Source organism: Eschrichtius robustus, chromosome 1 (assembly GCF_028021215.1).
Source record: "Eschrichtius robustus isolate mEscRob2 chromosome 1, mEscRob2.pri, whole genome shotgun sequence".
NCBI classification, from domain to species: Eukaryota; Metazoa; Chordata; class Mammalia; order Artiodactyla; family Eschrichtiidae; genus Eschrichtius; species Eschrichtius robustus.
The window spans coordinates 161914357-162036252 of record NC_090824.1 but is presented as its reverse complement, the minus strand read 5'-3'; the positions used below and the strand labels follow the sequence as shown (position 1 = coordinate 162036252).

At 43.8% G+C, this 121896-nt stretch overlaps 1 protein-coding gene across 1 annotated transcript; it reads right to left on the bottom strand.

Moving 5' to 3' along the window:
- Positions 1-4590: 4590 nt before the first annotated feature.
- Positions 4591-108957, bottom strand: ABHD2 (abhydrolase domain containing 2, acylglycerol lipase). Its single transcript, XM_068557472.1, has 11 exons — positions 108840-108957; positions 87446-87544; positions 84719-84918; positions 51755-51930; positions 48683-48850; positions 24240-24423; positions 13934-14026; positions 11267-11377; positions 8869-8938; positions 7293-7377; positions 4591-5100 (listed from the first exon to the last, which is right to left on the bottom strand). The coding sequence occupies exons 3-11, from the start codon at positions 84910-84912 to the stop codon at positions 4904-4906; spliced, it is 1278 nt and encodes a 425-aa protein (XP_068413573.1). The 5' UTR covers positions 84913-84918; positions 87446-87544; positions 108840-108957; the 3' UTR covers positions 4591-4903.
- Positions 108958-121896: the final 12939 nt, after the last annotated feature.

Genomic DNA, 121896 nt, shown 5'->3' with positions numbered 1-121896 from the left:
AGAATGCCTATTGAGATGAAGGGTATTTCTGCAGGTGCTATACATGGATTGTCCCCAACTTACGGCGATAGATTTCTTGGCTAATGGGGACCAGAACGGGGAGGCGGCAGGTTATAGGTTTTATTACTAACTGACAGGAGTCGAGTTAAAGGACTGGTTGGAAATTAACTTCAGCTTATTCATTAGAGATAGATGAATGTTTTACCCACAATACATGCTAGGAAAAACGGTTCAGAAAACATGGTGTGTGTGGGGGGGGGCTGACTCCTTCAAAAGGGGCAGCTGTCTACCATCTGGGGTCTGAGAATGGCTGGCGAGCTGGGCTCTGCAGCCTGCTTCCAAGGGCCACTTCGGGGGGATGCCTGGGCTACAGCATCCGGAGGCAGTGGCAGCAGTGACACAGGCAAGAGGAAGCAGCTTTAGTTTTGGGTAGCATTCCAGTTCTCACTGCGAGTAGGGGCCCGTTCCCCTTCAAATACAATTTGGCAAAAGCAATTCTAGTTTATGAAGAGGGGGGCGCTTCCCTCTGCTTTGATAACACGGGGGAGAAGAAAACCTTTCCCCCCATTGCTTGGCCTCTAAATGCCAAAGGCAGGCCACTTTTCATGGTCTTTTGAAGCATCCACAGTGGCTTTGAACAACAGAGTGAGGCCAAGAAGGAAGAAAGGCGTCAGAGATGAGGTGTTTGGCCAGTTCTGGGTTGCTCTTATTGTCAGGGGTGGGGGGCACCTAATGTAATAAGGAGCGTACAGGCCACATGAAGACATTTTCTGGTTTTGCTGTAGCTTTGCTTCAGACTTCTACAGCAGAATAATTTGAATTCCAAAGCCACAATAGTGTTGTACCACCAGGGGATATTCTAGAGGCAAGTTAAGGCTTTCTGGGCAAAGAGAACAATTCCAGATGGTATTGTGAGCGGATGCTGCAGTGAAATGCTTCTTAATAACTCTCCTGTCCTGCCTTAGACAACAAAGACCTGAGTTTCAACTCAACGTGATGTTTCAGTGATCTTCACTTTAGCGCTAAGTCAGAAGCAATGCCACGGGAAAAGAAAAGCCTCTCACAGCTCAGACATCTGCTTGCCCGGCAAACACTAACAAGAACACACGTATTGTTTCCCCGGAGCTGGCAAAACGGATCTCAAGCCACACAGTGACAAAGAGAGCTCTCATTCAGATGCCAGGCATATAAGCTCAGCTACCCAGAAAGTTCAGCTTTAATGAAGACTGTAGTTTTAGAATGAAAGTCTGAGCAGGAAGGGTTTCTGCCCTGGGAACTCTCAAAGCTTGCCCGAGTCACACAGAAGGATGGGGATATTCACCTCGTTCCAACGGTCAGCACCTGTCCCAGTCATAAGACCACCCTCAGTACAGAAAGAATATTGAGATGACAGTGGAGGCTCTGAAGAGAAGCCAGTCAGAGACACAGGGCTTTGGGCAAAAATCAAGGGTCTTCACCAGCAAAGGCTGAATGCAGTAGCTCCCTCTCTCCAAGTCCCCTCAAGATAAGCCCGAAGTCTTGACTTATCTATTTCCACTTGCAAGGGCTGTAAGAAGGCCAGCGGGAATGTTCTGGCAAATGACGTGTAAGTAGATGAAGTGGACTTAGAGATGGTCTAAGATGAGGTAACTGGGGCACGGAGAGGTGAAGTGATTGCCCACAATCCAATGTGAATTAGAGATAGGACAAGAATCCAAGTCTCCTGAACCCTGGTTCCCTAACACCATGTCAAGAAAGGGACGCTCCCCTTGCAGGTATATTCCCACTCTCATGTGTAAAACGCTGCGGGGAGGTTCAAAGAATATAGTGACAACAAACAACTTTCTGCCTTCCTTCTGCTCTGGAATCACTGGTGCAAACTCACGGGCGGGAAGGTAAGAGGTTTTCTTCAAGTCCGTTAAATTCCCTACTAACATAAATGCATAAAGGAGACTTGAGACCATTTTTTCAAGTCAGATAATCCTGACTTGACTGGGATCTTCATCATTGTCTTCAAATGTTTAGAGGCAGGGAGAACAACCCGGAGAATTGTTAAAAACCTGCTTGGTTTTTAACATGTTCTTCCTGCGATAGAACTGTCTAGGTCTCTGCAATTTATATCCTTAACCTGATTTTACTGTATTTTTAACCCGATTTTAAAATATAATATTCAAATGCTCTTTGAAAATTCTGCCTTGTTTTAGCCCAAGAGGACCTCAGTAGCGAGAAGAGCCCTCACATTATCATCAGGAACGAACGAAAAGCAAGGAAAGCTGGAGGAAGGAAAAAGCTGACCTACATATAAAATGCTGCTCCCTTGTTTATTAGGCGAGCTCGCATCTCTGTAAATTCAATGCCTCTGTGCTCTCATTCAGGGACAAACAAGAATTTTCCTGTAAGATAGCCACAGTTACACTCTTATTTCCATGCCTGAGAGCCTGAAGCTTGAACAGAGGCCTTCAGTTGATTTCATGTAAGCCGAAATGGAATGTAAGTGCCATTCAGAGTCACACACTAAAAAGATTTCAGCTGGGAGGCGGTCCCCACAGTCCTGTGGGGTAAATTCCGGTTATGTGGCAACAAAGGCTGTGCCCTGAGCCCTGCCTCTCCTCCGTGGACCACCAGAACTGCCATGCACACCAGGCTCCAAGGACTTGTGCCCCCATCCCCGCCAAGTGTGTGACAACAGGACTGTTTTCTCCTCCTGAATGGAGCTGGTACCTGGCCACTACTTTGTCGGAATAGATCAAGGGATGTGACCTAAGGCAAATGAAAAGGAGCCTCTTGCTTCCTGGGATGGTGATTCAACCCCATTAAGTTATTGCTTCGTTCATCTAATTTCACAAAAAAGGGTCTTGAGACATGAAGGTTGTAGCAGGATATATGACCGTGAATCTTCTAGATTATAGCTGTGGTTGTTGGTTGGAAGGAAAAATAACAGAGGGGAGAGACTAGCTTCGAAATTGAGGGGTAGATGATAAAGTGCCAATTCGTACTAAAAGAACATGAAAAAGAAATGCACTTGAAAAGTAACAACTTGGGAGGAAAGTCACAATGATGAATTTGGTGTGTGTGAGAAATTGTACCGAAGCAAAGTCGAGACCATAGAAGTCTCAGTCTCTTCAGATACGGCTGTTTTTGATGTTATTATTTAGGATGATCTGGTGATTGTCAGAAAACAACTTCTTCAGGTTACAGACATTACTGTCACATGACTTGGACTGATGCCCAAACTACATCCACCTGCGGCCATGAGGGTCTGCATCCAGGCCCTCAGGTGGCTCCCTTTACCCCTTAAACATCCACATACAGACCCACTATTTATATTCCTGTCTGTCCTATAGCAAAGGAGAGGAAGCCGGGAAATTTTTTTTTTTTTAAAGTATCTAGGTCCTTTCACTTGTAATTCTGTTTAGTTCCAGATAGCAACTGCTGATTTTTCAAAGTGCAGGGTTTTTAGATATTCAAGTACCACAGGATTGGAGGAAAGGAGTACTTGAAATGTAGAGTGACTTTTCATTTGAGAAGATAACACTCTGGAAAGATCTATCCAATAGGCTACAAATATGAGCTATTACATTACAAAATCTGGTTTCAAAATCACACCCTCTTCAGTTGGAAAGATATTTCTCCAAACTCAGATCCAACTTTTGAATTGTTTGGTATCAAAAGCCAGAGTTAGAGAGACCTGGGTTAAAAACATAAAATTATGACTGAGTGCTTTAAAAAAAAAAAACAAACCCAAAAAAAACCCTCTTTATATGAAATGAGGGACAGAAAAAAAAAAAAAACAACAAAGGCAAATGATGACGTCTACACGCTTAGAATAGCTCTCAGGCTTCCCTGGAGAGGTGTTCTCTCAAACCTCAGTAAACTGAGTTTGTCATTGAACTTTAGAACTGGTAGCGATATCGGCAATCTACCTGGCCCAAGTCCCCCATTTAGCAGGTGAAGAAATAAAAGTTCAAAGGGACTTTTCCAGGGTCATATAGCCAGTGAGAGGCAGAGTCAGGCATGGCCTGAAGTGTTCACCCCCAGCCCAAGCCCTTTCTGAGACATCACGTAGCGATCACACCAGGGCAGCCGTACACGACAGGCCTTGCAGCTTTGGAGGCTCCTGGGATCTAAGAGATACCTCCGACTACGAATTTCAACAACACAAACTACCGAGATGTTTCTAATTTAAAGGCTCCGCACAACCGTGCTTCTCAAATTTGCCTGGTGAGGAGAATCACCTGGGGCACTTGTCAAAACTTAGAATCCCCAGGCCCCTTCCCAGACCCACTGAAACAGCTTCTCCAAGGGGAGGGACCTGGGAGGCTGAATTTGTACCAAGCGCCCCAGGTAACTCTCATCATCAGCAACCTTTGGGAAAACTGTCTTAGAAGACAGTGAGGGAGAAAGTTGGTTTGTGACTCAAGGGAATTTTCTTTGCCATGTAAGAGGCCACAGTCTTGGCCTGGGAGGCCCAGGGCCCCACGCTCCCAAGCTGAGCTGCATCTACAGCGTTGGCTCTTTTTAGGGTCTACGTCAGGACACATACACCACCACAAAATAACATACATCCTTCACTGCTCTTGGGGAAAAGCCTGCTGATTGGCAAAGCAAAACTGCTGTTCAGACACATTTTTAATAGGGAAACTAGATGTAATTGGCTTGAAAGCAATCAGATGCTGACACCGAACAGGAGGGTGAAAACCCCGTCGCTTGTCACCATGGCTAACAATGCAGTGGAGAAAACCAGTAACTAAGCACAAAAATAGCCTGGAGCTCCCAGGGACGGCCACCTACTTCAAGTCAGGTGTGTCTAGTGGGTGGTCCCCGTTGATGGCGTGAGGTCAGATCCAGGTCACTGAGGGAGATGGGAGACCTGAAACAGCCGGTGACCAGGGCAGCTGGAGCGCACCAGAGTCCGGGGGGTGCCTCACTCCAGGTCGGCCTCCACCTGCTCCGTGTCAGAGCACTGCGACTTGTTACGTTCCCACTGGCAAATGGCGTTGGCGTACTCCACCACCAGCTTATCCATCCATGTCAGGGGCTCGGGGAACAGCACGGACCCCTCAAAGAAGCCCAGGTGGCCCCCGTGCAGGGGCAGCACAAACATGACGTTCTCCCGTTTCTCTGCAGGAGAAAGGCAGCTGAGTGAGTCACTGTTCTCTGACCAGCTCCAGGGCAGGAGGTGCAAAAGTGAGCTGGCCAGGGCGGCCCAGGCTTTCCCCACAGGCAAAGATGTCACCTAAGTGGGCATCTGATTTCTACTCCCTCTGCCTCGTTCACCAAAGCGGGAGGGAGATTTGGTGGGGCAGGCAAGATGGTGGGATCTAGCAGGTTTTGGAATAGCAGCTTGGCTTTGGAGTAGAATGGGTACCGGCTTAGGAGATCCTTAAAACTCTAAGTGGTTCTCAAACTTGGCTGCATATTAGAATCACATGGGTTTTTTGTTTTTTATGATCCCTATGTTGCATCCAGACCAATGAGATTCTGATTTGAGGGTGGGGGTGGGGTGGAGTTGGGGGGTGGTAGGTGAGAGAGGGAGGACCCAGGCATTGGTGTTGCTAAAACTCCCCAGCTGACTTGATTGTACAGCCAAGTACCTCCCAACTTCCTGTATCCAAATCACCTGGGAGACTGCCTTAAAATGCAGATTTGGCTTTAATAGGCCTGGGGAAGGAGCTGAGATTCTGCATTTCTTTTTTTAAAAGATATTTATTTATTTATTTGGCTGCACTGGGTCTTAGTTGCGGCATGTGGGATCTTTAGTTGTGGCATGCAGGCTCTTAGTTGCAGTGTGCAGGATCTAGTTCCCCGACCAGGGATGGAACCCGGGCCCCCTGCATTGGGAGCGCGGAGTCTTAACCACTTCGCCACGGGGGAAGTCCCCAGATTCTGCATTTCTGACAAGCTCCCGGGTGATGCCGATGCTACTGGTGGGGACCAGGCTTTGAGGACGGATTCACAACACTTACACTCTTATTTACTAGAGAACCAGATGAACTCAATGGAGTCAACGATTTTTCATTACAGAACTTTATTTTCCAAGGCTAAAACATAAAGCTGCAAGTTGAGTTAAAAGACGGCCAAGCTCTCAATGGCACGTGCTCAATGGCCATTTGAGAATTATTAACCTGGAGCTTGACTTTATGAGTCCACGTTTAAGTTAGTCCCGCATGGGCTGGTAAAGCCATTACCGAAGATGTGTGCAAAACGGGCAGCCAGGTACAGTGAGGTACCACAGGGAGCATCTCTCTTCCCAGGGGGATAAGTGACAACGGGTCCCTTGCTGGCTGCTCCAGGCCTCTGAGGCGCTTCCTGGCACTCACATTTCTGGCTCTGCAAGGGCTCTTTTCTGATCTGACCCCCTTTATTCTTCCCTTTCGGCTGCTATTTTGTAAGTTTCTGTGTGACAGCATTACTGCTATGGATGTTACTTTAGATATGCAGAAGGAAACCAGCATGGCTGCCTCCTCTCACTGCAGCCCACGTGGCTGATTTTGTGTAGGGAGCCTGTGGTTTAATAGACGGTTGACACATAGCTTTTTATCACGTAATGCACCTGCGACACATGCATTCACTCTGAGCAGAGAACGGAGCTCTGTCTGGGCGTGGGTCCTTTACCTGCTTGCTATGTTATCTACTCTTTTAACTTGGGGTCATGAGAGAATCAGAAGTACCCCTTTTCCCCCTGGTTAACATATGATATTTACAAGAGGAAACGTAATCACAGAGGACTGGGAAGGGAGGAGATTAGGTACAATGCAAAGTAACTTTAGATTGTGACCCAAGTGTTTCCTTCCGTTATCCTCTTTCTAGTTTCTCCCGTAGCTCCTACCTAGCATGGTGTGAGGCCGTGCAAGCCTGAGGCAAGATAACATTCTCATGAACAACCTTCTTTGCTTTTTCAGTTGCTTATATTTTTATCCTCAAAGCAGATGGGGAGGCTGTCTGTCACAAGAGGTAGCAGAACTGGCTTTTTTGTTTTGCTTTTCAGGTCAAATTTTAAGTCTAAATATCTCTTTAAGTCAAACTCTCAGACTTAATGGACCCACATCCCTGAGGCCATAATTTCACAGAACACCAGGGGACTCCCCGAACCTCTTGGCTATGGATATAAATGATGATCCTGTCTCTTGCACCAGGAAAGAATATGAAAAGGCTCTACCCAGGCTCCATCATAGCCCCAGAACTATCAGGCTAAAATAAATAAGAACACTGCCAAGAGATACCCTGATCGCCAGGAGATGACAGCATGATGAAGGTGACATACTGTGGCAATTTGCCGAGTGGCTGAGGGAGCAGCAGGAAGAAACACTTACCCGAAAGAGATTTTGGAATGGTTAGAAGACTTTCATGCACCAAGGGGTCATCGGCTGCATTCACCAACATGAGAGGTACATAAATCTGAAACAAGAAAATAAAGCAGAATTAAATGATCAGTTCTCTTTTTTTAGACCCCATTGATCCAAGGCTCAAATACACTACCGGATATGTCTTTGAAACAAAGGGAAGAGGGTCAGTGCTCAGTTTCCTGAACATGTGGACTAAAGACACCTCGTATTTCCTGGTGGTGGCAGGAATGATAACTGCCGCTGTGATCACAGCCCTGGCAGGCATGTGCAGGAGCCAAGCACCTAGTCAAGCCTAGGTGACCCACGTGCTCTGATGGAGCAAGGGTAAAGACTCTACAATACTCACTGGCAAAATATTTCTGATCGTCCGCACAGTGTCTCAGATTAGCCGTATCTTTCCGAAGAATGACTTTACAGAGTTATGTACATATTCATTCAATTTATATGGTAGGGAGGAGAAAAGGAGTGTGCTCCACTCCGGACAAAGGAGGCTTTCTAGAAGAATCTGAAGGTTGAAAACAGGAGCAGGCTGGTGGATATCGGGAAGCTCTTGGCAGCTTTGCATTCAACATCCATTTATCAAAACAGCCAGTAAGTGTCCTTTTTCATTTTAGCAGAGGTGGTGCTGATGGGGGCGCTCAGGCATTACTGAACAGCCGCGCCCAGGAACATAATGACCGGTTGCCTCACCTGGAGGCCCCTGACACTGGCTCTGGACAGCTTCACGTTTCTGTGATGGCTTAAATGAAGACATGAAAAGCCTGGATGACGATGCTAAAGTAGGAGGGGTGGCCGATAGGACACGAAGGCAGAACTGCCATTCACAATGGTCTGCTTAAGCTGGGGGAGTGGTGGACCAAACAACAGGTGGACATTGATAAGGATAAATGGGAAGTCCTGTGTTTGAGTAGAAAGAGCAATTGTTCAAAGACAGAAGGGGAGAGACTGATTTGGTGGTGGTTCAGGTAAAAAACATGGGGGTTATGATTGGCCACAAGCTTAATTTAATACGAAGTTTATTGTAGCTGCTCACACCTGCATTAACATAAACCAGTCTACTTCGACAAAAGACATGCTCCTCTATCATTCTGATACAGAAATGCATCTATTTTACTCTGTGCTTGCCAGATCATGGCAGGAAGTTTGAGTTCAGTCCTAGGCACCACACCAACAAAATATACAATGACCAAAACAGGGTCTAGGATTATAAGAAATCTACACGGACTTCCTGTGAGGAACCATGGTAGGAACCAGGCAGGATTATACAGTCAAAGGAAGACTAAGAAAAAAATGGGTGCGGCAGTGATTTTAAGGGCTTTCACCGCACCAAGGGGCAGCGCTGGGATTACTATATGGAGGTCACAGAGGGGCAGAGTTTGGTTCAATAATAAACCCAAGTCAACAACTAGAGCGGCTGGAGCCAGATGCTGGCTGAGCTTCCACCAGGGAAGCTTAGGAGGGATGCTTGTTATATCACGGGTGGAGCTGGATGGGGTGATACTAATTCTGAGATGCTGCTTCCTGAGTTGATGTGGTCACTCACCCTGTGCAGGTACCTCATGCAGCTTTCTTCCTCGTAATATTCCTTCAGGGAGTTATAGCCATGAAACTTCCTGGGACACACACACACATACACACACAAAGGAAAAAGACAAAACAACACTTGAAATAAGACTGGAATGCTGAATTGATTTCATTACTGTGCCAGTTCCCACACTAGCTCATCATATCAGTAGAATATACACAGGCACCAGAGTTAGGGGTTAAGAGTACCCAGCTTTGGCATCTGGCTTCAAATCCTGGCTCTGTCACTTACTGACTACGGACCTTAGGCAAAGGGTTTAACCTCTCTGAGCTTCTCCTCTGTAAAATGGAGCTAGGGACAGGAGCTTCTTTAACGGCACTGTGAGATTTATGACATTAAAGTGACATTTTATTAGCACAGTGACTGGCCCAGAATAATTACTCAGTAAGTGTTATCTGTAGTAATTATTAGCGGATGTTACATCTTTTTGAGGCAGCATAAAACCAGATGTCACTGTAGACACTAAGAAACTGCAATTCGAAGACATTTACTAGAACTTTGCTTTCAACAGAATTCTTCCTGGCAGAGTGATCTGGACCACTGTGAACTGGAATGAAATATGTACCAGATAATAGAAATGAGACAGGGATTCAAAGTTACCGACTCTGTCCCCCATGGAGCAGTAGTCAGAGACACACTGACATCAACAAACCCTTCGGTGCTCCAGCGGGCAGGTCCTGCAGCTTTGCCCTGCCCTGTGCTCTGAGAGGCTGGCACGATTCAGCCTGGAGCTCTGACACCAGGAGACAGAGTCAACCCCAGGTCAGAGGATCTCTGGAAACCTCATTTCTTTCTGACACAGAGTAAGGCCTCTGGTTTGTGAATAGTAGGGTTTTTTTGTCCTGACTGGGGTCTTCAAGGTATCTCAGCTCCCCTGTAGCAGCTGTGGATCTCTTCCACTCCCAGGCTCCTTAGACATCTCTGCCGGCGAAGGACCCTCAGGTTGGACTATTTGGGCCAAACTTGATAGGGAGGAGGCCGAGTGCAGAAATCATCTCTAGGACATCTGTCTCCAAGAAATCAGCCCCTCTGAGGTCTCAGCGGGCCAGGAAGGCACTCTCGTCCTCCAGTATTACCAGTGGCGGGTTGATGAGGAGGCTGCCCAAACTGGTTATGATCATGAAAACTGCTACTATCTAGCACTATTAAAAAGGAAGAGCTTTAGGAAGAGTTGAAGAACACTCTCTTTTGGGCTTAAAAAAATTTAGAAGATGAATGAAATTTAAGTAAGTTTGTTTTTTTTTCTCATTAGTGTAGTGTCTGCACCACAGTAAAGTTGCACACCCCATCGTAAGTGAGGGTGGGTATAAATCATTCTCACCCTCTGAACGTGCCAGCAATTTCCCAATTTCCATTTCCTTTGAGTAACTGTTCATGGGCATATTTCAAAGTTACTTGGTGTAAGAAGGCTACTAAAATCCCATAAGGAAGGTAAATAGAGATCTCATACTCTCAGGTCAATATGTGCCTATCTATTGGATGAACACTAGCTTGCTTTAGGCCACACCTGAAGGTATCAAGTGATCTCTAAATAAAAAGGATGACTTTTTAAAGAGAACGATGAGGTCAGAGATTAACTTTACCTTTTCCAGCTAATGCTGACCTCAATCAGAAACTACTGGTGCCAGGAAAGAGGACACTGTCAGCGTGGTGACCTCAGGTGCCTGGAGAGGCCTGGAGGGGCTGGGCAGGGAAAGGGCAACCAAGTGAAGTGGGCGGGGTTTGCATATTACACTCAGAGGAGAGTCTTTACGCCCCTAAAGGAAGAGGCTCTGTCCATTTTTCTTGTAACACACAGCTCTCTTGGTCTATTTTTGGTTTTTCTACTTTTGATAGAGACATAGGCAGGTACAAGAAATATTTTCCTTCTCCTTTTACTCCATTGCCACATGCAGTTTATGTGACATCTGATCCCTGACCCGGTGTTGAGGACTGTGGGCAACTAGGGCACGCATACCCCAGCTCCCCAGTTCAAGCTCAGTTGGCCACGCAGGAATGTAGAACGAGTGGTCAGAGCCTCTTCCTATTTTTTTTTTTTTTTACATTTTTTGGCCGTGCCATGCCATGTGGCATGTGGGATCCTAGTTTCCTGACCAGGGATCTAACCCACGCCCCCTGCATTTGAAGCGCAGAGTCCTAACCACTGGACCGCCAGGGAAGTTCTCTTCCTATTTTTTTAAGAGACATTAGAAATTTGGATTTCTCTGTGAAATCTTCAGTTTTTAAACAGTGGACATTAAAAAAAAACAAACAACCAAAACCCTTAACACTAAAGTGGGCAGAGGAAACCCCTGGCGCTGGGCAGCAACGGCCTGCTGCCTCCCGCCTGGCACCCTGCCCCAGAGCATGGGCACACCTCATCACATTGTCGTCGATCTGCATCAGGGATGTGGCTGTGTAGAGGCGGCTCAGGTCCGTGTCCTCCAGGCTCTGAGGTTTCTTAACATGGTCTCCAAAAAGAGCTTGCCTACAACGAGACAAGAAGCAAACAGAGAATGAAAAGCAGATGATAAACCAAATCATCACACTGTACAATGAAATATCTTACAATTTTGTCAATCATACCTCACTAAAGCTGAAAAAAAATTTTTTTTAAAGCACGTGATAAACAACCTCAGCCGAGCCTGCTTCCTTGCCCAGAGGCAAGCCAGGAGAGGGTCTCTGACATAGCGTCTGCGGGTAACTTAGAAGTAAATCCCTTCAGCCTTCAGAATGTCCCAGAGGATGAGCTTGCACTGTTGACTTCTGAATAACTGAAGAAGGATCAACAGCAAGACCTTATTTTCCTTGCCCCTGTCTAAGGGGCAGCTAGACAAACTGAAGATTGTGTTTGAGCCTAGGTGACTATTACAAAACTGGCCCTGCAGAGAGGTCTCAGGATGGGCTCTGTGGCCTGTGGTGGGTTGTCAGCCAAACAGTGGGGGGCCTTAGTGTAAAGTTGTGGAGGCCCCGTCTTTACACTGATGTTGACACTGCCCCCTTTAGCAGAACCCTTCTCTTTATGAGCTCTTTGTGTCACTTAACAAGGAAGATAATGGTTAACCCATTCAGCATTTGGGCAAATCAACAGCCCTCCAATATGTTAGCTAAAAAGCTAATGTATACTCAGAAGAGTAATTATTTCCAGTAAGAAAATGATCCATCTGGAGCGGATGACAATAAAGGCAGAGATCAAAATGTGCACATTTAGACGTCCATTCCCAGCAAGGGCTCTCACTCACACAGCTGAAGGAAGACTGAGTTTGCTTTGAGGTTTGGCCCTACAGTGGGAAAAATTCATTACGGAAACTAAATGCTCTGGTATCCATTCACAACCTCTTCCAAAGAAGAGGAACAGATTTCTTAAAATTTTTTTTTTCAAAAGAGTATTAGGAAGATTATATACTTAAAGGATAGAATTCACAATTTAAAGTGTGTCCCAATAAAACTAGAAAAAAATTTTAAGAAAGAAAAGACAATGCTGATAGAGAAAAAAAATTATAATAAAGTGTCCCTAAAATTTCTAGGTGTTTGGCTTTCTGTGGTAAATTTTAAAAATGTAAATACACTGAGAGCACATCCAGAGGACTCGGCCAGTTTGTTAAGAATTACATGATGGACCTTTTGGACTAATTTATTAATGGCAAGACTGGGCCTTGTAGCAAAACAAATGTTCCCTGGGAGGAAGGAGTTCACTCTCCATTGCAGAGGTGTGGGAAGACGGACAGAGGACTTGGACTTGGTGTCTGATGGCCTGGTTTCACCCCTGCTGGAACCTCAGCAAATCCCTGGATCCATCCAAACCTCAGCTGAGCCACACCCGAATCAGGGCCCAGCACACAACTGATGCTCACACACCACGATCTGAGCAGAAACTCAGCCAGCCCGGGGGACATAAGTCTCCCTGTGCGCTCCACCCACCCAACACCAGGGCCTTGGGGATGTGCCTGGCAGCCTGAGGGGCCTGCGAGCGCCAGCCCTGCCCAGGCGCCATGTGAACCCTACCCACAGGAAGCCCAATCTGGGGTGCCTGGCTGGCCGGGTGGCCAGTACCACATTTTCTTTTAATCACTGAAAAAAACAGGATAAGAAACTGATCATTCAGTCAGGTTGCTTTTCCTAGGATGGCATCAAAAACCCCCTAAAATTGTACTTTTTGAGTGCCCAATATGTACCAGGCTCTGGGGGCATCAAAACACGCCCTAGCCCTCCAGTGCTCTCCAGTTTAGTTCATGATGCAGGACTCACACTGCGGAGGCAGCAGAAAAACGACTTGTGGGGGGAGGAGCTAGCTTCACAGAGGCAGATACCCGAGATGGACCTAAAAGGATGGGCTGGGTTTGGGCAAGCAGAGATGAGGGGAAGGGGGTCCTCAGCAAGGGCATAAGTGGTGTGGGAGAGGCCAGAGGGCACGTGGGCCTCTGAGCGGCCTGGTCCAGCTGGAGGGGGAGGGAGGCATGGGGGAGGAGGGAGAGCCAATATCGCTAACAATAATCACAACGATGAAATCATCCCTAATATTTCTTGAGTGCTACTGAAGACCAGGTGCTGCTCTAAGCACTTGTCAGGGGCTAACCCACCAAAGGATTCTGAGCAGGAGACGGGCAGGCAGAGCATGGAGAGTGTGGACACCACGCTTGGCACCAGCGGCCGGACTCCTGTCACGCTGCTGCTTGGTCAGAACCCCAAGAGCCAGCAGAGAACGATTCTGGATCCCCAAGCACAAAAGCATCCGAAGGAGTAAAGCTCCTCAACAGTGACGGGCCACCCTCAGGATTGCCCGCATGTGGGAAAGAATGGTGTGGAAACGGGTTTCTCTTTCTTCTTGGACTTTTTGAAAATTATGGAAGCAGAAAGCGATTTGGTGCATTTGGTAGCTTGGGACAAGTTTGTTTCTAACCAAGTCACAAAACAAGTCAGCAGACAATGTGTACCACCCCTGCCTTTTTTTTTTTTTTCCTGGAGAAAGAGGAATTTTGGCTTTTAGTGAAATGAGCTCAGAAAGGAACTGTCTGTCTCCCGAGGGATAGGGAAGGCACCATACCTGTGCGAGAGGATGATCTTCTTCATGTTGTCGGCCATGAGGAAGTTGTAGAAGCGCCGGCACTGATCCCACTGCATGAAGGTTTCCTGGGCCCTGGAAGAACCACAAGTGACAGTGAGAGGGACTGCGTCCTGGAGAGGAGAGGATGGGGCTGGCGAGGGCAGGAGGCAGAGCTCTTGCCGCTGGAGAGCGCCGGCTCCCTACGCTGGAATGTGGGCTTGGATGCGTGGTCCTCAAACTACCTGTAGAGACACTAGAACAGCTGAACGTTGCTGAACATGAGGCCCCAGCCAGAAAGCTCTCTGGGGCCACAGGCTTTGTTGCTGACACTCCTGACCCCCTCCTTCCATCACCTTGGTCTTCTCTTCGTCACAGGACCTGCTTCAATTGTCATTTGAACACGTTCGCTACTCGGCTTCCTACCCTGCAAGCATGTTTTTCCGGCTTAATAATAGGAGTGTGTAAGGGGAGGGGGTGTGTGGAGAAAATAAGTGCATGGCAAAACCTGAAAACACTTATATGTGGAATCTAAAAAATACAACAAACTAGTGAATAAAGCACAAAAGAAGCAGACTCACAGAATAAACTAGTGGTTATCAGTGGGGAGAGGGAAGGGGGGAGGGGCCGTGGGGGGAAGGGTTATTATGGGAGTGTATGAAATCATGTGTGTGAAACTTTTAAAAACGGAAAAGCACTGTAGAATTTAAAGAATCATTCAATAACAGTTTAAAAAATGGGAAGGGAAAAAAAAACACCACTTGTTGCCATTTGTGAGGCAAAGGAAAATCATGTACTTTGAGCTTTCTTTTGATTAGCCTTAGCATATTCAAGGGGCAAGGAATGGAAGAAGTAGCGAGGCCATCAACCCCTTCTAGGCCCAGCTGCTGGGGCTGGTCCTGAGTCATTTTTCCTCTAGAGCTAGTGCGTGATTGGCACAGCAAGGCCTACCGACGTGTGGGGTCACCAGGCAGGCAACACCTCTGCTTCCAGATCAGGAGACCATGGGCTCAGAGACGTCAAGCGACCCGCCCTGGGTCACACTGGAACGGTCAGGTATGGCTGAGTCTAAGCCAGGCCTGCCTGGCTCCAGCACGTGTGTTCCGCCACCCTCACCCTGTCCCTCCTCTACTCGCCTCTGCGGCCAGATTTCCTCGCCCACGTGTCAGGTGAACAAACACCGATGCTGTCATTCCCAGGCTGCCGCTCAGCCCTCCCCACTCCATCGTGCTTTCTTCCCTCGGGGGGTGTGAACCCAGACACAGCTGCCATAGAGGTCACGCTAACCTTCATTTTGCAGATTTCTGAGTCTTGAGGCCTGATTCCACCCTGGGAATGAGTCTAGGTGTCACTATTCCCATACAGAATCCATTGGCCTCATCTCCCAGATGGCCAGAGAGGGGACTCTTGAGAGAGGGTGGTACATAGGTATTTTTTTTAAAAATCCAGGGAGTTATAAAAGTAACTTCCCCCAAACTGCCACACTTCAATTTTGGAATAACAAACATTTCCTGTAACGTCGCAGTTAAAAAATTAGAGCTGGCAGGAACTTAAAAGTGAAAGGGTTTGTGGATTTAACGGCCTATGACGTGCTCATAAAACATGGGCTAAAGCTCACAGTGAAGACTAACACTGCCTTCAAAGGTCAAAAGGTCATTCTATAAATGCACGAGTTTTTTGTGGGGGGGCTTCCCGAACACTGTAGGAGCAGAAAGGACGGGCCGGATCACCATGGGCAGGACCCCAGCTAAGGCAGGACTGTGGACACTTGCCTCTTGGTCTGAGGGAGGAGGGGGGGGGTCACCCAATCTGTGACCCACAGCCTCCTGCCAGCGCGGGTCTCCCTCCTCTGACCTTGGACCCAAGCTGTCCCTTCTTCAGAAAGCCTATGGTCTCAAAATCCCAGCTTTCTCTTGCCCTCATCCTTTTCTCCCTTTGCTGACCTTCTAACTGCTTTTGTTAGTATCTCCTTCATATTAGAGGGACTGCGGAGGTAGGGAAGGGAGGGGGGGGGCACTGACCATAAATTTAAGCTATGAGAGGATGCTCCCGCGCTGCAGATTCCTTGATTGAATCACCCCAGAGGTGCCACTCACTGAAAGGCTCTGGGAATACACGGGGGCCCCGGGCTCAAGGAGGGACTGGGGTAAGGCTGCTGGGACCAATGTTCTACCCAGTCAACGCTGGCCAACACTGATGCCTCGTATCTTCGGCTGACCACTCAGTATATTTAAGGGATGTCTTTCACCACCTCTGAATATAAAATTAAGGGACTGAAACTTAATTTTACAGTAGTTTTAAGAAAACATAATCAAGATCAACATATTATAAAAAACATTCATTTCATATATCTAAAATAAGACCTGATCTCTTCAATACTACCACCACCAACAAACTTGAAAAGAAATAAAAGAGAGGGGGATCCTACAGACTAAAAGCAACTGAAGAGACAAATCAATAAATGCAATGTGTGGACATCATGGGGATCCCGATTCAAACAAACCGACTGTTAAAAAAACTTCCAGGAGACAATCAAGGAAATCTGAACACTGACTGGAAATGGGATGATATTAGGAATTATTAATTTTTTGGTGTCACAATGGTATCGTGGTTATGTTTAAGAAAAAGTCCTTAGAGTCTTTTAGTGCTACTTAGTGAATTATTTACAAATGATATGACATAATGTCTGGGATTTGCTTGAAAATAATCCAGTTTACGGGGGAGTGGTACGTGGATGAGGTGCAGAGGAAACAAGAGTGGCCGAGAGTTAAGCATGGTTGAAGCTGGTGGTGGGTACACGGGGGTTCAATATCCTACTGTTTTTACTTTGCATGTGTCTAAAATGTTCCATAACAATGAAGAAGAAGGAGGAGGAGAAGAAAGATAGAAAATAGAAAATCTTTTTGGATTATGAGCTACTGAAAATTATTTACCCTGCTGAGGGAAGTCAAAGATCAAAGTCAGTTTTAACTGTTAACCCTGAGCCTCAACAACCACTTTCAGGGATGGCAAAAGTCCAGCAGGTGGTCTGGAACAGTTATATACATGGCCCATCAAGAACCTCACCCATGCAGTTCCCACTGAAGCCAAACTCCAATTTATCTGTCATGTCTTTGCAGGGAGAGGAAGCAGGCGGCAGAACCAGGCTAGAAGGGCAAACGAGCCCAGGGCTTGGGGCTGATGATGGGATGAAGGTCTAACAAGATGTCCAGGCCACCTGGCTGGCAAGAGTTAGAGCAGAGACTTGAACTAGGGCCCATCTGACCCCACTGGGTAGTTCACCAAACTCTGCAGAAGCCACTTCACCTCTCCAAGCCTCAGTTTCCTTATCTGTCAAATCAGGAGGTTGAACTAGAGAAGCAGTTTTCACACCCAGATTGCTCTGTGGCTGAGGTAGGTAGACAGTTCTATCACAGGCCTGACAGAGGCCACCCTGGGGGCCTTGGTGTTGCTTTCATTGCTTCTGTTAATGGTGGATGGACTTCTGCAGACAGGGGTGGATGTTGCGAGTGGGGAGCCGGCCAACCGGTGGTGTTAAGAATGGGTCTGAATTCTGGCCTCGGCTGAAGAGACCTGAGGGATGGGCAGGCTCCTGGGCATGCATCTCATGAGGATGAAGAGAATGTCTGCCTGCAAACCAGATGACTCAGTCAAGAAGGTTTAAAGAGAATGGTGGTGGTGGTAGGGGAAGAACACTCAGATGAGACTATAACATAGGGTACCATGGCGGACAGACTTCAGGTATGACAGGGTGATAAGCAGAGTGGTGTCACGAGAACAAACGGGAAAGAACGGGGAGAGAGAGATGACATTTATAGCCTCAGATACCGGTATGCCAATGGGAAGAGCACGCACAGGTGAACTCAACTCGGCAGAGTCATAAGATATGAGAGGTATCAGTGAGACTTGCTGAGATGAGAGCAGGATTGGAAGGAACCCTGCGATGGACACTGTGTAGCTATTCAAAATAAGGTAGAGAAGGAGAAGCAGAAAAGTGCTATATGACAAGAAAACACAGACCAAGGTGGAAAAACATGTGGGGAATGTTTGGCTGAGATCTGCCACGTCAGATGGAAGAAATGAATTTTCATTTTTTGATGCTAAATGGGCACCAAAACCAGGGGACTTCAGCTCTCTAGACACTGAAAGAATCCCTTACTTGGCCACACAGCAGAATATCCAAGTTCTTGACTTGCCTCTAAATAGCTATGTTCTCCAGAAGAGAGAAGGGGTGGCAGGAAGTGCTCCCAGGCTGAGCCAGATACTGGCCCACCAGGAGAAACTGGCTGAGGACACAGCAGAGATGTGTGGAACCTGGGAGAACGCAGCTAGGTCATAATTACAGGGAGGAAAGCCTTTGTATAATCCAAAGTGAACCCTTGTTGGAAGGAAGGCAGGTTTCATAGACTTCAGAAAGACGAGATGACTCCAAAAGGGATGATGCCCCCTGAGAGTTGCAAAGCCCTCAAAAATGATTCTGTCATTGAGATGGCAAATGAGAAAAGACAGTACCCCAAAACACTAGTAAGGCTTCCCTGGGAGTCTTATTCCAGAACGACATGTATGGATTTTTAAAGAACTTTATCCATCCATCTACCTATCTATTATGAAAACCAATAAAGTTCTCTTAAAATGCTGTTATTTCTAATCAATGTAACATTAATAAGATATTATCCGTACTGGTTTCCCAGCCACCTGCTGGTGAGAGATTTCTCTCTGCAGGGTTAAAAGAATTTTAAAAGGTGCTGTGGAAGGAGATGGATATTTTCTTTTCTTTTTTTTTGGCCGTGATGCACGGCTTGCGGGATCTTAGTTCCCTGAGACCAGGGATCGAACCCAAGCCCCCTGCAATGGACATGTGGAGTCCTAACCACTGGATGGCCAGGGAAGTCCCAGGAGATGGATTTTTAAATCACTTCGAAGAGGGTCCCAACAAAACAGGGGTCTGTAATTATGTTCAGAACAATCAATTAGGCAAGGAAGAGCTGAGACAACTGCTTTATGCTCCTGGGGTACTGCTCAGAGAAAGCTCAACTTTTCCGACTCATACTTTGCAAAATGAGTGGACAAAGCATCCATTAAAAGGAATTAAAGTTGGAAGAGAATGAACTGGGGGAAGAATGCATCTAACACCCAAAGAAATTCAAATCTCCTAGCGCATATAAATTTCATCTCAGAGTGCTGGGAGACTGTGAGAACACCACACAGCTTTCCTGTGGTCTTTGAGAAAATATGGAGGATGAGAATGAGAGACAGGTTCTATATGTCTGGGATGGGCAAGCATGACTCTCACATTCCAAAAAGGGGCACCACAAATTAAGATTGGTGAGGAATTTCTTAAATACGGTCCCAGGCAATATTAAAAAATACCTTGAAAGTAATATGCCAATGAAACCTTAAAGTACATTAAGTATTTTCCCAGAATGTTACCACACCAATATAACCAATATTTTATTTGCAAAGGGAGGGGGTTCCCCTCCAGGCTTTGCCAATATGCAATCATTAAAAATTTTTTTTAAATTGTGGCAAAAGACACATATTATAAATTTTACCATCTTAACCCTTTTTAAGTGCATAGTTCAGAAATCTTAAGTATATTCACACTGTTATATAACAGATTTCCAGAACTTTTTCATCTTGCAAATCTGAAACGCTATACCCAGTTAAATGACAACTCCCCATTTCTCTCTCCCTACAATCATATTTTTACATAGTTACCTTCCCTCCTACGTTTAATATACACAGTCTGCTATTTTATATATATTTTTTAATTAAAAAAAATACAAGCAGCCTTGTTTTCTACTGAACGGGTATATCATAGCTTACAACTATCCCTCATGCTGGACACGTGGGTTATTTCTAACTTGGCCCTACAAGAGAGTCATGCTGCAGTGGGGGCAAAGCCAGGACGAGCCTTGAACAGTGTGGCCTCTGGGAGGAAGATGGTGGCACCTCTGGGCCCAAGACACCCAGCAGAATGTTCCGGGCTGGCAGCTGCCAGTGGGGGCAGGACTGACCTGTGGAGAGGTCGTTACCTCCAGCTAGTTCAGCTTGAGACTGCAAGCAAAAGAAAAGCTCTCTGTACCCTACTAGGGACTGGGCCCAGAACTCTTCACACCTGCCTGGCTGGGCTTTGTGGCAGGACGGGGCAGGGAGCCCAGACAAGGGTGGATGGCCACCCACCAACCCCCTTTCTTCCTTATCAGAATATTTCCCCTTAGGATGCACTTTTACAGGAATGGGATTAATGGGTCAAAGGGCATATCATACACCCTCATTTTTCTGATTACAAAAATTAACAATGAACAATAAACAAAAATCCCCAAGGACAAAACATTTGGTTAGCTTCATAACCCAGTGGTGGCAAAGTTAAGCTGTTTCTTAAGGTTGGAATTCTGTCCATGGAGTTTTGTCTAAACTCAGCAGATTTTCCTCCTTTGCTTGGCTCTGTTAAAAAAACCACTGAGTATTAAAATTATTTTACAGCTCAACTATGAACACAGGTTTGATGAAGGTACAGCTCTATAGAGGGACTTTATGAACGAGAATGCTTGCTTTTGTCATAAACTCATCCGTAGTCTGGAGTTTGCCCACTTGCAAAAGAGAGAATATATGCACAACTTGGCAGGAAAAGGGGCGCCTGGCTCTTCCTTGTGACAGGAAGGCCCTGCTAAAAATGCTGGGACGTTAAAGTGGCTACGAGTTAGTGGTGCTCATGCACTCACTTAGCCAGAAACATACTGCATTTAGGGAGATCTTATGGTTCCTCCACTGCCCTGTAAGGGGCCTCTGACCCCACCTCACCTCCTTCCAAAAATCCCTCCCCACTGACTCCCCACTTGACTGAGGACTTCCTTGGCACCCATATGCCTAGCGTGTCACCATTAGTGACACTTATTTGTTGGTTTGCTGCTGGGTAAACATCATTCTATTGTCATTAAGCAGATACAGACTATCTCTTACACCCAAACTGCAACAGAATGCTTGTATTTAATCATATTATTATTGGCGGATTCTTCAATGCAAGATTGTTGAGGGCTTCCTCAGCAATGACGACTTGATTTTACCTGAAATGAGACCACAAGAGCTTCCCTTCCCTTCTCTTTAAGCTCCACGAGGGTGGGGAATTTGTTGGCCTTGTTCATGGTTGTGTCCTATTACCTAGAAGGGTGTCTTGCTGAATGAATCAAAGAATCAATGAATGAATTAATCGCGGGTAATCTTTCGGCATCACTACTTCTCCCTCTTGCACTTCTGTCTGGTTGCTATTCACAGGATGAATTTATAATCAAGGTCTTCATGATAGCTTCAAATGATTAATTAAACCAGAGAGTTAGGCTGAGTCTGACCACACACATTTCCAGGGCTAGTTAGTTGGCTGCTGTTTATCCTGAGGCAACATGCTAAGTCAGCTGGATACCATGTAGTTTTGGGACATCTGTTTCCCTCCTTCACTGGTTCAGCACCTCATCAAAGGTGAGCTAGTTCAGCAGCAGCTAGACTGCTCTAACTACAGCAAGCAGGCGCTGGCTTCTGAGCCTAGAACTGGCTCTGACTAGTGGGGAGGTGCGCTCTGGGGACGAGAAGCCAGAGGGAGGGGATGGATCACTGACAAGCGGTTGTGTAGACTCAACGAGGAGGGATTTACCGGAAGCATGAACTCCTGTGCGGCCCCTGCAGAGGCAGACGAGCCCTCCCCGCTCCACCTTGGCATATAGGAAGCATGGCTGCCATCATCCCCGTGCTGAAAAGGCTCACTGCCCTCAAGCCTTGGCAGGAAAAAAAAGGTTATGCTGGTTTAAAGTAAGCCACCGTCATTTAGCAAGTCGGTCTCATTAAACTGTTGGGGGGACCTGAACTCATTAAAATGTTGGGGGTACACATAGGGCGATGGTGTCTCCTTGACCTGCTGCCAGTTTCTGTGTGTAGGGCCACAGGATCTTAGCCTTAGCATTAGTTCTCTGTGCTCTAGAGGATAAAGTTGCCTGTTTCTCTCCTCTTTGCAGGAGGCTGATGTGACAATGATTATGAGTATCAAGATCTTTGAGGTCTCAAAGAGAACTGGCGTAGACCACGCCTGCAAAATGTTTAGCACCTCACAGATGTTGGTCAGTTTCCTAGCTTAAACCTTTGCCTTAGTTTGAACACCGTGGATCGGCAAAGGCGTGAGTCGTGTGCTTGGCCAGCAGCAGATGGCGCTGTTGCAGCAAAATGAAATCAGGCTGTTACTGAAGAGTCCGCGCGTTGAAAAAAAAATGAAAACAAACTTGTCCTACATCCTCCTGCTTGTCAAATCCAGGGCTCTCTGAACACAAAGTCAGTGTTCACAGTAGTTTGACAGCACTTGGTTTAGGAGGGGACTTCAGCGATTCTGATTTTTACAGATGCTAGAAGCCTTGCCAAAAACTGGACCACTTGTCAGGTGACAAGGGCCTCCTGCCAGGCCCTGCTCCCTCGGATCCTGTGGCGGGCCCTTTGCTCATTGCTCTAATATTCCAGTCACTGGGCAGGATGGGACTTCGGTTAACTCTGGTTACATAATGGCTACGAATTGGGAGTTGAATATTTTTAGCCAAGCCAAAATAAAGGAACATGTCCTGGCTCACCAGAGCGTAGAGAGGAGTGAAGGGGAGGATTCCCATCAGGAGGACGAGGGGACTAACCTAGTCCTGCAATATTAGAGCTGGAGAGACCGCTGAGGTCCCCAGGCCCAAGGACTGCTAAACGTGGCTAAATCTCAGGAGTCACCTGTGAAATGTGTCCAAACGCAGATTCCCGGCCCTGTGCCGCAGACGAATGAATCAGGATCTCCAGGGCTGGGGCCAGAGAAAATGAGTTTATTTCTAACATGATCCTCCAAGTGATTCTTAATGAAGTGAGGCAGTCGCTAGTTCGCTAGATTACTCTTTGTCATCCACTGATCTAGTCCACTTCTCATTTTACAATGAATAATGATGATAATTAACAGTTACTGACTTAACTTTCTACATGCCTGGCACTGTTGCAAGTAGTTCATGCCCATTAACTCATTTGACCCTCACAATGGCGCCATGGGGTAGGTACCATTTATTATTACCATCATCTCCATATTGCAGGTGAGGACAACTGGAATCTAGGCCCTGGTGCTGGAACTCAGGAAAGGTTCCAGCAGGGATGTCTTTCATGTCTATTTTTGGGTACATTTAAATTCTCCATTTTGGCCAGCTTTAAGGCTCAGGCAGAGGCTGAATTCTGAGTCTGCATTTGCCCTTTGGATGTGTTGACTTCACATTCCAGTAACAGATATTTTTAGAAATAACGTAGCCCCTCATCCATTAGAAAATGACAAGATAGGTTTAAACTACACCACGAGAGATATAGGTGAGGCAAAAAGGAAGGATTCATTTATTAACTATAAGGACTCTTTGGCATTAGACTGGATCAATCAGGGAGTTTTTTGTTTGTTTGTTTTTACTTTTCTGTGTGATTTTGGATTTCAGGAGTTCTTTAATAACTGGTCATACCCATTGGTAACACAAAAGACATTATCGTGAGCAGTGAGTACAGGAAAAAATATGAATGCATTTAAAGAGTCTGGAAAGATGTGTGTGTGAGTGTGGTGTGTATGAGTGTGTGTGTGTGTGTGTGTGGTGACTCTGGAGTGATCTAGGACGACACTGATCTGGTGGGGGGGTCAGAGCAGACGATAATGCCCTCCTAGGACTCCTCCTTCGGGGTTCTGTTGTCGGGAGACTAAGAGGAGAGGTAAACCTTTACCCAGTAGGTCATCTCTTGTGTGTGATTCTGGGATGCCTGAGAGAGATGACTATTTGACAGTGAGGGCATGGATTAAATGGTTTCTAAAGACCCCTTCCAGATGCCACCTGAGACTCAACTCTTTGGTAGACAGGAGGATTCTGGGGTCATAAGGCCCAGTTCTCAGACCCTGGTTCACCAAGTCTCCTCTGTTTTCATAAACCCACAGTTCTACAAAACTCCTGGAGCATGAACAGAGTTAAGTCATCTCACAGAGACTCCAAAGGGGAACAGCCGCTATTAAGGGGGTCTTTGGCTTATTCAATTACAGATCTGATCCCAAAATAGAGCTGCATATCCCAGGCTTAAGAGGTCTGATAGGACAAATCCAGTGTATGATGTGGAAGCAAAACAAGGTGAATCCAAGACCCAGAAACTTCTGCTCAGTCTGCCCCAGCATTTCCCCTGCTCTTCATGGGCCAATGTCTGGTGCACTGGGGCATCTCAATAAACGAGTGCTAACTGGAGGACCAACGGCAGAAAGAAGTGGGAGCATGTGGCCGGGATCACTCACCTCAGTGCACTGTAGCCCTGGCACACGCTGACGCAGCACAGAACCTTTTCTTGGTTGGCCTGGGTCTCTCCCAAGTATTTACACACGATGTTACCACCCAGGCTAAAGCCCACGACCACCAGCTGGGTCAGGAGATATGTCTTCTTGATGTAGTTTACCATGGCTCCAAATTCCCAGGTGCAGCCTATGGGCAGAGAGGTAAGATGACTTGGTCATTTCGGGTGCAACAAAGATTGGAGAAAATGTGAGCTGGAAGGTTACTAAGTGGGTGTTAAGACTCTAATAGAGAGAGAGAGAGAAATATATATGTACGCAGCCAGCCCTCTGTATCTGCTGGTTCTGCATCCATGGATTCAACCAAATACAGATTGAAAATATTCAGAAAAAAAATCCCAGAAAGTTCCAAAAAAGCAAAACTTGAATTTGCCATGCACCAGCAACTATCTACATAGCATTTACATTGTATTAGGTATTATAAGTAATCTAGAGATGTTTTAAAGTATACAGGAGGATGTGCATAGGTTATACGCAAATATGCCATTTTATATATGGGACCTGAGCATCTGTGGATCTTGGTATCTGTGTGGATCCTGCAACCAATCCCCTGAGGATACTGAGGGACGACTGTATAGGAGTGTGTGTGTATGTGTGTGTGTGTGTATGTGAGTGTGTGTGTGTATGTGAGTGTGTGTGTGTGTGTGTGTAGAGAGAGACACATACATTCAGCCAGACAGGCAGACTTCTCTTTGGCTGCCTGCAGCGAAGTTCCCAGATGCCCCTCAGTATTAGAGGAAACATGGCATTAGTAGTGCCCATGAAGGAAGGGACCATGTATCAAATGCTTGTACAATGCTTCTTTAAAGATGGGTTGTGAGAAACCTATCTGGATACTCATGGAAATTAAAACAGATATTCAGGGTGTGCATGAGCACCTGTGTTTGCACACACAGGTAAACAAAAGCAAGAGCAATACTCTTTGGGATTAGCTTCTTAGGCTACAAAATAGGATGTTACACCCACATGTACAATGATTCATGGTGTCAAGAAAAGTACCAAGTGGATGTTATTTACAGGACTGCCTTGTCAATGTGGGGAAGGGAAGGAGAGACAAACTTCAGTCCAGAGGGACGGCCAAGATGTGTTGTGGGATTAGGATAAAATGTTCTTGGTGACGTAGGGACAGGTGCTGTGGGAGACAGACCCATTCAGAAACATACAGAGGAGACTTCTGAACGGAGAGGGTGTTTGGGCCCAGTCTGCCCAGGAGGGATGATGTCTACTGGTGTCCCCTTGGGAAGTTGGTGAAGTCATGTTATGTTTCTGCAGCTTTGCAAAGAGGAGGAGATTAGTGGCCATACAAATGAAGGGGTTCATCACATCCTTCTAAGGCCCAGCCCCAGACTCAGCAGGGAGACAACTTAAAATAAAACCTAACAGGGAAAGTGAGGGACTTTGCCAAGAGGCATGTACACAGTATGGACCAGCATGAAGACAGTATGGATTTTGTTCATTGAAAAAAAAAAAAAGAAAACAGACTTCTTCCACATCTTCCTGCTTATCAAAGCCAGCTCAGAGGGCTGGACATTCCTAAGAGAGTTGGACGGCTCCTCTCCTAACCCACAAACCCTGAGGGACACGACCTTCTGAGCCGGGACAAGCTCCCCCTTGGATCTGTCTTCCTCTTAACAGTGGAAGGCCAGCACAACCCCATGCAGTAGTTCTTAGCCCACGGGGTACCTAGAATCACCTGGAGAGGGTGTTAGAAACGGGCATTCCTGGGCTTCACCCCTAAAGAAGCTTATTCAGTAAGATGGTGGCCAGGCCCAGGAATCTGCATTAAATGTTTTTTCTTTGAGTTGGTTATTCATGCACATGGCACAAAATTCAAATGACATAAAAGATGTGGTAAAAGGTACTTTCCTACACTCTTTTAAAAAATACCAATGGCAGCACACATATTGCTTAGCGCTGTTGTTGTTTTTTTTAACAATATGTTTCGGAAGCCATTGTGTAACAATACACATAAAGCTGCCTTCTTTTTTTTATTTTTAATGAGGTATAACATACACCCAGGAAAGTGCACAGTCGATGAATCTATGCATTTACACCCATGCAACCACTGTGCAGATCAAGACGGAAAATATTCCCGACACTCCTAGAGGCCCCCTCGCGCCTCTTTCCAGGAAAGATCCCCCAGACTTTGACTAATGATCACAATTTGAAAGTGTTCGGAGCTCCTGAGGCTTGGAAGGTGTGGCAAAAGATGCTTATGACTAGGGGAAAAACTGGGGGCCAAGAGCTGCTCCCTCCCAACATGGAAAGACCCAGGCGTCACCCTGAAAAGGAAGTACGTCTCTCTCTCCATTGAGATATAAGAGATCAAGCCTCCTATTTTTCTCCCTCCTGCACCCAGCAGAGGCTGGGGCACCTTGCAGCCCTTCAATAAATAGCTGATGAATTGAGTGCATTCTGAAGGCCTCCGATGGGTCCTGGTGACAGCCTCCTGGAGCAACAAAAAGCTGGTCCAGAGGGAACCCTGACTCTTAACTTAGGAATCTGAAACGTCAGACTTTTGTCCCCACCTAGGTCATTTATTCAAGTTTCTCTTTTTAAAAAGGTAGCAATAGAAGGAATGTTATATCTCTAGGAAACGCTAGGTTTAAAATGGGGAGATGTGATGTAAAAGAGGGGGGAGTCTTCAGACACACTCAGCTGATATCACGGCTGCTCAGGCATGCAACAAATAAAGAATTCAGAAATCCTGTTAGAGATATTTGTTCACCTCTCTTAGGCCATAAGAGGCCTTGAAAACACAGCCTTCATGAGGCAGTCTGGCCCCATGGTTGAGCGAAAGAGCTCTGTGGTCACACTGTTTAGGGTAGGCCCCTTTAGTGGCCCCCCAATGCTCTCAACTTCCCAATGATGACAAGCAAATCCTGGGGTACAAGGAAAATCTATACCTCTGGGCTCCCTGCTGGAGGCTCAGAGTCCACAGATACAGCATGGGGTCTGGCAATGGGTACTTTTAACAAATACTCCAAATGATTTTTATCCTGAGGGAACTTTGGAAAATACCTTGGGCAAGTTACCAAACCATTCTGGGTCTGTTTCTGCATCTGTAAAATGGAGGTAATAATGGTGAATACCTTACAGAGTTGGTTGCAGGACTGAGTAAAGTGATATAGGTAAAAGGCTTAGACCAGGGCATAGTAAGTATTCAATGTTAACTATTATTATAACTGTTACTTCTCTTCTCTTTTAAAAATATTATTTAAGTACACCCATAGCAGCTTTATTCACAACAGCCAAAAGGTGGAAGCAACCCAAGTGTCCATCAACAGATGAATGGATAAACTAAATGTGGTACATGTATACAATGGAATATTATTCAGTCTTAAAAAGGAAGGAAATTACGACACATGTCGCAAAATGGATGAATCTTGAGGACATTATGCCAAGTGAAAAAAGCCAGACACAAAAAGACAAATACTGTCGGATTCCACTTACATGAAGTACCAGGAGTAGTCAAATTCACAGAGACAGAAAGTAGAATGGTGGTTGCTAGGGGTTGGAGGGAGGGAGAGTGGGGAGTTGTTGTTTAACGGGTACGGAGTTTTGATTTTGCAAGATGAGAAGTGTTCTGGAGATTGATTGCGCAGCAATGTGAATGCACTTAACACTACTGAACTGTACATTTAAAAATGATGAAAACGGTAAATTTTTGTGTATTTTACCACAATTAAAAAAAATCATTTAAACAAGGGATTGTAGCTTAACACTTGAAAAGGCCAATCTAGATTTCTAGATTTTTCTCCAAAGCAGTGTTCTGTGATCTGACTGCACATTAGAATTACCTGAGGATCTTGTAAAACAACAACAAATACTAATGCCTGGGCCCTCCCCAAACTAATTAAATCAGACTATCTGAGGGTAGGACCCGGGCATGGGTGTTCTTTTACGAGATCTCCAGGTGACTCCAAAGTGCAACCTGGGCTGAGAACCACTGGTCTAGGGAACAAGGATCCCTTTGGCTCAGACCAATAGGAGAAAGCATTCTTTAAGGCATACTCCCACTTGGTCTCTGGGCCAGCCTTTTCAGACTTCCCTTTCCACTTGCAGTAAGCAACCTGCCCACAGGGAGGCACTGCTCTGCCTTTTGGAAGCTTCTGAAGCAGGGCTGTTGCCCTGGTAGCTGCTTTCCAAATATTTCCTCAAAGCCAGGTTTCTGTAGTGGGTGAACCCCTGCTCAACCCAACCGGGAACCTCTACCGGGTCCATCAAACTCCTAACAAAAACAATCTTTAAAGCCCTAAATACACACAACTGCTTTCTGGTAATCGTTCTTGTAGAGTGAATCAGAAAAGCTGCATTGAGGTTAAATATTACTGCAAGAAAAATGCGCTAGCCCAGCGGTTCTCAAAGTGTGGTCCCTGGCCCAGCGGCATTAGCATTGCCTGGGAATTGTTCAAAATGCAAGTTCTTATGCCTCATGCCACCTACTGAATCAGAAACTCTAGGGGTGGGGTCTAAACAGAGGGCTCATTAAGACACAGATTGCTAGGTCCCACCTCCAGAATCTCTGATTCAGGAGGTCTGGGTGGGATGAGAATGTTCATTTCTAGCAAGTTCCCAGGCAATGTTGGTCCAGGGACCACACTTTGAGAACCCCTGTCTGAGTTGATAGGAAAGGTGGGTAAAATCTTCAATTTTCTGTTTCTTTTGTCTTTTAAAAGGGCGGTTCAGAGAGATGCTTCATGTCACTCACAGTTAAATAAATGCAAATTAAAACGACAATTCGCAATCCTTTTCCACTGCCCATATTAGAAAAGATCAACTTTGCCGATACCCAGCACTGGGGAGGGTGTGGGTACCAGGCCTGCTGGTCCATCCACTGACGTGGGAGTGGGCACTGGAATAGCCTTCAGAAGGCAATGTGGTAACATTTATTAATGCTTTTAAAAGGACAAACCTTTGGTCCTGCAATTCCACTTTGGGGGACTTTATACTGCAGACGTGTGCCAAGATATAAGTGCAAGAATGTTTCCTGCAGCGCTGTTTGCAGCAGCAAAGGATTGGAAATAACCTAAATTTCCACCAGTAAGAGGACTAGTTAAATTGCTGTGAAAAAGAACGACGTAGAGTCCGGTCTGCTGATGTGGAATGACCCTGAGCCAGCTTACTGAGGGACCAAAACAAGAGCGGAGCAGTGGGATGGCACCATCTCCTGTGTGTACTTGTGTTTTTAAAGGGATTATATGTGTACACATATCTGATTGAATATTTGCTGAAAAACTATAGCAGTTATTATTATTATTATTTTTTTTTTTTTTTTGAAGAGGAGAACCAGGGGCTAGGATGGGAGGAAGACATAGTTTGACTCATTGCTATATAGACTTTTGCACCATTTGAATGTTTTTCCTGTGTATAGACATTACTTTTTCAATAAAAGTCCAGCCAGTTAAAAAATCTAGTAAAAATGAAGAATAATTTCTTAAAAAGATATTTAAATCTCCTTAGACCAGTTTCAACTTTGCTAAATACACCCAACACATCCCTCATGCTGGGGCAGTGATGTGTGCAGCTTGTGATGGGGACATTATTCGCCTGTATAAGAAATGGTACTAAGGGACTTACTGTCAATTGTTTCTACCACCATTTCCTTGGGATTCTGCCTAATTTTTTCATCCCTTGGCTAATTTTTTGTATCTTTAAGTTTTGTTCTACCATTGAATGAGCCTCTGTATTAGACTATAAACGCCATCAAGCAAAGATACTCCTGGTGTTGTTCACCACTGTATCTGTGGGGCCAGGCACTCAGCGGGCACTCAGTCAGTATCATCTAAACGAATGGGAAGGAGGTACTACGTTCCGGGCCCTGTGCTAGGCCCTGTGAGTGAGTGGGAGCACCGGGCTTTGGACCCATGTCTAACCCCATAGCCCAAGTCCTTTGTCTTGTATCCCAAATCTACATAAGTAATTGCACGGCCAGGATTTATTTTTCAATTGTGAAAAGTCTTACTTTTTCACCATCTGATGCCTTTTGGACCTACCTATCTTTATCCAGGTTTGAGACTAATTATTTGAGACCTAGAGGAGATGTTCAGATGTCACTGGGGCAGTTACAAACCTTGGATTTTGTAACTCGGATTTGCTACACTACTGAGGAGCAATTACAGCTAATCACGTAGGCACTTTGGGAGCCTCAGTTTAATTAAATTCAAGCACTTCTGATCTGGATAAAAGGCCAGGTCTACATAATCCTAGACAAGCTGTTGGGTGTTTTGTGAAGAGCTGCCATCTCTCCCAGGCAAGGGAAAGGCAAGGACGTGGTGTCTGCCCAGCTCCAGGATCAGCCTGCTGGTAGATGCAGGGTCCTCCCGGGATCTCCACCTGATGTCAGTTACCAAACACCCTCAGTGTCTGGGAACCCCTCCCTGGGCTCTTTTATTAAGAGCTGCAGCTACCTGTTTTTTTAATACTAGGAGGATTTTAATGAGGTTCTATGTATTTAATCCTTAAAGGATTAGCACCAGTAACAAGATTTAGGTATATAATCTTTTTTTTTTTTTAATGTTTCTATAGCCCGCTTTTAAAAAAATTTTAATCATATTTAAGTGTACAGTTCAGTGGCACTAAGTACATTCACATTGTTGTGCAACTCTCACCATCATCCATCTCCCGAATTTTGCACCTTCCTAAACTGAAACTCTGTCCCCATTAAATAGTAACTCCCCATTCCCCCTCACCACCCCCGCCACCGACCCAGGCCCCTGGCATCTACCAATGTACTTTCAGACTCTATGAATTTGACTATTCTAGGTCCCTCGTATACGTGGAATCAAACAGTATTTGTCTGCACCTAATGTATATTGGAATGCATTTTTAAGGTTAACTTAATATATGTCCTGCAAACAGACTGTACCTTTTTTTCCCCCCTGTGCTATACAGTAGGCCCTTATATAATCTTGCTGCAGCTTTTTAAGACAAGACGAAATAGGAGGCACTAACCTGGCCTTAGACAGATGAGTACCACAGGCCTATGTTGGAAAAGCAAACTGCCAAGGACAGGAGAGACCTTCTTCTTGTACCTCCCATCTATTTCAAAAGCCATTTCCCCCAAAATGGCACTATCATGACTCAGTCGGCTCAAATACAAGGACCCAGAGACGTGGTCTTCCTTGTGGTTGGAGACTTTGAGTCATCTCTGTATTCTCCACGCCAGGCACATGGTGGGCGTGCCACTGATGGAGCTGGGTAAGAAGGAAGTTTGAATCATGCGGCATGAAAGCACACAGTATCAGCCAGCGTGACTGAGCAGGGGACGGGAAAGAAGAACCTAAATATCCTTCCCACTAAATTTAATCCAAGAGAGTGGTCAGCTAACAACACGGCTCGCTGGCGGACTGTTGGGGGCCTAGCAGCCCCTAGCATTTTCATAGTGAAGGTGTGTGAGTCATTTCTTAGAGCTGTGGGCAAGCTGCTGCAAAGCTGACTCACTCGGGAAGAAAACAGCTGTAGAAATAAAGTGAGAGCCCTCTTTGCCCACCATATTAATTTGCCTTTTCTTTATCTCTGAAACAAAGATTTTCGCAAATGCGTGCTTTTGGCTTTGTTTCCCGGGGTACAGGATGCTGAAAACTGCCCTCTTCTGTCTGAGGGTTAAATATTCAGATCTCATCCTGAAAGCTCAGACCTGTCGACGCTCCTCCACGGTTCTGCTCGCAGTATTACTCCCCAACATGTCCCCTAAACTCTGGGCCCCTCCCTGGGCACCCTCTCGAAGCTCGGTGACTCTCAGCAGATGGTCTTGTCAGATGTTTTACTAAGATGCTTGAGCTTCTGCAAATTCACTGCCTTCGCTTCCCCATTCTCCCTCTCTCTTCACCCACCTCCCCTCCCTCCTCCCTTCCCACAGTGTCCTTCTGCCATTATAACACTCGACTGCTTCAGAGGCAACACGGTTCCTGGTTGTCATCTGGAATCATGAATACGATTCAAAACGGAGTCTGCATCACAGATGTACAGAACAAACGTATGGACACCAAGGGGGGAAAGTGGCGGTTGGGGGTGGTGGTGGTGGGATGAACTGGGAGATTGGGATTGACATAGCTACACTAATATGTATAAAATACATAGCTAATAAGAACCTGCTGTATAAAAAATCAATAAAGTAAAATTCAAAAAAAAAACAAAACAAAATGGAGTCTGCATCAATTAAAATGGTAGACATGAAAAGCTCACAGAAACATTTATGTTCGTGATCTAATCAAGTATCTTCAGCTAGATTGAGCAGTTACTTCTACTTCTAACAAAGCAGAAGTTTCTTAAAAATCACTGTCTGCAACTCTTTGTGGCAAAATGTCTTGGATCATGGGTGATCTCTACAGTGTGCTGTATAGCAGGGTGACCATACACCTTAGTTTGCCTGAGAGAGTCCTGGAGTTTGTCTGTTATTCTGATGCAGTTATTAGTAAGGTCCTTTTTCACTCTCAAAAGTGACCCAGTTGGGTTGCTAAATTATATGGTGACCCCAGGGTACCGGGCTTCCCTCCCTTCTAAGCTGGAAATGCTGTCCCCTAAGCAAGGCAAAATTTTCTGATCTTACATTGAGGTTCCAAAAGACAGTTTAAAAAACAAAAAAAAATCCAGTATTAAACCCAATTGGACATTAATGAGCTCCTCCTCCAAGCAACAGAAGATGATGCTGTGATTTCATGTGCCTCTCCTCAGCTTGATGTCTAATGTAAGAAAGCCAAATGTTTAGAAATAAGGGAAGAGCCCACTTCACTGTTTAAACTCACAGGAAAACGCAATTTAAATCATTTGAGACCATTTTCAATGTCAAAATGTCCTAGGTTGGTGTTCGGTCATAAGTTCTTAGGAGGCTCATGATTCTAAGGGACTCGGTCACCTTATGGGGGCCAAGGCAAGGTTATTATTTTTATTCCTTTCATCTGATATAGAAAAGACTTTTAAAAAACCTTAAATTTTTTCTCTAATCAAGATCAAACTCATAGACCCTTTGTCACTAGGCTCTTAACTTTCTGGTTATAAGACTTCAAGGTCAGTCTTAGAAATGGAGGTCAGAATAACCACAACTGGATCATTCTGGTTTTTAGTTCGTTTCCTTGGCTGGTGGACTTGATCCAGCTCTACTTTGCTCTGAATATGAACACTGGACTGCTGGGATAAGGCATTTAGCCAAAGACAAAGATGGAGCAGAATATTTCCTGAATTTACTGGTCCCCTGCAGTATCATTGACAACATTACTCATATTCCTAACACTGCCTAGGTTAGAAAATCAATTAAGTCAACTGTTCACTACCGCAGTGTTCCAATTAAAGATTAGGCTCTGTATGATAAATACACTTCAAAAAAATCTTCAAGACTTCTATGCTTTCCTTCATTTTCAAGTGTTACTCATTGATCTCATCCAGAAGATAGGGTTATGGACCCCCGTTCTGTTCCAGCAAAGTATCGTATTTAAATAAGAAATTTAAAAGACTGATAAATTCTACCCTTGTGGGTTCTACTAGTCATCCTAACAGTTTCACATTTTGTCTTTGGTCAGATCGGATAATGTCATGTAATTCATCAAAAGGGAAATCTTTAATATCTGCTGGTTAAAAAAAAAAAAAATCTATGAACTATTCTGAGGCAAGTGGTGAGGAATTTTTTTAAAGAATGAAAATAATTTTTAGAAAGTTAGAATATAGCTAATAAACATGTACTACAATAAAAACAACTTGCCAGTACTGATTTTGAATATAGAAGCCAGTAACAATGAGCTGGAGGTGTGTGACCACCTCCCCTACCCCGGGCCTGGGCCCACCAGATTGGGCAAGGAGCCAATATTGAAGGAGCCAATATTGAAGGAGCCAATATTGAAGGAGCCAATATTGAAGGTTACGAAGCTCGAAAGCAAGCACTGCAAAATAACCACCGGGGCCTTGCCATCCCTGTAAAAAGAGTCATAACTCAGACCAAGCTCAAAACAGAAATTTATGCTCAACGAGCACTGCTTCTCAAATTGGCCCTTATGACAGTTCACAGGCAGTCAACTGTTTGAAGCCGACATAGAGGCTAGGCCATTTAACTGTTCAAGTAAACTTTCGCCTTTTCTCCTCTAAGTGGGCTCACAGAAAACACAAAGTAAGAGTGAAAGACTAATAAAGACAATAATCATTGGCATTTATTGGTATTTGCTGGGCCTCATGCTGTGTACTTTTATACTAATGCTAACTTCCCCAACTGCGGAATTCAAATTCCCATCTGTTGGACTCTGAAACACTGCCTTTTCCTTATGCAGGCATTTCCTGAGCAACTCTCTCTAAGTGATACACTAGATGCAGGAGATTAACAAGAACATAATATAAAAATTGAATATTAAAATCTGGCCCCTGTCCTTAAAAAGGTTGCTGTTGGTAAATATTCTTTTTGGACAAGCCCAGCCAGTAAGTGCAGACTGATTGGGACTATTTCCCCCCCTTCCCTCGATGGTGAGCTGTTCTTCACTAGAATGGGAGCTTCAGAAAAGCAGGGACTTGAATTCCCGCCTGTATTCTCATCACAGGGTCTGGCCTCATGAATGTCTGTAGGATGTGAGATAAACAAAAACCAGAGCCCAAACCCATCAGGCCTGTTTCTGTGGCTCTGAGAAGCTCCTGGCTGCTCTTTTGCCTTAAACCTAAAATGTATCCGACGGAACTATTTCCTTACTCCTTAGAAGTATCAGCAGGATGCAGTCCCTTACATGGAAAGGCTATGTAGCCTGTTGTTCAAAAGCATGGACTCCAGGACTAGACTGCCTGGGATAGAAACCTGGATCACCCACTCATCAGCTTTGTGATCTGGAGCAAGTTACTTAACCTTTTTTAAAAAAAATTTTTATTGGAGTATAGTTGATTTACAATGTTGTGTTAGTTTCAGGTGTGCACAGCAAAGTGAATCAGTTATACGTACACATATATCCACTCTTTTTTAGATTCTCTTTCCATCTAGGTCATTACAGAGTATTGAGTATTGAGTTCCCTGTGCTATACAGTACGTGCAAGTTACTCAACCTTGCCGGGCCTCAGTTTCTTCATCTGTAAAAGGGGGATGGCTGATTTAATATATCCTATAAAGTATTTAGAACAGTGCCTGGCGCACAGCAAGTGCTATGTAAGCAAGAGCTACTAATAAAAACAGTAATGACCACTACCACCATAGTGTGGACAAATCTTTTTAATGCTCAACTATCTCCCTGCTCCCCTTTATTCTAATAAGCAATATCATAAATAGGAAATGAACACTACGACAGAGGTGGTACTGAGTTGAGGTTAAGAATCACGCAGTTTGCCCTCAGGTGACCTACACGCAGAGGCGGGTCCAAATCCAAAGCTGAACCCCAGGAGCTGTGTGAACAGGGAAGAGAAGGGGAAATCTCTCCCAGCAGCCTCAGAAGTAGCGGATTAAAACTCCACAAACAACTTGATGTGCCTGCATCTGCTGAATACCTGAATAGACAACGAATCATCCCAAATTCAGGAGGTGGACTTTGGGAGCAGGATATATTAATTTTTCCCCTGTTCCTTTTTTTTTGTGTGTGAGTGTATATATATATATGCTTCTGGGTGAGATTTTGTCTGTATAGCTTTGCTTTACAATAGCTTTATTTTGCTTCACTATATTATAGCCTCTTTCTTTCTTTCTTTCTTTCTTTCTTTCTTTCTTTCTTTCTTTCTTTCTTTCTTTCTTTCTTTCTTTCTTTCTTTCTTTCTTTCTTTCTTTCTTTCCTCCCTCCCTCCCTCCCTCCCTCCCTCCTTTCTTTCTTTCTTTCTTTCTTTCTTTCTTTCTTTCTTTCTTTCTTTCTTTCTTTCTTCCTTTCTTCCTTTCTTTCTTTCTTTCTTTCTATTTTTTCTCCCTTTTACTCTGAGCCGTGTGGACGAAAGGCTCTTGGTGCTCCAGCCAGGCATCAGGGCCGTGCCTCTGAGGTGGGAGAGCCAACTTCAGGACACTGGTCCACAAGAGACCTCCCAGCTCCACGTAATACCAAACGGTAAAAATCTCTCAGAGATCTCCATCTCAACATCAAGACCCAGCATCACTCAATGACCAGCAAGCTACAGTGCTGAACACCCTATGCCAAACAACTAGCAAGACAGGAACACAGCCCCATCCATTAGCAGAGAGGCTGCCTAAAATCATAATAAGGCCACAGACACCCCCAAAATACACCACCAGACGTGGATGTGCCCACCAGAAAGACAAGATCCAGCCTCATCCACCAGAGCTCAGGCACTAGTTCCCTACAACAGGAAGCCTACACAACCCACTGAACCAAACTTAGCCACTGGGGACAGATACCAAAAACAACGGGAACTACAAACCTGCAGTCTGTGAAAAGGAGACCCCAAACACAGTAAGATAAGCAAAATGAGACGACAAAAAAACACACAGCAGATGAAGGAGCAGGGTCAAAGCACACTAGACTTAACAAATGAAGAGGAAATAGGTAGTCTACCTGAAAAAGAATTCAGAATAATGATAGTAAGGATGATCCAAAATCTTGGCAATAGAATAGACAAAATGCAAGAAACATTTAACAAGGACGTAGAAGAACTAAAGAGGAACCAAGCAATGATGAAAAACACAATAAATGAAATTAAAAATACTCTAGATGGGATCAATAGCAGAATAACTGAGGCAGAAGAAAGGATAAGTGACCTGGAAGATAAAATGGTGGAAATAACTACTACAGAGCAGGATAAAGAAAAAAGAATGAAAAGAACTGAGGACAGTCTCAGAGACCTCTGGGACAACATTAAACGCACCAACATTCGAATTATAGGGGTCCCAGAAGAAGAAGAGAAAAAGAAAGGGACTGAGAAAATATTTGAAGAGATTATAGTTGAAAACTTCCCTAATATGGGAAAGGAAATAGTGAATCAAGTCCTGGAAGCACAGAGAGTCCCATACAGGATAAACCCAAGGAGAAACACGCCAAGACACATATTAATCAAACTGTCAAAAATTAAATATAAGGAAAACATATTAAAGGCAGCAAGGGAAAAAAAACAAATAACACACAAGGGAATCCCCATAAGGTTAACATCTGATCTTTCAGCAGAAACTCTGCAAGCCAGAAGGGAGTGGCAGGATATACTTAAAGTGATGAAGGAGAAAAACCTACAACCAAGATTACTCTACCCAGCAAGGATCTCATTCAGATTCGATGGAGAAATTAAAACCTTTACAGACAAGCAAAAGCTGAGAGAGTTCAGCACCACCAAACCAGCTTTACAACAAATGCTAAAGGAACTTCTCTAGGCAAGAAACACAAGAGAAGGAAAACACCTACAATAACAAACCAAAAACATTTAAGAAAATGGGAATAGGAACATACATATCGATAATTACCTTGAATGTAAATGGATTAAATGCTCCCACCAAAAGACACAGGCTGGCTGAATGGATACAAAAACAAGACCCATATATATGCTGTCTACAAGAGACCCACTTCAGACCTAGAGACACATACAGACTGAAAGTGAGGGAATGGAAAAAGATATTCCATGCAAATGGAAATCAAAAGAAAGCTGGAGTAGCAATTCTCATATCAGACAAAATAGACTTTAAAATAAAGACTATTACAAGAGACAAAGAAGGACACTATATAATGATCAAGGGATTGATCCAAGAGGAAGCTATAACAATTGTAAATATTTATGCACCCAACATAGGAGCACCTCAATACATAAGGCAAATACTAACAGCCATAAAAGGGGAAATCGACAGCAACACAATCATAGTAGGGGACTTTAACACCCCACTTTCACCAATGGACAGATCATCCAAAATGAAAATAAATAAGGAAACACAAGCTTTAAATGATACATTAAACAAGATGGACTTAATTGATATTTATAGGACATTCTACCCAAAAACAACAGAATACACATTTTTCTCAAGTGCTCATGGAACATTCTCCAGGATAGATCATATCTTGGGTCACAAATCAAGCCTTGGTAAATTTAAGAAAATTGAAATTGTATCAAGTATCTTTTCCGACCACAACGCTATGAGACTAGATATCAATTACAGGAAAAGATCTGTAAAAAATACAAACACATGGAGGCTACACAATACACTACTTAATAACGAAGTGATTACTGAAGTAATCAAAGGGGAAATCAAAAAATACCTAGAAACAAATGACAATGGAGATACGACGACCCAAAACCTATGGGACGCAGCAAAAGCAGTGCTAAGAGGGAAGTTTATAGCAATACAAGCCTACCTCAAGAAACAGGAAACATCTCGAATAAACAACCTAACCTTGCACCTGAAGCAATTAGAGAAAGAAGAACAAAAAAACCCCAAAGCCAGCAGAAGGAAAGAAATTATAAAGATCAGGTCAGAAATAAATGAAAAAGAAATGAAGGAAACAATAGCAAAAATCAATGAAACTAAAAGCTGGTTCTTTGAGAAGATAAACAAAATTGATAAACCATTAGCCAGACTCATCAAGAGAAAAAGGGAGAAGACTCAAATCAATAGAATTAGAAATGAAAAAGGAGAAGTAACCACTGACACTGCAGAAATACAAAAGATCATGAGAGATTACTACAAGCAACTCTATGCCAATAAAATGGACAACCTGGAAGAAATGGACAGATTCTTAGAAATGCACAAACTGCCGAGACTGAACCAGGAAGAAATAGAAAATATGAACAGACCAATCACAAGCACTGAAATTGAAACTGTGATTAAAAACCTTCCAACAAACAAAAGCCCAGGACCAGATGGCTTCACAGGTGAATTCTATCAAACATTTAGAGACGAGCTAACACCTATCCTTCTCAAACTCTTCCAAAATATTGCAGAGGGAGGAACACTCCCAAACTCATTCTACGAGGCCACCATCACCCTGATACCAAAACCAGACAAAGATGTCACAAAGAAAGAAAACTACAGGCCAATATCACTGATGAACATAGATGCAAAAATCCTCAACAAAATACTAGCAAACAGAATCCAACAGCACATTAAAAGGATCATACACCATGATCAAGTGGGGTTTATCCCAGGAATGCAAGGATTCTTCAATATACGCAAATCAATCAATGTGATACACCATATTAACAAATTGAAGGAGAAAAACCATATGATCATCTCAATAGATGCAGAGAAAGCTTTCGACAAAATTCAACATCCATTTATGATAAAAGCCCTGCAGAAAGTAGGCATAGAGGGAACTTTCCTCAACATAATAAAGGCCATATATGACAAACCCACAGCCAACATTGTCCTCAATGGTGAAAAACTGAAACCATTTCCACTAAGATCAGGAACAAGACAAGGTTGCCCACTCTCACCACTATTATTCAACATAGTTTTGGAAGTGCTAGCCACAGCAATCAGAGAAGACAAAGAAATAAAAGGAATCCAAATCGGAAAAGAAGAAGTAAAGCTGTCACTATTTGCAGATGACATGATACTATACATAGAGAATCCTAAAGATGCTACCAGAAAACTCCTAGAGCTAATCAATGAATTTGGTAAAGTAGCAGGATACAAAATTAATGCACAGAAATCTCTTGCATTTCTATACACTAATGACGAAAAATCTGAAAGTGAAATTAAGAAAACACTCCCATTTACCATTGCAACAAAAAGAATAAAATATCTAGGAATAAACCTACCTAAGGAGACAAAAGACCTGTATGCAGAAAATTATAAGACACTGATGAAAGAAATTAAAGATGATACAAATAGATGGAGAGATATACCATGTTCCTGGATTGGAAGAATCAACATTGTGAAAATGACTCTACTACCCAAAGCAATCTACAGATTCAATGCAGTCCCTATCAAACTACCACTGGCATTTTTCACAGAACTAGAACAAAAAATTTCACAATTTGTATGGAAACACAAAAGACCCCGAATAGCCAAAGCAATCTTGAGAACGAAAAATGGAGCTGGGGGAATCAGGCTCCCTGACTTCAGACTATATTACAAAGCTTCAGTAATCAAGACAGTTTGGTACTGGCACAAAAACAGAAATATAGATCAATGGAACAGGATAGAAAGCCCAGAGATAAACCCACACACATATGGTCACCTTATCTTTGATAAAGGTGGCAAGAATATACAGTGGAGAAAAGACAGCCTCTTCAATAAGTGGTGCTGGGAAAATTGGACAGGTACATGTAAAAGTATGAAATTAGAACACTCCCTGACACCATGCACAAAAATAAACTCAAAATGGATTAAAGACCTAAGTGTAAGGGCAGACACTATCAAACTCTTAGAGGAAAACATAGGCAGAACACTCTATGACATACATCACAGCAAGATTCTTTTTGACCCAGCTCCCAGAGAAATGGAAATAAGAACACAAATAAACAAATGGGACCTAATGAAACTTAAAAGCTTTTGCACAGCAAAGGAAACCATAAACAAGACCAAAAGACAACCATCAGAATGGGAGAAAATATTTGCAAATGAAGCAACTGACAAAGGATTAATCTCCAAGATTTACAAGCAGCTCATGCAGCTCAATAACAAAAAAACCAACAACCCAATCCAAAAATGGGCAGAAGACCTAAATAAACATTTCTCCAAAGAAGATATACAGATGGCCTACAGACACATGAAAGAATGCTCAACATCATTAATCATTAGAGAAATGCAAATCAAAACTACAATGAGATATCATCTCACACCGGTCAGAATGGCCATCATCAAAAAATCTAGAAACAATAAATGCTGGAGAGGGTGTGGAGGAAAGGGAACACTCTTGCACTGTTGGTGGGAATGTAAATTGATACAGCCACTATGGAGAACAGTATGGAGGTTCCTGAAAAAACTACAAATAGAACTACCATACGACCCAGCAATCCCAATACTGGGCATATACCCTGAGAAAACCATAGGTCAAAAAGAGTCATGCACCAAAATGTTCATTGCAGCTCTATTTACAATAGCCAGGACATGGAAGCAACCTAAATGTCCATCGACAGATGAATGGATAAAGAAGATGTGGCACATATATACAATGGAATATTACTCAGCCATAAAAAGAAATGAAATGGAGGTATTTGTAATGAGGTGGATGGAGTTAGAGTCTGTCATACAGAGTGAAGTAAGTCAGAAAGAGAAAAACAAATACAGTATGCTAACACATATATACGGAATCTAAGGAAAAAAAAAAAAAAAAAAAAAAGGCCATGAAGAACCTAGTGGCAAGACGGGAATAAAGACACAGACCTACTAGAGAATGGACTTGAGGATATGGGGAGGGGGTGGGGTGAGATGTGACAGGGTAAGAGAGTGTCATGGACATATATACACTACCAAATGTAAAATAGATAACTAGTGGAAAGCAGCCGCATAGCACAGGGAGATCAGCTCGGTGCTTTTTGACCACCTAGAGGGGTGGGATGGGGAGGGTGGGAGGGAGGGAGATGCAAGAGGGAAGAGAAATGGGAACATATTGTATATGTATAACTGATTCACTTTGTTATAAAGCAGAAGCTAACACACCATTGTAAGGCAATTATACTTCAATAAAGATGTTTAAAAAAAAAAATAAAATAAAATAAAAAAAAAAAAAAAAAAAAAGAATCACGCAGTTTGAATGCTGGTCCTACCACTTACTGGTTGTGTGACCCCAGGCAAGGTACTTAACCTCCCTGAGCCTGGGAAGTGGGGAAACTAACGCTTACCTCCGAGGCATCAGGAGGATCAAGGGAAGTAATACCTGTGCATGCTCAGCACATGCCTGGCACTGTTAGTGTGAGATAAATGGTAACTGCTGTCATGCAGGATTTTCCTTAATGAATTTATCTTTCAAAGGCAGCACGAAGGATTCATGTGATTCTAAGTCACAAGAATGTAAGGTTATCCATTTAGGAAATTCTTCTGTTCAAGAGATCTATTTTCAACAATTTCTAATCACATCAGCAAAGATGCCCAATAACAAGGGATTAGTGCTTACGTGGTTTAGAACAGAGTTAGCTTGATAAGCGGGAAAAGGTCTTTTGCAATTTTCTCAGAAAGAGAGGTCTGGGGGGGTGGTGGGAAACAGGAAAAGAAGAATGAGGGCTTCATGCTGATGCCCTCTTTAGTTTGCTCCGGTCAAGATCACAGTTTCCAAAGGCCAGAAGAGTACCACGGTGACTGGAAGGCCTGCCACCTGCTCCAGAGCGACACAGTTTGCATAAGGACAGGTCACACAACCATAAGGCACACCTGTTTGAGACACACTAGTCTGCACAACATCACCTTCCATCCACAAACTGTCATTTCGCACCCTTCCTCTCAGTCCTCATTCAGGCAACACCGACCTAGTGAGCACTTTCTATGGGCCAAGCAGGGTTCGAGGCCCTGGGGGGCTAGAACAGGAGCACAAAGACCCCAGGCACTTGTGGAGGGGAATTGGGGATGGAGAGACAGGAAATAAACATGTAAACAAATACACCATTTCACCAAACCATATGTGCCTTGAATAATGTGAAGAGGGTGATTAGACAGAGAATGACTGGGGGCGAGGGGAGTCTTGGAAGGGTTCTCCAAGAAGGTGCCATGTTGGTTGAGCCCTGCATGACAAGGTGAAACCTGGTGAGACAAGAGAAGGGCCCTCCACACAGAACTTGGGCAGACGTGAGGTCAGCAGGCCCCTCAGGCCAGTGCCTGGTGCCCACGTATGTTCTGGATGGGCTGGGCCACGTCCCAGGGATCAGGACCCCCTTCATGTCACATCCAGTTACCCCACATGGAAGAGGCTGACTTGATTGGGTCTATTAAAAGTGAAGGGAAGGAGGGACTTCCCTGGTGGCACAGTGGTTAAGAATCCGCCTGCCTATGCAGGGGACACAGGTTCGAGCCCTGGTCCGGGAAGATCCCACATGCCGCGGAGCAACTAAGCCCATGCACCACAACTACTGAGCCTGCGCTCTACAGCCCACAAGCCACAACTACTGAAGCCCATGTGCTCTAGGGCCCATGTGCTGCAGCTACTGAAACCTGTGCACCTAGAGCCTGTACTCCACAACAAGAGAAGCCACCGCGATGAGAAGCCCACGCACTGCAACGAAGAGTAGCCCCCGCTCGCCGCAACTAGAGAAAGCCCACGCACAGCAACAAAGACCCAACACAGCCAAAAAAAAGAAAAAAAAAAAAGTGAAGGGAAGGAGATTTAAAAGAGGCTTAAGAAACCTTTGAGACAACTGTAATATATGGGACCTGATTTAGATCCCGAATTGAGCAAACTGTAATTAAAAAGGAAAATAACAAAGAAAGAAGTTAGCTGGGGAAACTGAACTGCTATGAAGGAATACTGTTAAAGTTTTAGGTGTGATGATGGTACTGTGCTATGTTTATGTTATGGACTGAATTGTGTCCTCCCCAAATTCCTATGTAGAAGTCCTAAGCCCCAGTACTTCAGAATATGACTGTATTTGGAGACAGGGCTTCTGGAGAGGTAATTAAGTTAAAATGGGGTCATTAGGGTGGGCCCTAACCCAATATAATTGGTGTCCTTATAAGAAAAGGAGATTAGGACACAGACAGAGACACAGACATGGACACACAGAGAGACAGCCATCTATAAACCAAGGAGAGAAGCCTTTGCAAACCTGTCAACAGTTTGAACTTAGACTTCTAGACTCCAGAACTGTGAGAAAATACATTTCTTTAATTTAAGCCACCCAGGCTATGGTATTTTGCTTTGGTAGCCCTAGCAAACTAAAACAGTTTACAGAGAGTCCATGTACCTTAGCATCACACACTGAAACAGTTACAGATGAGATGATAGGCTGTCTGGGGCTTGCTCCAAAACAATCTTGGAAGGGGGATGCAGGAAAGGCGTGGTTTATGGATGAAATAAGATTGGCCAGAAGCTGAGCGCTTGTTGAGGTTGAGTGATGGGTACAGAGGGGTTTATTCTGAGTTTATTTTACTATTCTCTCTACTTTTCTATACTTTGAACATTTCTATAATAAAAAGGTAAAAGAAAAAAACTGAAGAGGAAACAAAGAATGTGTTAAGACCTACATCTGTGGCTCTCAGCCCGGGGCGGGGGGAACCTTACACTCCTGGGGGCTGGCCCCCGGCCTTGGTATCTTTCAGAAGTTCCCCAGGGGAATTCTAATGTTGATAACCACTGAACTAGAAGTTCTTTATGGGAGAAATAAAGGAAGACTTGAAGGGAAGTTCCACATTCCTGGAGGAGAAAACACTATAACAACGAACTTTTCCAAGTTAATTTATACAATAAAATTCCTATTCAAAAATTGTGATACAGTGTGCTAGAGTTCACCAAAATCTACTTTCTCTCTCTGGGAACAACACACCTCCCCCACCCGACTGAAGTTAGACTTGACCATGTAATATGCTTTGGCCAATAAATTGTGACCTCTACGGGTAATGCTCCAGATGGGGGCTGCTCCATGAGTCTGGGTGCTTGAGTGAGGATGGTGATGGGACATAGGACCCCCCCGGCCAAGCCAGGATGGATTTGTCACGTGAGGAAGACATAAGTCTTTGTTTTTAAACCAGTGAGATTTGGGGGTTGTTTCCACAGCATAATCGAGTCCATCTTGACTGGTACAGAAACTCAACACAGAGCGTGACAAAATAATTCTAAAGTTCAACTGAAAAAATAAACACGCAGAGAGACAAAAGCACACGCTGAAGAAGCAATGGGTCAGGGTGAATCCTATCAGATATTCGGCCATATCACAAAGCAACAGTAATTAAAAATGAATGATATTAGGTGTAGAAATAAAAGTCGACAAATATATTTATACTGAAGTATAGAAAGTCCATAAATAGGCAACTAGTCAATACAGGGCTAAGTGTGATGAAGATTTTTCAGTTCTAGCTTGCTAACAGTTGAGCTGCCTCACTTTACCAGTGAAAAGTAACAAACATAGGCTTTGCTCTAATGTATCAGGCCACCTTTGTTGAAGGATTGCTCCTTATTCACCAGTCCAGGGAAACATTTATTAAAAACCCATTCTTTTATTTTTTTTATTTTTATTTTTAAAAATTGCAGTATAGTTGATGTATGATATTATATAAATTACAAATGTACGATATAGTGATTCACAATTTTTAAAGGTTATACTCCACTTATATTTATAAAACATTTGAAAATCCTCCATGTTGTACAATATATCCTTGTAGTTTTTTTTTTTTTTTTTTTTTTGGTCGTGCTGCACGGCCTGTGGGATCTTAGTTCCCCAACCAGGGATTGAACCCTCGTCCTTGGACTCCTGGACCACCAGGGAATTCCCCTTTATAGCTTATTTTATACCTAAGGTATAAAATAAGAGGTTTCTACCTCTTAATCCCCTATATTGCCCCTCCCCCATTCCCTCTCCCCACTGGTAACCACTAGTTTGTTCTCTATGTCTGTGAATCTGCTTCTTTTGTTGTTATATTCACTAGTTTGTTGTATTTTTTAGATTCCACATATAAGTGATATCATACACTACTTGTCTTTCTCTGTCTGACTTATTTCACTTAGCATAGTGCCCTCCAAAGTCCACCTGTGTTGTTGTAAACGGCAAAATTTCATTCTTTAAAAACCCATTCTTTTAAACTAAAGTCACATCAATTGCACTTAAGGAAGCACTAATGCCTTCTCTAAGCTACCAAAGACGTTTTTGTTTGGATTTCAAGTGCCTTAAGTTCTGGATTTTTCACCTCAGGTCACATTTCTTTGACCTTACTAACCGATGGTTAAACAATGCACTTCAACAGTTAAAAGATGTACTGATAAACAAAAGAACTAAATAGCACAGCTAGAAAAATCATCCATATCTTTAGGTACATGTCTTTCTGGAAAACTACTAAAATATAATAAACTATAGGAATTTATTTCTAAAATTCTGATGAAACAAACAGTGACAACAACAAAAAAGGAAAGTTAAATTACTATGAAAGATGTGGGTGCTGAGCTCACCCTAGATGGACTCACTTCACCCCGCGGATTTTCCTTTCTCAAATTCTGCTCGCCAGCCCAGATGTGCCGCTCTCTTAAAAGGCAGCTGTAGGGCTGTTTACCCCACAGCCCCCATCTCTCTATTTTTGAGCTCCAACCCCTTCTCACCTTGAGGACCCGGTTCAAATGCTTTTTCTGGGAGGACCCTTCCTTCCACGCGTGACTCCTTGCCTACGGAGACAGGCTGGATTCTCCACCCTGCTGCTGTGCGCCCACCAGACGCTCTCAACTGGTGCACTCATCATACTGTATTGTAATTATTATTGATATTCCCATCTTCCCCTGCAGAACACGTCTTATTTATCTGGGCCACACAGAGCACTGCTAATCTCTCACTAGCATTAATGGATCTTCAAGTATTTGAATAAGTCGAACATTTCATAAGTGGATACTATATGTTAGGCACTCAATTGCCTGCTAAGTCCTTAGTAACCCATATTTAATTGAAAACTGTAACCCCCACTTTGCAGTTGAAGAACCTGAAACTGAGGTTAAGCAAATTCAAGGTAACACAGCTGGCCAGTGGCAGGGCTGGGGTAGCCTCTCTGACCACGTCCCACACTGAGCCGACCCGTCTCTGCTCCTTTAGCCACCAGACTCCTCGACTTGTGTGCAAGTGCCCCCCAGTCTAGTCTCCTGTCTCTACAGCTCAGCACTCTGAGGGGCGGGGGCCTGGACTGCACAGGCCTAGCTCCTCTCCTAGCATTCTGGAGGCCGGGGCGGCAAGATTCAGGCTCTTGTCTTGGCTCTTCCACTTACGGGCTCTCTCCCTGCCCGAGTTACCTAAACTCTCTGTGCTTCAGTCTCTCCATCACAATTTCACTCACCGCCTCAAGGGCTGCTGTGGAGATGGAAGAGATCACGTCCATGGGAAACGGCAGTACTGTGCTGGGCACACGTTAAATGTTCTCGCTGGCATTTCTTGTCTAGTTGGCACTTCATGCTGTTAGGTAGCACTCCCGTCCCAGGCCCTGCGGCCGAGCCACACTTCCCCATCCTCTACTTGTGCACCCGAATTTGTATATCCAAGTACAGGACCTTATAATTGTTCTCCATTGTTTTCATTTTTGTTAGAAACTGCCTGTTTCCGCCTTTTGATCCAAAGCTGCCTCTCACTTACTCACTACTCCCCATGTGCCTGCGTTATGTGTAAGTCTGGAGTTTCACCTGTATCTTCAAGCTACTGACCAAACTGTTGAACAGAAGGGAGGCTGTAAAATGGGTGTCTTTAGGGGGGAGTGCACACGGAGGAGCAGTGGGATGGGGAGCCCCCAGCCTGGCACAGAGCAGGTGCCCCCGCTCACGCTTCCTTACCTGCCCTCACGTGCCACCAAGGGTGGAAAAAACTGGAGCAATATTACTGGAGGGCAATCTGACAATATGTACAGACGTGCATAAAAAATGCTGACTCTGAAATTCTACTCCTGGAAATTTACTCCCAAGAAGACATTAAAGAGAAGAAAAAATTTCTATGCAAAAATATTTATAGCACCATTATTTAAAATGCTGAAAAACTTTAAATAACCTAAATGGCTACAAAGAGGAATGGTTAAATAAACTATAACAGGGTAATCACAGTAATGTGGCTCTTTAAAAAGATTAAATACAATGACTATGCATCTTTATGTTAGCGAATATAAAGTTATTTCAATTAAGTTACCATAGATATATGCACTATGACTGCATCTAAATAAAAACTATGTGCACATAGATAAAAGAATGGGAGGATGAAGAAAGAGAAAATTAGTTATGGTGAGATTATAGATGTAATTTTCACTTGTTTCCCATGAAAACACCTTATAATTGATGTGGTTATGAACACCACAAATGTTGGTACATATACAGACACGTATTTTAAGTGCTTATTATTTATGTGTGTTCAGTTAATCTGAAGGGAGAGTTAAATAAGATTTAAGAACGAGCGGTCCAGAACACAGAGCCTTACCTAACAAAGGACTTCGATGAAACGCAAGAAGCATTTGTCTAAATATGAGATCCAATTCCCGTCCTCAAGCAGCCTGGAACCCACTGAGTTGTTAATGTGCCAGACTCCCTTCCCACTAACATCCACATGCCTCATCACAACGCTGGCTTGCCAGTCACGAGAGTCCTGAGGAATGAGCATCAGGAGGGCATAGTGGTGAAGGGCATTAACTTACCAGCAGGGGGCGCAGTGCAAGACCTTCCCCTGTGAGCTTTAGTTTCTGCCTCTGAGATGGGCTGAGATAGGGGTTGTTCCAGTGCCCAGCTGAGAGGCTCATGCGAGGCATGGCTTCTCGAATGCCCAGTATACATGGGCTGCTGTTACAATTGTGTGCCCCACCAGCTCTTGCAGATGGGCACAAATTCTAAACTTAGAAAAGTAAGGCAGAAGCAGAAGTAGCAGCACACTTGGAGTGGGAACAGAAATAAGGGGTTCTCTACTTGGCTGTGCCCCAAGCTTACCGTAGGTGAACATGCGTGGCGAGGTCAGTTCAATGTTGGGCAAGGCGCCCAGGTGGTTCAGCACGGCACACCGATAGCCATTTTTCTGGGCGTAGTCAACGAAGGTGCGGATGTACTGCTTCTCGCTGTGATTGGCAATTCCAGGGCAGATGACCATGGTAACATCATCTATATGGTGGAGGAGGAGATTCCGAGATAGCCAATAAATAGTGACATGATAAATGGTCACAACTACACTTCATTGGCTTAGCCAACAGTAGGAGAGAATTTAACATACATCTTGTCACTCATTTCTCTGGGAAAGAATATCTTTCCCTTCTAGCTGGAACTCTCTATATCAGTGTTTCTCAAATTATTTGTGGTGAAGGGTCAGTTTTTAAAAGTTCCAATCCATTATGGACAGATGCTTTTGAAAAATGAAATACAATCAAAATTAATTACTAGAAAAATGAAATGAAAAAATTCAAATCTCAATATTTTAATTATTAGATTCAACAGATATAAAATTACTCTGTCAAATTCTTATACAAGTTTCCAAGCATTACTCTTAATTTATATATGAAATTCTGTATGAATGAATGAATGGAAAAATAAAAAGCAGTGTTTGCATAGACCTCTTTGATCCAGCAATTTTACTTTCAGGTATTTATCTTACAGATACACTGTACATACACAAAACAATATATCTACAGTATAGATTGTAATAGCAAAAGACTGAATATAACATAAATGTCCAGAAATAGGGGTCTGCTTAAATAAATTTTTGCATATCCAAATGATGAAATATTATGTAGCCCTTAAAAATAATGAGACATCTTTACATACACTGATATGGCAAGCTCTCTAATATGTATTAAGTGGAAAAAGCAAGGTGCAGAAAAGGGTTATGATATGCTACTATTTGTTGGGGGGGAAAAGACATCTATGTTTATAAACGCATCCACTAGCTCTGGAATCAAACACAAGAATCCTAACAGTGGGTACCACTGTTAGGGTGGGAGAGAGACTTACACTTTTACTGTATATCCTTTAGTACCTTTTGAATATTCTATAATGAGCATGAACTACCCACTTAAAAATATGAATATGTGTTTTTCTTTAAAGAAAAGTTGTGTTTGGGTTATTAAATCTAATCATAAATTTTCCTTCCAAAAGTTAAGATAAAAACAATTTTAAAATTCTTACGCAATATGTATAAAGAACCTTAAAATTTTTTATAAACCTTGACCTTGTAATTCCAATTCTTGGAATCTTGCCTTAAATTTTATGAGTAAGGATGCTTATCAAAGGATTATTTGAGAGCAACAAAATTATAAGCAAGCTAAATGCCCAAAAGCAGAACGATTAAATTATGGTATGACCACATTGGAGACTATTAAGCAGTTGTTAGACTTTTGTTATTGAAGACTTTTAGACTTTTAACGATATGGGGAAATATTTATATTATAATTTATAATATAATGTGTAGTAATTTAAATTTCAGGAAAACTTTGCATAGAACTGAAGGTAAATGGAACAAAACGTTAACAGTGGTATGCTGGGTGTGGGATTACAGATGATTCTTTTCTTTTTTTCTAAATGTTTCTACATTATCTACATTTTCTATGAGTGAGTATTTATTCCTTTTGTTGTCAGGAAGAAATCATTAAAAAGGAAAAACGGCTGCTTTTCTTAGAGCGTTTCTTGGAAGCATTTCTGCCTTCCAGAACCACCTTCATCAATCCTTTCTGGGCACAGGGGTGATAGAAAGACACAGACAATCACAAAAAAGAATCAGTTTTGTCCTTTTCAACTTTCCACCTCAGTCCTAGAAGAGCAGGTTAAATTAAATTGCTTAAATTTTGTGCTTTAATAGTAGAAGAAGTCAGAGCATTAGAAGCAAGGTTAACTTTTTTTAAATGGTAGAGAAATAAATATTTGAAAGATCAGCTACAAGGCTTAGAAACACAATGTGAACTCCTAATCTATTCATTTATTCATTCCTTCTGTGACTGTTTATTCGACTCTGGGGATTCCTACATTCTAGCAGACAGATGATAAACAACTATGCAAATAAGCTCAGAGAGTGGCAGGTACCATGAAGAACCAGAGCAGGAAGGTGTGATGGATTTCCTGGGAAGGAAACACTAGTTAGAGGAGTCAGGGACCATCCCTCTGAGGTGACATTGGGGCTGAGAGCTAAGTGACAAAGAGGCAGTCATGTGAAGGTCTGGGACAAGCATTCCAGACAGAGGGAACATAAGCTAAGTTGTCACTAGCTACTCAGAGGTTCTAAGTGCTTTAAATAACTGAGAGCTATATTACATTTACTGGAATTTACCCCTAAATATTGACTGAGCTCCTGTAAAAAACTAGGTGCCTTTGAATACTACAGAACTCAGAAGACATGTCCTCTTCCAGTAGGAACAGCATTCAAAGGATGCAGCCATCTAACTCCACTTCCTCAGAAGTCCTCATTGTGAAGCTTTTTATGAATGTTTATTGTGCAGTCTGCACAGAGCAATGAGAGTTTTATCACCAGTAGAAACCGTGGTTGTTTCTGAGCTATAGGTGTCCCAGACCTCTGGAAACCTAAGCAGAGGGTATATGAGAGCCTTTGTTATCTGCTGTTGTCCAACAAACAAGACCAGCTACACTGCATCTCTAAGCTTCAGTTTCCTCATCAGTAAAGTAGGGATAATAAGGCACCGACTTCTCGGGGTTGTTGTGAGGATTAAATGAGATAATAGCATACATAAAGCACTTAGAAGAGTCCAGCTTCTGTTGCTGTCATCAAACCAGAGGCCTGGTCCTGGGCTCCAAGTTCTTATACCAAGCTTTTCTATTTCACAAGAGGACTAAAAAACTGTATTCAACAATGCTTTCTGAAGAGCCCTACAGGGCGCCCGGCAAGCACACGCTGGAGCCAGTCCTTGCAGGTTGCTCCTAAGTGATGCACCTCAGCAGACTTCCTACAGGCCCCTGGATGCGATGGTAAGTATCAATGGCTCTAGCATTTATATCGAGGCTCCCTCACGAACTAGTGCCCCTTCCCTGAGTGATGGCCCAATCATATGACCTAAACTAGCTTACCTCCCACACAGTGCTCAGCCAAGGGCTCGAAGAGGTCAAAGGTCGAAGTGGCTCCGTCAGACATGGTGATGAACTTCCGGTGCCCATACGGGTGTGGTGACCTCACCCTTCCCATCTTCCCATACAAGGCTGTTTGGATGTGTCCACTTTTCCCCCAGATCAAAGGTGGAATATATCTAAGAAAGAAGGAGAGGAGAGGTCAATTTTCCCACACTCCTTGAATAATGCTCTAAAAAAAACTTTGGAGCAAGAGCTTTTCAACCTCTTTTTTTTTTTCCTGACAAATTCTGTACACTAAGCACAAATATGAGATTTTTTAAACCTTATATCCATGCCATGATTTATCTCCTTTCCCCATTTATGCATCAGATTAGCTTTAGTAATCAACCAGGACATGCTTTTATAGACAGATTTCAAATTTAAGGTGTTAATTAATTCAACACGGGTTATTTCCATAATGTAGAATAGAAAGAAAGCAACTAATACATTTTGAACACATGCTACTTGACAGGGTTAGCCTTATTATCAAATGAGCTAATGTATATAAAATAGCTAGCACGGCACCTATGCACACTAAATGCTCACTTCTTTGCCTTCCCCCAGTAAGGCAGGCCACAGCTGCAGGGTTACCCCATGAACCAAACCTGCTGCCTTGTTAAACTGGGAAGGGCTGCAAAGCCTCCTAAGAGTCTGTTGAGTGCCTTGTGCATGTATGTGTGTGTGCGTGTGTGTGTGTGTTGGGGGGCACATTGTATGCTCTGGAGAATGTGCTAGAAGGGCAGAGCAATGTAAATATTTGTTGGATTAATGAAGAATAAAGTCTTGTTAGCACAAGCAAGGCATGATACCACCCTAACAACTGTCCTTCGTGAAAACACAGTGACTCTGGTCCTTGGTAGGAAGTGCAAAAATCACAAACTAGTTAATCACTGGGAAAACAAGGTGTTCCAAGTTACAATTAAGAGATGATTATAGTTCACAACCACAGGGCAAGATGATCCCATTTACTGAAACTGCTATTGGTTTCTCTTCTTCAGCTTTGAGCCCAAGCTTGATGCATGAGCAGGATTTGTGTTCTGTATTAAACTAGAGACCTATAATATAAAATGGTAATGACATCAATCCTTCGCCTCTGTAGTGTATCACAGTGGTGAACATTTTATTAAGAATTTACCTTAACCTGCTTGCCGATTCGTGCCTATCATTTCTATCAGACCAGATGATCCCAGACCCTCTTCTTAAATTAAACCAGATTTATTCTCTGTTTTTGGCAATTCATTAAATCTACACAAATTTAAGAGAAGGGAAATCATCACCTTAAGCAAGCCAGTTCCCAGATAAGCTTCCTCTCTGGGGGCAGGGAGGAGAAGGAAGAGTATTTTCAAGACCTAAAGACATGAAACCACTTGCCAGCATCAACCACAGGTGCAAATCTCAGCGCAGAGCCCACGGCCTTTAGAAAGCAGGCAAAGGCATTTTTAAGAGATAAGTGGATTATGGCAGTAACAAAAAGCAAGCTTATAAAATCATGTCAATTGGACAGCTGAATACTATACAAGATTTAGATAACCGAATTTATAAAGGGTTTCAGACTACTAAGTTGGACAATAAACTGTGCACAGGGGGAGGGGAGTGGTCCAAGAAACCAAACTTCCGATTGTTCCTGGAGGAGAAGTTCAGAGAAAATTTTGTTTACAATATAAATTAAAAACAGAAATGTGCTGAGGTTAAAAATGTCAGAAGAATGGGTTAAATTTCATCTACTTAGCCTCTGATCTCATTTAGAATATAATATAATCATAGAAAAGATGACAAAAGCATAAAATTTCCTTTTGGCTAGTCAGATTTCCTGTATAATCGTGACACAGGTGATCATCCTGACGCCATGCTCCAGATTCAAGGTCCTGCCACCGCCTCTGAATCTTGGCAATTGCCCCCCAAGTGGCCTCTCAGCCTCTAGTCTTGTTCCCATCGACTCTGGCATCCCTCCACCAGTGGAGGGATAACTTAACACACAAATCTGGCCACGGCCCTCCGTTGCTTGAGTCCTAGTAGCTCGGCTTAGGAGGTGCCACCTTGGTGCCTGCTTACCTCTTTTGCCTAAGTTCCAAAAAACCTGAACCACCGTCCACTCAAGAGTCACTTCCAATCAGGTTTTTGGGGAGCTCCCTGCCTCTGTGTCCCCTGGCAAAGCACCCTGCACACCCCAGCACCCACGAGGCTTGATTAAAATACACCCTTTTCAAGCACACTCCTCCCTGCCACCTGCAGGGCCTGCGCTCATTCTCCTTTGTGTCTATCCTCAGGACACTCGAAACACACGAAGCACGTAGGGAGGACTTGAGGATGAACAGAATACAGACCCACTTAGTAAATCTGAAAAGACAAAGATATGCTTAAAAAATCGTATGCGTCAGGATGATGCGAACTTGACTGTGGCATGATTGGTGTTTGGCTGTTGTTCTCTTTCCAGGCTACACAGCACCATTCTCAGACTGGGCTGGGATGAAATTCTCAAGCTGTTCCTGTGTGTGTGCATGCGAGCGTGCATGGTGTGTGAACAAGTGACTCTGCCTGGGACTTTCTCAGTTCAGTGTAAGGTCAGTTGTGCACAGTGGAAGTTTCACTGTCTATAATTTTATGACAATACCACCTACTGATAAAACACTTTTTAATTAGCATCACGGTAACCCAACACCAGGGCTTACAAAATTGAGTTTTTGCATAGCATTTACTGTGGTGGAACTTTATTGTGTTTTTGTTTGTTTGTCTTCATAACCGATCCACAGATCATAGGAAAAACATTAAGAAAGTAAAAACCAGAATAGGTGCCTAGTCACGTGGTTCAGTTCAGGGAAGAAATCTGGACCAAAACAACAGAATATTTTGAAATTTATATAAATATGGAAACATTTAATTTTTAAAATTTATTTATTTTTGGCTGCCTTGGGTCTTCGTTGCTGTGTGCGGGCTTTCTCTGGTTGCGGCGAGTGTGGGCTGCTCTTCGTTGCGGTACGGGGGCTTGTCACTGCGGTGGCGTCTCTTGTTGCGGAGCACGGGCTCTAGGCGTGCAGGCTTCAGTAGCTGTAGCACGTGGGCTCAGTAGTTGTGGCTCACGGGCTCTAGAGCGCAGGCTCAGTAGTTGTGGCGCACGAGCTTAGTTGCTCCGCGGCATGTGGGATCTTCCCAGACCAAGGCTCGAACCTGTGTCCCCTGCACTGGCGGATTCTTAACCACTGCGCCACCAGGGAAGTCCCTGGAAACATTTAAGAGATGTTGCTGAAATGGTACATGGAGGAATATGTTTTACTCTAACTACCTGTGGGGTAGTTTGTCTGAAAATATAGCTGCCAAGTAATTCCACCTATTCCTGCCCCCACAAGCCATTCTTCCCATCAGGAGCTAGATTCCTCCCCCCGCCCCCCCCCCCCCCCCCCCGTGAATCTAGGCTGGCCTGTGACTTGTCTGGTCTGGTAGGACGTGGTGGGAGGCCTGCTGTGCAGATCTGGGCCTGGCCCTTCAGAAGCCTAGCAGCTTCTGCTTGTATAATACCTCCTCGGAAGTCTGGTGCTATGCTATAAAGAAGCCAGGCCTTGACTACCCAGTGATGAGGGAAATACGGAGGGGGGCGAGAGGATGAGAAATAAAACCAAGAACTGTGTGCATTTTAAATTTTATAGCACCACCGAACTGCCTCCCAAAAGAGAGGGACCAATTTCCATTCCCACCAATTGTGTATGAAAGTAACTATCTTCCTCACCCTCATCAATAATTGGTGTTTTGGCTACTTTGATAGGCAAAAAATGGGTATTACATTTCAATTTGTGTTTCTTAAGGTTGATCCAATATATGGCAAAAAAAATTTCTTACTTGAATTTGCATTTCCTTGATTCATGTGTTTATTAGCAATTTGTACTTCTTTTCTGTGAATTGTCTGTTCATATCCTTTGTCCATTTTTCTATTATAGTTTTCTTTTTCCTTTTTTATTTTTATCACTCCTACATTAAGTCATTATATATTATATTTTGCAAGGGTTTTCTCCAGTCTATTGTATATTTTAATTTTATTTTTCATCTTATATAGCTTTTTATATTTTGTGGTTAAATTTGTTAATTTTTTCTGTTAAAACCTTTGTGTTTTGCATTTTGCTTTAAAAGGAGCTATTCCAACACCCAATTATAAATATACTCACCAATATTTCCTTCTATTATTTCTATAGTTTTAAAAAATGTATTACCCTGAAGTCCACTTATTTTTGAAAATGATGCGAAGATCTAATTCATTTTTTCCTGACAGTTAGCTAATTGTCCTTACACCATAAATGGCCCATCCTTTCCTTACTGATTTCAATGGTCATTTTAAATATATACCAAGTTCTCAATTAAATATTTGGATTTGTTTCTGCATTTTCTATTCTGGTTCAGCTATTTCTTTGTCTATTCTTGTGCCAATATGGTACCACTTTAATTAATATAGCTTTATGGAATATTTTGAGAGTTGATAGTGCAGGCCTACTTCACTCTACTTTTTCAAAATTTTCTTGGCAGACTTTTGGCATTTTAGTTTCCAGATTAACTATAGGATTAGCTGGTTCTATGAAAAATTAGGGGTTTTTAAATTGGAAACACACCAAACATATACTACTTTGGGAAGAATTGACATCTTTACAGTTTCGACTTGTCCCATTCAAAAACATGGTGTGAGGGGCTTCCCTGGTGGTCCAGTGGTTAAGACTCCACGCTTCCAATGTAGGGTTCGATCCCTGGTTGGGGAACTAAGATCCCACATGCCACGCAGCACAGCCAAAAGATAAAAAAACAAACATGGTGTATCTCTCCACTATTCAGGTATTTATGTCCTATAGTAAAACTTTATGGCTTGCTTCACGTTTCAGTACTCATTTTTTACTACACTAATTTGCATGCATTTCTACATTTAAAAAAGCTATTCTTAGAGTTAGCATCTGGGCATGTTTTACTAACTCCCAGAAAGCAGAAGTGATGTCTTCTACTTCTTTACTTATCTAGATGGTATTTTGTCCAGTGTCATGCTGTGGTCAGTGGTTAATGAATCCTGCTACTAAGAAAGAAGCTAGAAGATCACAACAAAATCTAGAGGCCAGCATGTCTTTATCTTCTGAACCTACTTATAATCAACATCTGGCTATGCTAACGGAATTGCCCAAAGGGAAAGACCACAAGGGAAAATCTGGACCTCCCTCCCTCCCACATCCCTCCAGACATGCACACACACACACACACACACACACACACACACACACACACACACACACACACACACACACATACATGCTGCCTTTCAGCAGATGGAGTTCACATGAGCAAGGACAGATGGTTGCTGGGCTGTTTATAAGACAGTTGAAAAAAAAGCCGACTAATGCTCATCTTCGCCCTAAATCTGTGGATGACCAATTCTTCCTTATGGGACTTGGGTCCCTTGGTTGTAGATCAAACCACTTTATAGCTATGGGACCCAGACTTACCCGTTATTCCCTTTGATCCTCTCCAGTACCTCTCTACCAAATCGGCCCAAGGCCTGGCACACAGTAGGTGTTTAGGATATGTTGTCTGAGGTTGAGCCCCCCGCCGACTCCCGGCAAGTCCTTCCCAGTGAACCAAATGCCCATCAGCCGCTACTCCTTGGCATTTTAAATTTGTATCAAACAGGCTGCTTTGGTTAAAGCAACAAAACCCAACTCCGACTAACTTAGCTCCTCTTATACTACAGGGATGCTGGGGTGCTTAGCAAATGGACAAGAGTCTGGAGAGCCAGGCTTGAAGAGCACAGGATCCAGGAAGGAAACCAGGGCGCTGCTCTAGCGATGTGCTCTTTACACAGTCAGCAGCATCACTGCCCCCCACCCGCCTGGAAAGAGTCAATGTCCCAGGAGTGAGGTGTCTAGAAGCAGGGAATTTCAGAGTGGGTGGGCAGGGCACCTTGATTTACTACCTACATGCAGTGGGAGAGAGGAACTTCCCCAAAAGGAAATCTGTGTGCCCCTGGAGAGGAAGAATGGATGCTGGGCAGCAGAAAAGTGACAAATGTCCCCTACAGGGTTTTTAGCTTGGACATGTCTTGGGTTCAAGAGGCTTTTTCAGTGCCCCTGACACTCCAGAGCCCCCATCAAGTCACAGTATTCCCTCTTGTTCTTCCAAAGTGTCCTCTTTCTTTCTGTCCCTGTTCCCCGAAACCTGGTCCCAACTCTTAGTATTTCACATCGTTCTCAAATGTATCTATTGATACTTTAAAGCCTCTTCAGAAAAGCTTCACCTATAACACAACATAGATCAGAAATAGGCAACCTACTTGCTCAAGAGTTTTTGTTTTTTTTTTCTCACACACCCATCTTTCTAAAAGCTAATTTCATCAAAAAAAAAAAAAAGTTTGTGTTATTTTCTTTAAAGGAGACATCTAGGAAAGTAGAGTTTTTATGACTCCTAGTCGATGATCTTTACTGGTCTCAGAGTAAAATAGTACATTTTACGCAGCCCATCATTTTGCCCCCACTATCTGAGTTAAAATTCACATAACATGGAAGTAACCGTCTTAAAGTATACAATTCAGTGGCATTTAGTACATTAACAACATTGTGCAATCATCACCTTTACCTAGTTTCAGAACATTTCATCACTCCACAAGGAAACTCTCTATGTGTTAAGCAATCACTCCCCATTCTCCCCTTCCTCCAGCCCCAGGCAACCATTCATCTGCTTTCTGTCTATGGATTTACATATTCAGGATATTTCATGTAAATGGAATCATACAACGTGTGACTTTTTGTCTTGTGATTTTTCTTCTACATTACGTTTTCAAGGTTAAATCATGTTGTAGCCTGTGTCAGTACTTCATTCCTTTTTATTTCATTTCATGGATATACCACATTTTGTTTACCCATTCATTTGTTGATGGACACTTGGATTGCTTCCACCTAGTGGCTATTATGAAGAGTGCTGATACGAACGCTTGTGTACCAGTTTTTGATTGAATACCTGTTTCTAATTCTTTTGGGTATATACCAAGGAGTAGTATTTCTGGGTCATCTGGTAATTCCATGCTGAACTTTTTTGAGGAACCTCCAAACAGTTTTCCATAGCAGCTGAAACATTTTACATTCCCACCAACAACGTACAAGGGTTCCAATTTCTTCACATCCTTGCCAACACCTGTTATTTTCCATTAGAAAAATTATTACTGCCATCCTAGTGGGTATGAAGCGGCATCTCGTGTGGTTTGATTTGCATTTCCCTAATAATTAATGACATTGAACAGCCCTACCATTTTGACTCTAGGCTATTTTCTTCCACTCTATCTCTACTTCTATCTCTGTCTGTGATATTGATCACAATTTAAAAGATGAACCAGTTGATAAATAAATGTATAATGGACTTCCCTGGTGGCACAGTGGTTAAGAATCCACCTGCCAATGCAGGGGACACGGGTTCGAGCCCTGGTCCAGGAAGATCCCACATGCTGCGGAGCAGCTAAACCCGTCCCCCACTACTGAGCCTGCGTGCCACAGCTACCGAAGCACGCGCGCCTAGAGCCCAAGCTCCGCGACAAGAGAAGCCACCGCAATGAGAAGCTCGTGCACCGCAACGAAGAGTAGCCCCTGCTCGCCACAACTAGAGAAAGCCCACGTGCAGCAACGAAGACCTAAGGCAGCTATAAATAAATAAATTAATTTTAAAAAGTAAATAAATAAAATAAAATAAATGTATACTATTAGCCTCCTGTTCATTTCACAACGGCTACTACTGGTAGAAAGAATCGAATCAGAATAAAATTGGTAACAGTTAAAATGGCATGTGGTATAATCTAGTATTGCCTAAATTTTTACAAAAGAATCCAGTTTTCATAAAAGCATTTAGACTTGCAAAATTTAACCTAGAGAATTGGTCTTGATGAAAAGGAGAGCCATAAGAGAACTTTCTACGATCAGTAACATACAATACGAACAAAAACTGGTTCCAAGCTTTGTAGCAAAAGTTAAATGGAAAATAAACCTGATGAAGATAAAATTTAACTGTATTATATTAAAAAAATCAACACGGAATCAAATTGGCTCAGTAGAATTTGTTCCTGAAAATAGTCTAAAACTTAGCACAACTCTAATGAAGATACTTGTATTTAAAATGTCCTTGGGTTCAACCTCTCCTGAGACTTCTCCCAATGGGAGTGCAGGTGGTTAGAATTCAACTAGAGGTCCTCCTTCCCAGCCCAATCCAGACAAAAGACTCGGGACCAACAAAGGAGATGATATGAACTGAAAAGGAACCATGTGGAAGAGAAGATCCCAAATGCAGGGTCCACTCAGGGTCTGTGGAGATCCTTGGGAGTCATCTGAGAAGTCTTGCTTCTCCTCCTTCACAAGGAAGTAATAGGGCTCATGATTTCACAGAGAAAAAGGAAACAGGAGGGAAGGGTTACCATGCTCTAATTATCTGCAAGAATGAGTTGAGATACATGTGAAGACAAAGGCCGCTGGAACCTTACTAGAGCAAAGGAATATCACCTGGACTGAAACCTAGGGCCTCTCCCTTCGTGACTTTGGGCGCATTCAGGATGTTCCCCAAGCCCTTTACCAAAGGAAGTCAGGAGCATCTGAGGTACTAGTCATGGCTCCATCACCATGATTTATTTACTTCCTTCTTTGAACACAGAACATTTTATTTAATAATAGCACTTCACAATTTTTCAAAGTCCTTTCTGTACAGGATTTCATTTGCTTTTTAAAAAAATTATTTATATTTATTTTTTAAATTAATTAAATTTTTAAATTAAAGTATACTTGATTTACAGTGTTGTGATAGTTTCTGGTGTACAGCAAAGTGATTCAGTTATATACATATATACGTACTCTTTTTCAGATTCGTTTCCATTATGGTTTATTATAGGATATTGAAGACAGTTCCCTGTGCTATACAGTAGGACCTTGTTGCTTTCATTTGCCTTTGATAACAAGTTTGTGAAATGGGCAGCTGTTGTCAACCATGGGGACCCTGCGGCCCAGAGAGTGAAAGGCTTGGCCATGGTCACTTGTCACTCTGCTAATCAAGGGCAGAGTTAGGACTTCAACTGAGGCCTTGACCACCGTGTCCAGTGCTTGTTTGGATGATAAAATAGGCGTGATGAGGAAAATAGATGCTTTCATTCCAGAGACTCCTATGACTCTATTAGTCATCCTTTAAAAATATTAGTTATCTAGAACCAGTGTAAATGAGGCTTAACGTATCTTAAATAGTCAACGGCCAGCCTCTAGCTTTAAAAATACGTCAAATTAACATACGTGTATTCCAGAGTTGCCAGTTTTTAAGGCTATGGCTGACCAGGGGCTTCTCAGCAACATGGGGAGCCCTGGGAGGTTACTCCTGAAACAAATCTGCTTATTGAGTTGGAAGCTGGCAACACACAGGAGAAAGGACAAACACTAAGACCACAACTTGGGCCTCCAGCAAGCACAACAGTCACAACAAAGGGGTCATTCGGGAGTGACCCCTTCTCCTGTTTTAACCTTGCTCTCTCCTCCTCAGGGTCATTCTGTTAGTGTAGTGGTGTCACGTCTCACCCGTAGCCTGATCCTCAAGTTAAAAGGTCAAGCTATCAACTATAGCCAATCACACCCCCGAATACCCTTCAGGAAGGAACACACTGTCCGTAAACAGAGCCCACGTACCTCTTGTCCAGTGCCGGGCAGATGGCTGGGACTGCATTAACACAGATGGCACTGGTGGCCTGAGGTTAGGGCTGTGTTGTGAAATATAAAACCCCCAAATCTTTGACTTCCCTGGTGGCACAGTGGTTAAGAATCCGCCTGCCAATGCTGGGGACAAGGGTTCGATCCCTGGTCCAGGAAGATCCCACATGCCGTGGAGCAACTAAGCCTGTGCATCACAACTAAAGAGCCTGCGCTCTAGAGCCCGAGGGCCACAACTACTAAGCCCGTGTGCCACAACTACTGAAGCCCATGTGCTCTAGGGCCTGCGTGCCGCAACTACTGAGCCTGTGTGCTGCAACTACTGAAGCCCGTGCACCTAGAGCCCGTGCTCTGCAACAAGAGAAGCCACCGCAATGAGAAGCCCGCGCACCGCAACGAAGAGTAGCCCCCGCTCACCGCAACTAGAGAAAGCCCGCGTGCAGCAACGAAGACCCAACGCAGCCAAAAATAAATAAAGTAAAATAAATAAATTAAAAAAAAAAACAAACTCAAATCTTTAAATGAGAGGATGCAGCACAATGCTCCCTCTCGCAGGAGAGGCACACAGGCCCTGGCACTACCAAGCGGGGATGTGAGGCTCCCAGCTCACACACCATGGGGCCTGCATTTGTCTGAGTGGAGAGGCCGGTTGAGGGCCCAGCACAAAGGAAGTGTGTGTGTGTGTGTGTGTGTGTGTGTGTGTGTGTGTGTGTCTTTCTTGGTGTAAAGACCTGAATCTATACAAGTTAAGTTACATATGATACAACTCCACTGAAGACTAGAAAGAATATCAGGATAATAATTAAATATTGTAATGTTAAAAAAAGTAGTAATTTAATTTATCCCCGGCCTAAATTCCAGGCACTGGGCAGAAGAAGGAACACCCGGTGCAGAGCCATCTGTCTGCAGGATTCCCCCAGGCATCCACAGCTACCTCTGGGATTCACCTAGAACTCACTCTTGAGGTTTAATAGGTCATCTGGCAAAATGAGCGGCCACCTTCTCAAGGGCTGGTGACTTTCGAAAGTCAGCGTCTGGGAACTCAGCACTTGACTGGAAGCCCAACCAGCCCATGGCCCTGACTTTGTTCCCAACACAGAGGTTCACTCCACAGACACGGGTCTGCCCTCGGCTTCCCTCTCCTTCAGCAAAGCCCAAGCCCAAGGGACACTTCAGTGATGGGGCAGAAAGCAGAGGGGTCACGTCATCCTGGGAAGCCCTCCCAAGGGAAAAGCTCCCTTTGCATCGGCCCCACAGAGCGCTGCCTCACAGCTGCTCCCGTTTCTCTCCTGAGAACCTCACTTTCAAGAGGCTGATAATGTCTTTCCCTGGGTTTGAGCCGAGACGCCGGCCAGGGGTCAGAGCAGGTGCTGGGATTCTTTAGGAGACAAGGGCTCAGAACATTTCCTCAGCTTCCCCAGAGAATGCCCTTCTCAGCAGGCCCTCCACTCTGCTCAAAGCACAGCCTCAGGTAAAGAAAAACAAATTTTCCATTTCAGGAAAAATATTTGTTCACTGAGAAGAGATTTACTCAGACCAAGAGATTTGTTTGGAGAGTGACCACATGGGCGAGGAATGCCTCTAGGAACACGTGGCTGGCATCTGGGACCAAACCAGAGACATTATCGGGACTGAGCTGGCCTCTGCCTATGTTTTCTTTTGGCTCTTACATGTTGAGTCAATAAAATTCAGAGATTAGCAAGACACAGTGCCTGGCCTTGTAGGGTTCACAACCTGTGGGTGGAAGCACATGAGGGAAACACAGACAACTACTGTCACAGAGAGGAGGAGTGGGCAATGGGGGCAGAAAGGCAGGATGGGAGGATGGTATGGGGAGACAATCACGAGGCTGAGAAGCACCAATTTAACTCAGTACATGATGGGGAGTGTTAAGGACTGAATGTTTTTGTCCCCCCAACATCCACATATTGAAGCCCACCCCCCACCCCGCATGTGATGATATTTCGAGGTGGGATCTTTGGGACATAATCAGGCTTAGAAGAAGTCATGAGGGTGGAGCCCCCGTGATGGGACTGGTGCCCTTATAAGAAGAGGATGAGAGACCAGAGCTCTCTCTTTCTCCCTCTCTCTCTCCACCATGCAAGGACACAGTGAGAAGGTGGCCATCTGCAAAGCCAGGAAGAGGGCCCTCACCAGGAAACAAACCTGCTAGCACCTTGATCTTAGACTTTCCAGCCTCTGGAACTTTGGAAAATTAAGTATCTGTTGTTTAAGCATCCCAGTCTACTGTATTTTGTTAAAGCAGCCTGAGCTGACTAAGATGGGAGACTAAGGTTCTCAGAGTGGGCAAGTTTCTGAGCATCCAACCTCTGAGTCAAGGACTGGGCTGGTCACGTCTCTCAATCTTCACAATATCTCTGAGCGACGATATCGCCCCCCACTTTACAGATGAGAAAAGTAGAGTCTTGACTTGCTTGATATCACAAAGTCAGGATTAGAGGACAGATCTCTGATTTCTGTCCAGAGCTTTTCTTACCATGCCACACTCGAGACTCATCAACTCCCTCAACTACAAGTTAGAACAACAAACATTTTTGTGTCTGCTCTTTTCTGTCTGATCAACTGGCAGAATGTTATATTAAATCATGTTTTTCCAAGTTGATAATTGAATTTGTTGGAACTTCTCTTTGGTGTTCTTCACGTACATTAAACAAAAAACCATTTCTTTGATTTTACATGTTTTTCACAACTGTAACCATCTTCTTTAGGTTAGTGAAGTTTTTTACCGCAGGAGATCCATCTGGAGGGTAATTAATTTGAATATTCACATTGATTATTTCAAGATGGGGCCAGAATGTTAACTCATACTAAATAGCTCCCCAAAGATAATGAGACCCAGAAGAGTGATGATAAAGAGGCTAGAGGTACTTCTGGAAAGGCCAGAGATGTCTGGTTTGGGGAAGCATTTTTACCTACTTTAATGAGTGAGAATAAATTAATCAGGACAAGGATCAGTGGGGCAGGGGGGTGGGGGGGGAACACTGGGAGAAGAGCTTTGTGGCAGCTCCGGAAGTCAGAAAATTGACTTCCGCCTTCGTGTGTGTGTGTGTGTGTGTGTGTGTGTGTGTATGTGGACAAGCCTGTGTCCCCACAGAGGAGGTGAGGAAGCAGGGAAGGGGCAGAACTCTTTAGAGTGAGGGGAACAGTTTGTAGATACTTATCCTGGACCCTGAACTGCCAGAGCCTCCCCTTCATAGACCTTGAACCCAGGACTCTTGCTGCTCCTACCACAGATCCCTTTGGTTCCCTTTGTGGCCTCTCTTCCCCTGTCCAGCCTGGCCGGCCTGAAGCCAGCTGGTCTTTTGTGTGCCTACAACACTGGGCCTCACCCTTCTCCGCTAGGACACAGCCCCCTGGAAGCCCCTTCTTTGCAGGAGGCCCAGATGTGGAGGAGACCCTGCACCACATGACACCAGTCCTGCTGGGGAGGCAAGGCTGAGGCTGGGAAAGGACTTCATCATTTTAGCTTTGGAAACAAACACCTTGGGCCTTTTACCTCAAAATGGCAAGTGGCATATTCAGCTTCCCCAACACCCATTAATAGGCTCATCAGAAATATACTTTGGGGGACTTCCCTGGTGGTCCAGTGGTTAAGGACTCGCCTTCCAATGCAGGGGGTATGGGTTCGATCCCTGTTAGGGAGCTAAGATCCCACATGCCTCGCAGCCAAAAAACCAAAACATAAAACAGAAGCAATACTGTAACAAATTCAAGAAAGACTTTAAAAATGGTCCACATCAAAAAAAAAAAAAAAAAAAGAAAGAAAGAAATACGCTTTGAACACAGCATTTTCCCCACTGGGGGCAAATACTTCTTCACAGCTGTCACACATTACATTTTCAAAATTGCTGTTGTTAGATGCTCTATTCCTGAATTGCAGGATGATGCACAGGAATATTCCAATGCAGAGAGGGTTGTTTCTGCCTGAAATGACCAAAAGTGGCCTAAGGAAATGCGAGAAATCAGCTTCTGTTCCTGAGACTGGTTTCTAAATAAATACAGGACACTGGCCCATCTACGACCCATTGTGTACCTTGTGCCGGCCATGAAACGCGAATGTTAGCAAGAACAAGCACATGAGTGACAATAAAACCACTTAAAAAGAAACCACACATTTTTTGCTCTGAGGAAAAATAAGCTCAATTTTAAAGTTCAAAGAAAACCAGTTAAAACCCCTCAGAACTGCATTCACATGTTAAAGGTCTCTGATCCCATTAACTTCCTGCATATTTTTTTGTTTGTTTGTTTGTTTTTTGGCCGCACCGTGCAGCATGCGGGATCTTAGTTCCCTGACCAGGGATCGAACCCGCGCCCCTTGCAGTGGAAGCATGGAGTCTTAACCACTGGACCACCAGGGAAGTCCCAATCTTCCTGCACATTTAGCTCTGGTCACAGTCCTCTGTACACAGAAGGGAGGAAGCACAGTCCTCTCTCCTCATGTATATCCCAACCTGGTTTGGACACTATGCTCTAAGTGGGCTCGTAGTTTATTACGAGGCTCCAGGGTTCCACCGACAAATACCATACGTTAAAGAACTAGTCCTGCAAAGACCCAGTCAAATATTAGTTACCTAACTAGGGGACTACATCGCAGCTCCTGGAGTCTGGCACTCAAGATGCTAAACTGTTCCCCCGCCTCACCTTTCTTATCGTTAAATCACGGATTTGAAAAAACTGCCTCTGCTGACCAGACAGGGCGCATGGTGATGCACAGCACATAGAACACCTTCGTTTTATCCCTGTCTCCCCTGCTCAGCCCTCTCCTGTCTGGAGGACACGCAGAGAAATGTCAGTGGTCTGCTCTTTGCCCAACCCTTTTTGGCCACGTCTCAGGCCAAGATCACCTCAAAAATCTATTCCAGGGCTAGGCAGGAAGATAAGAGCTGAAATATCACATCATATCTGCTACTATTCCTAGTGTGGGAGGAACTGGAAGAGCTACATGTGAGGTTCCTGGATTATCTACATGGAATGCCCCTTTTAAGAACACTTTAATCAAGAGATTACTGTAAGAATTAAAATGTTAGCATTCAACATGGGCACATACCTTGCCTTTATTTGATATGCAGAAAATAATTCACAAAATGGCAAACGATGACGTTAGAAAAAAGATGGGTTCTTAAAATAGTTAATTAAAAACATGCTTCTATTGTCAGTAATTATATATATCCTTACTACTGCCCCACACTCAAAACCTGGCTCTGTCCTTGTTCCCAGGGAGTTCACAGTCACGAGAAGGGGATAAGAAGGAAAGTGTATAAAGCTCTTTAGGGCTCAGGAGACTGGAACAAACGAGCTTGCGTTGGAAAACTCAGCCTTGCAAATATGCCAATTCTCCCTAAATTACCTATAAATGTCACAGAGACACAGTAAAAATAACAGGATTTTTATATTTGGAATTAAACAAGCATTCTAAAGTTCATATGGAAAAACGAACCAGCTGTAATAGTCAAGGAAATTATGAAAAAGAAGAGTAGTGAGGGGGTAGCAGCACCAACCCCACTGCCCAGAGTAAAACGTATTAAAAAGCTACAAATCTGCTTAATGGTATATATTCAGGATTATCACCAGAATGGAACAGACTGGAAATACGTCTAAGTGCATCCAGGAAACTTAGCAGGAGAAAAAGGTGGTGTTTCAATAAATGGGGTAAAGATGACTTGTTCCATAAGTGGCGTTGGGCAAAGGGTAGCCATCTAGAAAAAAATGAAGTTGGAGCCACACTTCACACCAGGACAAATTCCAGAGAGATTAAACATTTCAAAGTAGAAAATGAAAGCATATATGTGCCAAAAGAAAGTTTGGTGTTTTTTAAATAATTGTACAATGAAGAAGACCTTTCAAAGGAAAACAGAAATCCCAGAAGCCAAAAGAAACGATCCAACGATTTGACTATGCAAACATTTAAAAAAAATTCTGCATGGCAAATACCACCATGAGCAAAGTCACAAGACAAATGACAAACCTAGAACAAATATTTGCAACTCATACCACAAAGGGCTGATCTCCCTAGTACTTAAAGAGCTCTCTCAGGTGATTCTGAAAAGACCAATGACCATTGGAAAATCGGGCAGTGGCTACCAATAGGAGGTTAATAGAAAAGGAAATAAAAACAGTTCTTAAATATAAAAAAGATGCACAGCCTCTTTGATAAAAGAAATACAAATTAAAACCACAGTGAGAAAATACTTTTTGCTTATCAGATTTGCAAATATCAAAAAGTAGGAGAACCCCTTCTGTTAGCAAGGTTTGGGAGAAACAGCACTTTCTTACTCTCGGTGCTTGTGGGGATAGCCCCGAGGGCATTAGCTAACACAATTTTCCATGCGCATCCTCTTTGACCCAGCAATTCTACTCCCAGGAGTTTATCCTACACAGACACCTGTGCATCATGATGTAAATGTAAAATGATCTGTTGCAGCATTGTGAAAGCAAAAGGTTGGAAATAAATGAAACCTCCCTCTAGCAGACTAATTAAACAAATGATGGTCCATTATGGAATACTAAGAAGTCAAGACATATGTGGAGGAAGCTCTTCCTACATTCATATGGGAGAATCCCTCGGTGGTATTTCATGAAGAAAAGCAAAATGCAGAAGAGTATACAGAATACTACCATTTGTGCAATAAAAGGAAAAGAAGTGTGTGTGTGTGTGTGTGTGTGTGTAATTGTTTTTGCATAAAATATGTCTGCAAAAATAGTCAAGAAACTGGAAACATTGGTTGAAGGGAAACATTGGTTGATGATGTCTGGGGGAATCTTTTCATGGGAATGTAACCTGTCTTTTAAAAATAAATATAAATATAAGCTATCCAGGAGTTGAGGACGTTTATGATATGTGTAACTATAAAAAATTTACTCTGATAAACCTCAGAGCCTACAAGGGTAACACTGAAGGACAGAACAAGGTCATAGACTCTGCTGGTTGATGAGAGAACTACTGGCAAATGCAGACACTGCTTCTTGCGCAGAAATGTAAAAGGAAGGAAATGATGCAGCTGCCCTGGAGATTTCAATAAGAGGAACACAGTTCCAAAAGGCTGAAAGCAGCCACTGTTGAAGGCTGTGGTTTAGCCCTGTTGAAATGGCAGCCCTTTGCTATGACATGAGAACAGAAAAATATTTCCTCAAATAGTCAACAACTCCACCCTTGTGAAAACTCACGGCAACTTAGGCACCAAACCTTCATACTTGTCCATACGACAAGAGAGCATCACAAAATCATACAGATGAGCATATTCTAGAAAGTTCTGCTAAAGCAAAGCACATCTCTCTTTACACATGAAGGACAGATTCAAAAGACAACGGCTGGTGTCACTGCTTATACCCATTATTAGCAATGAACTACAAACGACTTTCAGAACTATGAAGGATGAAACGTATATTCAGAGTCCTCAGTTTTATTTCATATCAATCTGAAACAGCTAGAAGAAATCAGAAGTTTAAAAATCATCAAAAAAACAAAATAAAAAATAAAAATTATCTATATCCTCACAACCCTTACGAAACTATTTTCACTTTTGTTTCCTTTTTACCTGTATCTACTTGAATATAGAGTATTGATATAGTTATAATATTGGTATATCAATATGTAGATATATAGTTTTGTCCTCTGCTTTTTTCACTTATTCCCTGTTTTTACATATAGTTATAATACTAAGTTCTGGATGACTGCACAAAATTCTAACCTGTTTATTAGCTACAGTTTAGAGAGCAAACATTTATCTGGCACCTTCTATGGACACATTACATAATGTAATTTACCCCTCACAGCAACATGTATTATCAGGACCTCTCTTTACACACCAGGAAACAGTGTCTAAAGATCTAGCAGGCAGTCGACCTTGCATTTGAACTCCACACCTCTGACCTGATACCCACGTTCTTCCCCCTGCATTATACTGCTGCTGCCTCCATTGGGGATCCTTTTGTTCCCAAGGTTTATTACTACAATAAACAATGCTGGTAGAGTATCTTTCCACATCTCGTTTTTACCGTTCTAGAATTTTTTTCATTTTTTTCAACACAGTAAAAAAGTCCAACAAGATGCCTCCTTACCCTTCTCCACTCCCAGTTCCTGCTTCTGAAAGACAACTATTTCAACTCGGTTGGTTGTCCCTACTCTCTGTTACCTCCCCTAAAACATGCATTTTCTCCGCCACCCCACCCATTCTTTTCAATATTGTTATAGCAACAAGTTTGAATTAATTTTCAGCATTTATATTATAACTATGTAAATATCAGTCGCAACTAAGTCACACATTGTATTTTTCTTGTAGGACTCTTCATTTGCCCTCAGGTTACCACTTTTATCTTTTCCTCATTAGCTTAGTTTTCTTTGCACCAATCACCAACTTATTTCCAAACTCTAAAGGACCCGTAAGTCACTGGACAGTCAAAGACATCAGACAATCAGCTGTTTTGCTTGATCCTGGAGACACTGCTCAAGGAGCCCTCTACGCCTGCTCCCTGCGGAAGGGCTCCCCTTCCCCCCATCCTGCGAGGCCCCTCTGCCTCTCTCCTGTGTTGTGGACCCCGTGGCCACTATTCCTTGGCTAACTTCCTTCTTTTGGTGGAAGTCGGCTTCCACTAGCTTCTCGAGAAAAAGTAAATTGGAAAAAAAACTTTTTGAGACCAACTCTCCATATCTGAAAATGTCTTTATTTTACCCTCACAGTAGGTTTAGTTTGTCTGGTATATAAGTCCAAGTTAGAAACAGGATTTTGCAGGCCTTGCTCTACTGTCCTCCAGCTTCTGGTCTGCCATTGAGATCTGGTGTCATTCTGATGCCTGGTCCTTGTGTGTGCTCTATTTCCTTACTCTCTGCAAGTTTTTGGGATCTTGCTTTAGTGCCAGTGTTCCAAAATTTCACAAGAGCCTTGATTAGGTCTTTTTCATTCTCTGGGCTAGGATTTCAGAAGCTCTTTCAATCTGGAGTTTTCAGGTCCTATACTTATGGGATAGCTATTGGGGTACTTCTTTGATAATTTCTTCCCCTTCACTTTCTCTAGCCTCTTTCTGGAACTACGACGATTTGGATATTGGATTTCTTGGACTGATCCCCTAATATCTCTTCCACTTTTCTTTGTTATTTTTGTTGTTACTGTTATTAATAGTAAGTTATAAGGACTTCTTATTCTACCTTCTGGAAGAGATCTTCATTTAATCTTCTAATCTCTTTATTAATCTTCTCCATTTGTGCTCCAAAAGCTCTTCCTGTTCTCTGAACGATGCAATTCTTCTTGCCACAAGGATGTACATCTTCTCTTCCCTCTGAGTATGCTCATGACAGGTTTTCTCCAGTTTACTTTGGTTCCCTCCATTGTGTTTCCTCCCCTTCCTTTCATCTGCTTGCTTTATATCTTTGCCTTTCATGTTCAAGGCTTTCGTTACATGTCCAGCAACTCTTGGTGGTCTGCTCCTATGGCAGGAGAGTTGATGCCCAGCTATCTGTCTACATAGGCCGGGCCTGTCAATCTGCGGGTTCCAGCCACTCTGTTAGAGGACCCCCAAATAGCAGTCTTTGGGACTTTTCCCTTGGGTAGGTTAGTTTCCCCAGAGGGGAGTCCTTCCATCTCCTTGGGGAACATGGTCACGGCTGGGACTTTCCACGTGCAGACTCTGTGGCCCGGCGCCTCACTACCACTCTCAATGTGCCAGTCTCCTGCCAGGGCGGAGGCAGGGCAGTCACCTGGTTGTGTGGGATGGGAAGACAATGGGGGACTCTCCACCAGTCTTCGCGGTTTCAGATATCTTTCACACCCCATTCTCAGGGATGCCTCGTTCCTGAGCCTTCAAATCAGCCTGACTCTTGCAGAGTTCTCACTCTGTGGGCTGGGGTTTCAGCTGCCTTTGCTCCTCTAAGTTAGTTTCTACTTGTCCATCTGCTTTCCACTCATCCGCTCCCCTCTCCTCTCCTATTCTCTGTGTTCTTGAGAATTTGTGCCTTTTTTCCCCTTATTATCATTTTAGTGGGGATTCAAGAAGAGGTGAAGATAAACATGTGTTCGATCTGCCACTGTTAATCGAGCCTTTTAGCTTTTCTCCTTGTTTAAATGATTTCTTTGTGTTAAATTCATAGCAGTGGAATCAACATTTTTGCTCCTTTATTTATGATCTGTGTCTTTATGTATTTGCTTAGTAAACATTTATGGAGCACCTAGTATGTGCTGGACACGATCCTGGGCAGTGAGGACACATGGCAGAGAGAAAACAACAAGGACTAGGGAGTCAGAGGGACCAGGGTCCAATCTCAGTTCTTACAGCTCTGCACCTTTGGGCAAGTCAATTCACCTTGTTGAGTTGCATTTACTTATTAGTTAAAAACTGGAAGGTAGAGGTGCAGAATAATAACACCCATTTTGCAGGGTTGTTCTAAAGATGAAATAAAATATATTGAAATCACTGAACTTGGTGGATAGTAGCCACTCAAGAGACAATGGTATTTGTTATTTTTGTTGTTATTGCTGTTAATAGTGAGTTATTTCATCATTTATCATGAAATACCAACTAGTAAATAATTTTAATGCAGATGAATGTAAATTCTATAATGGAAGTCCCAGATGCTGTGAGATAACCAACAACTCACTCCGAGTGTGGAGGAGGATACCCAGGAAGGCTTCCTCAAAGAGGTGATATCTGTGTTCTCTCAAATAAGGAGTCTGTGTAAAGGTATGGAAGGATTCCAGGTAGAAGGAATGACGAGTGTAAGACACAGGCCGGAGAGAACACAGGGTATCAGGAAATGTGGGGTGATTTGATGTGTCGGGAACACAAGGCGTGTGGGTGGGAGAGAAGAAGCAAGGCTGATGCTGGACCTCACCCCACAGGTAGCTTAGAGCAGGGGCATGACATGACCAGGTTTGTGCTTTAGAAGACAACTTGGTGGCCTGCAAGGTGGTTAGAAGGGTAGAGAACAGATGTGCAGCTATGGGATCAGTCCAAGCAAGACCTGATGATGCCCTGAACTGAGGCAGAAGCAATGGGATGGTGCGGAGAGACAGACTGAGGAGGTTCAGCTGATAGGAGTTAGTGTCTGTGGTCACCATCATACTCCCTCCTCCTGGATACAGGGTGAGTCTGCGTGCCTGAAGTTAGGCGTGGCCATAAGCCCTGCTTTAACCAACGAAATGGGAAAGAAAATGACTGAGGGTCCCTTCTGGGTAGCAGTGAGTTGTCTCAGCCCTTTTCCCACCTCCGTGGTGGCCATGGAAGCACACATGGAGATGACACCTCCATCAGCTGGGGTCCTAGTGGGAATACAATCAGCAGAGCCCTCCTGCTGGTTAAAGTAAACATGTAGCAGGAGTGAGAAATAAATGTTTTTGGTTTTAAGACACTGAGATTTAGGGGTAATTAGTTACCACGGCATAAACTAGCCTATCTTGACTAATGCCGTGTCCAATTTAATTTCATATTGATCATATTGCCAGATTTTCCTCTGAGTATCCAACAATACTCCATTTTTAAAAGTTTCATTGCTACCAAGGCTGAACATTATTTGGTGTTTATTACTAGTCTTTCCTCTTGTGGAAATTATCTAGTCATATCCTTTACCCACTTATCCACCGAGGTTATATAGATGTCCAAATATTCTTGTATGAACTTGGTGTACATGACACCCTTTGTCATTTTTACAACTGGTCTAGCTAATAATGTTAATATGAAAATAGCTACAATAAAGCAGCTATACTTACTGAAGTCTTACACATGCTAAGCGGCCTATAAACCGTTTCACACGCTGTCTCTTTTTAGTCTCATACTGAACCTATGAAATAAGCGCTCTTATGCCCATTTTACGAATGAGGAAACAGACACTCAGCAAGGTGAAGTGGCCTGGCCAGGAGGGGGCAGAGCTGGCATTTGAGCCCAGGTGGTCTCACCACAGAGCCCGGGCTCCACATCTCCCTGAGCAACAGCTGCTAACTTCTCCCTCTGCCTGGTGCCCCGGCACTCACTTTCCCAATCTTGGGGAAGACCTTCATCCAATCTGACTTTCTCCTCTAGCTTCCTATTTTTTCCCCTTCCTTTCTTTCTCAGCTTTGGTTACCACACTCATTTTTTTTCCCCTCAGTTTCTATGAGCTGACTTCTTTTCTGACCCTACTACTGAAAACTCACCCTCAAAAATCCCTGATTCTGGGACTTCCCTGGCGGTCCTGTGGTTAAGACTCCGTGCTTCCAATGCAGGGGACGCGGGTTCGATCCCTGGTTGGGGAACTACGATCCCACATGCTGCACGGTGCAGCCAAAAGATTTTTTAAAAAATCCCTGATTCTTCCTGGCCGAGCTCCAAGGCCTTTGGTCAGCCCTCATTCTTCCTCACTCTCCGTGGTTTCTGACACTGTCTCCTGCCACGCCTTCCTTCTCTGGCTTCTATGGCAGCCAGGGCTCCTGGTTCTCCTCTAACCTTTCTGACTGCTTATCTCTGGCTTGCTCACCGGCTCTTCCTTCCGCCCTCACCTGCCACAGCCATCGGTCCTCAGCTCTCTCTGCCCCTCTGTCTTTCTCTCCCCCGCCGGCAGCCGCTCTGGGATCTGCATGTCGGGCCTTAAACTCACACCTAAGCCACACTGTTGCCACATTTGCACCTGGGCAAAGGTACATCCCACAGACTGCCCCAAACTAAACAGCTTTCCCCAAGAAAGCAGCTTCCCTACTGGACTTCTCCATTTCTGTCAATGATTCTATTCTTCTCTCAACTGCTCAGTAACTTCTGCATTTTCTGTGATTCAGCCCTTCCCGACAATGCCCAAGGCCATTCCATTATCCACCAACATTTGATTGATTGATGCCATTGATTCTACCTTAAAAGGCATCTGGAATTTGTCCCGCCCTTCCCTTTCCTACCACCACTAGTGCTCGTGGGATCAAGTCCAAACACCTCCTTTCTGGGAATTTGAGACTCCATGTGATCCGACCTCCTCTTTCTCCCCTGAAGACCTGGGGCTCTCTGCTGTAATCAGACAGCTCCTGTCACACCAGATCATGGCATAGGGACCTGGCAAAGAGCTGGCCGGGAAGCAGCTATGGAGACTAGGCCAGTGATGGGGCCAAAGCACACTAGCAAACAAAATCAAGGGCACAGTGAACAAAGGGCAGAGAGGGCAGCAGGTCCAAAGGCTATACGAAGAGCACCAAGGAGATGTTTGGGAATTGCAAGAGAGATGGTCAAAGTCCAGCCAAATGAAGATCCTGGAACTGGGGCGACAGGAGCAGAGGGGCTGCGGGGTCAGGGCACAGCAGTGACAATGAGGAGACGTGCCAAGTCGGTGAGGACTCCATCATCTTGTTACGCAGGCCAGCTGGCTGGGAGGCTAGCAGGACAAGGGGAGAGATGTGGGTGGGTGAAGAGTGCTGGCCCGGAGAGCAAAGTCGGTTTTCTACCGGAACCACTTGCTTAAAGGATGGATTTCACTGGCTCATGCTCACACCAACCTCTCTGTCTTCTCTTCTTCTTTCCAAACCAACTCATCTTTCAGGATCACACAAGACCTCAACATCCAAGCCACCATGGTACCATCTCCCTCTTTCCCTAAACTCCTTTACCACTTACCTGAATTACTCATTCTGACACTTAATCACCTGGGTTCCTACCAAAACTACCTAAAAACATTAGGGTGCACTGACTCTGTGCAAAGCAGCAGCCATAAAGAATAAAGGAAATTTTAAGATGGTGTCTGTCCTTAAGCCTCTCAGAATACAGAAGAGAGATACACACATGGAAAGATATCATTTACATCCCTGTTGTTAGGTAGGCGCCAAAGGGACAGAAGAAGAGTGAAAGTCAGAGAATGCTGGAAGAACTAGGATGTGGGGAGGCCTTGAGGGATGAAGAGGACTTTGATGCGCAGAGGAGGTGGAAATACGAGAAAAAGGGTTCTGTGTGTATGGGAGGGGACGAGTGTGGTATACACACAGAGAACAGACTGGAAGAGCAGGTTACTAAATATTAACTAACTTTAAAAAATACATATTTATGTATTCACTGAGAAGAATCATCCTTTATTGAAATGCTAAGGAAGGAAAAGTCTGTACTCTTATGGCTTGGCAGATTTCAAGTTTAAAAAACATACATGGAGAATTCCCTGGTGGTCCAGTGGTTAAAACTCGGCTCTTTCACTGCCGTGGGCCCGGGTTCGATCCCTGCTCAGGGAACTAAGATCCCACAAGCCATGTAGCGCGGCCAAGAAAAAAAAAAGAAAAAGAAAAAGAAAAAGAAATTAAAAAACAAAACAAAACATGGAGTTTCTCACTTCATATTAATAAGGAATTAATGTTCAAGCTTTTGTTATCTGGCTGAAAACACCAGTTCTGGAGAATTTGGTGCCACATGTCAACAGGAAAGTCAGGTTGGTTGGCAATGGCATTAGTACTCAGTGGAAGCATGGAAAAACACACAACCTGCTGCTTCTTGTGGACCTCTCTGTTCCCACAAGGCCAGAGACGGTTTGGGATCAACCACTGACCTCCAGGCTAGGAGGTTTCCCAAATGCTCCGGATTATAGACTCTTAATGTCTACCTCAGAAATTAAGCCTTCCAACTTGACGCCAAGGCACCCTCGCTGACCGAGAGCCCTCACTCTATGATTAGAAATGACATGGGGTGGAGATTTAGGGTGGTTCACAAGCTGCCACAAGGGCTGACTCATTTCCAGGGCTTGTGGTGACACTGCACCGCAGGCAGCCGCCTTGGGCAGAGGAAGTGCTTGCTCTGAGGGGGACACAGCCCTTGAGAGAGGGCACTGCTCAGCCTGGCAGACAGTTACTTGGGGTGGTAACAGGGATGGCATCTCATCCAATCATGTGAAACATCAATTCGTTAAGGATTACAGCTTTCTGTACGAGTAAAAGCTTCGCTTCCTAGAATTTCACGGAGGGGTAGATTTCCTTAGAAATCCAGGAAGATGCTTTCCTTGAGTTAACCACCAAGCAGATTCTGATCCTAAAACCCAGTCCCCCCAACAGACTCCATTTGCACAGAAGGTATCCTCGAGGCTGCTGCAGAGAACTGGGGGCTTCCAAAATTGGTTGCTCTACACACCGCTGCTTCAGACAAAGATGAAGTAAAACTGCAGTCAGCTCTTAACCCTCTACACCGCTGGATGGCAACAGGGGCAGTTAGAGTTTAGAAATCATATTTATTAACCCTCTAGAACACACTTTCAAAGTCAAGTTGTTGTCTTAATTATACGTTACTAGTAAAGCATATACTGCTTTGTAGTATCGAGCGTACTGTCATAGTGAAGGGAGCCGTGCCGTGGAGCAGGCAGACAAAAGGATTAGTTTGACATCGAGCCTAGCCTGGGAAAGACTGAAAGAGAGGGTGACTTGGCAATGGGACCGGCCTTGCACGGAGCAGAGGCCCACTTGCCCATCCATATGTGCTGGGTTTGACACTGTTGTGATGGAATCAGCTGTAGCACATGCTTCTTCTGCCTTTTTGAAGGCATGGTAGAGCCCTGAAGAATAAACTCAGGCATGATGAACAGGGGAATAGGTTGGTCATACGTTTCTGGAAACTGAAATTGAGTGCTTTAAGGAGCACACAGCACGTGGGAGATGTGCTGCCTTCCATCTGAACTAAATCAAAGAAGTCTTGAATATTCTGGATTTGGAAGCTTTTAGATCTTTCAGCAATTCCTGCATGAAGGCACAGAGTCTCTAACAAGAAGCTACAACCTGTACCAAAGTTAGAGAAAGTGGATGAATTTCTCCACAGGCTCAGCTTGCTCATCTTAATTCAATACAAGAGGCCTCAAAGATGGTAGCACTTTCCTCCTGGCCTCTTGGATAAGTGACCTGCTAGGGCAGAGACAGTACAGGTGGGCAACAGCCAAGAGTTAAATTAAACCTGACCACTGGCGAACTGAACACCTACCCCTAATACCCCCTTATAAAAACCTCACCATCTGATGGCAGAAGACAGTAACAGAGGGTGGCCAACGCACCCCCGTTTGTCTGGTACTTCCCTGGTTTTAGCATCGAAAGTTCCATATTCTGGGAAACCTATCAGTCCTGGGAAAACCGGGACGTTTGGTCAGCCTAGTAACAGAGGACAGTAGCCAAGGTTTAACAACTCAACTTTCTCACCTTGACTGCTTTGGTTTGGGCCATGTCATCAGAAACAAGCAATTTTAAGATGAAGTCACCTGAGAACATGTCCTCACTGAAGCTAACCATCAATAATCAGTCTCAACAGAGATGATTTTGAGTCTTTCATCTTTCAAGAACTCTCTTGTAATGTAAGTTTCCCAAAAATGTGCTTGAAGGTCTGGTGCCTACATAATAAGCCCACCAGAGCACTACAGATCCACTTATCAATTGTTAATGGTTTACCACAAGCATCTAAGGAAATATTTACACAGTTCTTAAAATGGGTAAAATCAGGTCAAGAGAATTAAGACTCCTGGCAATTAGGAGATTATCCTATATAAAGGACAAAGCTTTAGTGTTCAGCCGAGGAGGAAAGGATCTAAATCTGATTTGGAATGTCTCTGGGAGCAAGAGGGAATTAAGAATTTAAGCCCAAGATAATCAAATTCTTTTCAACTTTAACTCACTATAAATAAGCAGTGCTGGCTCCAGAATTTCTACCCAGGAGGGGCCTAGGGGTGACAATCTGACTGGAAGGGGACATGTGAAGCTGCTTTTGTATGGTGTTTTATTTAAGACTGAGAAAACACCAATTGTCTATATCCAAGACCCTTGCCCTAGCTTCCCCTGTGACGCTGCCACTGCAAATAGACAGTAAAATAAAAAGGAGGCAAGGAAGGAAATGGGAAGGGGAGTAGGAGTTTATATACGGAGTCCTTTGCCCTTTAGATTTGGAAAATAATTCCATATACTGCAGTATCAGAGAGATCTGAATTAGTGCTTTTCTGTTGAGTACTTCTAATTATTTATTATGTCCTTGGTACATGAGGACAAAAATAGTGTATCTTGCATATATATATATATATATATATATATATATATATATATATATATATATATATATTTATATATAGAATCAGGCTTTTATTTGGGGTACATAAAAGAAAAATGAATATTACTGTTAGGAAGGGAATGTGTACGACTGCAACAGAGAGGGAATTGGTATTGCTTGAGAGAAGAAATAATTAGGAAGCACAGTTGTGCAGAAACCAATAACATTTTTTGTTTTTGTTTTTGTTTTTTGGTTGTGCCATGTGGCATGCAGGATCTTAGTTCCCCGACCAGGGGTCGAACCCACACTCCCTGCAGTGGAAGCTTGGAGTCTTAACCACTGGACTGCCAGGGAAAAATCCCTAAAAATTTTGTCCACAATGAAAAAGTTTTTAAAAATGACCTTTTAAAAATACCTCCCAACAATGGAGTCTCAGAGAAGTAGATCTTCAAATGTTCATTAACCAAGACTAACGGAGGACCACTGGCAGGAAACTAAAAATATGGACTAATTATGATGAGAACAACATTTCAATAGGATTCTTGTTTGGAGTGTGTACTCTTGGTGAGTGAGGAGAGAAACAGAAAAAAACCACAGAAGATGAACCCATTACGATCCATGGAAAGGTCATGGGGTTTCTGCCATTCTCTTGAGTGTCTGAAGCATCTTCAAAGAGGAAATGCTCAGAAAGGGCACCATGGCGTAGGTGAGTCAACTACTATTTTTGACTTGGTGTTGGAATGGGTGTGACCCTCTTCTTCAAGTTTCAGGTATCTCTCAAACTCACAGAGAATAATAACATCCAGTTCTTATTAATACAGGTGGCAGCTGGTTGCAGAAGAAACCCATTACCCTTTTGTCTCTGGGGAAGAAAGGACCCACAAACATGTGGCTGAGGTTTTGATCACACTGCTTCCCTTCTCCAGACCCTGTAGGAACTCACAGATGTCTCTTGCATCCAATAAAAACACCTCAGCTATCCACTTTTAGGCTTGTCTATTAGCTAAGTGCTCCATCACATTCCTCCTAAATGCCTTCATCTTCAGCTATACCACGACCCATACTGACAGGCCTGCTAATGAATGAAAAAGCAGAAGCCTGGCTTCCCACAGGGAATATATACATTTTAATAGCAGGCTTCCAGAGATGGGGCACCTGCTTCCTGCCTTCGTTTTCTAACCAGGACCTGGTGATGGAAAATACAAGGGAAGGGCAGAGGCTGCAAACTGCCTTTCTGCATAGACCTGGGGTTGCCCTGACTTAATTTAAGACCAAACGACCAATCTATCTTCTTTCAGAGACAGCATGGTGACTTCCTAATAAACAAACCTTGATCAGAGCCGAAGGTACACCTGATTCCCTGGAGCACCCCTGAGCAGCACTGATTGCATAAGCTGGAAACAGTGTGGTTTCTTTCGCCTGAGCACGTGGCATTCACCAAAATGGGAACATCCCTCATCTACACTTGTCTATGGAAAACGAGAGACAGAACGGCATTATACTTAAAGATTTGGCATTGCTAGGAATTCTGTTCTGTCTGGTCAAGAGTATGGCTCTTGATTTGGGGGTACATGTACTCCACTGATGAAGAAAAGAGACAGACACAGAACCCTAAAGAACAAGATGAAATGTGCTAAATGGACACAGAAGCTACATGCTGGGGAAACACGGGTAGGAAGATGGAAGAGGGACTCATTCTGGCTGAAGAGGAGTTGGAGGAGGTCAGGCAAAGTTTCTCAGAATTGAAGTTATTTAAAGTTTTTCTTACAGGGTAAGGAGGTATCTTGGTGGAGAGAGAAAGAAGGGATCTGGGGGAGCGAGGGATGAAAACCTAAGGGGCAGGCACTTAACGGGCAATGGGAGAACGCCATGAGTGGTAAGGCAGGCCAGGTAGGCTGGGGTCACACTGTAGCACCCTGGGTGCTGGCCTGCTTGAAGAACCCAATTCAGGTGGTATTGTGACAGAGTGGGGCAGAGGCAGGGAGGTGACTCGGGACACTCCTGTAAAGCACAAGGGAGTGGCAGTTACACAGGTGAATATATATGCAAAAGGCCCCGAGCTGTATACTTAAGGTTTGTGTATTTTAATATATGTAAATGATAGCTCAAAAAAGTCCTTAAAAAAAACAAAAGCCCATGGGATCCAGTGTCCCCTTGTCTTAGAGCAAGGGGAGTGGGAATAGTTAGGAGAGGGCAGATACACAAGAAAATCCTTCTCTTTGGGTTCTTGCCCTTACCTTGTAGCCAGGGCTCCCCAACCCCAGGGTCCTTCCCGCAGGAAACTCTTGCGGTGCTTGGTGACAATGCAGCGGTCCTAGACTCAGAGGATGTTAGTGCTGAAAGGGTACTGCAGGAAAGCTACCTGTTTCATTTTATTATTTTATTATTTTAATTTTAATTTTTTTTCTGGCTTAAGTAGCAGAAATTATTTCTCACAATTTTAGAGGCTGGAAGTCCAAGATCAAGGTGTAAGCCAATCTGATTCCTGGTGAGAGCTCTTTTCCTGGCTTGTAGAAGGCCACCTTCTTGCTGTGTCCTTATATGGTAGAGACAGAGCACTGGTATCTCTTCCTTTTCTTACAAGGGCACTAATCCTATCATGAAGGCCTCACCCATATGACCTCATTTAACCCATATTATCTCTTAGAGGTCCCATCTCCAAATATCATCACATCAGGAGTTAGAGCCTCAACATATGAATTTGGGGAGGGACACAATTCAGTCCATAGCACAACCCATTTCCAAGCCACACTGGGATGGTTCAATGTGAGTTAGAATGGGAAAAGAGGTAGTATACACAGCCAGAATAATGGGGTCAATCAGCCCTGTTTTTTTCATGCATTACAGTTAAAGAATTACTAACAGAAACACTCAACCTTTTCTTCATGGCTTAAAACTAGAGATATGTGTAAAGCACAGCTCTAGAATGTTCCCCTCTTCATGGCTCTGTGACTTCTAGTCACTGAGTCATTCGCCCCCAACAAAAAGCTGGGGTATTAGAAGTCTACGTGGTGTCTGCCGCATGTATAGATAAAGAGAATATTGATGCTGTCTTGGGTAGTACTTTCCTATCATAGCTGCATGATGAGAAGTAGCTTTGTAAGACTGTTTCATTTTATACACAAGGAAACCAAGGATCAGAGGGCCTGTCACTTGGTCCAGGGTTCTCCAGCTAGTTTAGAAGAAGACCTCAGTTTGTATCCTAATCTACATTTCAAATCAAGCCTTTTTCTCTACACCACTGCTGCCAACGGCCATTAGGAAATCTGAATGGCTGACAGAATTCTGACGCTGTTAAAAATCAAATATTAGAAGATATGTAGGAGCATGGCTAACTGTCCACGGTATACCAAGTGTTTTGTTTTGTTTTAATTTTTTGACTGTGCCACAAGGCATGTGGGATCTCAGTCAGTTCCCCCGCAGGGGATCGAACCTGCACCCCCTGCATTGGAAGTGCAGAGTCTTAATCACTGGACCGCCAGGGAAGTTCCCAGGGAACACAAAGTGTTAAAGCAGGTTACCAAATGCTATATATGCCCCTGACTTTGTTGGGGGAAAGTATCTGCAGCAGAAAAAAACCAACAGGGGTGATGACCAAAGTAGTAATGATATGAATCTCTGAGGAGGAGACTTACAGATGATTTTTGTGTTTCACTTTATTCTCCATTTAAAAAAATGAATATGCATTAAATTTTTTATTCGGGAAAAAACGGAGATCTGTATCATCATCTACATTTTCTCATAATACTGATTTGAGCTTTTAGTTTGCTTGTTTCACTAAAAGCAAACACTTCTTGAGAACAAAAAACGGAATTGCTAGGTAAATATTGATCTGTTGCTAAGTGAACAAGAGACATATCATCCCATCTTAGAAAAGTTTTCTTCCAGACATTAAAAGGTTCACTTCTAATGTATCTTTGGATAGGTGATCTCAAAACAGATTTAAAAACTGACTTCAGTGCTGAAAGGAGGGAAAAAAAAAATCCCTATTCTCCTAACAGGTTTTCGATGTTCACCTTTCACCGACTTTTTTTTCTACACCAGAACAGCAAGAGACTGTGTCCTGATTCCGGACATAAGTCATAATAACTGGCCACTCTCAGTCGGGGTTACTGAGTAACACCATTAACTTGTTGTAAATCAATTAACTGACATTTCTAGCCTAGATGATTGTTTGTGAAGGCTGCAGACAGGCTTCCTCTGGGAAAAAAAATCTTCAAAGTCCCAGGAGAAGCACTTTTACCCATAACAGATATGTTTCCTGCCCTCAGCTTCAAATATATGGAAGGCTGTTACAAACACGCCACACAGAGAAAGAACATCAAGGCCACTGGCTTCCGACAGTAATTAAAATAGAAAGAGGGTCATGCAGGAATTGGAAGGCCACTCGGGGGCCAGTCCTGCTAGAGACTCTTGTCGTGGGCTGGCCCCTCACTGCTCTCGGCTTCCTCTCTCTCACCTGCACCCTGAGAAAGGTCTCTGTCCCCCTCCCTGTGGATAGGAAGGAAGCCAGCTCTGGGGTCACAGACTTGGGTCCAGTCTCCGCCTCTGCTACTCCTCATTTCCCCATCCTTAAAATGAGAGGAAAAATGAATCCAACCTCAAAGTTGTTAAGAGGATTAAATGGCATAATGCCTATGAGAGATACTCAAAATTTTAAATGCAGTAATGTGGATGAGAGAGTAACAGGAAAATATTTTGGTGATATGTTACGTGAACACAGGATATAGTTTTTCCCAAAATTAAGAGTATAAATAAAAAATAAGAACCTAGTTAAAAGATGGAGGGGAAAGAGAAGACCTGGGAACTGGGTCTAACTGCGTCCCACTCAATCTGAAATCGGGTGCAAATGTTCCTTGCCAGATGAGTGAATTATCTAAATTAAGTATGGAAGAAAAATGCTGGACAATTTTGAAAACATACCGATTCTGTGTACGCTCCTCAGAGAGGAGCGTTTTCAATGCAAACACTGCTTGCTAAGAACACCACGTCCTTGATAATGGTTGTGGAGCCTACTGTAATGTAAAGTCCCTTCAGCAGGGGCGGGTCCAAATTTACTATGATGACATTTATATGGTACATGGCAGTCCACAGGTGTTAGGCAGTATGACGGAGTTATAAGTCTCTCTCGACTTGATAGCAACTTTTTGGAGTCATGGCATTATTGTTACAACTACGAGCAAACTGTACACAAACACCCAAAACACCTGCAGCCCACAGCTCTTCACCCGTGGGTAACAGCACATGAAAATGAACTAGACAACCAAAGAGGACAAAGCAAGAGCCCAAACTCTCAGGTGTCTCTGCTGCCCATCTGCTCTTAGAAGGGAATCATTCACCCAACAGAGGCGGTGAGAGGTTATACCGGGATAGAGGGAAGAGCTTCTGCTACTGTCCACTGAGTATCAGAAACTTTGTTAGGTGCTCCCGGGACACGGTTGGGATAAGACAGCTCTCCGAGCAGCGTCCATCTGAAAAGGCACACCTGGCAGAGTGGACTAAGCTTGAAGAGGCACAAACAAGGTGAAGAGGCACAAACAAGATGAAGCAGCAATGACGAGGAAGGAGGAAGGAACTAAGACCCCGGAGAGCGTGGACTGCTTCACGTGAGAGGCTTGTCCCAAGCGCTGCAGGAAGACGGAGTTATTCAGAAGACATCAACAGGGGAAGATGTCACGACGCATCTCCTGAAAACAGCACGTGTGATGTGGAATGCAGATACCCTTTGTTTTACAACTACGGTTTCCTCTATCAGAAGCAGTGCTCACCCCTGCCACCCCCAAAACACAGACCTGGGGCTTCTGCAGGGAAATCTGGTTCACTTGCAATGAAAACCCTCTCTTTAAGTGGATTCTCTTAGTTAATGCTCAGTATATTTTTCAATAAGGCAGAGGGACAGTACCCTGTGAATGAGCCTGTGCTTTTTTTGCTCATTAATTATTTTGGGTCAGGATGATTTCTCTGTCTTAGAACTGGCAACAGAGCATTTGATATAGGGCTAGAATATTGTCTAAGCTTTCTGTATCTACCTAAAAATGACAACTGTTTTCTGCAAAGTCCTTGTCATGGATGATGACACCACACCGTGGAGGAAGGGATGTTTCCAGGCAACAAAGATCTGAGGCTGTCTCCTACCCGCCAGGATTCGAACGCCAGGCTCCTATTGAGACGTGGCTACTTTAACACCAATGACACTATTTTACATGGATGCCTTGAGGACACATTGTGAGAAAGTTCTTCTTTGAACACTGCAAAGACAGATGAGCAGGTGGGTGTACAGGTGGGTTTGAGGTCTACTCACTCTTTGGTCAGAAGAGGACAGGACTTGAGCAGGAAGCATGAGAGCCCCGAGTCCTGGAAGTAGAGTTCAGGCGGGGCCGTGGGGCTCTTCAGGTTCAAACACCGGACAATCACATACAGCACAGCAGCCACTGCGGCCAGCTTCACCCCGTCAAACACGGCCGGGAGCTCGGGGGTCTCCAGCATGGCATTCATCTTGATCTGGGGAGCAGGGGTACAGGCAGGTTTAGAAGCACGTGGGGAGGGGAGGAGCCCACCACACAGAGACAAAGCCAGCGATCACCGGTCACGATCCAGATGTGCCCGCAGAACCCACCCTGGCCGATTCCCATCGGTGCCTTACAAGTGCCAACAGACTGGCAACAACCCAGATCACAAACAGTCCTGAGCACTAATAAACTGGGCTGGGTGGTGTTTTTTTTTAATGTAATGAACGTTTATTTCTAAGATGAGAGAATTGGAAAATGCTGAGAATAGCGTCCTGTTGAGAGCAGGAGAAAGGAGTCCAGTCGGAGAGGTACAAGGGGGGCCAGGAGGAGAGCTTTGATTTCTGTTACCAGGCAACCTTGAATCTCTCTGCAGACTTAACCTGCACCTGGAGCACCAGCTGCACGTGAGGTGCTGTGTTTACAGCCTTGGACAGAGACGTGAGATGGGACTGCTGCTGCCACCAGGTGAGGCTGTACTGCCTGCTGGCCTCACCTCTGTTTTCAGAGCAGGAAGGGCCTGATTCAGCCACCTGCTCCTTTGGAGGCAGCCCTGGTGCTGGAGCCAAGTTCAGGCTCAGCCCAGGTCGCAGTGGTTCTTGCTCCTGGGAGTTGTAGGCAGTGTGAAATGGAACTTGGCCACATTTTTCCCCACCGAAGGCAACTGACTATAGCCGTTAATCCAAAATTGGGCTAAAAGTGGACCAAATTCAACTGCTAGACCAAAATTAAAAACTGGAGTACGGAAAACGTACATGCATATCTGGCTTTTCATCTTCTCAGGTAGCTTTATTTTGTACACAGAACACACACACACACACCACTCCAAACATAAAAAACCAAACATCAACAGCAACAAAACTCCATCCTCTTCCTTGCTGCAAGGCAGGAAAACAGAACATCAGCTGTTACCTTAAAAATCAGGGAAACCACAAGCTAACAAAAAGGAGAAAATGGTAACTCTGGCAGCCAAGGTAGCTATGGCAACAGCTTCCCCTGGAATGGTTTCAAGTAGCCTCTGCTAAAAACAGCATGAGAACTCTGGTGGCCAACGGTGCAGACAGAAGAGGCAAGACAAAACAATCTCTCAAAAACGTGTTTGGGGCATAACCGAAGGAACTCATTTGAGACCTACAGTCAGGCCAGAGAGGTCTCAGAAGCCCTTTTCTAAAATCGAGGTGATTTTGGCAAATACAGGACCCAAACACACTGTAGACGATCTCTGGCAGGGGTTCCAACTCAGTGAGGAAAGGCAATCAAAGATCCCACAAGTATCATATGATATCACTCATATGTGGAATCTAATTTAAAAAAAAGAAACAAATGAACTTGTTTACAAAACAGAAACAGACTTACAGATGTTGAGAACAAACGATGGTTACCAAAGGGGAAAAGTGCGGGGGTGGGGGGAGAATAAATCAAAAGCTTAGGATGAACACACACACACCATTATATATAACACAGATAACCAGCAAGGACCTCCTGTACAGCACAGGGAGCTCTAGTCAGTATTCTGTGATAACCTATATAAGAAAAGAATCTAAAAAAGAATGAATATATGTATATGAATAACTGAATCACTTTGCTGTAAACCTGAAACTAACATAACATTGTAAATCAACTATACCCCAATTAAAAAACAAAAAAGATCCCAGCTCCTTAACTCACCATCAGGGCAAGAAAATAATTTTTTAAAATTTATCTGGCATGATTTAGAATCAAGGCTGGACCTCAGAATATACTTTTCAGCTGCATCAACCTTTGACCTTTTATGAGCTGACACTTTCCTTAAAACTTAACTTCTGGGGACATGTCACCTCACTCCTAGGGCCATGTTCCCCAAAGGCTGTTCCCCAAACCCTTAAAACAAGGATTCTTTTAACTTGGGATCTGTAGGTCCCCTATGGAATTCTAAGGTCCAGGAACTCCCTGAAATTATACATGAAAGTGTGTGTGTCTGTAAGTTTTCTGGGAAGAGGGTCTGCAGATTTAATCAGATTCTTCAAGGGGCCTGTGACCTAAAAAGTACACAGCACCGCACTCAAAGATGCTCCAGGGGTTCCACCTGTGGCGCCTGTCCTTCATCTCTCCAAAGCCCTGCCACCTATGCCAGTCAAACCGACGAGAAACAAACAACCAAGAAGACACAGCTTGTTAATAGGGATTTTAAAAAAAAATTATTTTATTGAAGTATAGTTGATTTACAATGTTGTGTTAATTTTAATAGGGATTTTTAAGTGTAGTTAGTGGAGGGCCAAAACCAAAACCTAGCAGGAATTCCAGTTTCTCTGACATGATGCTGGTGATATGGAACTGAAACAGACATCCTTCTTGTCCCCTTGGTTGCAAAGAGAGGAGAGGAATGCATTGGATGGCTTGACCAGTTTCCTGGCTGGTCTAGAGTAGACTTATTGAATTAAAAACGTACAAGAAGTCCCTCTGTCCCCACTCCCACTCACTACTTACTAATGTCAGGGAAGGTGGGGAGAAGAAGCAAAAATAAGAGTCTCGCCAATACGTACCTACGTCACCAGTTCCTCTCTACTGCGAATATGAACTGTTCTTGAAAAGCTGTACAGCTGGGCCGGTCAGGTCAGATCTCATTCGATTTAACCTAAAAGCTGAAAAGATTGGATGGTGATGTTTTAAAGGCTGAGAAAGAAGCAATTTAATTGAAATATAAGCATAGTCTAAGTTTTTCTGCATTTAAAGACTTTAGGGAAAAAGACAATTTCTTTAATTAACACATGTGACGCACTCTTGGCTGTTTGGACAGACCTGCTGGTGAAGCCTCTGTGAATCCACAGACTGACGGGCTCTCTGTGGTTTCCAGGACAAGTTATCTGCTGCGTTCAAAACTCTGGCTAACGCAAACTCACACTGCTTTTGTCCTTTATCTTGTAACATAATCTTCAGAAACACCTGACAGGTACCATCTCTGTGTGACCAATGAAATAACTTAGTCAGGTTTAGGTCAAGACAGCAGGCAGTTGACTTGTTCCATCTCTCCCAAATATACAGCAACGACAGGAAAAAATATGAGCTGAGAAAAGTAAAAGGGCACAGATGGGCTCAAAAACACAGTTCCAGAAACAGAACAGAACTGAAAGTAATGAGTGGGGAGCCGTAACACCTGCCAGATCTGGTCCATACTGGGGGCTGGAGGCTGGCTACTCAGGGCCATCCGGAGCTAAAAGTGCTCACCGTGAGATGGGGAACCAGAGTCAGGACCACTGGGCTAAAGATCTGTGGCTTCGAAAGCAGCAGAGGAAACACAAGAGAGAAAGGGGTGGGGGAGGGACAGCCAGTGTTTATATAGCACTATCTATGTGCCAAGCTCTGCTCTTCATACTTTACCCATCCTAACGCTATTAATTGTACCTCTGAGGTAGGTACTATTATTATCCCCATTTTACAGATGACGAAACTGAGGCATAGAAAACTTGAGTAACTTGCTCAAGGTCACACAGCTAGTAGGCAGAGAAACCAAGATTCATACCAGGCTCCAAAGAGCGTGCTTTTAACCACTACGTTGTGTGAAAGCAGGAAAAGTAAAGAAAGAGAGAAACAAGAAAGAAAGTGGATAGTACCTGAAAACACAAATGAGACACCAAAAGCTTGCTCAAGTTCATGCGGCTATAAAATAGTAGAGCTGGTATTCAAGCCCAATTTTCTCTGATTCGATCACACCAAAATGATTTAAAAAGAAAATGAAAGCCAGTTGAAGGGGAGATTCAATTAACCTTCAGAGTAGCCTTGTTCAACTTCAAATTTTTATTATTTCTGCACATTCTGAGACAAATTAGCCACAGAGGACCAGGCTTTTTTGGGGAGGGGACTAAAGAGCAATGTCTCCGGCCACAACACAAGCTACGTGACCTTTCCAGGGCTCGGCTGCCAACTAAAAAACGAGGGATGTGCCAGATCAGAGACCTTAGACTGGCAACCCATGGGATGGCAGTGCATTTGACTGGCATTTAACAAAACTGAATTCATTAGCTGCTAAGTTATAAACACCAGGAGATTTCAGATAAAAATCTGGATCTCTGGTTTCTCTTGAGAAAAAAATCCGAAGATTTGGCAACACTGATCCAGCATTCTCACATGGCAGCAATGAACGGAGCTGGGCGGGGCTGCCCCTCTAGACAGGCCATGCTCCCTCCTGGTTGCCACCGTTCCCACCACTCCCTATCATGGTCCTCAACAATGACCTCTGGCCTACTTAATCATTGCTGGTACCTGAATGGTCCCTGAAGGCATCTGAATGTGCAACCCTTGCAGAAATCTAAGGTCCTTACTAGACCTGGATAAGTCTACATTGATTGAATATTCAAAACATACACTATCAGTATATGTATAAATGATAAATTAATAGAAAACAATTATGGGAAGGCAGAGTAGCAAATAACAAGAGGTAGTATGTTTTATTTATTGATATTTACACTGATGTTTATTTACACCTTCACTCTTTTCCACAAACTATTGGAGATAGCCTCAAGAGAACACTGAATAGTGGACTTCCCTGGGGGTCCAGGGGTTAAGAGTCCGTGTTTCCACTGCACGGGGCACGGGTTCAATCCCTGGTTGGGGAACTAAGACCCCACATGCCCCACACACAAAAAAAAGAATGCTGAATAGACTTACACAGAGAAAGATTCAGAAATGTGGCTGACTGCTGATTGCTTCCCGGTAAGAAGTCTCTCCTCCTTTCTTTGAACAGAAACCTGGAAAATGCGCCTAGCTAGAAAAAACTAACTACAGATCCCAGGCTCCATGGCAGGTAGGCGAGTCCGCGTGACTAAGTGCTGGCCAGTTCTGGCAGGGCTGCTCTGCTTTCTGGGGAGACTCCTTAAAAGGAAGGGAGTTAACTCTTCTTCTGCCTTTTTCCCTCCCTGCCTCCTTGGAATGCAGACGACAGGGCTGCAACTCCGACAGCTATCTTGGGCTGTGAAGTGACCTTGAGGTCACTCTAGGAGCCACATGGAGAGGACAGCAGAGGAGAAAGACAGAGACCTGGGGTCCCTGATGATTCCATGGAGCCACCAGGTCAGACCCAGACTGCCTACCTCAGGAGTTCTCTTATGTAAGAGAATAAACCCTTGCATGTTTAAACCACTGTTATTTCTAGACTCTTTTAGTCTGTAATTTCTAATGACACAGGAGGAAGTACTATCTCCCCAAATCTTTATGGATGCTACACTGGTTGGGTTATTATTAGAGCACAGGCAATTTTTCTTTTTCTTTTCCAAAATTCATAATGACTACAAATTTTTTTTTATTACAAAAAAAAAAGCTTTAAAATAGCAACTAACAAAATCTAAAAAGAAATTAAGAGACTCTGTGAACAAGGAAAATACCTAGGTCAAAATATACAACTAGGGACTTCCCTGGTGGTGCAATGGTTAAGAATCTGCCTGCCAATGCAGGGGACACGGGTTCGAGCCCTGGTCTGGGAAGACCCCACATGCCGTGGAGCAACTAAGCTCGTGCACCACAACTACTGAGCCCGCGTGCCTAGAGCCGCTGCTCCGCAACAAGAGAAGCCACCGCACCACAAGGAAGAGTAGCCCCCGCTCGCCACAACTAGAGAAAGCCTGCACAGCAATGAAGACCCAATGCAACCGAAAATAAATAAATTAGATAAATTTATATATATAAAAGATATACAACTAAGCATACGACTAAGCCTAGAATGTGTCTGAGCTTTCTGACTGCCAGGGGGAAAAGGGAAACCTAGTCAGACCTATGGTTTCTCCAAAATGCAGAGCTAATCCGTAGTACACTCTTCTTACCTCCAGAGAGCACGACAGATACTCAAAGAAAACAGGGTTCTTCTGGCACAGATTTATAAAAAAAAATTCTGCGGGACTTTACATAAGGGGACCTTGAGTGATGTGATAGGCAATGTCCTCCTACAACTTTTTTTAATAGCAAATGCAGTAGAGAATTAATTTCCTCAACGCTTGAAAAATGCCAAGGGTTTAAAATTGAATTCGATTTGGTGAAGGCAATCCTATGAGAGGTTTCTAATTATTACGGTCCAGATACAGAACCTTGAGCTGAAGTCCTGAGGAGCAGGGCGGTTCTACTGCATGTTGCTAGGGCCACCTTCCTTGAACTTCAGTGGGCTTAAGGACCTGATGACCTACTGTGTGCCTGGCACTGTACTAAGCATTGTGCAGAACCACAGTTAAGTCGAATTCTCATTTTAACTGGGGAGAAAAGAAGTTTATGTTAGGGCTACATATACTTTAGAAACCTGGGGACAAGAATAAGTAGCCCAGGAAAAAAATAAGTGGGGAAAGGACTTATGGAGCAGTCTGTGTGAGAGAGATTTTGTGGTGTGTGTGCGTGCGTGTGCACGATATACATTAAACAAGGAATTAACTGGCAATTGTAGAATAAAACTCTTGATATTCATTTTAACTTACCTTGCTGCATTTTATTTTAGGGTCTTCTTTCTTTCTAAGTTTGACCTGCCACTAAAAATTAATATTCTGCACTTGTTCCAGACATAACAAACTTAGCTTCTATTGCACTATTTTGTGTGCCCCTTCTCCCTCTCTGGGCAGGTGAAATCCAGTTAAAGTGCACTTCAGGCAGCTTAGGGCTGGGTATGCGGAAGATGCAAAGGAGACATCTCCCCACCCACACCTCACACGCACCTGATCAGCACTTCCTCCACCCTAAGCCCCACACTTCCCTGCTCCCACCGCAGTCTTCTTATAAGTGAGATTTAGGTGCTGTAAATGATAGTTAAAATTTCATTTGTCTTCTCAACATTAACGAAGAAATCCAAGGTGCTGTCAAAAGCCCAGCAGTAAAGGAACTTCCGGTATAGCCCTCAGTCTCTAAGACAGGCTCCACTGGCATCTCCGCCAGTGCGAGGGCCTGGGCTTCTTGCTGTTCCCCCATGACTAAGGGCGTTATTTTAAGATGGAGGCACAGATTCAGCAAGAGACGCCCAGTCTGGGGGTTCTGAGACCTGGGTCCTCGTGCCTGCTCTGCCCCTTCTCAGCTGGTGACCTTGAACAAGTCCCTTAACCTTTCTGGGCCCTAAAGAACTCATTTGTAAAATGAGAGGATTAGATTAGAAGTCGATGATGCCAAAGGTCTCTCTCAGCTCAAAATTTCTGAGATTCTAGGGATAGAATTGCAGTCCTTGGCTAAAGAGCACAGGAAACACTCTCTGTGCTCTGTAACAGAAGATAGCCCTGTTTTCCAGCCTACTTCATGGACCATTAAACAGTAAAACTCATAAGAACTAACAACGCTCAGGGCCTTTGTTCTTCCTTCAAATAAGTTAAACAGTTCTATATTTTCAGCTGTGCCATTTATGCCAATAATTCCATCATATTCATTCCACCTCCATGGGTGAGTGATGATCTCAGCCTAGGAATATTAATGTTCACTGAAAATCTAAAACTTACAGTGAAGAAAAAAACAAGCAGAGACCTCAAACACAGAAGACTCATTACCTGGTATAATGGGGTGAATATTGTTCCCCCAAAATCCACGTTCACCAGGGACCTGTGAATGTGACCTTGTTTGGATATAGGGTCTTTGCAGATATAATCAAGTTAAGATGGGGTCATACTGGTTAGAGTGGCCCTTAACCCCATGACTGGTGTCCTTGTAAGAAAAGAGAAATTTGGACACGGAACACAGAGGAGAGACCATATGAAGATGGCAGTAGAGACTGGGGTGATGCATCTCTGAACCAAGAACACCAAGGATTGCCAGCAACCACCAGAAGCTAGAAGAGAGGCAGGGAACAGATTTCCCTCAGAGCCCTCAAGAACCTGGCTGACACTCAGAACCTTGCCGACCCCTGATTTTAGACGTCTAGCCTCCAGAACTCTCACAGAATAAGCCCAAATGACCTCTCGTGACTCATCTGTTCCATACCCCTGTTCTTCAGAGGCTGAAGAGACCCTCTGCCACATTCTTTTGGAAGTTATCCAGACAAACTCCAACCAATACATACCAATAATCAGCTAACAACACGATACTCCCAGGCTACTTGTTAACACAAGGCAAATTGTATTCTGTGCACAAATGTTTACTAGCTTGGCCTCTTTGCCTCTGTGATTCAGCTGTCAGGACCATCCTTTCCTCTCCTGTTATAGGAAAGTGAGGGAGCCCAGAGACGGAGACATCACGGGCTGGGAGGGGAGGGCCCTCTTTCCCTTGCCACCCAAAGGACCTGACAAGTAAACTTCAATACATATGTGGGTCCCATTGCAAATACTCCTCAAGGAAAACCAAACCAAACTCCTAAAGGATTTCTCTCTTCCAATTCCAATCAGGTTGGAGAGGATTATGTTTAGGTTCAGGCCCTGGAGTGAGGTAACCCAGTGTCAAATCCTGGCCCCGCCAGTTCCGGTGTTTGTCTTTGGGCAAACTTCTTACCTCCTCTGGGCCTCCTTTGCAAACTGAAGGTATTAATACACAGAAAGTATTTTAAAACAATCCTTGACATACAGTAAGTGTCCCCCAAACATTAGCCATCCCATCCCCACCATTAAACTCTCCTCCATTTTGCCTAAGTAAACGCTAATCTGACAGAAATTACCGCAAAAGACACTCTTTCCCAGCTGACACAGAGGCCTCATCAGCAATGAAATAACTAGTGGATCCACTGCTTGGGCCTCCTCCAACAAGTTTAAAATTAATCCCAGGACACACTCTTGATTCTTCTAACGCGGAACCATGTTAGACTTAATAAATTGTTGGATAGTGAGTGTTCATCACCAAGGTCCATTAACAGTTCCAAGGTGTGTTCTTGTTTCTGTGCTGAACGGGGTCTGGCGGTGCACAGCCTGGACCCCCTCCTTCCGATACACACACCCTCTCTCCCGCCAAGGGACCCCTCCTTTCCCGCAGAGAGACCGTTCCTTCATCTGCACCTCCTTCCTGCAGGTAAAACCACTCGTGTCTGGCCCGGCTCTCCTAGCAAACCTCTTCAATGCCCTGAAATAAAACCCTGCGCCAGCATAGTAAGCCTCAGGCAGGCTTCCTTCCTCAAGAAGGCCCTATGAGTAGTGTAGTAGACAAAAACCTCACATCATCCCAATCTGTCAGCCTTTTTGGTGGCAACTTAGATAGAAGTAATCAACCCGAAATGTAGGCAACATGACACCTTTGGGGAGAAAGCAGGGAGGAAAAGGGCCAGTTTCTCCCCCCCTTTATCTGCCATTTAACTAAAGAAATCAGGGCTATTGCACACACAGAAAAAAGTCACTTCACAGAAGGGGAGAAACAAGCCCAGAGCTGACTGCTAGGACAAAGCCCGGCCACCCCCTATGAGCTGTTTCTCTGCACTTGTTAAGTGCTCACTGCCACGGGGCTGGGACAGAGTCAGAGGCACGGTCAGAAGGTTCCGAGGTATGTCCTAGTCTACCCAGACCTGCGTACCCTTGATAACCTGGGCCGCTTTGGGCCCCACTCTGACCTCACAGTGAGATTTCGATTCCCTGGGTGAGCGCCTCCGCCAGCAGCTCACAGCACCGCCTCTCAGCACAGCCCGGCTGTACCAGTCCTGCGTGTCCTTCTCCCAGGGACGGTCCTGTTGGCTGAGTCTTCAGGGTAACTGGGTTTTGAAATTCCCCCTCTAACCGCCGCCACTACCTCAAGCCCCAAATGATGGAGAGCCCTGGCAACGACAGGGCCAAAACCCTGTTTTCCAGAGATGCCAAGAGACACTGATTGATTGATTAATTAATTTTTGAACATTAAGCATCAAGTACCCAGACCCTTTCCTTCAGGAGATCAAACCAGGGAGCAGCCCTGGGGGCCTGGGATCAGGTTATGACACTGGGATGTGGGTGGTGGCAGGGAGACTGAAAGCAAGATCTAGTCCCACGTCCCTTACAAATCAGGTCCTATGAGGTGAAGGGAATGTCCTAAGTCACACACAATTTGGTAAAGAGAAGAGAATTTACAGATAATTAAATATATTTAGGTTAACCTCACTCTCAGTTGCATTCAAAATTAAGAGCTTGAAATTGCCTTTTTGTGCAAACTCACTCATGTGATAATAGTTTTATTTAACCATATTCTTCTACAAAGTCATAAGGCCACACATTCATCCTGCTGAAATTTCAGAAAATGTCCTACAAGTTTCTAGTAAGAGGAAAGTTACCCTATGAGAGAAAATGTGAACCTCGTGTTTAAATATCAGGAATGGCTACTAACCCACAACTTTCACAAAACAAAGTCACTAAACTAAAAATAGCTGGAGACTGAGTCACCAGTTAAGCATGCACATTTAATTGGGCACTTTTACATGCATTTACTAAATTACTGAAAGGGAGCTAGCCTCTCTCATTAGCAAATAGTCTTGCTCAAAGAGTAGTACTTTCAAGTGGAGGACAATGGGTAAAAGCACTTAGTAAAATCACAAGCAAAATTGCTTTCTCTACCATCAAGAAACCATTCAATGCACACCTGAGAACAAACCAAAAATCCTAAGCCAAGTGTTTCCTCTATGGAGATCAGAGAATTTTCTAATAGTACAGGCATTTTAATGGAGAGATTTGTAATTCTAACATTGTATTAAAAAACATATACTGCAATTAGGGCTTCCCTGGTGGCGCAGTGGTTAAGAATCCGCCCGGCAATGCAGGGGACATGGGTTTGAGCCCTGGTCCGGGAAGATCCCACATGCCGCGGAGCAACTAAGCTCGTGCGCCACAACTACTGAGCCTGTGCTCTAGAGCCCGCGAGCCACAACTACTGAGCCTGCGAGCCAAAACTACTGAAGCCCGCACGCCTAGAGCCCGTGCAATGAGAAGCCTGAGCACCGCAGCAAAGAGTAGCCCTCGCTTGCTGCAACTACAGAAAGCCCACGTGCAGCAACAAAGACCCAATGTAGCCAAAAATGAATAAATAAATTTAAAAAACCATATACTGCAATTAAAATCTGTAATATCAAAAGAAAATCTCAGTTTGCCCGAACTCAACAAACCCAAGTGCCCAGTTTACTGGAATTTTTAAGAGATAGATACAGCTGAAGAGAAGACCATCTCCAGATTTATTCCACAGAAGAAACTTCTGGGGCATGTGCTGGAATCTCACCAGCAAACAAGCTTCCAGAAGGAGGAAACTGGGGATGGGGTGGGAGGCACGGCCCTTGGCTAAAAATCATTGACCCCATGGAACTCACTAAAACAGAGAAGAAAGTTTCACCCAGAGCTGCAACACAAAGCACTTACAGCTACCTTCGGTTAATGAGAAAATAAAAATAATCAGGAGTCCCCATTCCTGAGCATTCTGGGGTGTCCCAAGGGCCCCAGAGCCAGAACGGCGGACAGTGCCGTTGGAAGCTGTAATGGGAGCACTACCAAGGGCAGCCCTTTATAATCCCGACACTTGCCTTTCACTGCACAGGCAGCAAGAAGTAGATCTGTGAGGAGACCCGACCCACAGGTCAAGCCCCTCGCCCCTCCCCTAGGGAGAGACGCTCCTGACCACTCGCAAGGCCAGGGGCAGGGCTGAGCTCCTCCACCCCCGGCCTCTCTCAGTTCTGGGCTCTCTGATGATGAATTTTGCCAGTAGTGAGAACAGTAGCTCCCCTCAGGGCTCGGTCTAGAAAGCAGGAAAGGTTCTGGGCTTCCTGTCCTTCCGAGACTGAGAGAAGGTTCTAGGGGCAAGGGTATGCAGCGCGCATGGCATTTTGAGGCATGCCTTATTTACTTCTGTTTTATATACCTCGGGCACTGTGACTAGAAACAGGATCTCCCGCTAGCTTGGAGCGGCAAGGTTAAAGGTCACATGGATTCCACCGTGACCAGTGCCCAAGTCCTAGAAGACGAACTCGACCAGCTAAATACAGATACATATGAAGGACTGATTCACACTCACACCCTCAGGCTAAAAATGAAGGACAGGATATTAATGCGAGATAGTCACCCTTCTGGGGCCGAACAAGCCAGCCCCACTACTGGGCCTCCAGGGAGCCCCTACCCAGCCTCTGCCATCAGTCCTGCCGATTCTGAGAGCTAGACAGAGCCTCGTCCCCAACTTCTAGGTCACAACCCAAGTGGAAGGACCCAGACAGGCTGGATTCTGGATGTCAGAAGAGGGACGGAATCCCATTTGTGTTTCCATACAACTTGCTTCCAATGGTATCTGGAATTATTCTCCCCTCTGAGTATGCTGTGCTGTGTAGCTCTGGGCATATCACTTGCCCTCTCTGGGGATTTTGAAACTTACCCTAAGGGCCTGTGTGCTATAACCAAATGACAAAGATTATATTTTTTTCTTCCAGTTTTATTGAGATGTATTTGACATACAGCACTGTATAAGTTTAAGGTGTACAGCCTAATGATTTGATTTACATCATGAAATGATTATCACATAAGTTTAGTGAACATCCATCACCTCATATAGATACAAAATTAAAGAAATAGAAAAAAAAATCTTTTTCCTTGTGATGAGAACTCAGGATTTACTCTCTTAACACCTTTCATAAATAACAGACAGCAGTGTTCATTATATTTATCATGTTGTACATTACATCCCTAGTACTTTTTTATCCTATAACGAAGTTTGTACCTTTTGCCCACCTTCATCCAATTTCCCCTCCTCCCACCCCCTGCCTCTGGTAACTACAAATCTGATCTCTTTTTCTAAGTTTGTTTGTTCATTCGTTTTTGAAGTAAAATTGACCTACAACACTATGTTAGTTCCTGTTACACAACACAGTGATTCAATATTTCTATACTTTTCAAAATGATCACCATAAGTCTAGTTACACTATGTCACCATACAAGGATATTACATAGTTATTGACTATATTCCCCACGTTGTACATTTCATACTGGTGACTCATTTATTTTGCAACTGGAAGTTTGTACTCTTATTTAATCTCCCTCTCCTATTTTTTCCACCCTCTAGCAACCACATGTTTGTTCTCTGTATCTAACTCTGTTTCTGTTTTGTTATGTTTGTTCATTTTTGTTATGTTTTGTATTTTTTGATTCCACAAATAAGTGAAATCATACAGTATTTGTCTTTGTCTGACTTATTTCACTCAGCATAATACCCCCTGGATCCATCCATGCTGTTGCAAATGGCAAGATTTCATTCTTTATTATGGCTGAGTAATATTCCATACTATATATAGTATATATATACTACATCTTCTTTATCCATTCATCTCTGGGTGGGCACTTAGGTTGCTTCCGTATCTTGGCAGTTGTAAATAGTGCTGCAATGAACATAGGGGTGTATTTATCTTTTCTAATCAGTGTTTTTGTTTTCCTCGGATATATACCCAGGAATGGAACTGCTGGATTACATGGTAGTTCTATTCATAATTTTATAATAATGAGGAACCTCCACACTGTTCTCCATAGTGGCTGTACCAATTTACATTCCCACCAACAGTGCACGAGGGCTCCCTTTTCTCCACACCTTCTCCAGCATTTGTTATGTGTTCTCTTTTTGATCATAGCCATTCTGACAGGTGTGAGGTGGTAGCTCATTGTCATTGTGATTTGCATTTCTCTGATGATAAGCAATGTTGAGCGTCTTTTCATGTGCCTGTTGGCCATCTGTAGGTCTTCTTTGGAAAAAATGTCTATTCAGGGCCTCTGTCCATTTTTTAATCAGGTTCAAATGACAAAGGTTTTAGAGTCAGAGGACTTGTGTTTGAGCTTAGGTTGTGCCAAGTGACATTGGATGAACTACCTAAATTTTGTGAAAGTTTCCTTTTTTTCTATAAAACGGGGGAGGGGAGGTTACCTTACAGACCATTGAGGGAAAGAAGCTGATGAAATTTTGTAGGTTAAAAAAAAACGCTTTATAATTATAAAATACCCATATGCTCAAGATGAGGTTTGCAAAATGCTTTGAGCTTTTTAGAGGAAAACTGCCTTATTACATATTTCAAGATTATAAAAATGTCAGTTTTAAAGAAACAGCTAGGCAATTTTCAACACATGAAGAACATGGGAATTGGTCCCCAGGCAGTCTTGAGCTTGACTTCATCAGACCCTTCTACTGAGGACACTGAAAATCTAGAAAAATAAAAATTCAAAGGCTCTGAGATGGAAAGGGCAGCCCTCTGGGTTGATATATTTTGGGGTCTTAACTAAATAGATAGCTTTTCCAAGTAAAGAGACAGAAGTAGGTTCACACCCTCGAAAGTTCTTGTCTCCTGGTCCATCCAGCGCAAACATCCCACTGCTGTTCTGGGCCTTTCTCCCTGTCCTCCCACTTTGGAAGCGAGCTTTCTCAGCTTACTTTAGAGCCTGAGGGCAAGTCCCCACCGTTACTCCTAGTTTCCCAGCAGCCTTCCTCCTTTGGTTTTTGCCTAAATTTTGCCTGTATCAGGCAGGCATTTTCTCTGAGTCCATCTCCACCTCTGCTCAAGGCAGGTGAGCCTTGTATGGAGCAGAGACTCAGCCACGAGCTCACTGTACAGGAGGTCTTCCTCTGCCAGGCTTTCCCCACGCGTATGTGATGCCAATCATGTTTCCTGGGAGGCAAGGAACTAGCCATCAAGGAAGATTTCCTTGGAAAGGAAGGAAATGCTTCTCCATCGTCGGGGAAGTGATCCCATTTCCCCCAAATTGATTTACCTGTATAAGTTGGAGCACCCTCATGGATAAAGCAGTCGTTTGTAAAAGAGGAGGATAGACCTCCCCCCGCAAAAAAGTGTGTCAATACCACTGGGGGAGATATTTGCAAAACTACATCCTGCTTCTGACATTCCAACCTGCTCCCCACGGGTACCAAAGACACCAGCTTCATTCTAAGCTCTGTGGGGACTATGAAAGAAGTATAATACATGGCATCCAGGAAATAATTAGCAAACAGTGCAAATCCATGTATAATTAAGAATGAAATCCTGAAGTTCCAACTATAAATACTAGAGGAATTCAAACAAAGGAGGCAGAAAGAAGAAGGAGATGGGCTCAGATAGCTGGAGAACCATGGGAAGGGATGGAACAGAAGAAGAGAAAAAGGAGGGGTGGGTGCAGACCTCAAGCTAGCCTCACAGGCCAGCCAAGGCCTGAGGATGCAGGGCAGCCAGGAGAGTGGCAGGCAGGGCAAGAGGGACGGGTTTGGGAGCAGTGGGAGTGAGTCACTGTGGAAGAAGCTTCAGGGTTTTTACTTCCAGGGGGAATTCCAGACATCAGCCGGGAAGGTGGCACCTTGGTAGAGCCTACTGTGCTGGCCCAATGGGGGACTGATGTGCCTCGGTAAGTGTGAGAAGGCTTTGTTTGGCTGTGTGTAACCTGACCCATGGGATGTTGGACAAACACTGGCATTCACCACGTGAACATCACCCCAAGCCGCCATGACAGCTAAGTAGTTTTCATACAATCTGCTCATCTATACAGGAGTCTTCATTTGAGGGCCATCCCCTCCAGGCCCTAAAAATCATCCTGTTTCCTCACTTCACATTTTGCAAATACTCTTTCACAACTAGAAAATCAGCAAGCCTCATTCCCACATGATGATTCATATCCCTTTGATCTCTGTTGGGGATTCCGGTCTACGCTCTGCTAATTCAATCCTCAGTGTCAAATTGTATACTAGTTTAAATTTAGGGTGTGGAGCATGGGTGGGCACTCTGTAAATATTTATTGATTGACTGAGCCTGTGGGAAAGGCCTAACGCATCACCATTCTGATCCCTTGAGCAGAATTTTCTCATGAGGAAATTATTACATTAGGCTGAGAGGTAGGGGCCATTATGAGTAACTGCCATACTACCGTAGGTCAAGAGAAGAAGCTCAGTGTGACCTGGGCTGTCAGTAGCTTTTGGATATTTCAAAGAACATTTTGAAGTTCAGGCAAATAATTATCCACCGAAGTGAAAGTTTTCCACTTTTCATCACTCAGAGAAGCTCACGTCCAATGCCATATTTCTTTTTACCTTTTCCCCTGTTTATCTAAAGTTTCAAAGAGTTATAAATCTACTTCAGAAACTGCTCACCAATAAAGAAAGAAAGAGAATTCAAAGCAAAAACAGGCTGTTCTATGTGGCAGAAGGAAGGAAAAATGCCCAAAGAGAAGGTAGGCAGAAAACTATCCATTGACTGTTGGCATTCAGATAAATACTGAAATACCATTAGAAGACTCACGATTTGTGCTTTTCACTCCAAAACATCCAATGCAACAAAGTTGTCTATGGCATTTTCCAACTGATGTGAGCTTATCTGATCCAGAAAATATAAATTTGAGTACAGTTAATCCTAAGGTTAACCTAGATTGAGAGGTTAGTGGAAATTAAAAAATAGGGATCCTTTTTAATATCTAAGAAAAATGGAAAAATCCTTCCTTAAATATCTGTGGTATCTGAAACAGGTTTATGTAAATAGGTCAGAACAAGTCTTGTTACAAAGATTTCTATCTCATTGAGATGCTTCCTGTGGGTGTACACGGATGGCGGGGTAGTAAGGCCACTCACAGTAGGGTGACAGGCTTTGGGGACAGATAGATCTGGCCTGAATCACAACTCTACCACTTACTGGTTGTATGATTTTGTGCAAATTTCTTAACCTCTTTGCACCTCAGTTTCCTTACCCATTAAAATGGGGATGATAAAGAGTGTCCTATTATTAAAATGAAAATTTTAAATGCAAACACAATACTTGGCAATGGTGTGTCCACCAGACACAGCAGAAGAGGGGCTCACTTTATCCAACAGGGCTAGAGGGTCCTAAGGCAGAGACCAAAGTCTGTGTCTTCAAGCCCGGTGAGTCCAGGTCCTGGACTTGCCTATGAGCGATCACTACCAACCCCAATTTAACCATCTTCTGCAGGTGACGAGTAGATCACGGATGTACTTCAAGTTCCTGTATCCATTCCAGACCATTAGCTTATCTATCAGCTCCCCAGAGAAAATATTAAGTCTGTGAACTACAGGTTAGGGGTCAAAGACCCTCATCCTGGGAACCAGTAAGTGCTCTGTGGCTAATGCCAACTAACAGGTCACCATATTTTCAAAAGGAAGGAGCAGAACTAGACGAAAATAAAATTCCTATTTGTGTAGCTCTACAGTTTATCACAGGCTTGTGATTTAAATACATGACCTCAGTTAATCCTCAAACATGTCACGATGGCTTCCCTGGTGGTGCAGTGGTTAAGAATCCGCCTGCCAATGCAGGGAACATGGGTTCGAGCCCTGGTCTGGGAAGATCCCACATGTGACGGAGCAACTAAGCCCACGCGCCTAGAACCCGTGCTCTGCAACAAGAGAAGCCACCGCAATGAGAAGCCCACGCACCGCAACAAAGAGTAGCCCCCACTTGCCACAACTAGAGAAAGCCCGCACGCAGCAACGAAGACCCAACACAGCCAAAAGAAAAGAAAAAAAAAAAAAAAAAGTCACAAAGTGCATTGGTGTTGACATGGAAACCAATCTGTAATTTACTGTTTACAAAGTGTGTCCTTAGACATTACCTCATTTGGTACTTATGACAGTTCTGTGTGTTATTATTAATGTCAGGGAGGAGTCTGAGGTCTGGAGACCCACCCTGGGCCAGGCCCAGAAAAGGCTCTAGGAATACAGAGAAACAAGGCACCTGTCACAGAGCTGGATGGATCCTGATCCCTTTGCCCCACTGACAGATGCTCTGCAAGTCCTCTCCCATCCAGAGAGAGCCTTAAAGAAATTTGCATTCCTCTCATAAACTCTTTGGTGGCAAAGTCAAGATTTCTCTTGCAATTTCAGTGTAACATCCAGCTTTCTACGGGGAGTCAATAAATAGACTGATGGGTGATATTAATGATAGACGGAGGGAAATGGTCTGTATTTTCTAAATTGGGAAAAATATCCTTGGCTATAATCTCCTTGGCATTTTCTATCATCTTACTATTTAGAAGGGCACATTTTTCAATGTCACTGACAAGAGTGAGTGAGCACTTTATTTACCTGATCGGAATAGAGAAGGGAATTGTAGCCAGGGTATATGGAATCTGAGAAGCTATAGTCTATGGTGTGAATACATTCCAGGCCACACAGGGCGCTAGCTGTGAGGGGCTGGGAGCTCAGCAAACATTCATGGAAAACCACTTCTGGGCTAAGCATGGGCCAATGGTGGGGCAGAGGGTGTCCAGGCTTCAGGGGAGAGCCTGGATGGCAGAGGCCCAGCAGAGAGAGGGCTCAATAAATGTCTGTTGAAAGATTCCAGTGCAATCACATCATCCTGGGAATACTGTGCTTCCCTCAATTTTTCAAAAGCAGTAATGTCATAATTGGATACTTGAGAAAAGTTAATAGGATGCCAAACAATACATATGGAGATTTGCTAAAACGCATCATTCCATGTTAAGTGAACAAAGCAAGGAACAGAACAACAAGCACAATATGTGGTCAGTTATAGAAAAAAGAAAGATATAGGATAGAGATATACACACATTTGCTGGGATATGCATAAAATACCTCTGAAAGAATATATAAGATACTAGTAACATTCATTGTTTTGGGGGAGGTTTTTTTACTGTTTACTATGTCATAGCTTTTGACTCTTATACTGTGTGAGTGTATTACCTGTTCAAAAATAAATAAATAAATATGTCCACAGGGCAAATTACCCAATTTCTCCAAAAAACTGCAGGGAAAGAAAGAAAAGGAAATGGACTTATAGTTTAAAAGAGACATAAATGGCAGAGCCACCAACCACAGTGTGTGAACCTTATTTGAATCCTGATTCAAAAATATTAAACTGAAGAAATGTACTTCTGACATTTTTAGTTGCGGCATGTGGGATCTAGTTCCCCGACTAGGGATCGAACCTGGGCCCCCTGCATTGGGAGCGCAGAGTCTTAGCCACTAGACCACCAGGGAAGTCCCAAGACACATTTTAAAGAAAAGTGAGAAACAAAGCAACAGGCAACAACTGGGAGCCACAGAAGACCATGAGACCATGTTTAAACCAGTGTGGTTACACAAAACATAAGAGCAGCCATAGAAAATTCAAATGTGAAGACCCCCTAAATTCTCTTCTTAGAATAATCATCAGCAAAAGCTTAGCAAGGCCATGTGAGGCTCAGAGACCTTGGTCAAGTGATATGGAGAATGGGAAACACTCCTAAGGAGAGCAACAAATATCATATTCCCAAATGTTGTTTGGGAAAAATGCTTCACAGAGGCACAGGTGTGAGAGCTGGTTTTTCATGGGGTGAGAGAAAGGAAGGGGTGGGGCCCTTAACAAAGCTTTCCAGACAGGAAGTCCCATCATGAAGGGCAGGGTTCCTCTCTGATGCCCAAGGTCGAGAACAAACAGAGCCGGGGCTGGGGTGCAGGAGACAGGATTCGACGTGGTAGAGATGCTGAAAGGTGTATCAGGAAGGCTGGGAGCTTTCCCTGGAGACCAGAGAAAGCACAGCAAGCTTTCCCAGGCAATTTCAGCATGTTCTGCCCACAGGGCAGGTGAAGAGCCTGAGGGCCAGTGCTCCTCATTTTTTAATGTCCCCACTCTCCCTTCATAGGATGACCTTCAGGGGAGACCCTCCCCCTCACGCGGCCTCTTCTCAGGCTCAGAGCTGCAGGACAGAGAAGAAAAATATTTGCCCCCAAATAATCCACAAAATGCTTTAAGATCTCCATGTGAAGCTGTTGCCTAAATAAGACTGGTTCTTAGCAGCCTTAGAAACAGAATCGAATATCTAAAAAATGAGGCTGAAGCTCTTTCCATACTGTGAAGAAACACTAAGTGAAAGAAGGCAAGGTTCCAAATAGCATGTATCGTTTGCTACCATTTGTGTAAAAGGGAAAGATAATCATAATGGATTTGCTAAAAGATGTTAGAAAATATCTCAGCTGTGCCTGGAACACCTCTGGAGGATGAAGAAATCAGTAACACTGGTGCCTCTAAGGAATAAAACTAGGTGGTAGGAGTCTGGGGTGGACAGAGATGTATTTACTACTTCACTTTTGCGCCTTTCGAATATTTTCTTTCATCATGTAAATGCATTACCTATTAAAACAATTTTTAAAATTAAAAACACTGAAAATTTTAAAATGTAAAATAAAAACAAAATAGTCTTTCTGCAGCAAACCAAACACCCTTGTTAATCTGGACAGCTGTCTTCCTGGCACACACCAGATGCTCAGTTTGTTGAACTTAATGAAGCTCCACTCAAAGACAACAAAAGAAAATCAGAAACCAGGCAAACCCAAGGGTATCAGTGTTCCAATTCTCTAATAAGCTCTTTACCTGTCTGCTACTTAACTATTGCAAAAGATCGGAAAATGGGTCCTTGGGTCACAAGCCCTGCACCCAACTGGGCCCAGTGCGCAAGCTTCATGGGTAACAATAGGTCTGATGGCCTGTCCGCACCAGCCATTTTATAAATAGAAAATGTTTAATCCAAAAACATGATGCCTTGGAACCAAGACCACAAAAACAAACGTGCAGATATGAAAATGATCCTGAAGGGAGATAATGTCAGCACCTGCAGGGTATCAATGCAGAAATAGCAGCATGAGGGTTAAAAACAACACGCACCGGCCAAAAAGGTTGGAATGTGCAGAGCTGCTATAAAATCCTAATGCCAGAGCACATCAAGAGGCAGCCTGAACTCCCTGTGCTCTGTTCTAGGGACAGCGTAGCCCAAGATGAAACAGGAAGGCTTAAACACCCCTTGCTCCAGTCACCTATGCTCTTAAATTGGTCAAAGAGTACTCAAAACCCACACTGCAATGAAAACCGGAATACTGTAAGCAGTAGGTTAGAGCAGAAATTCTGCCACGTGAATTCCATTACATTGGAAGGCTCTCTCTCCTAGGGCTTTTCAAAGAGCCAGGTTTTAGGCAAAGAACAAGGCAGACTTCACCCCAGTCTTCCATAGGACCAAAGAAATTATTTCGTGCTCTGGACAGGAGCTTGGAACAAGGGCAGTGGGGAACCACTACACTCTTCGTGGGCCCTGCCAGAGATTCCCAGGAGGAAGGCGGAAGTGGAAGAAGTAAGGAATAACAGCAAATACGAAGCCCTTTCACCAAGACGTTATGAGAAAAGAGAACAAGAGAGAGAGAGAAAGGGGCCCTTATTAATACACAAAGAAACTAAAACAATTATTCTAAGATGGCTGAGTTCCAGAATGTCCTAAACAAAAAACCCAAACTCAGAATCAACTCTTAGGAAGGTGCCAATCAATAAATAGTGATCATCTTTGCTTCATTCTAGAAAACATGTAAAAACAGAGAAGGGAAAACCCAAAGTGACCGGATTCCTGCAAGAAATAAAGGTGACAGGTATCTTCTGATTAAAAGGGAATTGGATGGCAGACTGAGAGTAGATATTTATCAGAACCGTGAAGGTGATAAAGAGAATGAAGGTGAAAGTAGAAAAGAAAGGGAATTTCCCCAACTAGAACGAGAGGAAAAGACCGTTCTGCTGCAAGTCCCATCTGGTTTATTTCAAGCTCAAGAAAAGAACAGGAAAAATGCAGTAAAATTAGTGAGAGAGCTAGATTACCAGCAAGAATCAGTCATACACTTGTGTTCCTGCCAGGCAAGGCAGGCGTTGCTGGTGCTCTCCCTGCTCCAATGACTAAGTAACTTACTTCAATGCATTTGACACACGATCCCTGAACTTCCGAAAAGCACTTAATACAGTGGCTCATGAAATCTTAATCTAAAAATGTTCACCCATTTATAATCACGCTGCAGCACGCTGACAACTGGGAAATAGGGCCGAACAGAGGGAATAGATATTTGGAAGGATGCCGTGGAGATTGGTATCATCAGGGACTTGGTTTATCACTTTGAGGGATTTCCCCCCCACCCCCTTTTAAAGAGAATGAGATTTGGAGTCTAAGAAGAGTGTAATTACAATGAGAGGACTAACAGAAAATGAATTACCTGATTCAATAAAAGACAAAAATAAGAAATAAAATGCGATGTGACTTGGAAAACCCCACAGCCATATGTGCTAAATACAATGAAATCCGAATTAATGAACTGGGGGAGAGGAAGCAGGGGAAAAAATTAGCTCCTGATAGAAAATACTGGGTGGTAGGTATGAAGAAAAGCTGTATAAAAAGGCAACAGAAAATCGTATTTGGCAAATCTATAGTGCTTATTGTGTGCCAGGCACTGTTCTAAATGCCTCAGATAGAGTAATCCTCAAAACAACCTTCTAATCTAAGTACCATTATTATTCCTGTTTTATAGGTGAACAAACAGACGCACGGAGAGGTTAAGTAGCTTGCCCAAGGTTACAGCTAGTAAGAAGCAGGGCTAGGATTCAAATCCAGGCACTCTGGCCCCAAAATCTGTGCTCTTAACCTCTCTAGACTCCCCTAGAATTTCAACACAGAGAGCGAGATAAGTAGTCTAGGAGTGAAATACAAGTCATGCACTGGCTAGATCCAGGGTCAACAGATCATGGTTCTGTGATGACCAGTCAGTCCTGTGACCTCCCCAGGCCTTCGTTTCCTCACCTGTGCATTGAGAAGACGGATTAGACAAGCTCTATCTAAGGTGTCTTCAGCTCTAAAATGCCGCAAGTTCATGCGACAATCAGCAGTATATGGACAGGTCTGCTTTCTGACGGGTTATTCAAAGGTTAATTCATCCTAAAACAAGCAGCAAACTTGCTATTAAGGTTCTTCCTCTGCCTCCTGACCTTCAGAAGATTATTCCTCTTATTATATAATAATATATATAATTATATATTATATATATAATATGTATAATATATATATTACTCTAATAATAATAGATTATTCCTCTCTTATGCCTCTATTCAGGCAAATGACAGAGGGTAGTGAAAGGGGTACTGCATGGTTTTTCTTTTGGACTCTGCTTCGTGTGGTTGCAATGAAATGGCCCTCGAAAAGCTCTGGGCCAGATCACATTAACTCTGCCAAACCTACAGTCCCCCCGAAGCAACCTCTCAGGAGTCTGATCTTGGAGCCTGCCTTTGGATCTGGTTACTGGAATGCAGGTGAAACTGACACACTGGAGGTGAAGCAACCAAAGGAGAGGATCAGGAAGATTAAAAGACGCACGCAGCCCACAGTAGTTCAAATTAAGGAGTTTCATAATGGCTAAATAAACCTTATCTTCTTGGTATGGTCCGTTCTCTTTGCTAACACCCACTCTTGAGAGTTGAGACCACAAGTTCATTGTGGATGAATCCAACACCCACTTTCAAACTAATGAGCCCCCAGCAGCGTTCTTCTCAAGGTAGGCATTAAAGGTCAGAGTGCATCTGTGAATGGAGAAGGGCCTTACAGGTGGGTCATGCAGTCCTCCCTTCTAAGCATCCCTGGCAGGTGGCTGTCAACTGGTCTCTGCCTGGTCACTTCCAAGGTCGAGGTGTTGGCTGCCTCGCCTAGCAGGGCCTGCGCTGCTGGACAGTTCTCACTGTGGGGAAAGACCACGAAGCGCCTAGAACAGTGCCTGGCACGTGGGCGAGCTAAATAAGTGTGCCTCCAAGTGGGTCAAAAGCTGCGTCCGTACGACTTGAACCCATCATTCCTGGGTGCCCCCCTGGAGCCCAGAAACGCAGAGGCCCCTCGGATATTCGGGGTTGTAATCAGGTCCCTCGGCCCTCTCCTTGCAGGTGCCGATCCCGGATCTCCATCACCAAGGCTGGAAGAGCCCCTCCCAAGACCCCAGAGGTCCCAAGAGTGCGCACTGATGGAGGGATGGCCGGTAGGGAGGCCGCAGTCGGGGTTGTCCCCATCCTCGGTATCTGAGGCTGAAGGGGACAAAGGGCTTTCAGGAAGGCGTATCCCACCCGATGCGGTCCAGGCTGCCTCCCTCCCCGCCGGCCCTGGGGACCACCGCGGCGCCAGGTGACAGGCCCCCCGAGGACCCCGGGCGCTCAGGCTGCGGCGCGATGGGCCGAGCCACGACAGGGACCGCGGGGCTCAGGGGTTTGGCCCGACTGATCGGGGGCTCAATCGCGGCTTAGCGGAGCTCGCTCCGCCGTGGCTTTACCTGCGTGTGGTTGACTTCTGCGGCCCAGTTCGCCCCCAGTCGGGTTCCCAAAGCTCAACGGCTGCCGCCGGCGCTCATGGAAATGCAGCCGGAACCCCTGGCCAGTGCAGCTCCCGCCGCTACCGGCCCCGCCCAAGCAACTGCCGCCACGCCCCTGACGACCGCTTCTGCCACGCCCCTAACCACGGAAACCCGCCCGTTCATTGGGCCGCCCAGCCGCTGCTCTACTAGCCCCGTACTTCCATTGTACCCGGAGGGTAGCCCATTGGTCAACGGAGCTGCTCCTCAGAGCGGAGGAGGAGCCCTTAGCGAAGAGCTGCAAGACAATTGGTTATTTTTGACGTCTTTAGCCCATAGGCCGAGACACTATAGGATAAAGCCAGCCCGGAGGGGGCAGGGAAAAGAGAGGAGGGTTGCTAGGGGGGTCTTGTTTGATGTTGACTGAGGCGGGGTGCAAAGAGGGAGGCAATTGTGACCGCAAGCTGGGTTGGGCGATTGGGTAATGTCAGGCGTCGTCTGGGGTTGGGAGGAGGGAGGCCGACTGGTAGTTCAGCTGCCGGGTCTGATGGCTCCAGGCCGACAGGTGGACTAACCTGTAGTCCAGGACACCGGGGCAAAATTTGGGGTCGTGTCCCGGGAGAGAGGAGTCAGGTTAGTGAGTCAGTCGCCAAGCCTCAAGGAGAGGAAAGGATGAAGAGGCAGCGGCTTCTGGCCCCTTCCAGCTAGGAAAGGGTGATGGGGCCGTGCCAGGCAGTGTGGACCTCAGTTATCGTCCCACTGTTCTTTCAGCCCTTAAGATGACCTTCGCCCAGTTGGAGGCAGCCTGGAAGAATGTAGCCTTTGGAATCATATCTAGAATTGAACTCCCTGTTGGCATGTACAGGTTGTACGGTCTTGAGCAAGTCACTTAACCTTTCTGCATGCATCCTGATTTTTTTCATTTGGCAACTGGGAGTAACAATAGTAGTTGATGAGAAGATTAAATAACTCCGGTAAATGCTAAGAGTGCCTGGCACTCAGTAGGCATTCATTCAAGACTAGTTCCCCACCCACTTACACATTGGTTTATGGAATTAGGTCCAGTTCTAAAATTCTGAGTCTGAAACTGCTTTTGCAATGGCATGTGCTTTTGCCACGAATAGAACACTTGACTGTCTTGAAAGGCAACCGCTCTAGGACAGACAGGGCCACCCTACCAAGAGCAGGGGTTGAGATGAGAGTAGCCATTTAGCCAGAGAAGGGAAGTGGTATTTGTATCAATGTTAAATTTTTTCCAACACGTTTCAGGATTATGACAAGAAAAAATGGAGCTTCCTTTTTCCTGTTCACCCATCCAGGTGTCCAATGGCTCATGTTTCATCCCTTTGAAGGCTGATCAGCACTGGACCAAAAACCACTGCATAAAAATCTATCTGTCAGGAACTCCTGAAGCCCATTGCCCATACTGAAGGTGTGGAAGTCCTAGAATGTGAACAGAAATAGACTCTCAAGCCCGAATTTAGCCCCGGATCCTTTGGATCTGCCTTTGAGAGAACCCACACCCGTGGTGTTCTAGGGTGAAGGAGGAGAAAGAATCCTTTGCCATTTCTGTATTTTTGTCATTCCGTTGTCAAAAAAATTTTTTTTACCTCAGCATTTATTTATTCCTCTATATTCTCTTCTATTTTGGGAAAGAAAAACCCAAAGGATTTTAGTGAGGGACGCCCATAGTTCCAACTCTTTGTGTTAAAACAGTTTGGGCTTCCAGAAAAAAGCTTTAGATCTGTGGCCAGTTGGATGTGTCTGTGTGCACGTGTGTGTTCATGCACTTGGTTCTGCTCCACAGTTTTCCAGTTGTTGTGTCTTTAAATAGTACTGCTTGGTGGCCATACATACGTCTGCACGCGTGCTGGGGAAACAGGTTTGCTCCTGCTTGTGTTTGCTGAAGGAGACTGAGATGTCTTGTTAGGCCTTGAAAAGCATGAAGTGGCTCCTGATATCCGGGAAGATTTCTCCAGCTTGATTCAGAGCCACAGAAAGCAGCTGTTGGGAGTAGATTGCAGATGGACTTATCATTGTGCAAATGGATTTTTCCACCCATGTCAGGAACACAGGTTCAGCCAAGAGTTCCAGAAAGGGATGTCCATCCAATTCGGGAATTCTAAAGCACAATTGTGTCACCGAGGCTCAAAGAGAGGTGCAGAATGAGGCCAGGCAGAGGAGAAAGGGGGAAAGGACACGTGCATCTTCTCCTTTGCAGCTCTGGCTGGTTTAAGTAACCATTACCATTTGCAACACATAGAACTGTTTCCTTATTGGTCTCTGGTTTCTGTTTCCTCTCCTCTGCTTTGGCTCTTGCCATATTCTGTTGAATCATACTATTTCCCTCTATAAAGAGTTTCTGTGGGAGGCCGTTTAGGAGACAGAATGGACTCAAGCTTAGTAGCCTGTTGGGATTGAGGATTTGGTGAGGCTTGGCTTGGGATAACCAGTGGTTAGGACGTGGCTATGAAGTACACTTCTGAAAGCATGAGAGTGCCTTGTTATAAAGGGAACAAGGGAGAGGGTGTGCACCCACTCACATTCTGGAATGACTAAAGCTCCATCAATTTACCTAAGTAGAAGTGGCTCTAAACTCACCTGGGGCCTCTCAGCAGGATTTGCGAAAGTCCTGGAGGTCCTCAGAGAGATAGCGAGCAGTGGAGGTCAGAGAAGGTAGTGAGCTCTATTTATTCTTTTCTAGCAAAATCAGTGATTCACTCAGCCTGTCATTTTCATTATTCTGTATCCTTAGTGAATGACTGAGAGCAATGGGCTTTGGCCCCTCTGCTGCTGGGGCTTGAATCCTGACTCCGCCTCTCCCAGCCTTGTGACCTTGGGCAAGTACTGCACCTCTCCATGCCCACTTTTTTCCATAAAATTCAGATGACAGTATTTGTGCTTCCCTCATGGGGTGCTGTGAGGAGCAAATGAGTTAATAGATGTAAAGTGCATCAAACAGTGCCTGCCACATATCTAGCTCTTAATAAATGTTTGCCCTAGTTATTGTAGGAACCCATTTAAGAATCTCTCTCTAGGGACTTACCTGGTGGTCCAGTGGTTAAGACTCTGCACTTCCAATGCTAGGGGGTGCGGGTTCGATCCCTGGTCGGGGAACTAAGATCCCACATGCCTTGTGGGAAGGCCAAAAAAAAAAAAAGAAATATAAAAAAATTTTTTTCTCTAAGTGCTACCTCATTTTTTAAGTTCTGTCCCTCAGAAGTAGTGGTCACAGGACTCAGGATTTGGTTTTATGTAGACTTTATTTTTAAAAATAGTTTTAGATTCACAGTAAAATTGGGCAGCAAGTGCAGAAAATTCTCATTTACCCATTGCCCCAATGCATGCAGGATTTTTTTTACTGGTTATATCTACCACCTAGTGAGAGAAGATTTTCCTTCAGAATACCCTTACCAGAGAGGGTTCAGAGGACTGAGTTAAGGTTTTTTTTCATATTCTTTTCCATTATGGTTTATTACAGGATATTGAATATAGTTCCCTGTGCTCTACAATAGGAACTTGTTGTTTATTCATTCTATATATAATAGTTTGCATCTGCTAATCCCAAACTCCCAATCCATCCCTCCCCTCCTCCCCCTCCCCCTTAGCAACCACGAGTCTATTCTCTATGTCTGTGAGTCTGTTTCTGTTTTGTAGATAGGTTCATTTGTGTCATATTTTAGATTCCACATATAGGTGATATCATGGTATTTGTCTTTCTCTTTCTGACTTACTTTACTTAGTATGATAATCTCTAGGTCCATCCATGTTGCTGCAAATGGCATTATTTCATTTTTTTGTGGCTGATTAATATTCCATTGTATATATGTACCACATCTTTATCCATTCATCTGTCCTTGGACATTTAGTTTGTTTCCATGTCTTGGCTATTGTGAATAGTGCTGCTATGAACATAGGGCTGCATGTATCTTTTCAAATTATAGTTTTGTCCAGATATATGCCCAGGAGTGGGATTGCTGGATCATATGGCAACTCTATTTTTATTTTTTTGAGGAAACTCCATGTTTTCCATAGTGGCTGCACCAATTTACATTCCCACCATAAGTTAAGGTTTTTGAGACCAGACCTCGTCAGCATAATCACTCTGAGGGAAATGGGAAGTCTGTGGCTGAGAGAATAGTGATAAAAGCTGCAACCTGAGTGTTCATGAGATTCCCCTCAAGGCCTGAGATAGTTTAGGCTCTGAGGACTCCAAAACTGTCACTTTACTGTCACACCCAGTGCTGCCTGTCTGTAAAGTCTAGGCAGTGAGCTCAGAATGCCCCAGGACCAGGCCTCCTGGCTAGCTTCTGATTGATAATAGAGATGAAGTTTGTTTAGAAGTTCTAAGTGCCAGCATGCAGTAGTTCCACAGAACTAACTATGGTGAAATTCAAGGGTTTAGCCTCTTTTGTTATTAGGAAAGCTTCCTTCTGGCTAGTCAAACAGTGCTGAACAATAACCTTGTCTGTGATTCGGGGTGCTTCCTTAAACCTACATGTGAAGTTGTCTATAGTAAAATCATAGGGTGGCTTTATGCCCAGGACAGTCGTGGTTTATGCCTACTGCCCTGGCAAAATTTGAATAGTGTCCCCAAAATTTGAAAGAGTGTCTTTCACTCTCAAATGGTCTCAGTTTGAAAGATAAATTGGGTGGTAACTTTTACACTTACATACATAGGACCCAGGACTGAAAATTCTCATGTAACACACACACACACACACACACACACACACACACAAAGCTGTTGGAGCCCTATAATGTCTGCAGAGTGTCAGACAGGTGGTTGGCTAAAGATGACTTCTTAGTCACCATGCATTCCTTTTCTTGACGTCATCCTTAATTACAGTAATAAAAATTGAGTTGTTCATGCTGTTAACTCAAGAGGAATCAGTAAAACTTGTGCATTAAGTAAGTGCTTTACAGTCCTTTCCTGCATAATTTCATGTTCTTGAGCTATTTTTAAGCTGTTTACATCCTACCAGAGATCCCTATATTGTTTTACCACATATTTGAGTTAACAAGAAAGTAAATATTTTTACCAAGCAAGACATTTAGTATTAGAGAGAGAGAACCAGGAAGCGAAGTCCCATCCCTATATAGAGCAAGGGGAAATACTTGAAGAGATGACTAAAAAGGACTGAGCAGTAAGCAATAAAGTGTAATCAACATGAACAGTTATTCCGAGGAGGGAACAATTTCTTCTGATTTCAATTCTTAGAGATTTGAACTGGCCCTTGAAGGTCTATGGGCTGAAGTCAGGCTCGGGTGGCATGACATTCCAGTTGGGGGAGGACAACAGGGACAGAGGCCTCTAAGTGGAAGAATACAAGTTGATTTGTCCAGAGAAGAGTCCAAGTGGAGAATCAATAGGCGAGAAGATGAAAAGATAGAGTGGGCCCATGACAGAGGCCAGTTAATATTTCATCTAAGTTGATGGCTTCCTCTTAGCTGCCTGAGGATTTGGCTATCCTAGCTCAGTGCATGGCATGCTCCGGGCATCCTAAGCTCCAGGCACCTGCATGTCACCTTCATCATTTTGACCCTATCTCTTTACTACCTGCTTATTATTTACTTAATAGTTTTATTAAATTCATTCATTTTTTATATTAAATACCTTCTTCTGTATCATCCTAAATCAGTGGTTCTCAACTGGGGGCAGTTTCACCCACCAAGGGACATTTGGCAATGTCTGGAGACATTTTTTGGTTGTCAGAACTGAAGGGAGTGGTGTTGGTATCTGGTGGGTAGAGGCCAAGGATGCTGCTAAACAGAACAGCTCCCACAGTGAAGAATTATTTGGCCCAAAAGGTCAGTAGTGCTGAGGTTGAGAATCCCTGTGGACCTAAGTAATAACATCTATGATATAGCAAGCTTGGTGTGCTGGTTATAGTAATTCTACTCTACATTAAAATAATTTCATAACTATTAAATTTTAAAATGATCTTCCACGTGCTACTTGATCCAAACAGATATTTGTACACCCATGTTCATAGCAACATTATTCACAATAGCCAAAAGGTGGCAACAACCCAAATATTCATTGATGGATGAATGGATAGACAAAGTGTGGTATATACATACTATAGAATACTATCCAACCTTTAAGATGAAGGAAATTCTAACACATGCCACAACATGGATGAACATTGAAGACGTTATGCTAAGTGAAATAAGCCAGTCACAAAGGGACAAATATTGTATGATTCCACTTATATGAAGAGCCTAGAAAAGTCAAATTCATAGAGACAGAAAGAATCATGGTTACAAGGGACCACGGGAAGGAGGTAATGGGGAGTTATTATTTAATGGGTACAGAGTTTCTGTTTGGCAGGATGAAAAAGTTCTGGAGATGGATGGTGGTGATGGTTGTACAAAAATGTGAATGTGCATAATACCACTGAATTGTACATTTAAAAATGGTTGAGAAGCATGAAAGTTTTTGATTTTGAAGTCCAATTTATTTATTTTTGCTTGTGCTTTTGGTATCATATTTAAGAAGACTTTACCTAGCCCAAGATCCATGAAGATTTACTTGTATACTTTCTTCTAAGAGTTTTATAGTTTTAGCTCTTACATTTAGGTCTATAATCTATTTTGAGTTAATTTTTGTGTACGATGTGAGGAAGATGCCCAACTTCATTCTTTTGCATGTGAATATCCAGTTGTCCCACACCATTTGTTGAAAAAACTATACTTTTCACCCTGAATGTCACCCTTGCTCGTCAAAAATCAATTAACCAGAAATGTATAGGTTTATTTCTGGACTCTCAAATCTATTTCATTGATCTATATGTCTATCATTATGCCAATATTACACAATGATTACTGAAGTTTTGTAGTAAGTTTTGAAATTGTTAAGTGTGAGTCCTACAAATTTGCTCTCCTTTTTCAAGGTTGTTTTGGCTATTCTGAGTACTCTAATGAATTTTTCACTTCACTTATTGAACTTTTGACTCCAGAATTTCCATTGGTTCTCTTTTATAATTTCTCTTTACTGAGATTCTCTATTTAATGAGACAGTGTCATCAGACCTTCCTTTACTTCTTTAAACACAGTTTCCTTTAGTTCTTTGACCATATTTATAACAATTATTTTGAAGGCTTTGGTAAGTCTGACAACTGGGCCCTCTCAAAGGCAGTTTCTGATGCCTGATTTTTGTGTGTATAGGTCATACGTTCCTATTTCTTTGCACGTACTGTAATTTTTGTTGTTGAAAACTGGATATTTTGGGTAATGTAGTAACTTTGGATATGGATTCCTCTCCCCTCTGGGGCTTGTTGTTATTGTTTGCTTGTTTGTTTGTTCAGTGACTTGGCTGGACTATTCTAGTGAAGACATATTACATACAGCAGTGTTAATTGTATTTATTATGTTGTACAACTCTCACTTTTCTTGCTAAGATTTAGTAGATTTTCTTGAATAAAAGTTTCTTAATTTACTGTGTGCTCTTAAAACAAATTTCAGAGACTACAAATTGTTTCATTTGGGGTTTTAATTTTTTAAATAGTTTTCACCAATTATGGTTGTTTCACTGGGGAGAGGGTTCATGGAGCTCTTCATGGCACCATTCCAGCAGTCATATGCTCTGTTATGATTATTTATCATCAAGTACTATCTTAGTCAAGTTAGTCTGAAGGCAATGTTCAGGATAATTTAGTGTGGGAGAGACTGGAGCCAGGTAGAAGAGACAGCAGGGGATTGATTAGCTTAAGTGTAAAGTGATAAATATATGAACTTGACAGAGGGAGTAAAAAGGAAAGCAAGGAAGGAGTGATGTGATTACGGAAAGATTCATCAGGACTTCCTGCAGGTTAAATCTGGGGTGCGAGGGGAAGGGAAGTGTCAGAGAGGATTCCAAGGTGATGATAATATGGAGGAGGAAGGACAAGTCTCATTTAGGTCTGGTGAGATCGTGGTAACAGATATATGCAAGGAAAAGGGCAAATAGTACATTGGGACTAGAAAAGCAGGATTGGAGATTAGGGGAAAAGTTGAGTTTTGTAGGCAAGTGTTTTTATTTATTTATTTTTATTTTTCACTGCATGGGGTCTTCGTTGCTGTGTGCGGGCTTTCTCTAGTTGCGGCGAGTGGCGGCTACTCTTTCGTTGCGGTGCGCAAGCTTCTCACTGCGGTGGCTTCTCTTGTTGTGGAGAACAGGCTCTAGGTGCACGGGCTTCAGTAGTTGTGGTGCGCAGCCTCAGTAGTTGTGGCATGCAGGCTCAGTAGTTGTGGCACACAGGCTTAGTTGCTCCGCGGCATGTGGGATCTTCCCCGACCAGGGCTCGAACCCGTGTCCGCTGCATTGGCAAGAGGATTCTTACCCACTGCACCACCAGGGAAGCCCAAGGCAAGAGTTTTTGAGTCAAACTTTTTATGTGACCCTTTGCAAAGTTGCCCACATACATGATAGTGGAAGTCATGAGAATAGATAAGTTTCAGAGAGAGAAAACCAGACCAGTTTACCTTAAACTTGGAAAAATGGACTTTTAAGAGGCAGGAGGAGGAAAACAGTAAGGAGATTGAGAAGTTCGCACAAGACAGGTAGGAATAATGATAGCCAACCCTTATTAAACCCTTACTAAGAGCCAAGCACTGTTTTACATGCTTTCTTGAATTTAATCCTCACAATAGCTCCACAGGGTGGGTATTATTATCCCCATTTTACGAATCAAGACACTGAGGCTAGAGAGGGGAAATAATGTGCTCAAGGTCACACAAGTGGTATGCAGTAGAGCCAAAATGAAAACCTAGGCATGCATAACATTCATACCGAAGTGTGTACCCAAAGCAACATTCACCAATGTTCATGGTAGCACTGTTTGTGACAGCCCAAATGTCCATCAACACTAGAATGGGTAAGCTAACTGGTATATTCATATTCAATGGAATATTATACAGCTTTGAGAATGAACAAACCATTGTCATAAGCAACAGCATGGACATAACGTTGAGCAAAAGAAGCCAGTTCTGAAAGAGAACATATTGTATAATTCCATTTATATAAAGTTCAAAAATAGGCAAAATGAATCTATGGTGTGAATAAGTCAGGTCACGTCTGTGGGGTAGTAGACACTGGGAGAGGGCATGAAAGGGGTCCTGTAATGTCCTGTTTCCTGATCTCAGTGGTGGTTACACAGGTGTGTTCTTTTATGAAAATGCATCAACCTGCACACTTAACGATTTATATACTTTTGTGTAATAGGTAATACATCAATAAAAAGTTTACTCATACAAAAGAAAGCAAAATAGAAGTAGGCCATATGATCTGAGGACATGCCCTGTTAACCATGAGCTGTCAAGATAGCAGGTGTCCTGTTTCCTCTGCAACAAATAAAATGCAAAGAAAAATGTAGAGGGGATCCTATACAATTAGAAAGGTAAAAGATATTTAAGAGATAGAGATTGACCAAATGCAACACATGGGTCTTATTAAAACAAATTGTAAAAATAATAAAATAATGAAACAATCGGGGACTTTGAACACATTGTATTTTGGATGATATTAATAAATTGTTGATTTTAGGTATATTAATTGTATTGTTAATTTTTTTAAGTCTTTATATGTCAGAGGTAATGACATGTTTATAGATGAAATGATGTGATGTTTGGGATTTGCTACACTCACTGGGCATGAGTGTAGAGGTGAAACAGCCTTGGCCAGGAGCTGATCATTCTGGAAGGTGGAAGATGGCTACCTGGGTTTCCGTGTAACATTCTCTCTACTTGTGTATATGTTTGAACATTTTTTAGATAAGAAGTTTTTGAAAAAGAAGAAAACTTACATTCAATGTCCCAACAAAGGAATTGCTTCCCGTGGCTTCATATTTTTAAGTTTGTAGTTCCGTTGAGAGAGATGAGGAGAGAGCAGGCACGTGGTCACAGAGATCAAAGGGGCAGGGAGTGGTCTTGTGGTGCCCATTGCTGTACTTCTGTCTCTGCCCCTGCTACTCCACTGGACCAGCTCTGACAAGGTCACCGTAACTCCCACATCTGGAAGTCGGCTTTCAGTCCCCCTTTCTTGACTTCTTGGTAGCCTGGGACTCTGGTGGCAGGAACCTCTGCTTTCCCTGCCTCCCCCATTAGTCTGTATTGTGGACTCTCCTTCCTGTGTCTGACTCTTCGGCCATGAGTTCTGTCCTAAACCCTCTGCTTCTCTCCCATACACTCTTGCCAAGGGTTTCATCCTCTCCCAGTAGCTTAAGTGGCTGCCAGGCTGCCTTTCAAAATGCAATTTTAATCAACCGATTCCCTCGTTAAAACCCAGGAATGGTTTCCATTACCTAAGTGATAACATTCAAACTCTTATGGAGGCAAAGGAGGTCCTTCAGCATCTCTTTACAGCTCTACCTCCAAACCACCTTCCCTCTCCACCCTTCCCTCCTCCCATTCCTCTTCACACCTCCCTGTCAGCCAGTTACATCATCACCATTTCTGGAATGTGCCATGCTATTTGTTGCTCCCATACCTTTGACCCCATCTGGAACACCTACCTATACACTTCCCCACCTGGAAAACCCTACTCATCCTTTGGGACACTGCTGCGAGGTCACTTCATTCATAAAGCCTTCCTGTGGAGTTCATTCATTCATTCAATCATTCATTAATTCATTCAAAAAATATTTATGCTCAAGACCCTTAACTAAGTCTGAGTGCTAAGTCAAGAATCCACATGGTTCACACTTTACATCATAGCTCTTATCTCATCAATACTATTGACTTAGTTACATAAGCAGCCACTCCTGTACCCCACCCCTTGAGGGCAAGGATGGTGACTCATTCATCTTTGTACACCAGTGACGGCATTAAATATGTTTGTTCAATTGAATTGAAGGAGAATAATTACTCAGAAAAGACCTTTGGGGTTGACCATTCAAACAGTCTTGATCATCTTTGGGTGTCTATGTGGTAAAATTTAGGTTCAGGGATGGAGAGAATGAGTCCCTTGTTCCCAGGGGTTAAGGAGAACCTAGGAATTGGCCCAGTTGTAGGCCATGAGCTTAAAAAATACATTCATGAGAAGGGGCAGGAAACAGGATGGCAGCAAGATTGAGTGATAAGGGTGTTCAGAGTATTTTAAAAGACATAGAGAGGAGCCCATGGGAAATAGACTTAAGAGGCTGGTGAGAGGGGGCAGTGACAGAAGCAAAATGACAAAGGCGACTAGGTTTATTTTTGTGGGGGAGGGGGACCAGATGGGCCTTGGACTGGCCTGGAGACAACTCTTCCTCTAAGGTAGAAGGCAAGGAAGGAAGCAACAATAGAGAGAGAAGGAGTAATAGCAGCTGCTTGGAGTGCCTGCCTTGTACCGGATCCTTTACATCTTTTATTTCACTTAATCCCCACAGTCTTCATTTTCAGATGAGGAGAATGGCTCAAAGCATTTCAATGACTCTCCACCCTGGCTATACATTACAATCACCCGAGGAACTTCGTAAATTGTGGCTCTGGGTCTCCCAGCTTTTTTGATTTAATGTGATCTGGGATAAGACTCTGGCATCTGAATTTTTTATGTTCTTCAGGTGATTCTAATGTATAGTCAGAGTGGAGTACCATCGTAAGGAATTTGCTGGAGGTGGTCCACATGTTGGGATGGAATTCAACTCTGGTCAGCCTGATTCCAAAGCCTGAATGCTTTCCCCTAGGGCAGTGGTTCTCAGTGTGAGGTCTCCGGCACTTTTCTAGCAAGCGGGGGCCCTACTTACTTTTTAATCTACTAAGTCAGAAACTTTGGGGTGGGGCCCAGCAATCTGGTAAAGCAAGCCCCCCAGTAGCTCTGATGCACAATCAGGTTGGAGAACCACTGCTCTAAAGCCTTGCTACTCAAACAAAATTGTGATCTACACACGCACAGCATCAACATCATCTGGGAATGTGGTAGAAATGCCATACCTCACGTCCTACCCCAGACCCACTGATTCAGGATCTTTTTGGCAAGATCCCTAGGTTCTTTGCATGCACTTTAAAATTTGAGAAGACCAGGGACTTCTCTGGCAGTCCACTGGTTAAGACTCTGATTCCAAGGCAGAGGGTGCGGGTTTGATTCGATTCCTGGTCAGGGAACTAAGATCCCACATGCCACGCGGTGCGGCAAAAAAAAAAAAAAAAAAAAAAAAAAATGAGAAGACCAGTAATTCCCAAACCTGGCTGACAATCAGGATTAACTAGGGAGTTTTGTTTGTTTGTTTTTTTAGAGTATGAATTCCCTAGGTATCCCAAGTTTCTAATTCATTAGGTCATACCTAGGTCCCTGTTTTAAAGCTCCCCATAAGCGTGATGATCAAGTAAGTCTGGGGACCACTCCACTCAACAACACCACCTCCCTGCAGAAGAGGAAATTTTCTGAGTATACTCTTTGTCCCAGGCACCTCAGAAGGTGTTTTCCTTACAACTAGCTTGCCAGATTTAGCAAATAAAATTACAGAATGCCCAGTTCAATTTGAATTTCAGATAGTAAATAAATTTTTAGTATAGGTATGACCCAAATATTGCATGGGATATACTAATTAAAATTATTTTCAATAGTAAAAAATTAGTGAATTTACTAGTAAAAAATATAAATTTGATCAGTTTAAATTTGGTAAAAATTGTTTAGAAATTATTCATTGTTTATCTGAAGTTCAGATTGGATTGGGCATTCTGTATTTTGTTTGGCAACCCTACTCACAACAGTACCAGAGTTTCAAGGAGAAAATTGGTATAACCTTAGGGAGGGAAGGAAGAGGCAGGGTCTGCCGGGACATCAACAAGAAGTAGATGAATGAATGGCTGAATGTCAGAAACACCATGTCCAGTGTTCTCAGTCAGATAAGCTAAGTTATGCCTAAGGCTGCAGTGAGAAACAACTCTCACATCTCCACGGCTCACAGCCACAAAGACTTCTTTCCTGTTCATGTTACATGTCCGCAGAGCTCAGCTGCGTCTCCTCTTCATTCTGCGATCAAGGCTTATGGGAGGTTTCTAATGATATTTGTGGTCTCATGAAAAAGGAAAAAAAGAGAGTGCTTGGCCATGTAATGATTCATAAAGCTAGGGTGAC

Bases quoted from the DNA above. Each gene is read 5' to 3' on its own strand.
- ABHD2 (XM_068557472.1), bottom strand. From the start codon at position 84,912: ATGAATGCCATGCTGGAGACCCCCGAGCTCCCGGCCGTGTTTGACGGG. The intron at 24,424-48,682 runs GTAAGCTTGGGG...CTCTGCCCATAG, and splicing joins GCCACGCATGTTCACCTACG to GCTGCACCTGGGAATTTGGA. The intron at 8,939-11,266 runs GTGTGCCCATGC...TGTGTGTCCCAG, and splicing joins ATCGACGACAATGTGATGAG to GAAGTTTCATGGCTATAACT.